Source organism: Pongo abelii, chromosome X (assembly GCF_028885655.2).
Source record: "Pongo abelii isolate AG06213 chromosome X, NHGRI_mPonAbe1-v2.0_pri, whole genome shotgun sequence".
NCBI lineage: Eukaryota > Metazoa > Chordata > Mammalia > Primates > Hominidae > Pongo > Pongo abelii.
The window spans coordinates 55,177,557-55,321,735 of NC_072008.2; the positions used below are offsets into that span (position 1 = coordinate 55,177,557).

Consider the following 144,179-nt stretch of genomic DNA (forward strand, 5'->3'; position numbering starts at 1 on the left):
CTGGTACAAAAATAGACACATAGACCAATGGAACAGAAGAGAGCCCAGAAATAATGCCACATACTCACAACCACCTGATCTTTGACAAAGCTGACAAAAACAAGTAAGGGGGAAAAAAACTCCCTATTCAATAAATGGTGCTGGGATAACGATTCTGGACATAGGAACGGGCAAAGATTTCATAATGAAGATGCCAAAAGCAATTGCAACAAAAGCAAAGGTTGACAATGGCATCTAATTAAACCAAAGAGCTTCTGCACAGCAAAAGAAATTATCAACAGAGTAAACAGACAACATACAAAATGGGAGTAAATTTTTGCAAACTATGCATCTGACAAAGATCTAATATCCAGCATCTATAAGGAACTTAAACAAATTAATAAGAAAAAAATCAACCTCATTAAAAAGTAGACAAAGTACATGAACAGACACTTCTGAAAAGAAGACATGCACGTGGACAACAAGCATATGAAAAAAAGCTCAACATCATTGATCATTAGAGAAATGCAATTCAAAACCACAAGAGATACCATCTTACACCAGTCAGAATGACTATTATTAAAAAGTAAAAAAAAAAAAATAACAGGTGCTGGCAAGTTTGTGGGGAAAAAGGAATGCCTATACATTGTTGGTGGTAAATTAGTTAAACCATTGTGGAAAGCAGTGTGGTGATTCCTCAAAGAGCTAAAAAACAAAACAAAACAAAACAAACAAAAGAACAAAACAAAACAAAAAAACCACCATTTGACCCAGCAATTCCATTACCAGGTATATACCCAAAGGAATATAAACCGTTCTACCACAAAGGCATATGCATGTGTATCTTCATTGCAGCACTATTCACAATAGCAAAGACAGGGAATCAACCTAAATGCCCATCAGTGGTAGGCTGGATAAAGAAAATGTGTTACATATACGCTATGGAATACTGCACAGCCAGAAAAAAGAACAAGATCATGTCCTTTGTAGGAACATGGATGGACCTGGAGGCCATTATCCTTAGCAAACTAACACAGAAACAGAAAACCAAATACCGTATGTTCTCACTTATGAGTGGGAGCTAAATAATGAGAACATATGGATACAAAGAGGGGAATAACAGATACTGGGGTCTAATTGAGGGTGGAGGTTGGGAGGAGGGAGAGGAACATAAAAAAACAACTATTGGGTACTAGGCTTACTACCTGGGTGATGAACTAATCTGTACAACAAACCCCATGACGTGAGTTTACCTATATAATAAACTTGCATATGTACCCATGAACCTAAAATAAAAGTTAAAAATGAAATATGTTGGCTTTTCTACTTATAACTATTTCTAAGCCTACCTACATAAATATTTGTTCAAAATAAAGCCCACCAACTTAAGAATGTAAGAAATGTTACTTTCTTTTCTTTCTTTAACACTGCTCTTCCCTTTTACCATCTCTACTGAACTGGATGGTAAAAACTTATACAATTTTAGCTATTTATAGACTCCTTCTCCTGTGACCCTCTACTTTTCACCAGGATTGTATTTAACTTCTGGAGAGGAGAAGTTTCTGGCTTCAAGATGGCTGACTAGAGGCATCTGGTACTCACCTCCTTCTAAACTAAAGTTCTTTTTTAGTTTAGAATAATTAAAACAATGAGTAGATAATCACATTTGGAACAGATCATCTAAGAGAGAACACTGGAATTCAGCAAAGAAATGACAGGAAACACCTAAAAGAAGGAAGGAGCGGGAAGCAAGGCAGTCTGCTTGGCCAGGATCAGCTGGGAGCACAGAGAGTCTTCCTAATGTGGGGAAAGGGTATGTGAGACATCCCCAGTGGTCCACATTCCCACTGTAGACACCTGCAATCCTAGCCATAGGAGAGCCCCTCGGCCCTCATGGACCCAGAGACTAACATAGGGAGCTGTCTGGAGACTGTGTGATGGCATTGCTTCAGAGAGGGAGCTCACACTGGGTCCTACACAGCCCCCTGGGTCCTAAGCAGCTAAACGAAGGTGCCATTTTGAGAGCCCAGTCCCCACCAGACTGCATCCTGCCCTGGGGCCCAATAGCCCCTGTATCTCCACAATTCCTAGAACCTCACTGACATCCCCCATCCATGGCCACCACTGCTGCTGGCTGCTGCCACTATGGCTGATGCATGAGCCATTGGTAGCAAGCCTGCCTCACAGCAATGGGGCTGCCATGCATTTGCAAGCACCCTAAGGACAGGCTGCCCGACCATAGCCACGACCTGGGGCTGAAACAGACACACTTCCCAGCCACCTGCCTATAACTGCTGCCACTGAAAGCAACCCCACCCTCCCTAAGAGCAGGACCAAAGCATAGCCACTGTTTCCCTCACCAGAATATTCTGCTGGGGGGCTGGGTGTCACCCTGCCCATGCCTAAGACAAGCACTCCTTGCATGCACCACTGAGGGGCCTGAGGATCATACCACCCAGCCTGGCTCTACCTTCCCAGCGCCTAAGCATGCTATCTGGAAGTCTGGGGACTGCCCTGGCCCATCCACTACCATTGGTACCTGAGAAATCCTCCCAGAATCCAGAGGATCAGCCCATCCAACCTGCTATTACCACCACAGTTGGCATGCACCACCTGTGGTCCTGGTGACTGGCTTGTCCAGCCTGTTGCAGCCACTGCCAACACCAGTGCCTACTACTTGGGAGCCAGAGAGTTGTACTGCCAATGCTACTGCCATCGCGCATGCCACACCTGCCCCTCAGGGACCTGAGGACCTGCCCATCTGCCTGGATCAGCACTGCCACTGCCAGCACCTAAACAAGTGACCTGGAGGCCCAAGAATCAGTCTGCCTGGACCTGCTAACACCAGGGCTAATATATGCCATACTGAGCCAAAGGACAGGCATACTCAGCCAGTTGCTGCCAACAGTGGGACCTGTGGACTGGCCCACCTGGCACACCATCTCCAGCAAAACTTCATCACAGCCTCCAGTAACAACTGCACCCTAAGCCACTGAAAAAATCACAGACAACACTGATGCTGTTTATAATTGAAGAAATAATGGAGACTACACTACTGCATACATCCAGAATCACAACCAAAATACCCTATCCAACCAACACCATAGATACATCTTCAGGAAAAATTTCTGATGTATGAAAGTAAATTCAAAAAATTGGAAGAAGTGACTGGTAAACCAAATGCACAGTTATCAATGTAAGGACAAAAGACACATGAAAAAGCAAGGAAATATAACACTTTCAGAGGAACAAAATCATTCTCCAGCAAGAGATTTCAATGAAAAAATTTATGAAATCCCAGGAAAATAATTCAAAATAATGATATTAAAGTATCTCAATTAGATGCAAGAGAACGCAGATAAAAATTACAAAGAAATCAGACAAACAGTTCAGGATACAAATAAGAAATTTATCAGAGAGATACATATAAAACAAATTTTAGAAGTTAAGAATTCATTGAATAAAATACAAAATACATTCAAAATCTTCAACAGTAGACTAAATTAGGCAGAAGAAAGAATTTTAGAATCTAAAGACAAGTCTTTTGAAATGACCCAGTCAGATAAAAATAAAGAACTCAAAAGAATGAACAAAGCCTACAAGACATATGGGGCACTATAAAGTGACCAAATATCCAAAATTTCAGTGTCCCAGAAGACAGAGAGAAAACAAAAGGCATAGAAAACCTATTTAACAAAACAATATCTGAAAACTTCCTAAGTTTAGGGAGAGATTTAGACATCCAGATATAGGAAGCTCAGACATCCCCAGATAGATATAATGCAAAGTCTTCTCCACAGCACATTATAGTCAAACTGTCAAAAGTCAAAGAGAATTCTTAAAACAGCAAGAAAAAAGCATCTAGTTACTTATAAGGGAACCCCCATCAGACGAACAGCAGACCTTTAAAAATATAATTTCAACTTTTATATTAGATTCCAGGGGCACATGTACAGGTTTGTTACATGGGTACATTGTGTGATGCTGAGGTTTGGGATACGAATGATCCTGTCACCCAGGCAGTGAATATAGTACCCAACGGTTAGTTTTTCAACCCTTTCTCTTTCCCTCTCCCCTGCCTCTAGTAGCCCCCAGTGTCTATTGTTGCCATTTTTATGTTAGTGAGTACCCAGTGTTTAGCTCCCATTTATAAATGAGAACTTGTGGTATTTTGTTTTCTGTTTCTGCATTAATTCACTTAGGATAATGTCCTCCAGCTGCATCCATGTTGCTGCAAAGGACATGATTTCATTCTTTTTTTGTGGCTGTGTAGTATTCCATGGTGCATATGTACCACATTTTCTTTATCCTATCCACCATTGATTGGCACCTAGGTTGATTCCATGTCTTTGCTATTGTGAATAGAACAGCAGACCTTTTAAACAGCAGGAACATATCACAGCCTAGGAGACAGTAGGATGATATAGTCAAAGTATTGAAAGATAAAAACCTGCCAGCCGAAGATATTATACCTAGCCAAGTTATTTTTCATAAATGAAGGATAAATAAAGTCTTTCCCAGATAAGCAAAAGCTGAAGGAATTCATCGCCACTAAACTGGTCCTAAAAGAAGTGCTTAAGGGAGTCCTACAGCTGGAAGCAAAAGAACAATGTCTACCGTCATGAAAACTCATGAGAGTATAAAACTCAATGTAGAGCAAACACACAAATAAGTAAGAGTAAGGACTCAAGTGTTACAATTACAGGAAACCACCTAACCACAATGATATGAGAAACAGGAGAAAAAACTGATATCCTATACAATAAAAAATTAGTAAGATGACAGGAATGAACTCTCACATATCAAATAATAACTTTGAATGTAAATGAATTAAACTTCCCACTTAAAATATAAGGACTGGCTGGATGGATTAAAAAACATGACCCAACTATATCCTGACTACAAGAAATTTATCTCACTTGTAAAGACACATATAGACTGAAAGTAAAGGGATGGAAAAAGATATTTCATACAAATAAAAACTAAAAGTGATGAGGAGTAGGTATACTTATATAAGATAAAACAGACTTTATTTAAAAATAGTAAAAAGGGAGAAAGAAGGTCATTATATAATGAAAAAGGGATCAATTTAGTAAGAAGATATAACAGTTCTGAAAATATTTGTGCCCAACACTGGAGTAACCACATATATAAAGCAAATATTATTAGATCTAAAGGGAGAGATAGACTCCAACACAATAATTGTTGTGGACTTAAACACCAGTATCTCAATATTAGACAGATCACCTAGACAGAAAATTAACAAAGAAAATTGGATTTAAACTGGACTTCAGACCAAACGAATCTAAAAGACACAAAACATTTCACCCAATAGCTGCAGAATACACATTGTTCTGATCAACATATGGAACATTATCCAGGATAGCCTGTATTTTAGGACACAAAACAAATCTCAACAAATTTTTTTTTCTTTTATTATTCTTCTTCTTCTTATTATTATTATTATTATTATGCGCACATGTACCATAAAATCTAAAGTATAATAATAATAAATCTCAACAAATTTTAACCCCAAAGATAGCCTCTGAAAAACTACTCAGCTCCTGAGAAACAAACTGACAAAACAGAATCTTGGACACAGGACTAGCATTTACTGTGGACAAACAGGAGAAAGACCAAGAAGACCTAGACCCTCTTACCAAGGTTTGTGCTGGTATAACTGGTGTTGATTCAATGCCTTCAACACACCCTCTCTACCTAGATCGCATCTCCTTTAACAAAACAAGACTAGGACAGAGGCCAAGGTCCCTCCTTCTCTAAGAGGGACCAGAGGCCTTATGTCCTGGTTAAGGTATATTGATGTTGAGGACTTGATGATGACTGAGGTTGCCAAAATTTTTCAGCTCTTTTGAAAATTGAGACACAAGCCATCATGGTGCCAGGCAGCACACATGGGCATGTTTGAAAAATTATTTTAACTGGATTTGGAAATAGCTCTTAGATTGTACAATGGACTGATGTACTTTGTGACTGGGTCCTTTGGGACCAATGCATGTTCAAGTAGTTGTAATGGATACTGCTGAATGTGTTGTGTTAAGTATGTGTAATACTTCTCTTGCTTATAAGGGATGTTTCAAATGGGGAAATCTTACAATTAGAACAATGGTAGAAGGATGAGTACACAACTGGGAGCCCACCTGGCTCCCCCAGCCCAGCCATGTGGTGTCAGTGAAGCAGGGAAGGGGAAGACAGTAGAAAGAAAGATCTTGGTCTTGATTAAAGAGCTAGTAGAGATAGGAGCGCTTAAGGAAACTACCCCACAGGCTGTAAAGACTTCTTTACACTTGGGCCAGTGAGCCTTAAGGAGACCTTTGAGCTACAAGTCTCAGTGATTGACAATTACACAGACTGAAGCAAGTGACAAAAAGATGTAGCCACTAAGCAATAGTGCTCCCTGGAGTTTTGGACGCAGCCCTTGCCTGACATGATCACATGGTATACCCCACTTGAAAGAGTATTACTGGCTTGTTATTGGGTGCTGGTAGATTCTGAGGGACTGACAAAGCAACAGCAGGTGTTGTTACACCTGACATCCCTACCATAGGATGGGTCAGAAATGAGAACACCAACAAAGTGGATGTTGTCCAATAAGCAATCATTATTAAATGGAAGTGGTATATTCAGGGAAAAATAAGGTAGTCATTATAGAATCTCACAGTTAAACGAGAGGTGGTTGGAAATACTCCACATGAGCCTGTCTCAGATGTGGGGTCTGTGCTAGCCCCTTGGGCTTTTTGGGGGCTTCAGTACACTGAGGTTCTTGAGAATGCTGGGACCTGGTTCACATACAGATAGGATACATTCAAGGCCAGCGGGGTGTGCTGGGACACTGCTGTGACGCAGCCCCAAAGAAAATTGTGCACTGCAACTGTTCATGAGTAAGGGATCTCTGTTCGGTGGTGTATTTCCATGATGTTTGCCCTGGAAAATACGCTGTTACATTTTCACTTACTCATGGGCAAGAACCAACAGGCTGTAAGAGTAGTGCCTGACAGTAAGACAACTGGATGACCAAGTCTCAGCCTCTGTGGAGACAAACATTATGGCAGCACATTGCACAAGACTCACAACCTCTGTGACTCACATGGATGCCCATGAAAAAGGACCCTTTGAGGATGAGCATCAATGACAATAGCAAGCTGGTGAAATCTTCACTACCCATAAAAGGACACATGGATACAGATCCACTTGGATACAGCATCACTCAGGATATCGTAATCCATCTACAGTTCAGTACTGGGCCCAAAAAACAAGGGCTCATAATTTCAGAATATGAGACTAGGAAGCCTAGTGAATGTGCCCAGACTGACAGCTACATAGCTGAGTGGCAAAGGGAGCTTTGGGGCATATAGCAAGAGGTAGCATAGCATACCTGGCTAGTCCTGGAAAATAGATGTATTAGTCCATTTTCACACTGCTATAAAGAAATATCCAAGTCTGGGTAATTTATAAAGAGGTTTAACTGACTCACAGTTCCACATGGCTTGGGAGACCTTAGGAAACTTACAATCATGGAGGAAGGGGAAGCAGGCACCTACTTCACAAGGTGGCAGGAGAGAGAGAGAAAAGCCCATGGGGAAACTGCCATTTATAAAACTATCAGATCTCATGAGAACTCCCTCACTATCACAAGAACCCATAGGGGAAACCGCCCCCATGATCCAATCACTTCCCACCAGGTCCCTCCCTCAACACCTGGGGATTGCAATTCAAGATGAGATTTGGGTGGGGACACAAAGCCTAACCATATTGATAGAGTATATACCTCCCTAGTCTCCTCTTGAGGGTACTGCTGGACATTGAATTCCGTAACTTTTCAAGGTATGACATTGCCATCCCCATCTGCTTAACAAATGTGGGCCATACCATTTAATGACTCTTAGATGGTCTATGTTACATATTTGGATACTCTAAACACATAATTAGACACTGATACTGCTTTTATAGCAAAAAGTATCCAATAGTGAGGAGCTACATAGATATTTATTGGACCTTTTATGCCCCGTATCATCCCAGGCAGCAGGTGTCATTGAAAGACAGAATAAACTCTTAAAGGAGAAGCAGAAAAAGATAACTGGACAACCAAGGGTCAGCTTCCAGTGGAGCACACACTTAAGTCAGGCAGTTTGGTCTGTGGCCCAAAAGGGTACCTCTCATTTAAATAGAATGCTTAATTATGAGGTTGGTGGGCATGGTGGGAGGGCAAAGAGGTCCTAACTGGCTTCAAGAGAATTAACCCTCATTCTACTTTTTTCCTTTCACACCTACCCCTGGGAAACCGGGATAATGGAATTTGTAAGCATCAAATAAAAAGTTGGGGGTGTTTGGGTGATTCTACATGATGCTTCTTTTGCTGCCCAGCTATGCTTTCTGAATTTGGGAAATTATGGATATTGATGATGATTATAAATATGAGGTGACAGCTCCTAAGGTGGTCCTCTTGCATGGCCCATGTGTTAGGGAGTAGAGATGTTCCAAGAACGTACAAAGACTATAAAAAGAAACTACTGAGCCACATAAGGATGAGATCAAGAATACAGTATGTGTAAGACATGGGTGAATTCAGAAAACAGTGAAGTGATTGCTACAGGAATTGGTTATACTGGTCATGTGGCTACAGAAAGAGAAAAACAACCCTGAATGGTGGAGAGAGAACATCTTTAACTCTGGAGGGTCAAGAGTGGGAAGAAAGTTAATCAGCTTCTCTCTCTTATCCTTCAGTCCTTGTCCACAAGGCTTCTGGCCAATTTACCCCAGATTGCTTCCATAACCCACAACTTCTGATCAAGAAAAAAAAAAAAAACACCTAAGTGTAAGATTTCTCAGAAATTTCACAACATCCACTGACTCCAGAAAGAAATAGCCTCCACTTTAAACAAAAGAACAAGATTAACTTTCTGAACACCAATATGATTCTCTTTAGCTTTATGTTGGGCACTTTGTTCATTTTTCACAGAATACTGTTTGTGCTAAACTCTCTAGAATGATCAGTGTGGACAATCTTATTGCCCAGGACTTCCTGCTGGTTGATCAAGGTGGAGTGTGTGCAGTTGCCAACACTTCTTGCTGCAGCTGGATGACATATTTAACAGGATTAGCTCTGTAGGGGGAGCCTGGTTGTGGTCTATCCTCCAAGCAGGCTTGAGCATCCTACTGGGGGTCCTAATCTTGTTCACCTCTGTACCTCAAGTATTTACCAATTTGAGAGTAATTAAATCAACAAATATAGTAATTTTATAGAAAAAAGAACCCTCGTTCTCTCTTCCAGTTACTTTCTCCCCACCCCAGGTTGACCAAGATATAGAAATGCTTTGCATTTTTGAGCTTGTAATTGATGCATTCCACAGCTTCAAATGAATCTAAATGTTCACGGCATATTAGCCTTGTGATAAAAAGCACGGTCCCAGAAGTCTGGTATGCTGGGTTTGAATACTGAGCCTTCTGCTTACTGAATATGTAACTTTGAGCTAATTACTTAACCTTATCTTTAAGATGTGGTAATAATAATAGCTCTGTCATAAGGATAAATGTAAAAGGGTGTGGTGGCTCACGCCTGTAATCGCATCACTTTGGGAGGCTGAGGCAGGCAGATCACCTGAGGTCAGAAGTTTGAGACCAGTCTGACCAACATAGTGAAACTCTGTCTATACTAAAAATACAAAAATTAGCTGGGCGTGGTGGTACGCACCTGTAGTCCCAGCTACTTGGGAGGCTGAGGCAGGAGAATTGCTTGAACCTGGAGGCGGAGGTTGCAATGAGCCAAGATTATGCCACTGCACTCCAACCTGGGCAACAAAGTGAAACTCCGTCTCTAAATAAAATAAATAAATAAATAAATAAATAAATAAATAAATAAATGGGACAGTCAATGTGAAAATCACTCTGTCTATTACAAAGTAATCTCACAACTTTTAGCTACTTCTTGTAATTTTTCCTAGGCACAAGTTTGAATTGATCATACTAACAGGAGCTAGTTTTTTGGGCTGTGCTGCATTGGTTAAGAGTGAGCAAAATCTTAGCCAAAATCTTAGCCTTTTTGGGTGACCAATTAACCCCAGTTTCTCAGGGACTTGTCTGATTTTAGTGCTGAAAGCCTTACATCCTGGGAACCCTCCTTACACATGGGCAAATCAGGATGATTAGTAATCCTACCCAGAATCTACATCTCCAGCCTGGATTTGTGGTCCTCTATTCTCTTTTTCATGTCTATAATTTTTTATATGGAGTAACTCCTGAATTATGATAACCAACTTTAAAAACATAAAATATCTCAATATACTCCACTCAAGAATGTAAAGATTTACTGCAATTTTTGAGCTCTGAATTAAGAGAAGCATGCTATCTTGCTAGGATAGGATTATTTAAATGTGTGAGAATGAATATTTTTCTGTCACCTCTCGTGAAAAATTGAATTCTGAATGACTTGCATGGATCCACACAGGCCACACAGGCAAAGGCTTCAACCACAGCTTATCTGAGTCATGGTTGAACACACTGATTCTCCCAGAATGTGAGGTGGTGGGAGGAATTGTCACAAAGCCAATTCCTACTTGCCTCTCTATCCCTCCAGAGAGGCTGTCATGAGAGTTTTTCATTACTTTTAAGGTTCTGAAAAGGTATAAAGCTTTCTGCCTCACCCCTATAAGAATAGAGCTGCAAAATATAAACCGCTTATCTGTAGTCTGGAGTTGGCTCCTCAGCACTGGGTTATCCCACAGCTCATGTTGTAGTCATCTGGCCCCTTTTGTTTTGGTATCATCCTTTCTTGTGTGCTGGACAAGGACTAAGAGGAGCTGGCATCTTTGGCTGCCACACTCTTCCTTTCAGTGTCAATGTATGTAAGAAACTTTGTAGATCTAAAAGTAGCTCATTCTATCTACCAACCAAATCTGGCACGCTTTTGCATTAGCTTGTCTTGTGTGTCCTTGACAAGAGATTTTAAGAGTTCTTTTTAAGAGGTCTTTATTATCTTGGTAATTGTGTTCACACTACCAAAGAATTAGAAGCCCCTCGAGGATTGGCAGCTGTCTTATTATTACATTATATCCTACCAGTATTTTTTGCAGCTACTGCTAGATTTTGTATGTCTTGGTCCTGGACTGCTAGAACTGTTTGTGTTACATCTTGGTGAGATGTAGCACACCTGCAGCCTTTCAGTTACCCAGAACTTTCAGTTTGAAATTTCCAGGAAAGTTTGGGAATAACGAATCTAACCTATTCACTTCAGCTGAGAAGTGAAAAAGTAGGATCTGGGAGTTATGTGTGGCAGTGGAGAACCCCACCTACCTCACAGGGATGTTTTGAAACTATATCAATGATTGCAAAATATTTTGTATAAAATAACAACAAAATAATGGTAAGAAGCATTTGTGTACCTTGTGAATGAGTAATTCCACTCCTATTTCTGTGAAATGAAAATGTGTTCATATGTACCCCAGAGAATACTATAGCAAAAAGATTATCATAGCAGCATTATTAATTTTGTAATAGCAGAAAGTAATACAAATGTCCATTAACAGTAGAATGCATGCATAAACTGTGGTATTTTTACACAATTGAATACAGTAATGAAAATGAATGATCAACATTATATGCAACAACATGGGTAAACCTCACAAACATAAGGTTCAATGAAAGAAGCCAGAGAGAAAAGATTACCTACTGTATTATTTTATTTATATAAAGTTCAAAAAGAGGCAAGATTAATCTATGCCATTAGACATCAGGATAGTGATAAACCGGGAGTGGAGAGAAAATGACTGGAAGAGAGAATGAGGGTTTTCCTTGGAGGTGGTAATGTTCACTTTTTTTTTTTTTTTTAACCTGGGTAGAGGTTTCATGGATGTGTTCAGTTTGTGAAAATTCATTGAACTGTACAAACATGATTTTGTGAACTTTTCTATATGTATACTTCAATAAAAGGTTTATTACAAACATTAGCTCAAATTTATTGACCATTTTCTAAGTACCTAAGTAATAATTTGGAATAAGAGATCATGTGTATTGCACACCTATGATAAACAAGAGACTTTACAGACTCCTTTGCAAAAATGATGTCATTTCATTTGAAAATTTCCCCAAGAACTTCAAATTCTACTGCCAATCCTGGTGTTCAAATTCCTAAGAGTATTAGTTCTGCTCTGGGATAAGTAAGGGTTATAGTACCTGTGAGACTTAAAGTTCTTAAAAATAATATAATGTATACAAACACATTTTTGCAGCAATAATGCACATGTGAGGGCAAATTAAACCCAGACTGTAATTTCTGCAATTTAAAAAAATAAACCTTTTAGGAAAATAAATTGTTCTACAAAAAAGACACATGTTCTTGTTTGTTCATTGCAGCACTATTCACAATAGCAAAGACATGGAATCAACCTAGGTGCCATTAATGGTGGATTGGATAAAGAATATGTAGTACATATACACAATGGAATACTACGCCGCCATAAAAGGAATGAAATCACGTCCTTTGCAGCAACATGGATGCAGCTGGAGGCCATCATCCTAAGCAAACTAATGCAGGAACAGAAAACCTAATACTGCATGTTCTCACTTATAAGTGGGAGCTAAATATTGGGTACCTATGGACATAAAGATGGTAACAAGAGACACTGGGGACTATTAGAAGGGGAAGAAGGGTGGGGAGAAAGGGCCAGTAAAACCACCTATTGGGTATTATGCTCAATACCTGGGTGATGGTATCATTCATGCTCCGTCACACAACATACCCATATAACAAACCTGCACATGAACCGCCTGCATCTAAATAAAAGTTGAAATTATAAAAAAAAACAACAACTAGGAGTTAGGTACAAAGTATAGTTAGATAGAATGAGTAAGAGAGAGTGTTTGATAGCACAACAGGGTGACTATAGTCAACAATAATTTATAGTACATTAAAAAATAACTAAAATAGTATAATTGGAATATTTGTAACACAAAGAAATGCTTGAGGTGATGGATACCCTATTTACTCTGGTGAAATTATTACACATTGTATGCCTGTATCAAAATGTCTCATGGACCATACAAATATATACACATATTATTTACCAATAAAAATAAAAAATAAAAACATCTAAGAATAATGAACTTTTTGAATAAGTTTAGATTTACAGAAAAGTTGCAAAAATAGTACAGATAATTGCTGTATACCTCTAAGTCGCCCTTAATTTTATCATCTTATTTTACCATGTTATATTCACTAAACCTAGGAAACCAACACTGATATATAACAAAACTCTAGACTTTCATATTTGTCCATGAATGTCATTTTTCTATTCCAGGATCCAATCCAGGATACCACATTGCATTTAGGTGGCATGTCTCCCAGTGTCCTTTGATCTCTGATAGTCTATTTTTGGTTTTCATGACCTTGACAGTTTTGAGGAATACTGGTTAGCCTTTCTGTACAATGTCCCTCAGTTTGGGTTTGTCTTATTTTTGTTTACTTGATTAAACTGGGTTTATGGGATTTTACATCATAACAGGGAGTACAGGATATCCACATGACATCATTAGTGATGTTAACTTTGATTACTTGGTTAAGATAGTGTTTGCTAGATTTATTCACAATCCTATTCACAATAAAATTACTATTATCCCCTTTCCATACTTTGTTCTTTAGAATTAAGTCACTAAGTTCAATCTACAATGAAGGGGTAGTTAACCTCCACCTCCTAGTAGTACAGAGTGGCTACATATTCTACTTGAAATTCTTCTTTAAGAAAGATTTGTGTCTTCTCCTACATTGATTTATTCATTATATTATTTATCAGTATGGCCACATGTATGTGCTTTAAATTTTATTTTATTATCCATATTTTTTGAAATCCAATACTACATCATTTATTTTCTTGCTCAAATTGTTTCAGCTTTGGCCACTGGGAGCTCTTTTGAGTGGGCTCTAGTGTCCTTTTGACATATCCCATTCCTTTGTTTTTTGAGTATTTCCTTACTTTCTTGTACTACAAGATGTCACAAGTTCACTTTGTATTTTTTTTTTAAAGCCTAGTCCTAGAATCAGTCATTTCTCCAAAGGGCTCTGGTTTCTTTTATTGGAAAAAAATATTTAGAAATCACTATCTAAGTGATGGGTTTACTAATTGTTATTGGGGGTGTTATTATTTCTAGGCCTTCTCAATGAGAGCTAGGGAATGTATTTCTTCTTTATGCTTAAACCATGTATGCATAGATATATTTAATTGTTTCTGTATTTATCCATCTGTGTGTATATTAAACTAAACATATTTTTTTTTGAGACAGAGTCTTGCTCTGTTGCCCAGGCTGGAGTGCAGTGGCCTGATCTCGGCTCATTGCAACCTCCACCTCTTGGGATCAAGCGATTCTCCTGCCTCAGCCTCCCAAGTAGCTGGGATTACAGGCATGTGCCACCATACCCAGCTAATTTTTGTATTTTCAGTAGAGACGGGATTTTGCCATATTGGCCAGGCTGGTTTCAAACTCCTGACTTCAGGTGATCTGCCCACTTTGGCCTCCCAAAGTGCTGAGATTACTGGTGTGAGCCACTGTGCCTGGCCAACTAAATATAATTTCATACTGGAGTTTCTGACTTCAATTCAGGACTGCATGCTGAGTTCTAGCCTACCCATCTTACTTATCTGTAACTTCTCTCTCTGATGGTAAGAAGTCTGGCTCCCACCATCTACCATCCCTTTACTTATTTATTGAACCCCAGTATACATGTAAAGCAGTTTCTAAATTACTAACCCACACTACAATGATGAAAATAATTTACAACCTAGACTACAACATGTATATAAAGTTCCTTTTGTCTTTAGCCTTTCAGTTTCCAGTCAAAACACAGTTTTCCAAAGTTACTTGGATAAGCTCTTCCTTTTCTTCACATCTTCACAAAGTTACTTAGGTAAGCTCTTCCTTTTTTTTTCCTTCACTTCCTTTTTCAACCTTCACCATGCAAATATATGTCATTGTAGCATATATTTGTAATATAGTTAGATTCACTTGTCACTGTCTATGTTTCATCCAGGGATCCCTGTATATCCTGGTTAATTGTTTCCTTTTTCTTTTTTTTTGCGTATATTGATGTTTAGTCTTTGTGATGTATAGTTCTATGGGTTTTGATAAATGCATAGAGTTATGTATCCACCACCCCAATACCATATAGAACAGTTCCCAGACCAAATGCCTATCAATGATAGACTGGATAAAGAAAACTGGTATATACACACCATGGAATACTGTGCAGCCATAAAAAGGAATGAGATCATGTCCATTGCAGGGACATGGATGAATCTGGAAGCCATCATCCTCAGCAAACCAACACAGGAACAGAAAACCAAACACTGCATGTTCTCACTCGTAAGTGGGAGCTGAACAATGAGAACACATGGACACAGCGAGGGGAACAACATACACTGCAGCCTGTCATTGGGGGGCGAGGGGAGGGAGAGCATCAGGACAAATAGCTAATGCATGCAGGGCTTAAAACCTAGATGACAAGTTGATAGTTGCAGCAAACCACAATAGCACACGTATACATATGTAACAAACCTGCATGTTCTGCACATGTATCCCAGAACTTAAAGTAAAATTTTTTTAAAAAAGGAAGTAATGGGTTTTTCAATTTGGCTTTCATGGAATTTATATTGTCTTGGGGTAACTGAGATTCTCATATATGAAAATTTATCTTTCGCCTCATTTGGAAAGCTTTTGGTTATTACTTCTTCAAATGTATTTTCTGCCCAAGTCCTGTCTCTTTGGAACTCCAATTATACATATGTTAGCTGCATTGATAATGTTCATCAGGTCTCTGAGTTTTGTTTATTTTTTCCCCAACATTTTTCTCCATGTTACTCAGATCTAATAATTTTTATCAATCTATCTTTAAGGTAACTATTTTTTTCCATCTGTAATTGGCATTCTGTTATTGAGCCCATCCAATGTATTTTAATTTTACTTATTGCATTCCTCAGTTCTAAAATTTTCGTTTGTGTTTTTCTTACAGGTTCTATTTCTCTTCCAAAGTTTCTTTTCCCTTCATTCATTTCAAGTATGGTTTTCTGTACCTTATGGAGTATAGTTACAATAGCTGCTTTAAAGTTATGTCTCATAGTTCCAACATTTGAGTCTTTTTTGTTTTGTCATATATTGATTTTCTTCTTCCTTGAGAATGGGGCACATTTTCTGGTTCTTTGACATGGAGTAATTTTCTATCATATCCTGGACATTGCAAATGTTATTTTGTGTAGCCTCTGGGTTGTTATAATCTTCTGAAAAATCTTGATGCTTTTCTTTTAGTAGGCAATCAACTCAGTTAGATTCTGGCCATCAGTTCTGTCTTGCCTTTTCTGGGTTATAGTTAAAATCTCAGTATAGTTCTTAAAACTGGCATATATATATATATATATATATATTTGAGGCTGAGACTTTTGTAGGCGATTTAATTCTCTGCTCAGTTCCCTAAGCCTTTAAATACTTGTTTGGTTAATTCTTGAACATGCATTGTTTAATGGTTGGGGTGAGAATTGTGTTGTTTCATACACATATATGGGAATATTTTCTCTATCTCTTTTCCTTCTGAGATTTCTTGTTCATGCTGCATCCTACCTAGGTTATTTTTTGTGCTTCCTCTGGCCAGAAAGATGGCAGAGAATCCCTCAGAGTTTTAGTCATATTCTCTGCTCCAGTCTGTGAGTGGGACACACTCATGGCAAGGCTGAGAGGAAAAAAAAAACCTTGGACAACTTACCCTTATGCAGGTCACTTCTCTATGTTTTAACTCTCTTCCACAATCTGCCTGGTTTTAGTTACTTTGCAGAGTGCTTAGGCAGGTTTTCTTTTCTTTAAAAAAATTTGACCAGAGTTTTTAGGTATAATTAATGAGTGTGGTGGTGCCTGTAGGGGGTTTATACTGCCATAGCTGAGTGGGAACTTCTAAGAGCACTGTATTTTAAATTTCATTCTATTTCTCACTTCTTTATTTAACATTATGTTGATAACTATCCATGTTGTTATATACAGATTTAATTATCTTTTCCCACTGCATGAGATCATTGTATGAGATCAAATGCAAATGCTCATTCAACAATTTACATATTTATTCTGTGATTATACACTGCTAGGTTGCCCAAACTTTTTACTACCACAAATAATGCCATGATAAATATCCTGTACATGTCACTTAGTAGGCCAGAAAGAGATCTTTTCTGGAGTGGCATTTCTCAGTTATAGTGTGAATGATTCTTAATTTCACTAAATACTGCCAGATTGCTCTTCAAGATGACTTCACTGGTTTGCATTCTCAATTGAAGTACCTAAGGGTTCTTGTTTCCCCTCATCAGTTGACATAATCTGATTTGCTTATTTTTCCTATTTTATGGGTGCTGAATGAGGTCTCAGGCACCACATTGCCTGACTTCAAACTATGCTATAAGGCCATAGTCACCAAAACAGCATGGTACTGGTATAAAAACAAGCATGCAAACTGATGGAAATGAATAGAGAACCCAGAAATAAAGCCAAATACTTGAAAGCCAACTGATCTTCAACAAAGCAAACAAAAACATAAAGTGGGGAAAGGAGACTCTATTCAACAAATGGTGCTGGCATAATTGGGAAGCCACAAGTAGAAAAATAAAACTGGATCCTCATCTCTCACCTTATACAAAAATCAACTCAAATGGAACAAAGACTTAAATCTCAGGCCTGAAACCATAAAAGTTTTAAAAGATAACATTGGGAAAACATTCTATACATGGGGAAATGCAACAAAAGCAAAGATAAATAGATGCAACTTAATTAAACTAAAAAGTTTCTGCACAGCAAAAGAATTAATCAATAGGGTAAACAGACAACCCACAGAGTGGGAGAAAATCTTCTCAATCTATATATCCAACAAATAACTAATATCCAGAATCTACAAGGAACTGAAACCAATCAGCAAGAAAAAACAAACAATCCCATCAAAAAGTGGACATGAATAGACAATTCTCAAAAGAAGATATACAGATGGCCAACAAACATATGAAGAAATGCTCAACATCACTGATTACCAGGGAAATCCAAATCAAAACCACATGCAATAACCAACTTACTACTGCTAGAATGGCCATAATCAAAACAATAAAAAAAAATAGATGTTGGCATGGATGTGGTGAAAAGGGAACACTTTTACACTATTGGTGGGAGTGTAAACTAGTACAACCACTATGGAAAACAGTGTGGAGATTTTTTAAAGAACTAAAGGTAGATCTACCATTTGATCCAGCAATCCCACTACTGGGTATCTACCCAGAGGAAAAGAAGTCATTATATGAAAAAGATACTTGTGCACGCATGTTTATAGCAGTACAATTCACAGTTGCAAAAATATGGAAACAGCCCAAATGCCCATCAATCAAGTAGATAAAGAAATTGTGATTATATATATATATAATACCATTAAAGGAGATTTTAAAGATCATTATATATTATATATACATTTATATATAATATATAATTATGTATAAAATAATAATATAATATCTATATATAATAATGTAAAAATATATTATAATATAATATCTAATGTAATATATATTATAAATTTATATATAAATATTTATACATATAATATATAATATACAAAAATTATATATAATATTATATAATATATATTATATATAATATAATATATAGTATATATACTAATTATATTATATATACATTATATATTATATATTATATATTATATATATTTTATATATATAATATATATTATATATTATAATATTATTATAATAATATATTATATTTATATAATATAATTATAATATATATAATATATAATATATATATAATATATAATATATATAATATAATATGTATAATATAATATAATATATAATATATAATATATAATATATAATATATAATATAATATATAATATATATAATATAATATATAATATAATATATATAATATAATATATATATAATATAATATATAATATATATTATATATTATATAATTATAATATATATTATATATTATATAATTATAATATATATTATATATTATATAATTATAATATATATTATCTATTATATAATTATAATATATATTATCTATTATATAATTATAATATATATTATCTATTATATAATTATAATATATATTATCTATTATATAATTATAATATATATATATTATAATATATTATAATTATATATAATATATATATTATACATATCTATATATAATATATATATTATATATTATATATATATTATATATATTATAGATATGTATATTATATATATACATTATATATTAATATAATATATAATGTACGTTATATTATGTTCTTATAATATACATTATATTATATTCTTATAATATACATTATATTATTATAATATATAATAATATAATATAATATATAAATTATATATATTTATATATTAGTGTATATATGAACTTTATATATTTAGTGTATATAATGAACTTTAAGATCTTCTTTTATGGTTATTATATATATATAATCACAGTTTATCTACTTGTTGATTGATTGATGAGCATTTGGGCTGGTTCCATATTTTTGCAATTGTGAATTGTACAGCTATAAACATGCATGCACAAGTGTCTTTTTCATATAATGACTTCTTTTCCTCTGGGTGGATACCCAGTGGTGGGATTGCTGGATCAAATGGTAGATCTACCTTTAGTTCTTTAAGGAATCTCCACACTGTTTTCCATAGTGGTTGTACTAGTTTACATTCCCACCAATAGTGTAAAAGTGTTCCCTTTTCACCACATCCATGCCAACATCTATTTTTTTAAATTTTTTTTGATTATGGCCATTCTAGCAGTAGTAAGTTGGTATTGCATGTGGTTTTGATTTGGATTTCCCTGGTAATTAGTGATGTTGAGCATTTCTTCATATGTTTGTTGGCCATCTGTATATCTTCTTTTGAGAATTGTCTATTCATGTCTGCTTTTTGATGGGACTGTTTTTTCTTGCTGATTGGTTTCAGTTCCTTGTAGATTCTGGATATTAGTTATTTGTCAGATATATAGAAATATATATTAGTATATATATACTATATACTAATATATATATTAGTATACATATTAGTATATATATCTATATATCTGATATAAGTTATTTGTCGGATATATAGATATATATTATATGTTATATTATATAGTATATAACATATATAACATATAACATATATCATGATATACTATATAATATATAATATTAAGTAATATATACTATATATTATATATAATCACAGTTTATCTACTTGTTGATTGATGGGCATTTATACAATATACACACACACATATTCTACCCAGCTATAAAATGGTATGAATGCTACCCAGCTATAAAAAGGTATGAAATAATCACATTCTCAGCAACCTGGATGGAATTGGTGACCATTATTCTAAGTGAAGTTAACTCAGGAATGGAAAGCCAAACATCACCGTATGTTCTCACTTAAGTGGATGTTAAGCTGTGAGGACGCAAAGGCCTAAGAATAATACAATGGACTTTGGGAACTTGGGGGAAAGGGTGGGAGGAGTTGAGGGATAAAAGACTATACATTGGGTACAGTGTACACTGCTCGGTGATGCATGCACCGTAATCTCAGACATCACCACTAAGGAACTTATTCATGTAACCAAACACGACTTCTTCCCTGAAAACCTATTGAATTTAAAATTAAAAAAAAGAAATACAACTGATTTTTGTATGTTGAATTTGTTTCTTAGTTATTTTTTGTGGATTCTTTATCTACATTTAAAGTTATGTGGTCTGTTAACAGGGACAATTAAACTTCTTTTTTTTCCAATTTGGATTACATTTCTTTCTCTTGCTGAGGATGTCAGTACTATGTTGAATATAAGTGGCGAGAGCAGGCATACTTGCTTTATTCCTGACCTTAGAGAAAAGGCTTTCCACTTTTCACCATTGAGTAGGATGTTAGCTATAGGTTTGTTGTATATGAGCTTTATTGTATTGAGGTATGTTTCCTTTTATACCTAATTTACTGAGAGCTTTTTTTTAAAATCAAGAATTATTGTTGAATTTTATCAATGCCATTTCTGCATCTACTGAGACGATCATGCCGTTTCTGTCCTTTATTCTCTTAAGGTATTGTATCACATTTAGTGATTTGCATGTGTTGAACCATCCTTGCATCCTTGGGATAAATCACACTTGATCATAATGAATGATCTTTTTAATATGGTGTTGAATTTGGTTTGCTAGTATTTTGCTGAGGATTTTTGCATCTATGTTCCTCAGGGATACTGGTCTGTAATTTTCTTTTCTTCTAGTGTCTTTGTCTGGTTTTGGTATCAGGGTAATTCTGGTTCTGTAAAATGACTTTGGAAGTGTTTCCTTCTCTTCAATGTATTGGTAGAATTTGAAAAGGATTGATATTCATTCCTCTTTAAATGTTTGGTAAAATTCAGCAGTGGATCCACCAGGTCTGGGGCTTTTCTTTGATGAGAGACTTTTATCACTGATTTAGTCTCCTTTCTCATTACATATCTGTTTAGATTTTCTGTTTCTTCATGCTTCAGTCTTGGTAGGTTTTATGTGTTTAGGAATGTACCCATTTCTTCTAGGTTATCCAATTTCCTGGCATATAATTGTTCTTAGTATTCTCTTAAAATCTTTTGCTTTTCTGTGGTATTAATTGTAATGTCTCCTCTTTCATTTCTGATTTTGAGTCTTCTCTTGTTTTTTCTTAGTTGATCTAGCTAAGGGCTTGTCAATGTTATTTATCTTTTCATAAAACCAACTCTTGGTTTCACTGATTTTTTTCCTATTGTTTCTCTAATCTCTATTTCATTTACTTCTGCTCTGATCTTTATTATTTCCTTTTTTCTACTAATTTTGAACTTATTTGTTCTTCTTTTTCCAGTTCCTTGAGGTGTGATGTTAGATTGTTTGGGATCTTTTTTCTTTTTGATGTATGTATTTATTGCTATAAACTTCCTTCTCGGAAGTGCTTTTGCTGCATTCCATAAGTTTTAGTATGTTGTGTATACATTTTCACTTGTCTCAAGATATTTAAAATTTTCCCTTTAATTTCTTCCTTGACATATTGGTTATTCTGGAGTATGTTTTTTGATTTCCATATACTTATGAATGTTCCACAATTCTTATCATTAATGATTTCTAGTTCCATACCACTGTGCGTATATTACTTGATGTGATTTCAATATTCTTAAATTTGTTAAGAATTGTTTTTGGCCTAACTTATGATCTATCCTGGAGAATTTTCTATGTGTGCTTGAGAATAATGTATATTCTATTGGATAAAATATTCTGTAGGTCCTTTTTGTCTGAAGTGTAGTTCTAGTTCAACGTTTCCCTATCGATTTTCTGTCTGGATGATCTGTGAATTGTTGAAAATGGGGTCTTGAAGTCTCCTACCATTATTGTATTGCAGTCTACTTCTCCCTTCAGATCTATTAATATTTGTTTTATATATTTAGGTGCTTCTATGTTGGGTGCATATATTAAATATATTTATAATTATTAGATATTCATGATGAATTTATCTCATTATCATTATATAATGACCTTTAAGATCTTTTATGGTTTTTGACTTGAAGTCTATTTTATTTGACATATGTATAGTTATACTTGCTCTCTTTTGAATGATTGAATGAATAAATAAATGCCACGAATTGTTTTCTGCATGGGGGAACAGTGCACCATGTCACAAGAGACAGTCTAAGTACAAGTCGATATTTTTAAAACATCAATATAGTCATTGTGGGATCAATAAAAACTTTTCATAGATTTTTATACATTACTGTTTTTATTCTGAATTGCATAAGATGGACGGGCACCCTATCTTTTAGTGTTTAGAACCTCTAAATGTTTTAATGTGGTAATACTTGAAAGACAGAAATGAATATGACCTAGTCCCCTGCTCCAGAGCAGCTCTAGGGAAGAGAGACATAGACATAAGGTATAACAACACTATGTAAATAGTGTTGGGATAGAGGGTCTGTAGGAAGGGTTGGTGTGGGAGTTCAGAGAAGCACATTCCTCCTAGGGGAAACAGGAGAATCAAATAGGAACAGAGATACACAGTGGGGAATAGAGAAGTCAAATGGAGAATAAGAGGGAGTGATAACTGAATAGGGGTAGTAAGCAGAAAAAGGGAGCTACACTAAGGAGAATGGAAAGTTCAAAGTAGGTATGGAGGGGAGGAGACTGACAGGCAGGAACGGAGACCCCCCTCTGGAGGCGGAAAGAGGCAGGACCACTTCCGGCCAGGGAGGGGGATAGGCTCAGACACAAGGAGAGGCTTGGAGAGAGCAGACGCCTTCTGGATTCAAGAAGACGAGGTGAGCTGAGGTGCCTGGCTTTAGTGAAGACCCTGTGGGGGCTTCCTGGCTGCGGCTCCGACGTGCCTGACTCCACACGCCCCTAAGGTTTGAAGAAAACCTGCTGGAGGTTTGGGACCTAACCGCATCAAAGTCGCCTTTAGCGGTGCCTGGACCCAGTTCGCACGGGAGAAAGTAGGAGGCAGAATCCCCTTTGGGCCACAGAAAGGAACGATCTGGACTCGGTTCGGGCTGTGGAAGGGAGGGATGCAGACCTAGTTGGGACCGCAGAAAGGAAGGATCGAGAAATCCTTCAGACGGTAGCAAGAGGGGAGGAGGATACACACAGTTCGGGAGGGAGATAGGAGACGGCAGGACTCCGTTTAGACTGAAGAAAGGGGGCAGGACCCTGTTTGGGCCACAGAATGGAGGGATCAGGACTCAGAGAAAGGAGTGGGCAGCATCCCTTTTGAGCAACGGAAAGGACCAGACTCAGACAGGAGAAAGGAGGGGATATGACCCGGTTGGTTCCGGTTTGAAAGGGAAGAGACGGGACCTGGTAGGGTTTGAGAACAGGAATACACAGAAGGTTCATACAGTTGGATTTGGGGGTGAGGTATTCATGTTGCAGAAAGGGCGGAGCTGCACACTTGCAGACGTGGAAAGAGGGGGGAGTGGTGTTGGTTGGGGAAGGGGTGGTGCAGAGACGTACCGCAGAGCGGAGGGAGGGGGCTTATTAAAGGAAGGGAAGGTGAAGAGAAATGCTGCAGAGCGGAGGCGGGGGTGTATTGGGAAGGGGCGGTGCGTGGCAGTACTGCAGAGGAGAGATGGGCGGTGTTGGGGTAGGGGCGGTGCGGAGTGGTACTCCAGAGCGGAGGGAGGGGGCTAGTGTTGGGGGAAGGGTTGGATCGAGATGTGATGCAGTTAGAAAGAGTAGGTTGGGGTGGCGCCAAGATGTTCTGTTGCTCTGAGAGCAGGGGGCAGATGTGGGATTGAGCTGATTATAAACTGACCGGTTTACCAAGGCGCATGCGCGCGGAGGGCCTTGAAGAACCGGTTCTTTTGGGATAGAGGTGGGCCTAAGATGGGTGGGGGCGCCTCTAGTCGGTGCGCATGCGCACTATCGAGTTGCGGAGGGGGCGTGCAAAGGGGCGGGGTCGTAGAACTGACCCTCTTGGAGGCAAAAGGAGCTGGGCCTTGGAAACCGGATGGCCTGGGTTTTTTAGGTATGAAAACCCAGAAGTTGAAGGGATTAGGGCCCAAGGTTACATGAGACTCCCCTAAGTCAGGATAGGTGAGATGTCTGATGAATCTCCCCCTCCCTCTCATTCTCTATCTCAGGCCCATTCCCCTCAGGCTCACCTGTTACTCGGCCTCCCAGAAAGATGGATAGGAGAAATGACTACGGATATAGGGTGCCTCTATTTCAGGTGAGGCCTCTCTGCATTCTCTCTAGGCCATCTGCCCCGTCCTGAGTTCACTTACTGCTCTTCAGACCCCTTCCACCGTGTAGTTTCATGATTCCCTGCCTAACTCGTCTCAGTCCTCCCTTACATGGTGAAGGTGAGGAGAGGAAAACCTGCCTGACTCTATTCCTTCCTTGCTCCCTACCCCTTCCCCTACCCCATTTTAATTAACCACTGCTCAGAGGAAGGGAAGGCCTTTGTGGAAAGGGATGGGCTTTAGGGAGGCCAGATGGCCCAGAGGATGGTAATCCTAAGTGTGTAGGGCCCTCTGCCTCCCCCGGGGAGCCTGGGGCTTCCCTTCCCTCCAGATATACAGACTGAGACCACAGAAGAAGACAGTGTCTTGCTGATGCATACCCTGTTGGCGGCAACCAAGGACTCCCTGGCCATGGACCCACCAGTTGTCAACCGGCCTAAGAAAAGCAAGACCAAGAAGGCCCCTATAAAGACTATTACTAAGGCTGCACCTGCTGCCCCTCCAGTCCCAACTGCCAATGAGATTGCCACCAACAAGCCCAAAATAACTTGGCAGGCTTTAAACCTACCAGTCATTACCCAGATCAGCCAGGCTTTACCTACCACTGAGTTAACCAATACTCAGGGTTCTTCAGTCACTGCTCAGCCTAAGAAAGCCAACAAGATGAAGAGAGTTACTGCCAAGGCAGCCCAAGGCTCCCAATCCCCAACTGGCCGTGAGGGTGGCACTACACAGCTCAAGTCACCCTTGCAGGTCCTAAAGCTACCAGTCATCTCACAGAATATTCACGCTCCAATTGCCAATGAGTCAGCCAGTTCCCAGGCCTTGATAACCTCTATCAAGCCTAAGAAAGCTTCCAAGGCTAAGAAGCCTGCGAATAAGGCCATAGCTAGTGCCACCGAGGTCTCACTGGCTCCAACTGCCACCCATACAGCTACCACCCAATGCCAAATTACCAATGAGACAGCCAGTATCCACACCACAGCAGCCTCCATCCGAACCAAGAAAGCCTCCAAAGCCAGGAAGACAATTGCTAAGGTCATAAATACTGACACTGAGCATATAGAGGCTCCACATGTCACTGAGGCAGCTACCAGGCAGATTGAGGCCTCAGTAGTAGCCATTAGGCCCAAAAAATCCAAGGGCAAGAAGGCTGCCAGTAGGGGCCCAAATTCTGTCTCTGAGATCTCTGAGGCTCCACTTGCCACTCAGATGGTCACAAACCAAGCCCTGGCAGCCACCCTGCGGGTCAAGAGAGGGTCTAGGGCTCAGAAGGCTGCCACTAAGTCTCGGGCAACTGAAAGCCAGACTCCAAATGCTGACCAAAGGGCCCAGGCCAAGATGGCCTCTGCTGAGACCAACGTAAGTGCCCTTGAGACTCAGGTTGCTGCTGCTGTCCAGGCCCTGGCAGATGACTATCTGGCTCAGTTGAGCCTGGAGCCCACAACCAGGACCCGGGGCAAGAGAAACCGAAAGGTGAGATCTCTGACATTGCCATCCTTAACTTTGTGCTTTTTTTCCATTTCTACCCTTCTAGTTTGTTCATTTCTTCTATAAAAGTTTTACTTTGAGCTAGTTCCTGTGTTCAGATAGGCTGTGGAAGATGCTGAGAAGAAGGTGATATAGTTTCTGCCCCCTAGCAGTTCACAGATTGGTGAGGAAATAAGACATCCATACACTCAGCTACAACCTGTATGTAATACTACTTGTATTTAAATAGTAGTTACCACGTGCCAGGCTTTGTGTTGGGTACATTTACACAGGGTATGTCTGAATGTCTTGAAAGTAACTCTTACCAACAAGGATCATAGGTCCCAGTTTTACACTTAAGAAAACTGAGTCCCAGAGAAATGAAGTGACTTGTCCAAGAGGTACCAGCCAGCATAACTGGTGGTAGCCAAAGGAAGAGAAAGACCCTTAGGCTCTTATCTTGAGTTGTTCCTGGCCTGGCAGAGGAATGAAACTCCTTCCTGGAAGACAGTGAAAGATAAGCTCAGGACTCAGGGTGGCCAATGGCAAGGTCAGGATCAGGCTCCACTACAGCAAGGCTGAGGGAGGGGGTTAGAGGGACTTTCTGTCTAGAGCAGGCAGGCAAGGTGAGGAGACAGAACCATCTCTTTCACCTGGTGACTCTGGACCTTCTTCTTTCTGATGATGAAGTCCAAGCATCTGAATGGGGATGAGAGAAGTGGCAGTAATTACAGGCGGATCCCATGGGGCCGGAGGCCTGCGCCACCGCGAGATGTGGCCATTTTACAAGAAAGGGTAAGAATCCAATGCTGTCCAGTCTTTTCTCTTCTTCACCTGCCCTCTTCTCTGCCACCTTCCAAGTTTTCTGCAAGCATGTTAAGATCGTTCCATCTATTCCTGTCCTCCCAGGCTAATAAGTTGGTGAAATACCTGTTGGTTAAGGACCAGACAAAGATCCCCATCAAACGCTCAGGTAGTGTCCTACCAACCCTCCTCCTTGAGCTCTCCTCTCCAATCCCCTCTCCTCCCATAGTCTGGGAGTAACACTTTATGGCCTCTTTGTTCTGTCATATCTCCACACCTGCCCTCCTTGCACTCTGCCATGGCTGGCATCTCCCATTAACTCACTTCAGGTCTCTGATTGCACTGACCCAACAGGACTGGCAAAAGGGCTGCAGCTCTGTGGCCCCTGCTAAGCTCAGCTACTCTCACCTCTCCTTTTCTACAGACATGCTGAGGGATGTCATCCAAGAATATGATGAATATTTCCCAGAAATCATTGAACGAGCAAGCTACACTCTGGAGAAGGTGACGGGGCAGTGCTGGTGGATGGGCGCAATGGGGAAGCTTTGAATCGAGCAAAGACATACATGTCCCTTTTGGAGAGAATCAAAGAGACATGCTAATCCAGCCCCATTACGGTGTGAATGGGCAGACAGTGGCCTAGGGAGAGGTGTAGACTTGCCATGGGTCACACAGCATGTCAGTGATGAAAGCATGGCTAGGACAGAAGCCACTCAAATTAGTCTCAGCTTCTATTCATAGTTGGACACATTCTGCATGTATTTCAGATCTCACCTCTCCCTTGTATCCCCATTCTCTGTCTCCCTAGATTCCTGCTCATCACAAAGATGATGTTGATGACAATAGTACATTTGCTGCTTGTTTACTGGTTGCCAGGCACTTGGCTATGTGCTTTATGTGCATTATCTCACTGATTTCTTACACATGCAAACCCCCTAAGTACACTGGGAGTTTTAGGAAGCCCGGAAAGTTCACTGATACCTAAGCTGAATTTTGTGATCTCACAGGCTATTCTTTTACTTGGCAGATGTTTCGAGTCAATCTGAAAGAAATTGATAAGCAAAGTAGCTTGTATATTCTCATCAGCACTCGGGAATCCTCTGCAGGCATACTGGGAACGTAAGCTGGGAAAGGGCTGGAGTGGGAAGGAAGCTTCTGCTTTTATCTGTGCTGCTACCCCTTCTTTGTCCTACTTCCCCCATCCTCTTAGAGAGTCGGGAAAAACAGGGTCTCAAAAGCCCTGTCTCAGCACCTGCACATAGTTGGAGCCCTGCTCACAGTAGTGGCACCTGATTATGATTGACTGAAGGGTATAGGAGCCTAGGGTGGGACATTCCTGCTGTCAGGTTTGCTGTCTCTGTAGAAGCTTTCCAGGAAAGCAGGCCTGTCATTGCTTGCCTCTTCCTACTGGGTGCCTGGCCTGGCTTTGGCAGAGTGGTTCTTAAGGAGGGCTTCCTGGTGTGGATGGATCAGGATGCATGAAGCGCGGGAGTGTCAGTGGGGCTGAAGGTGCTGGGAGAGAAAGAAGGGACTCACGTTGACTGAGTGCTTGTGTTGTACCAGGTTGACAGCCATTCTTCCATCTTCTTGGCAACCTGAAGAAGGGAGAATATGATTTTCCCATTTTACTGAATAATAGACCAAGGCTTGCAAGGTCTAAGTGCCTTGCCCAGGGTGGTATAGAGCTGGAAGCAGAGACTGGGCAGAATTCTGTATCTGAGGAATCTGGGAGAGGTTGGCCTGGTGAGCTGGCTGGTGTGTCTCTTGCGGATGGCTGCTGAAACATAAACCTTCTTTCTGTCCTGTTGAAACATAAACCTTCTTTCTGTCCTGTTATTCCCTTAGGACCAAGGACACACCCAAGCTGGGTCTCCTCATGGTGATTCTGAGTGTCATTTTTATGAATGGCAACAAGGCCAGTGAGGGTGAGTGGCTGGGCATGCAGCTGAATGGGCGGCCATGGTCTGGATTCCATGTGTTCAATTTCTGTCCCTGTCTCCTCTTCCCTCTCCTCGCAGCTGTCATCTGGGAGGTGCTGCGCAAGTTGGGGCTGCGCCCTGGGTATGACTGGGCTCTCTCAGCGCTTGCTGTCCGTGTTGTCCTTTGGCAAGAGAGGATGGTCCTAGGATTGCATCAGTCTGGTGGTCTGGTGGAGTGGGTGGGGTGCTGGACTGGGTAGAGGGCCCAGGGTTCTGACCTGGGTGGATGATGGGCAAATGGTCCTGAACTCTCTGCTGTCTCTCTCCTTTATGTCCTCTGTCTGTTCTAAGCTGAGGCGTTAGATAGACCTTCAGGGATCCCTGACAAAGAGGCATCTGGTCTTAACTGCTTGCTTCTAGTGGCCATGTGCTCACTACTTTCTTTGCTTCATTGAGACTGCCCCATGTGCTACAGAGGTCTCTTCCATGTTGGGAAATGCCTCTGCCCTCATCTGGGCAGTTCTGATCTGTGTTCATGGGTTATTTTTCCCATTGTCAGGGTGAGGCATTCACTCTTTGGGGAAGTGAGGAAGCTCATCACAGACGAGTTTGTGAAGCAGAAGTAAGTGGTGTTTGGGGCTTTGTCTGGCCCTGAAGTGTTCTGGGTATACTGATCTGGTTCAGAAAGTGCTTAGTCAGTGCCTTTCTTATACTAGCTTTAGAGGGATGGGCATCCTGTGTCCTAGAACTGATACTGTCTAAAATTCCCATGGGCAGACCTTTCCAGGACTGGGCCAGACTCAACACAGGGCCCTTGCAGTGGGGTGCGCTCAGAGCAGAGGGCCTTAAGAATGGCTCCTCTGTTTACAACACACCCAATAGGAATCTGGGCTTACTCCTCACAGGTGGCATGATACTTTGGCCTTCCTGTGACATCATGCCCTATACATGTCTCCCCTGGAGAAGCCCAAGGGACTGCTTTGCACAGGGCGAGTGGGAAATGGCTCAGTATTGGAGGCCAAGACCATAAAATGTGTTTGGTAATGAGTCTGGGGCTGGAGGGTCTTAGAAATCCTTCTCCAGGGGCTGTTTATATTTGTTTGGAGGAGGTTGCCACCTGGTGTCTAGTGCTTAGACACCAGTGCTTGGTTAGAAACAAGTTTCATTTCCTTTTTCCAAGGTACCTGGAGTACAAGAGGGTCCCTAACAGCAGACCACCTGAATATGAGTTCTTCTGGGGCTTGCGCTCCTACCATGAGACTAGCAAGATGAAAGTCCTCAAGTTTGCATGCAAGGTAAGAGGAGAGCTGCCCGAGCTTGGCATGTTAAGGCAATGGGATACCCTTGGCTGAGGCAGGCAATGCACAGGGATGGGCAGGTACAGAGCAGCCTGCAGCTCATATATAAATATGTGGAGCCTCCTTTATGTCCTAGGGTGCTGCTAGATATATAGTTTACATCATCTCATTCATTCTTCATACTTTGTATTAATCAGCATGGGCTGCCATAACAAAATACCATAGACTGGGTGGATTAAAAAACAAATTTATTTTCTCATAGTTCTTGAGGGCGAGAATCCTAGGTCAGGGTCCACCAGGGTCAGTTCCTGGTGAAGGCTCTCTTCCTGGCTTGCAGATGGCTGCCTTCTTGCTGTGTCCTCACATGGCTTTGTGTGTGAGAGAGAAGAGAGCAAGCTTTCTGGTGTCTCTTCTTATAAGGACACTAATCCTGTTGATCAGGACCCCACCCTTATGGCCTCATTTAACCTTAATTGTCTCCATAAAGGCCCTATCTCCAAATACAATCACACTGGGTGTTAGGGATTCAACATATGAATTTGGGGGCGGGCACAACCCTTCAGTTCATAACATATTTACTCTCTATCATTTCCCATAATTATAAAGACACTTAGGCTAAGTGAGGTTAAGTAACTTGTCCAAGGTCATATAGCACGTAAGTCATCAGAGCTGAAACTGGAGTTCAGAACTGACCCATGATAGAGCCCCAATAACTAAGAATTTTAAAAAAGTATTGCTACCAGTTTAATACAAAGCCCATAGGTTAATACGTGATTACTAGGGTTGTTTTCTTATTATGATTATCATCCCCATTTCAGGTGCAGAAGAAAGACCCCAAGGACTGGGCTGTGCAGTACCGCGAGGCAGTGGAGATGGAAGTCCAAGCTGCAGCTGTGGCTGTGGCTGAGGCTGAAGCCAGGGCTGAGGCAAGAGCCCAAATGGGGATTGGAGAGGAAGCTGTGGCTGGGCCCTGGAATTGGGATGACATGGATATCGACTGCCTGACAAGGGAAGAGTTAGGCGATGATGCTCAGGCCTGGAGCAGATTTTCATTTGAAATTGAGGCCAGAGCCCAAGAAAATGCAGATGCCAGCACCAACGTCAACTTCAGCAGAGGAGCTAGTACCAGGGCTGGCTTCAGCGATGGTGCTAGTATTAGCTTCAATGGTGCACCCAGCTCCAGTGGTGGCTTCAGTGGTGGACCTGGCATTACCTTTGGTGTTGCACCCAGCACCAGTGCCAGCTTCAGCAATACAGCCAGCATTAGCTTTGGTGGCACACTGAGCACTAGCTCCAGCTTCAGCAGTGCAGCCAGCATCAGCTTTGGTGGTGCACCCAGCACCAGCACTAGTTTCAGCAGTGAAGCCAGCATTAGCTTTGGTGGCATGCCTTGTACCAGTGCCAGCTTTAGTGGTGGAGTCAGCTCTAGTTTTAGTGGTCCACTCAGCACCAGTGCCACTTTCAGTGGTGGCGCCAGCTCTGGCTTTGGAGGCACACTCAACACCACGGCTGGCTTTAGTGGTGTACTCAGCACTAGCACCAGCTTTGGCAGTGCACCCACAACGAGCACAGTCTTCAGTAGTGCGCTTAGCACCAGCACTGGCTTTGGAGGCATACTCAGCACCAGTGTCTGTTTCGGTGGCTCTCCCAGCTCCAGTGGTAGCTTTGGTGGTACACTCAGTACCAGTATCTGCTTTGGTGGCTCTCCCTGCACCAGCACTGGCTTTGGAGGCACACTCAGCACCAGTGTCTCCTTTGGTGGCTCTTCCAGCACCAGTGCCAATTTTGGTGGTACACTAAGTACCAGCATCTGCTTTGATGGCTCTCCCAGCACTGGTGCTGGCTTTGGTGGTGCTCTCAACACCAGTGCCAGCTTTGGCAGTGCGCTCAACACCAATACTGGTTTTGGTGGTGCTATGAGCACCAGTGCTGACTTTGGCGGTACATTAAGCACCAGTGTCTGCTTTGGTGGCTCTCCTGGCACCAGTGTCAGCTTTGGCAGTGCACTCAACACCAATGCCGGTTTTGGTGGTGCTGTCAGCACCAGCACTGACTTTGGTGGTACACTAAGCACCAGCATCTGTTTTGGTGGCTCTCCCAGCACCAGTGCTGGCTTTGGTGGTGCACTCAACACCAATGCCAGCTTTGGCTGTGCCGTCAGCACCAGTGCCAGCTTCAGTGGTGCTGTCAGCACCAGTGCCGGCTTCAGTGGTGCACCAAGCACCAACCCTGGCTTTGGCGGTGCATTTAGCACCAGTGCTGGCTTCGGTGGGGCACTTAGTACCGCTACTGACTTCGGTGGTACTCCCAGCAACAGCATTGGCTTTGGTGCTGCTCCCAGCACCAGTGTCAGCTTTGGTGGTGCTCATGGCACCAGCCTCTGTTTTGGTGGCGCTCCCAGCACCAGCCTCTGCTTTGGCAGTGCATCTAATACTAACCTATGCTTTGGTGGCCCTCCTAGCACCAGTGCCTGCTTTAGTGGTGCTACCAGCCCTAGTTTTTGTGATGGACCCAGCACCAGTACCGGTTTCAGCTTTGGCAATGGGTTAAGCACCAGTGCTGGACTTGGTGGTGGACTGAATACCAGTGCTGGCTTTGGTGGTGGCCTAGGCACCAGTGCTGGCTTCAGTGGTGGCCTAAGCACCAGTTCTGGCTTTGATGGTGGGCTAGGTACCAGCGCTGGCTTCGGTGGAGGACCAGGCACCAGCGCTGGCTTCGGTGGTGGACTGGGCACCAGTGCTGGCTTCAGTGGCGGACTGGGCACCAGTGCTGGCTTTGGTGGTGGACTGGTCACTAGTGATGGCTTTGGTGGTGGACTGGGCACCAATGCTAGTTTCGGCAGCACACTTGGCACCGGTGCTGGCTTTAGTGGTGGCCTCAGCACCAGCGATGGCTTTGGCAGTAGGCCTAATGCCAGCTTCGACAGAGGACTGAGTACCATCATTGGCTTTGGCAGTGGTTCCAACACCAGCACTGGCTTTACTGGCGAACCCAGCACCAGCACGGGCTTCAATAGTGGACCCAGTTCTATTGTTGGCTTCAGCGGTGGACCAAGCACTGGTGTTGGCTTCTGCAGTGGACCAAGCACCAGTGGCTTCAGCGGTGGACCGAGCACAGGAGCTGGCTTCGGCGGTGGACCAAACACTGGTGCTGGCTTTGGTGGTGGACCGAGCACCAGTGCTGGCTTTGGCAGTGGAGCCGCCAGTCTTGGTGCCTGTGGCTTCTCCTATGGCTAGTGAGGTTTCAGGTAACTGCAATATTTCCATAGCCAGGACCCACAGGGATGGGTATAAGAGCTGGGAGATGTTATAAGAAACACTAAGGCAGGAGAGCAGGGTGGAAAGGTGAGGGCAATTAAGGAATTATGAGAAGACAGTGTATTTGGTGCTAAAATATGTTCCTATTTGTTTTGTTTTCAGGTTTATTCCCCATGTTTATAGATACCGCTAATAAATTGCAGTAGTCCTTCCTGTGGAGCCAAAGTACATCCTTGGAATCTTTGTCCACACAACAGTCAAGGCAGCTATGGCCAATCAGCTGAGGGTGTCATGTGATGGAAAAATCTGTTTGCTGTTCCTGCTTTATTGTTTGCTTTCTGTGTGCTGTCATATTTTGGTATCAGAGTTACATTAAATTTGCAAAATGAATTGGAGTTTTTTCTTTTAATGTGCTTAGGTAGTTGTGGAGTGGCATCTTGGGTTTGTAGAAGAGCTGGAGATCAGCATAGCTCTTTGGAGAATGTGGGGCTCCAGCTTTTGGCTCAAAGGCAAATACAACTTCAGCAGGATAGAGGCCTGGGGAAAGCATGGCAGGCAAGAGGATAACAGCTTGAGGAAAGATATGGAGAGGGAAAGCCTGGAGCAGAAGGCAAACGGAGAGGCTTCTGGACAGTAAGTACAGATTCATTTTGAATCACTGGTGTAAGAATGGAGGGAAGGGCAGAGGTCACTAGGGGTGGACATAAGAACAAGGGAGGGTTTAATTGGGATAGGAGAGGAAAACTTGGGCATATTGTATAGACTGTGGGGCAAAAGCTAACAGGAGATTATATGGGAACAGGAGATTGATATGGAAGAGTCAGGAATTGACTGAAGTAGCCCATCCCTGAGAAGGTGGGATGGAACAGGGTACCAGAGAAGACGACCCTGACTTTGAACAGACTTAAGGGTGGCTGTGGATGCAGATAAATATAGATCTGCTTCAAGCAGGGATCAGCAACTTCTGTAGTAGACAACAACAACAAAAAAAAGGAGAGGTGGATTATACAAGGTTTAGGTCTTGCTGGGTGGTTGTGATGGAAGGACAAGGGAACAAAGGCAGCAAGTGTATGAGTCTGTCTCTTTACCACTGGGTCACTGGTACCTGGCTTATGGTAGCTGCATGGAGAGTGGCTAAAGAGATGGCCCATAGTATCCAACATAGTTAGGGACAGAACACTAAGGATAGATTGGGGGACAATAGAGCATTCAAAGAACTCTGCTCTTGATGCTGTACAGCAACAAATATTGTTCATTCAAAAAATACTATAGGGCTGGGCACAGTGGCTCATATCTGTAATCCCAGCACTTTGGGAGAGGCCAAGATGGGAGGATTGCTTGAGCCCAGGAGTTCAAGACCAGCCTGGATAACATAGTGAGACTTCGTCTCTACAGAATAATTGAAAATTAGCCTGGCATGGTGGTGTGCACCTGTGGTCCCAGCTCCTTGTGAGAGAGGCTGAGGTGGGAGGATCGCTTAAGCCCAGGAGTTTGAGGCTGCAGTAAGCTGAGATTGCACCACTGCACTTCAGCCTGGGTGACAGAGTGAGACCCTGTCTCAAAAAAAAAAAAAGAAGGAAATACTACATATATGCCTACTGTATGGAGGCACACTACTAGGGATTCAGTGGATGACACAGAGTTGTAAGGACTGGGGTAGTGGGTGGGCAGTGGTCAGACAGTTGGATGCTTACGTTTAAGAAGTCAGACCAGGGAGATGATACCAAAATCCATGGAGTAGGTGGTTGAAGGGGAGAAGATGATCACTGGAGTTGAGGGGGTCAGGGGACTGTGAGGCCAGAGTATTGGTTGGTTCATTCACATAAACAGTGAAATCACTCAGGATGGCAGCAAGAGTTGGAGAAGAAAGGAGCACTTGGCTCAAGTGCCAGATTCTTCTCTGAGTGTAAGGATGAAAGTGTCATGCCCACAGCCACCTTGCTGGAACAAGGCCCACAGGAACTCACAGGCACCTATCTTCGCCCCCATCTTTGGAGGTGCTACTGTAGAACTTTTCCCTCCAGGAAGTCCTCACCCATTCCATGCCCTCATAGCAGCAGAGCTGGGTCAGGATTAGGATCAGTACCTTGAGAACAATTGGAAAAGCCTCGCCATGACCTCCTCCTCTCTTGTAGGCAGTAAGTCTTTATTCGTCAGAGAATAGGAATTAAGAAAGAAAGTTTCCTCCAGAGCTAGATAGCTCCTTGGTTGCGGCCAGTAAGCGAGGCTTGTTTGGGAGTTGTGGAGGACTTCTTCACTGGAAATGGGGTGCCTCAGTGAGGCCAAGGCAGAGTAGGAGAAGAGCAAGGATAGCATTTCCTAAAGGTGGAAGGTGATGAGGACACAGGCAGTTTGACTTCTTGGAAAGGGCTCAGTAGTGGGCTGGGACAGTATCCAGGGCTTCCTCAGGTTCCCGGGTGATGTCCACATTCTGAGGAGAGAGCGCAGGATTAATAGGAAGGAGACAGCAGTGCAGGGCCCCAACCTCTCCCCTGCCTCTTGTCCTCATTGCCAGGCTCCCCTCTTTCAGCCAGGCCCGGATCCTGACCCTCAGGTAGGCCTGGGGGAATCTCAGCCTGAGGCCTTTTTGGCGGGAATTACCCCAGCCTTGCATCTCCATGGTGCCTCGGGTCTGGACTGTGGTTTCCGCATTTCTGGGTGCTGGTTGCTCCATCTGTTGGTGCAAAACACCCAGGCTTGGTGGGGTTGGGGCAGCCTTTCTGTGGATAAGGTGCTTTCACCATGTGCTTTGTCCACAGCCAGCTTGGGCCATGGAGTCCCCCACCTACCTCAGGCTTCTCCCGGTGTGTGTTCACGGCCTCCACATTCAGGTAGATGGATTCCACTTTGCAGCCTTAGAAAAGAACAATCCATCTGTCCATAAGCCCCCAGGGTAGGCACAGGTCTTCCCTGAGGTATCACCTCCCCTGCCCCATTACCAGCCACACCCCCAGCTTCATACTGTGTACAGATCGTGACTCGCCTGTACGGAGGAGAATTTAGACAGCTATGTGATGTGTGGGGAAGACACCAGGCCTAAGAGGCAGCCAACAGGGCATCCTGTCACCTCTGCCCCTAAGAGTCTTAGTTCGCTGAGCTTCAGGTGCTCATTTGTAAATGGGGATGGAGATGAGAGATGAACTTTGGCTGCCCACAGCTCTTGAGGTCTGCAGGACAGCAGTCTCATCTATGTAATATTGATGTAGCTCTGCAGATCCTCCAAGCCGTGTTAGGTGGTGAAGAGGTGGAAGAGTCCTGGGGCCACTGCCTTGGGCGATCAGTGCAAGGCAAAGTTTATCTGGAGGACAATGTGGTTGTGGCAACACCAGGAGTATGGAAGTTCACCTGGGAGTTTTAGGGAACCTGAAGATGGAGGAGGGTGCATCATTGGGGCTTGGGGCTGACAGGGGGGGCCTAATGCCTGTGGAAGCCCCCTTAGCTTCATCCCTGTGGACTGCACCTTACTCCAGGCTTCAGTAGGTCATCTGCCCTGTTTGCACCACCCCAGAATAGATTTGATTCTGTCCCTCCCTTGTTCATGAACTTTTCATAGCTAATGTCCCAAGAAAGAGCCTAAACTGCCCAGGCTGGTCTTTGTGCTCTTTCTCCAATAAGGCCCTAACCTACAATTTTCCTCTGGTCCCCTTTGGGGAATCCCCCTTCCACAGCTTGGTGCTCTGTGCTGGGTGCTCTGGCAGAGACACAGAAAGTCAGAGCCAGCCCCAGATTTAGAAGCCATCCTACTCTTTTCCTGTTATCCTACTACAATCAGTCCCCCCCCACCACCCACCCAGGAAACCTCCTGCAGGATTCTTCTGGGCAAATGGTAGGCACTAGGGCCATGCTCATAGCCTCTATATGCCTGTCCTTCGATCAGGGTGGGAGTACTTACCATAAGCCACAGGAGTGAGTTTGAGCACTGTGTGCAGAGGGCACTTGAGATATGGAAGCTCATCTAGAAAGGAACAGGAAGCGGCCCTCAGAGGCAGGGTGCTGGCCAGGACACAGCCTCCCCAGGCCCCCAAGCTTGCTGGATGCTCCCCATTCCATGTCCCCTTGCCGTGGTGGGGCCTCACCAGGGGCCCACTCCCCCTACCCTGCAGGAGCAGCACTGAGAGCACCTGGGAAGGGAGGAGGAGAGCAGGGAGGCAGGAATGCCCTGGAAAATGGTGGTGGACTGGACTGCGTGTCCTGCAGGAGGGTCGGGCCGGCCACCCTGGAGACGGCCACCACATCACTCACAGGACAAACGTGACCCAGGCAGAATTCTCTCCCGCCCCAAGCCTGGGGCCTTCGGCAGACCCCACACCGCAAAGGCCCACAGTTCACGTCAGCAAGTGTTTTCTGAGACCCTGCTGTGGCAGTGGACAGCTCCCACAGCCTTCTCCCAGCCTGGCCTGCTCCCTCTGATCATCCCTGCCCCAGGCCTGGCGATAGATGAGCATTTGTGCATTCACTTGTTTCCAGTTATTGACATTATGCATAAAGTTGTTCTGAATATTCATGGCATTCTTGTCTGGGTCTATGTTTCCATTTCTCGGGCAAGCCCAAGAGGTGGGGACAGTAAGCCCATTTCATGGTCTCAGCCAACTGAGGCTCTGAGAGGGAAAATGCCCTCCTCAAGTCACACAGCCAGGAAGCAGCAGAGCAATGCCTTGAACCTGGGACCCTGTGAGGCCAGAATGCATGCACTGGCCCCTACTGTCAACTGCCCCTGCCATCCAGGGGCTTGCAGTGTCCTGGGGGTGATAAACCCACCTGCTAGGCACTCTCTCCTGACACCCACTTTCCTGCCCACCTGCACATAATTTTCCTTCATTTTGCAGGATCACCACCCCTCATGGCTTCCCTCAACAGCAGGTTCCACCCTAGGTTTCTGAGGCCTGCCACTGCCTTCCCAGCCTCCTGAGACATTAGGTTGGCTTTTTTCCTTCCTGGGCATCCATCCTGCTGCTCCTCCTTGTTTTTGTCATCATCAGGCCCTGGGCCAAGGGTGTTTTGCCCACTACCTCATGACACCCTTAAAGATAGATTGAGGTACTACTGTACACCCTCCTTGTACAGTTGAGGAAACAGACTCAGAGAAGGGAAGTGACTTGCCTGAGATCTCTGACCCAGCTCTGCCACTGCCTCCACTAGTGACCTTGGCCCAGGCTCTTCTCTCTCTGGTCCTCAGTGTTCCCATTTCACAGGACAGGATTGGACTAGATGTACTCTGAGGGTGCCCCAGCCCTGAGGTTCTGTGGGTCTGCATTCTCAGTCACATCATCTCTCTGGGCTTTGTTCCAGCATTCACCTAAATAATGGGGTAAGTGGGTGGGGGGGTGAGAACATCTGTCCAGTGCTGCCCTGTCTGGCTCCCAGGACAGGTAGCCTGTGTGTAAAAAGCACTCCACACATATCTGAGACGGGAAGTCCTCTGGCATGTACAAGGGATCAATGTCTATCCCTCATACTCTGAGCCCCATGACCTTGTACCAGTCACTTCACCTTTCTGGGTCTCCCATTTCCTCATCTGGATAATGGGAGTTACAGCACCTGCCTCATGGTCTCAAAACATTGCCCTGAAAAGTAGAGATGGGAACAGAGAGAAATCTACCAGTGCAAGGACCCCCACCGCACATCTTATCACCTACTTCCAGCGAGGAAACTGAGGACTAGGCAGAGAAAATTCCTTATTTAATGTCAAGTTCTCAAGTGCCCTGGGTTCCAATTCTGGATGACTCCATATTACAGTGTTCTTTATTTTCAAACTAGCATCGTAGAAAAGAGCCAAGACTGTAAAATATTGTAGACATTGAATATAATTTTGCATTGTTCTGAGACACCTTAAAAATATCCTGGAAATGCTAACACTTCAGCATCCACACTGGAAATGGAATCTCATGCCTGAAAGTGATATAACAGTTTTTTTTTGCCAGGCAGCTGCCCCAGTTTGCAGTTCAGCCTATGCAGTCAGTGTGTAAATACTCTGTAAATGCAATGCCTAGATATTTTTTTAAAATAAATTATAATTTGAAAAACAATTTAAAATGAAAACATCACTATCTTGGGGAAATTACCCCTATAGCAAGGACAGAAACTTGTAATCAGGATCATGAAGCTATGAAAGGCCCTACTATCACCTGATGATAGCATGCTTCACAGAAATACTAGCTCATCTTTTCCAGATTGAGGCAGACTGTTAACGTTGGCTTTGAAAATGTTAGCTAAGAATAATACTATACTAATAATAGCAGTTAACATATAGCCCATACAATGTGTCATGAACTGTTCTAAACTTTTTACTTATGTTATTTAAAATTCATCATTATTCTCCCCATTTTACAGATGAGGACACTGAGGCCAGAGAAGTTAAAGTAATTTGTGAAAGGCAGTACAGCTAGTATGTGAAAGAGAAAGAATCTGAACCTAGGCATCCTTGTTCTAGATACTCCTAAGTACTAAGATATAGATATCTAATTGTTGGTGTCAGTGTCTCAAATACCATCAAACTTTCCCAAAACAGAGATGAGGGTAGTACCTGAACTTTTATCCAGGAAATAGGCCAGGAGGCACCGCATGACAGCCTGGTGGCAGATCACCAGTATATTCTCCTGTCGTTCTAGCTCCATTATCACTGGCTCCAGACGCTGAACCAGATCCTCATAGGACTAAACATAAGAGAGATACTTGAGTGAGAAAGGAAGATGAGGCACATTTGCCCAGAGGGGAAGAACTCTAAACTAGGAATCAAGAACATTTGGTTCTAGTGCCAGTTCAATTGTTGACCCAGCAGTATGACCTTAGGCAACTCACTTCCTTCTTAGGGTCTTAGTTTCATTATCTGCTAAATGGGGGCTATCAATATAGTGGACCAAATAAATGTATCAATACAGTGGACTAAATAACAATAACAACAATACAACTCCCCACTGCAAATTGTCTTCTTAAGTGCACTGCTGACCTTTCACAAAAATAAAGAAAATTTTATAAATATAGGGCCCCAAAATAGAGAAAAACTGAAAAAAAAAGTGATAAGTGGATGTAGCAGCCACAGGTGCCTTGGGAGCATTTGCCAATCATAGTAACTAAGAGTTTTGAGTTTTAAAAACCATACAGAAGTAGAAGACAAGGCCTTGGGTGTGCACAAGGTGAGGAGTTAAGACTGAGACTCTCACATAAATCTGAGACCCTCAAAGGCCAAATCTTTACACTCTAAGTGCAAACTAGAAAAAGTTCCTTAACAAGCAAAAAGAAACAACAAGAAAATGTGTCTGTCTCTCCTTGGCTCTCAGGGGAAATAAGTGAAAATCCTCCTGTATTAAATTCACACATAACAATATTAACCTTAAATGTAAATGGGCTAAATGCTCCAATTAAAAGACACAGACTGGCAAATTGGATAAAGAGTCAAGACCCATCAGTGTGCTGTATTCAGGAAACCCATCTCACATGCAGTGACACACATAGGCTCAAAATAAAGGGATGGAGGAAGATCTACCAAGCAAATGGAAAACAAAAAAAGGCAGGGGTTGCAATGCCTAGTCTCTGATAAAACAGACTTTAAACCAACAAAGATCAAAAGAGACAAAGAAGGCCATTACATAATGGTAAAGGGATCAATTCAACAAGAAGAGCTAACTATCCTAAATATATATGCACCCAATACAGGAGCACCCAGATTCAGATTCATAAAGCAAGTCCTTAGAGACCTACAAAGAGACTTAGACTCCCACACAATAATAATGGGAGACTTTAACACCCCACTGTCAACATTAGACAGATCAACGAGACAGAAAGTTAACAAGGATATCCAGAAATTGAACTAAGCTCTGCACCAAGTGGACCTAATAGACATTTACAGAACTCTCCACCCCAAATCAACAGAATATACATTCTTCTCAGCTCCATACCGCACTTATTCCAAAACTGACCACATAGTTGGAAGTAAAGCACTCCTCAGCAAATGTAAAAGAACAGAAATTATAACAAACTGTCTCTCAGACCACAGTGCAATCAAACTAGAAGAACTCAGGATTAAGAAACTCACTCAAAACCGCTCAACTACATGGAAACTGAACAACCTGCTCCTGAATGACTACTGGGTACATAACCAAATGAAGGCAGAAATAAAGATGTTCTTTGAAACCAACGAGAACAAAGATATAACATACCAGAATCTCTGGGACACATTTAAAGCAGTGTGCAGAGGGAAATTTATAGCACTAAATGCCCCCAAGAGAAAGCAGGAAAGATCTAAAATTGACACCTAACATCACAATTAAAAAAACTAGAGAAGCAAGAACAAACACATTCAAAAGCTAGCAGAAGGCAAGAAATAACTAAGATCAGAGCAGAACTGAAGGAGATAGAGACACAAAAAACCCTTCAAAAAATCAATGAATCCAGGAGCTGGTTTTTTGAAAAGATCAACAAATTTGATAGACCGCTAGCAAGACTAATAAAGAAGAAAAGAGAGAAGAATCAAATAGATGCAATAAAAAAAGATAAAGGGAATATCGAAAACTGATCCCACAAATATACAAACTACCATCAGAGAATACTATAAACACCTCTACGCAAATAAACTATAAAATCTAGAAGAAATGGATAAATTCCTGGACATATACACCCTCCCAAGACTAAACCAGGAAGAGGTTGAATCTCTGAATAGACCAATAACAGGCTCTGAAATTGAGGCAATAATTAATAGCTTACCAACCAAAAAAGTCCAGGACCAGACAGATTCAGAGCCTAATTCTACCAGAGGTACAAGCAGAAGCTGGTACCATTCCTTCTGAAACTATTCCAATCAATAGAAAAAGAGGGAATCCTCTCTAACTCATTTTATGAGGCCAGCATCATCCTGATACCAAAGCCAGGCAGAGACACAACAAAAAAAGAGAATTTGAGACCAATATCCCTGATGAACATCGATGCAAAAATCCTCAATAAAATACTGGCAAACTGAATCCAGCAACACATCAAAAAGCTTATTCAACATGATCAAGTGGGCTTCATCCCTGGGATGCAAGGCTGGTTCAACATATGCAAATCAATAAACGTAATCCAGCATATAAACAGAACCAATGACAAAAACCACATGATTATCTCAATAGATGCAGAAAAGGCCTTTGACAAAATTCAGCAGCCCTTCATGCTAAAAACTCTCAATAAATTAGGTATTGATGGGACGTATCTCAAAATAATAAGAGCTATTTATGACAAACCCACAGCCAATATCATACTGAATGGGCAAAAACTGGAAGCATTCCCTTTGAAAACTGGCACAAGACAGGGAAGCCGTCTCTCACCACTCCTATTCAACATAGTGTTGGAAGTTCTGGCCAGGGCAATCAGGCAGGAAAAGGAAATAAAGGGCATTCAATTAGGAAAAGAGGGAGTCAAATTGTCCCTGTTTGCAGATGATATGATTGTATATCTAGAAAACCCCATCATCTCAGCTCAAAATCTCCTTAAGCTGATAAGCAACTTCAGCAAAGTCTCAGGATACAAAATCAATGTGCAAAAATCACAAGCATTCTTATACACCAATAACAGACAAACAGAGAGCCAAACCATGAGTGAACTCCCATTCACAATTGCTTCAAAGAGAATAAAATACCTAGGAATCCAGCTTACAAGGGATGTGAAGGACCTCTTCAAGGAGAACTACAAACCACTGCTCAAGGAAATAAAAGAGGATACAAACAAATGGAAGAACATTCCATGCTCATGGGTAGGAAGAATCAATATTGTGAAAATGGCCATACTGCCCAAGGTAATTTATAGATTCAATGCCATCCCCATCAAGCTACCAAGGACTTTCTTCACAGAATTGGAAAAAACTACTTTAAAGTTCATATGGAACAAAAAAAGAGACTGCATTGCCACGTCAATCCTAAGTCAAAAGAACAAAGCTGGAAGCATCACGCTACCTGACTTCAAACTATACTACAAGGCTACAGTAACCAAAACAGCATGGTACTGGTACCAAAACAGAGATATAGACCAATGGAACAGAACAGAGCCCTCAGAAATAATGCCACACATCTACAACTATCTGATCTTTGACAAACCTGACAAAAACAAGCAATGGGGGAAGGATTCCCTATTTAATAAATGGTGCTGGGAAAACTGGCTAGCCATATGTAGAAAGCTCAAGCTGGATCCCTTCCTTACACCTTCTACAAAAATTAATTCAAGATGGATGAAAGACTTAAATGTTAGACCTAAAACCATAAAAACCCTAGAAGAAAACCTAGGCAATACCATTCAGGACATAGGCATGGGCAAGGACTTCATGTCTAAAACACCAAAAGCAATGGCAACAAAAGCCAAAATTGACAAATGGGATCTAATTAAACTCAACAGCTTCTGCACAGCAAAAGAAACTACCATCAGAGTGAACAGGCAACCTACAGAATGGGAGAAAATTTTTGCAATCTACTCATCTGACAAAGGGCTCATATCCAGAATCTACAATGAACTCAAACAAATTTACAAGAGAAAAACAAACAACCCCATCAACAAGTGGGTAAAGGATATGAATAGACACTTGTCAAAAGAAGACATTTATGCAGCCAACAGACACATGAAAAAATGCTCATCATCACTGGCCATCAGAGAAATGCAAATCAAAACCACAATGAGATACCATCTCACACCAGTTAGAATGGTGATCATTATAAAATCAGGAAACAACAGGTGCTGGAGAGGATGTGGAGAAATAGGAACACTTTTACACTGTTGGTGGGACTGTAAACTAGTTCAACCATTGTGGAAGTCAGTGTGGCGATTCCTCAGGGATCTAGAACTAGAAATACCATTTGACCCAGCCATCCCATTAGTGGGTATATACCCAAAGGAGTATAAATCATGCTGCTATAAAGACACATGCACACGTATGTTTACTGCGGCACTATTCACAATAGCAAAGACTTGGAACCAACCCAAATGTCCAACAATGATAGACTGGATTAAGAAAATGTGGCACATATACACCATGGAATACTATGCAGCCATAAAAAAGGATGAGTTCATGTCCTTTGTAGGGACATGGATGAAGCTGGAAACCATCATTCTCAGCAAACTATCGCAACGACAAAAAACCAAACACTGCATATTCTCACTCATAGGTGGGAATTGAACAATGAGAACACTTGGACACAGGAAGGGGAACATCACACCCTGGGGCCTGTTGTGGGGTGGGGGAAGGGGGAAGGGATAGATTTGGAGATATACCTAATGTAAATGACGATTTATTGGGTGCAGCCCACCAACATGGCACATGTATACGTATGTAACAAACCTGCACGTTGTGCACATGTACCCTAAAACTTAAATTATAATAAAAAAAATCCTGTAAGAATTTATAACCACCAGACTTCCTTCAGGTGGGCTGGTGATTCAGAACTACACTATCCATGTGGTTTGAAGAATGTTATGCTGAGAGTTTAATAAAAAGTGATCCCAAGTCGTTAGCTCCCAGGACTGCTTAGAAGAAGCAAATGGAAATCTCTCTGGATTCTCTTAACTCAGGCTGCGTGAAATTCCCATAGATAAATTCTTGCCAAGCTGGAGCTCATATAACACACAAGGAAATAAGCTACCATGAGTGAGAATAAGCAGAAACAAGAAGAGAATCCTAAAAACTTAAGATAAGGGATGCCGCAATATAAAATAAATATGTTTGAAACTTTTAAAGAAAGAAAAGGTGGAATAAAAAATATAAGGAAGAAACAAGATGTCATCAAATATACGATGTAGATTTGAAAAATAACTAAATAGAATTTCAGAAATAAAAAAATAGTCATTAAAATTGAAAACTCAGTGGATGGGGTAAGGAGCATATTGGATACTACTTAAATAGTGACTGGAAGATAAAGCTGAAGAAATTACTCAGGATGCAGCAAAAGATACAAAGAGCTAGAAAATAGGAAGGAAAAGTTAGGAGACATGAAGAATAGAGGCAGGAGTAACATACATCCAATTGTATTTCCAGAGGAAGATAATAGAATGTGAGAGATGAATTTTTAAAGATAAATTGTCTGAGAGTTTTCCAGACTTGAAGAAGAATCCCAATCCTCAGATTCAGGAAGTCTCACTAATCCCAAAGTATACACTAATAAATGAAAAGAAAAGAAATTATCATCTAGACATATTAGAGGAAAACTTTAAAGCAACAATGACACAAAAACCTTAAAAGTAGCCAGAGGAAAGAAAACTAGACTGACAGCAGATTTCCTAGCCACAGTAGAAGCCAGAAGACAGTGAGGGTAATACTTTCAAAGTGCTGAGAGAAAACAATCGTCAACCTAGAGTTTTTACCCAGCCAAGCATCACTAGGATTGAGGACCCCCTCCTACCAAGACATTTTTAGACAAAAAGAAGGGTGTGTTTACTCACTGAAAAAGCTTCTAAAGAAAGATGGAAGGCTGGGCGTGGTGGCTCACGCCTGTAATCCTAGCACTTTGGGAGGCCGAGGTGGGTGGATCATGAGGTCAGGAGATCGAGACCATCCTGGCTAACACGGTGATAGCCCGTCTCTACTAAAAATACAAAAACTTAGCCAGGTGTGGTGGCAGGTGCCTGTAGTCCCAGCTACTCGGGAGGCTGAGGCAGGAGAATGGCGTGAACCCGGGAGGTAGAGCTTGCAGTAAGCCGAGATGGGGCCACTGCACTCCAGCCTGGGTGAAAGTGCAAGACTCTGTCTCAAAAAATAAATAAATAAATAAATAAAATAAAAAATAAATAAATAAAAATAAAAAAGAAAGATGGAAAATGAACTCAGAGGGAAGATTTGAGGTGCAAGGGGCAAGAATGATCAGAGGAATTGGTAAGCATGTGGTTAAATCTAAATAAACATTGACTGCATACAATAATAACAACAGTAATAATTCACTTGGGGGTTAAGACCAAATTTGGCCTAAAATACAAACAATTAACATGTAAATTAGCAGACACAATGGCCAGAGTTTTAAAGTTCTTCTGTTGTTTAGGTAGAGGGTAGAGATATTGATTTTGTTAATAATGAATATTAAAATGTTGAGGATTCAAGTTGGTTGCATAATAGCACTCAGCAAAAAATTATTATGAGTGATTTTGAAATACATTTTGACCTTACATCCTTATTGAGATATCGACTAAAAACTGAAAGAATCATGATGAAAAACTTTTAAAATGTTAAGGGTAATCTCTAAATGAATGGAAACATATAACTTAAATATGGACATAAAAACTTTATCAATCCTAAAGAGGGCAGGAAAAGAGAAAAAACTAAGCAGAGAGCTCAAGACAAGATAATAGTAATAAACTGAAAAAGTTAGTAATTACAATAAAAGTAAATATACCAAACTTACCATTCAAAAGACATATATTTTCAGTTTGGATTAAAACAACGAAACCCAACTATAAGCTGTTTATAAGAGACACAAAACAAAGATACACAGAGAAGTTGAAAGTAAAGAATAGCTAAAAGTGAACTAGGTAAGCAGTCACCAGAAGTCACTGAATCTTGTACAGCTATATTAATATCAGATAAAATACGTTTTTAGGCAAAAAGGATTATCGAGGAGAAAGAGGTTTGGTCACTATGTAATAATAAAATGTGCAATTCACTGAGAAGATATAATTGCTTTAATTTTGTATACCTCTAATAACATAGCCTCTAAATACCTAAAGGAAAATGAGGGCAAATTAAGATGAATTTTATAATGTCATCTCTGTGGGTGAAGATTAAAAATGTGAAAGTGTTGTATAACTGAATAGAATATCTATTGTTTTATCTTCCCAGATGTCCTTCTTTTCTAATAACTTTTCCCAGCAATTTATATCAGAAATAAAGTATGACTAATAAATGCTCTAAAATGTGGAACTGGCTAAGTGGAGGCTTGATCAAAAGCAATGAGCATTCATCTCATATGGGGATAGGGAACTGAGGGTCTGGTTCATGTAGTGGCAAAGAAGTTGATTAAATTATTAGCCATTGTCCCTTGGGACAATGCCAACTGCCCAGACAGGCTAGAGCTTTAGGCAACTTGGCAACAAAGTATCAGGAAATCAGAGTATGTTGAACTATTTAAAGTGTCTTCATGAAGGGATACCAGAAACAAAGCCCAGGATAAAGTGAGCACTTCTGAAGCAGAAAGAGAATAAGCAAGAAAATTATGTAGCTTTTAAAAGAAAGGGATGGATCTATTGCCTATAGCCAAGAATCTAAAACAACCAAGGGCCAGAAAATCACGTGCCTTGTGGGATGGCAGCTGCTGCAAGATATGCTTACTCTGTTTCTAAAGCTGTCTAGACAATTGTGGAATCCTAGCAGTTGCAATGAAGACACTGGGGAGTAGTCCTAGGCATTAGGCCACCCCCCCAAACCTTACCTCTCCCTTGGGATAGCGGTAGCGATATTTATCTTGGTCTCGCAGTGCAAATTCTTCAGGGTAATGTTCCTGGATTTCTTCATAGGTCATCTCCTCACAGACACCCTGAGAAAAAGTATTTGGGGGCAAAAGTATTCACAAGATGAAATTCCACAGAGTCTTTGCCATAATTCTTCGATGATTGTGAAACAGTAGCACATGAGCACCTGGGTCTCTGTGAACACAGCTCTGGGTTTGTGCCTGTTGTCCATAAGTGTGTATGCGTGTGTATGTGTGTGTGTGTGTGTGTGTATGAGGTGTGTGGCTGTGTGGATCTGACAGTGAGTGTATGTGAATAGATGTGTTCAGGCTGAGTGTATGATGTTTTTCTATGATTGTACAGATAGGTTTGTAGGTGTACATTATACATATAAGTATGTATTTTTATAAATATATGGGCATAAGGATTTGTGGCTGTGTTTACAAGTCTGTGTGCAGCATGCTTATGATATGTACTTGTGGTATGTTTAAGGACTTATGCCTTGTGTTTGTGTATTTGTCTCAGCATATGTTGTGTGCTTGCGTGTGTGTGTGTATGTGTGTGTATAGGGTGTCTAAGCATCTGAGAATGTGTCCATGTGGTCTTTCCATGCAGGTCTCAGTGTGTCTGTGGCATGTGTGTCTGTTAATGTATATGTCCCTCATTATGTCTCTGGTGTATATGTGAGAGTATCTGTGTGCCTGTGTCTGAAGACCTCTACTTTGGGAACTCTGGCAGATAAACAGGCATCCACAGATATCTCAGACAGGAAAAATTAATAAATTCCTAATGGTTTCAGAGTGGATTTGAGGGAGATACACTCTCCTCACTCAAAAAAGGAATTGAGTCCTCAGAGAATGAGTTCCTAAGGAGCTTATGAGAGATTCCAAGTCTGCTGAGAAACTCCCAGAGGTGAGGTGACTGCTGCTGGTGGTGGAAAGTGATGTTGGGTTTCTAAGGTTTCCTTCTGGGTATGTGGATTCCAATTAAACCTCCCTGTAGGGGGCCAGTGGCCTCTGATTGTTGTCTATTGGGCCTATCTACCATGCCCCCATCAGGGGTGAGGAAGTGAACCCCTACCCCAACCCACAAACATCTCTGCAGTGTGAAACTTCTCCAACCCACACTGCCCATGGAAGAAAGTGCACCCTACGGGGTACATGAAGTCCTTCCAGATTGGCTTCAACTTTCTATTCTGAGGAGTATTAGGAGCCTGTTGCCTATGGAAATGGTCATTGGCTCCTTATTGACTCAAATTGCTTAACCTCTCCGAATTTTACTTTCCTTATCTGCAAAATGTGGAGAATTAGAACTACTTCATAGAAGTGTTTTGAATATTGGAAAAATGAAAGTAAAAGATACTAGTACGGAATGTGCAAGGAACATTTTAAAGACTCAGTCATTAGAATGAAGTATTAATACTTTATTACTCATGGAAAATAAACCAGAAACGTAAATTCTTGCTTTATCTTCATCCTAAATTCTTGCTTCTCACTCACCCCTCATAGCCAATTCCTGAGATTCCACCTCCTAAAGCTCTCTCAAATCGATTCCTTTTTTCCTCCCTCTCCATTTGTACTACTACAACCTTAGCATTTCCACACACATACAATACCCTCTTTGTTTATGAAGTTCCCTATCCCTGTCTCTCTGCCTGGAATGTCATTCTTGATCCTTTCTACTTGGTTCACTGTTACTCAAACCTGAGGCTTCAGCTAGGTATCACTTCTTCCAGGTAGATCTTGGCTGAGTTGGGTGTCCTGCCCCAAAGTCTATGCACCCATAGTCTTACCTATCAGAGCCTGTATCACACATGCTGTTCTCTATTTCTCTGTTTATTCCTCTGTCTACCCTATTTAGCCTGAAAATTCAGTGAAGACAGGAATGAATTAGATCAATTTCCACCTCCAGCATCACTCCAGAACCTGAAACAAGGAGGGGTTCAATAAATGTTTATACCACATGTGGGCCAGAAATAAGAAGCCACCAAACTTATGATGAAGAAATTTCATATTTGCTTGCATATATTTTATAGCAAATGTATGTGGTATACAGAACAATGCTGTATAGCCCTTTTCTAACTATGTGTATTTCTGTACCTCTATATTTATATACACATATGTATGAATGTACACACACATATATGTCTGTTTCTATAGAGGCATATCTAGCAGGCAAGTAAGTTAACCTACCCACACGCAAGTTATTTACACAAGTGGTGAAGCTTTTATGTTGATGCCTAACAATCATAACCTGTGCACTGCTGCCCAGTGCCATTGTACCTACAGTGCAGGTGAACAATGGAGAGGAAGCAGCTCCTTTCTCAAAGAGCTCATGCAAGAACCTGACCCTGAAGAGAGATTGCTATGCCACCAGGGTTGGGTCCTTCACGTCTCCCTCTTCCTCATCCCTTACAGCCAGTGCACCAGCAAGCCCTGCTGATTCCACCTTAAATTTTTTTTTTTTGAGACAGGGCCTTGATTGTCACTCAGGCTGGAGTGCAGTGGCATGATCACAGCTCACTGCAGCCTCAACCTCCCAGGCTTAAACAATTCTCCTGTCTCAGCCTCCTGAGTAGCTGGGGTCACAGGCATGCACCACTACACCCAGCTAATTTTTAAATTGTTTGTAGAGATGGGGATTTACTATGTTGCTCAGGCTGGTCTCCAACTCCTGGGCTCAAGTGATCCTCCCACCTAGGCCTCCCAAAGTGCTGGGATTACAGGCATGAGCCACTGCACCTGGCCTGATTCCACCTTTGAAACATTCTCAAAGTCCTTCTTCATTCCATCTCCGATGCCACTACTCTGGTCCAACATGCTCCCACCTCTTGCCAGACTAATGAAGTCAACTTCTTACTGGTCTACTTGTTCATTCTGGCCTTCCTCCCACCAAGTTTCCACACATGCCCAGAGTGGGTTTTCTTTAAAAATGTGCAACACATTCAGACTACTCCTACTTGATGTGGACCCCATCAATGGCATCTCGTTGTTGTTAGGGCAGCATTTGAATCCCTCAACATGAACTATAAAGTCTGGTGGCCTGGCTTCCTTTCTAGCCTCATCTCCCTTTTCTTCAGATCTCACTATTGCTGTCCCAGCCCCTGTGTTTTTCTTTCCTTCAACTCCCTGAAATTGCCATGCTCTCTTCTCATCTCTGGGTCTTCACATGAGTTATTGTCTGTCTCTGAATTAAATTTATTTCCCCACTCCCCAGACCATTTCATCTCGTTCTTATATCACCTCTAGCTTCCTCCAGGAAGCTCTCCTTGTAAATTCCCCAACATCAAGTTGAGTCAGGAGCACCCTCACCCTCTGATCCTCCATAATCCCTTCTACTTCTCCTCTCATAGCCCTTTGTCACACTGAGATGTAATGTCCTATTTACTGTCTGTCTTTAGGATGAGGGCAGAGACTTTGTCTATTCTGGCCTTCACTGAATCCCCAAGACATAGAATAAGGTCTGGCACATGGCTAGTTGTCAAAAAAGTTAGTTGAATTAATTAGGCTCCCCATAGGGGCTGGAGCAGAGGCAACCCAGGGGATAATCCCAGACTCAAGTCACCCCCACACACAGGAGATTCACCCCATGCATCTCACCGCATCAATCTCATTCAGGGCCTTCCACTGCTCATAGGGGACACCCAGGGCCTCAGCTGTCTGGATGGTCCTCTTCATGTGACTGGTCCACACCTTCAGGGAGCTGATGCCCTGGGACTGAATGAAGTTGGCCAGGGCATAGGCATACTAGGGTGTGGGGATGCAGAGGAGGAGAGAAGGGGAAAAGGAGAGGTGAGAGAGAGCAGGGTGGCCATCAGAACAAACTCAGATCTGCCACAAATTGAGTGGTGATGAACAAGCAGAGCAAAGAGTTTAAATGTTCCAAATTTATAAAAAGCCATACTCTTTCCCATGTGATGGTGGGCCAAGGGAATAGAAAAGAGCATGACAGAGAGACAGAGTGTGTGTGTGTGTGTGTGTGTGTGCACGCTCATTTGACGATTGCTCACCGAAGCCCCTACTTGGTTATTCACTCATTCAAACAGGCCCACCTCTAATATTTGTGGAGCCTGGGACAAGAGTACCAATGGAGGCACTCCATGCACAGTCTCTCTCTCCATTTCTGGCTCTATCCTGCACTTCTATGTGCCTTTAGTACATGCTTGTGGATAACCAAGTCACATGACCGAGTTCTGTCCACATTTCCACCTCCACTGATCCCTATGCTCCACAAACAGCAACCCCTTGGTCATGTGATATGGCCTGACCTCAAGTGGACAGACTCTAGGATAGGCCCATGTAGGCACTGAAAGCGGACTCTAGATAATAAGGGCGAAGAATTCTAGGGTTGGGGGTACCCAGAGTATGGACTGGAAGTAGGGGTTGTGGGATTTGAGATACATTACTTTTTGACACTGTGAACACTTATTGCTTAAGCAGGGTTCCTGGTACCCAGGTTCTAAGGGCATTCACACAAGTATTGAGTGTTCATGGCCCTGTGCTGGGTGCTGGGGTGTTCTTGTTCTCAAGACATGGCCAGTCCAGTAAGGGAAACACTGGCAGCACCGAGGGGAACCATAAAGGGCTGTGGGAGCCCAGAGGAGCTAGTGGTTTCCTCCTCTGTGTATAGGTGTGTTGTTAACTGTCGATGGCATGTGTTAGGAACATCTGCACAGGTGCATAGGTCCAGGCACACATTTCTATATGCGGCTATAGGCGTTTCATACATACATTTCATTATGGACATGAGTCAGGAGTCAGCGTGCTCTGGTGGAAGAAGCCCTTGACAGGGAGGTATGAGCCGTAGGTTAAACTCCCTCAGCGCCCTTACATGGTCCCCTGTTCCCTTGGACACATCCCTGCCCCTCTCTGGCCTCATATCCAAAGAGCACTGGCTCACCTGGCCTGCTGTCTGGGGGCCGCACTTTAGATAGTGGATGGGGAGCACCCAGACCACAGCCTGGTACAGTGGGTGCTGCACAAGTGAGAGCTACCTCGACGGGGAGGTGCTTTGTAAACTGGGCCTGGTGCTCTGTGAGAAGCGTCAAGGTGGCGCCAGCTGTGTGCATGCACACACACACAGGTTTGTGTGCAGGGAGGCATGCCCTGTGGAGACAGCCACGTGTCCAGCTGGGCTCCGAGCTGTGTGGGCAGGGCCGGTCTGGCTCCACCCAAGACGGCCGTGGCTGCAGGGGCTGCCATGGGCTGGGGTCACACCTCCAGCAGCCTCTGACTCTGCTCTGAGGAGCGGGACATGAGGGAGTCACAGATCAGTGTCTACCTCGAGGGGAGGCTGTCAGTCTGGAGGTAGCAGAAAGGGAGACACCAGGGCGTGGCCATCCACGGTAGTGCCTTTCCTGGGGCACCCCCCCATCTCCAGTGGGGGAGCTGAGGGCATGCCAGTAGGCCCGGCTTTCAGTCCTGGCTCTGTCTCATCCTGGCTGCCTGCCCTGGGGCTTCTCTCTGCTTCTTCATCCATAAACTGGTGGCAGGAATGCCCACCCCACAGAACTGTGGTGAAGATGAAATGAGCCACACATGCGGAAGCAGATGGCACCGTGACTATGCATAGGTGTCCAATAAATGACAATCATGACAACTGTCCTTCCTGCACTTCATTTCCCACCTGTTCCATCCCCAAGCGGCCCTGCCAGCAGGAACAATACCTGTGCTAATAAGCCCAGGCACAGGGCCAAATGCTGTGGAAATGGATCCCTGTATTCAGCCAGCAACCAGCCAGTAGGTCACTGTGCTGGGCTGGGGAGAAGATACTCAGGCCAGGAGAGCCACACATAGGCCAGAACTGGGAGAGCTGGAGCCCAGGGCATGGCAACCTGCCTGGGAGGGAGGAGAGGATGGGGAGGGCTTCCTGGAGCAGGTGCTGGGCCTTGGAAGGGAGTGGGGAGGGCAGGAAGGACACTGTCATGAGTGGGGACAGGGGCTGCCAGTGTGACACCTGCGTTGGGGTAAGGCCGGGAAGGCAGAATTGGGGAGAAGAGTGATTCAAGGGTGGGTCTCTCAGGGCAGCTGTCTGTGCCACTGACAGTCACCCACTGACAGAGGAGACAGAATAGGGTAGACTAGGTGGGGGAGCTGCACCAGCAAAGGCACAAAGTCATGAGAAAGATGAGGCAACCAGTCAGGCAGGGCCAAGGGAGTCACTGTCATGGAGCAGCTGGCTTTGGGCAGGCCTTGGGTGCCAGGGCCAAGCTCTTAGACCTGCAGAACAGGTGGCATTGGGAGCCATTCGGCGGCTGGGTCGAGACTGAGTGGCTGATGGGTGGAAGAGCAGGAGTGATGGAATCTGCTTCTACCCCATCCCTGGGTCATCCCACCTCAGGACCCAGAATGTGGCCACCACTACACCTCCAGCCCACCTAGGACAGCCCAGCCAACCCATCTGGGTGTGTGTGGCCCACCCTACCTGCTTGCCGCGAACTGAGAGGCCAGAGTCACCTCCGATGCGGCCTCTGATGTTGAGTTCACTCTCACCATGTCGGCATAGGTAGATGGAGCGAGGTGTAACATGGATATTCATGAGGTAGTAGACTGTGCGGCTCTGGATGTGATCCTGCACTCGGTTCACCATGTAGCGTGTGCCCACGTCGAAGATCTTGATGTAGGACAGGTGGCTGGGCCAGACCCAAGCAGGAGCAAGGGCAGCTCAGGGGCTAATGGTGGTAGGGTTGACCCCGAGAGAAACTCCGAACCACACACCCTTTCAAACCTCTTCCACAACCCAGCTGTCACCTAATGTGATGCCATGCCTTGCCCTGTACCGAGTACCTGTCCTAGAGACTTGGTTATTGGCCACCCAAAGGAGCTCATTGCATGCTACCATTTCCCCGTCTCCTTCCTTCAGCCTCAACTTGAGCCAAACTGCCTTTTCACCTTCACTCATCCTATTACAGGCAGCTGGGTTCTCTCTTCTGTGGTTCATACCCCTAACATAGTCAGAGAGAAGCAGTATCCTTTGCATCCCTGGCTAGCTCCAATGTCTTACTGGCAGCTCCTGACCTGTTCACTCCCCTACCCTTTCCCTTTCTGATCCTGAGTTGAGCTCTTCACTCCTTTTTTTTTTTTAGCCTCTGCTACATATTGTCCTTTATACTCTACACACAGCTACCAGATTGCGTCTGTGTGCATATGTGTGTCTGTGCATGTGTGTGTTTCTCTCCTCATTCAGAAGTGGGGTTGGCCTGGGTTATTTTCCTATTTGCTATGCAGTCAACAAACATACTCCAAACATACTCCTCTGTTCTAGGCATTGTGCTTGGCATGGAGACCCACTGTCTGTGCTTTGGGAGCTCTCTGGCCAGTCAGGAACAAATACTTGGAAACACATGATCAGTGCTCAACATTCATTCCATAAATAGTCACTCCCTCTAAGGTGTGCCAAGTAGTGGGGCATGGGGATACAGAGGTGGTCCACAACATCATTGGGGAACTTGTGGTCCTTGTCCCAAGTTCCTTACTGTATCCTCAATTCTGTGCTCTGTCATGAACTAATACCTATATAATGAATGATATTTAAACTGTTCAACCACCTGTTTGTGTAGAAGCTGGAGGGTGGAGTATAGGCACTGACTAATCAGAAGACTAGAAACATGGAGCAAGACTTCTGAGGCCTATGCCGTACCAGGCATTAAATCCTTTAGTTGTTGCCCTGTACAGAGTTCAGAGAAATCCCTGGGAAGAGGAGTGGAAGGCTGGGGCAATGGGGTGACACCAGCAGCCCTGGTTGCATGGTAACAAAACCAACTGAATGGAAAGAGCTGCACTGCACTAACTCGAGGCAGGTAAGGTTGCTGATAGGTTTGGTTTCAGAAAGCCTCTCCCTAGATCTTCCTAGAGAAGCCCTTTATGGCTGCACCACACTCATCATGCCCATCTGTGCCTAATGGCTTCCACAGGGCACTTGTATTTGTTGAACACTTTCTGTGCATCTGGCAGGGAGTGGGAACTTTTAAGTGCATGAATCCTCATAATATTGCTACAGAGCAGAAATTATCACCTCTGTTTCAAAGGTGAAGAAACTGAGGCATAGAGAGAGAAAGTGATTTTCCCAAGGCCACCTTCTCGGGAAGAAGAATCCCAGAATGCTCCCCTCTCCAATCACTTCTTCTAGAACCCTCAGAGCCTAGGGGTAGAAAATATCTGATGTAAACTTGTTGCCTGGCTACTGTCTGTTCCTAACACTAGGTCCTTTGAGGCTCTAGGAGCTTCCAAATTCCTCAGCTTAGTCTGATCTTCTGGTTTTGCCTTCTCACATTGGGCCCAGTTGGCCTCACTTTATGGTCCCATGCCCATACCCATATCTTCTCTGTTTCATTCTTGTCTTCATACCTTTGCTATTACATTTGGAATATTTTCTGTATTTCTCTATTCTTGTTCAGATTTAACTAGGCACTTACAAAGTGCTATTCTCTTTGCCCGATTTCCAAAGTTGAGCTGCTATGCATTTATACCTCAAGAGCCGGCATATTCACTCTCTTTTTTGAGATCACGATCATGTGAAGTCATTTAGAGGTGTTCCACACCAAAAATAGTAGAGTAGCTAATGCCTACCCTCATTCAAATTTTTAATTTTATTTAAAAAATTTAAAAATTTTTTAAAATTTTTATTTAAAATAAAAATTATAAACTACAGAATATGGGGAAGTCCTCCCAAGTTCTGGTTTTATATTTTTCCACTTTGACTACCTGGATGCTGTTTTTGAAATATCCAATATTATAAAAGCCTTTAAGCCAGCTGGGTGCGGTGGCTCATGCCTGTAATCCCAGCACTTTGGGAGGCCAAGGAGGGCAGATCATTTGAGGTCAGGAGTTTGAGACCAGCCTGGCCAACATGATGAAACCCTATCTCTAATAAAAATACAAAAATTAGCCAGGCACAGTGGCGGGCACCTGTAGTCCCAGCTACTCAGGAGGCTGAGACAGGAGAATTGTTTGAATCCAGGAGGCAGAGGTTGCAGTGAGCTGAGATCACACAACTGCACCCCAGCCTAGGTGACAGAGTGGGACTCTGTCTCAAAAAAATAAAAAAATAAAAAATAAAAAATACAAGTTTTTAAGATAGTTTTTTTCTTAGTTTGGTAGCCCCTATCTTGCTGGTAACCTCGGTGTAGTCTGCCTATTGGGTAATCCAGCTCCTTTAGACCTTCTTCCTTCAAGCTGGACTGGGTCCCATGTTCCTACAGCCCAGTTGGTTTACTGTCACGAGTTGTGACCAACTGTGTACTCATTGTCTTCTCCAACTAACTGGACATTCTGTCAAATCAGGGACAGCCCTTTCCTCTTTTGATTCCATGTTCAGGGCTGGGACCTGATGCATAGACTGTAAATGTCTGTTGATGGAAAAATGATGACATAAAGCTGACCTTCTAGATCTGTCTTCTTCTGGCCCCAACTAATTCATCAAACAGCAACCTAGCAACTGTAGGGTCTAGGCCCAGGGCTGGGGCTTTGTCAATGCCGTTCTTTCACTTACACCCTTCACCCCGGCCTTCAGGCTCCTTTCACCATATGCTGTTAGCCCATGTTGTGCCTTTGTGATAATTTTAAAAAGCTGTACTTTCCTTAGGGTCACACAGCCCTACTTCAGCACACATCTTGGTGAGAGAAGCGAGTGTACCCTTGACCAGGGTGCCTGTACAATGAACAGTCTGCACAACTGGGATATGGGTTCGAGTATATATTGTGCTACTGATTCATTCATTGTGTAGCCCAAGGTAAGACTTTGACTTGATCTGGGTCTCAGTTTCTCCATCTAAAGAGTGGGGCAGTAACAGTGCTCATTTCTTGGTACTTCAGTTGGGTAAGGCCACTCTTTAGATTTATTAGAGTGGTGATGACCATTTGAAGCCTCTTTATACTTCTCACTTGGGGTCTCTTATCATAATACATTTTCAAAGAGAGTAGGGTTCTGGGAACATTCTACATCTAAAACTCACATCTGCTGTCTCCTATCTTTAGTTGGTATTATGACAGAGCATTTCTTTTTTTTTTTTTAAATGGGTCTTCTCATATGTCGAAGCACTATAGAAGCTATCCGAGGATAGAAGCCACCTCTTTTGCCCCTATTTATACCCCCTACATACACCACTGCCCAAAGGGTCCAAATACTTGTTGATTGATGAGACATGGGAGTGTTGTGAAAAGAGAAATGACTAGGAGACAGAACATGTAATTAGAATCCTAGCTCTACCCCTTGTGGTAGGAGCTTGGGAAAGTAATTTCAGCTCTCTAAGACTCAATTTCTTTTTATTGAAATTTTATGATCATAAGACTTATCTCAGCCTCCTTTACAGGAGTCCTAGAGGATTAAATGTAAGAAAGAAGGTAAACATGTTTGGAAACTGAAGTGTCATTCATGTGTGAAGAACACTTCTGTAATAATAATCTCAACACCCACAGGAGGGGGGCATTTGTTCCCAGGGTCCTGAACTGTTCATATTGCTCAGGAAAGCACTATTTTAGTTATCTTAGGAACACCTTACACATCAAGGAATCAGAGCTGAAAGGATCCTTGAAGAAAGATCATCAAGTTCAGTTTCCTAATATTACAGATAGAGAAGTTGAGGCCCAGAAAGGGAGGATATTTACTCTAGGTTCTACAGGATATCAAAACTGGGTGAAAGATCTAGACCTTGACTTTGGGGTGCTGGCTCTTACCTGTCCAGTTCCTCATCCAAGGGTTGGTAGTTGACCTCATAGCACTCAATTCTCTTTAGAAAGTCTTCCAGAACCTTTTCCCGGTCACAGTCTATATAATCAGGGCTGCCAAGTTTCACTTGCTGGGAGCAGGGAGAACAGAGGTATCAAGGGAGACATTGGGAGACAGTCGGTTTTCTTTGGAAGGTCCCTTAGAGACCATTGAGTACAAGATGCCTCATTATAAAGATGAGGAAATTGAGACCTGGAGAACACATCTTGCCCAAGTTTACAAAAATCAGCCAATTGAAAAGAAGCTGGTTGTGTGACTCCTCATTCCTAATCTCAAACAAGGCCTGTTACATTTTACTCAGTCCCAGAGCATACACTGCTCATAAAAGAAGAACATTTATAAGACGACCAGAAATTGTGATATGAGAAATGGCTGAAGAAGAGGAACTAGAGATCTTGGCCAGGGGTCATTATGGCTTACATGTATCAAGTGTTTACCGGGAGATTATGACGTGCTGTCTTTGGATTTCTGAAGACTGGCCTCTCCTAATCCACCAATACCCACGTCTCCTCCCACAGTCCTCATCTCAGGTACTGGCACTATCACCTACCCAATCATATGATCCTAAATGGAACCTGGGAGTCATCCTAGATGTCTGTCTTTCTATCATCCCTCACCTCTTAGCAGGTACCAAATCCTCTCCACTCTATCATCTCCTCCAAATATCCATTCTTTCTTGCTTGTGCTCACTATAGCTTTGTGCCCAATTACTTTGTCTATATTCTTTTTACTTCTAATTTATTCACCATACTGGCAGCCAGAAGGGTATTTCTAATATGAACATCTGGCCAAAGTATTCTCCTGCTTAAAGCCCTTCTACATTTTGTCATACCTTTTAGAAAAAAGTGTGAATTATTTTAGCAGGTGGCTCATGGCTTGTCATGATTGGGCCCCAAATTATTTCTTCATCCTTATCTCCCATGGCTCCCTTATTCCTCCACACATTTGGCTTTAGCCAATTTAAGCTACTTATAGTTCTCCGGAGATGCCATACTTAGTATATGCTTATATCCTTATTTTCCATTCTTCACCCACCAAATTCCTATGTGTTCTTCAAGGAACCATTCATTTTAATTTTACCTCCATTAGGAAGGCTTCCCTGATTTCTGCCCCCATGCAAAGTTAGGCCCTCATCACTGTCTTCCCAAAGTTCCTCTGTTCCCTCATATCACCTCAGTTCTCAGAGTTCTGTATATACACTTGCCAGTCTTCCTTACGAGACTGTGTGCTCAAGGGAAGGACTCTCCACTATCCATATATATGTCTCTAATGCCCAGAATGGCCAAGCCCAGGTATATAGTCAATTTCTATTGAATCAATAGATAGATAGATAGATGGGAGGATGAGGAAGGAAGGGAGTAAATGGACATGCTGTATGTCCCAAAAAGTTAAAAAAATGACTGATTAATAAAAATTACAGGGAGGCAGATTCCAGCTTGACTGGACCGCCTTTGTTGAAAGCAATGGGCCTCTTATCATTGCAGGTATAAAAAGAAAATCTAGATATACATTTAGGTAAGATTTCAAGTATCTGATGGAGGGTAGAAGAAAATTATCCTTAAGGTCTCTTCTGTTCTTGAGCTCCAGTAATTTGATGAAGTAGGGAACAACAAAATGTGGTAAATGACCTAGTTCTAGACCACATGCCTAGAATCTAAGAGCAGTGATAGTTCTGGTATGAATTTTGGGGCAGAATAAAAAATGTAGGCTTTTGAGGCAGACAGCCAAGCCTGAGGTCCAGTCCCACTTCCATCCCTTTCTATCTGTATGAATCTTTGACAATTCATTTATCATTTTGGAACCTCAGTTTCCTCTCTCTAACATGGAAATAATCTCTAATATGCAGTTTTGTTGTGAAAATTAATGACAGTCAAGTTTGGTATCTGGAGCATACAAAGGGCACTATATATGTTGGCTTCATTAAAATTAATAGAGTCATTGTAGGCCAGGATGGTTAGGGAATGCTTCCTATGAAAACTCAGAGGAGAAGATCAGGGAGGAATACTTTCTTTAATCTCATGGAGTTGCCTTAGGCATAATCTCACCTCTGCCTTAGGCATGATCTAAGCCTAAGGCAGAGCAAAGTGGAAAAGTAACTGGTGGTCCTTACCCTGATGTTTTCTGCAATTATGCCAGGGTCATTACAAATGGACTCAATGAAAAACACCTATAAAAGAAACAGAAAAGAGATTTCCAGCAGGAAATTATGTTTGGTAGGAGCTGAACATAGCTTTACTCCTTTTCAATGGCTCTAAGTCATCTCCAGGGGCATCTCTGACAACATAATGCTTTCATACAGTGGTACTTTCAGGCTTCTGAGTTTCATGAGGCAGATTGGCTCTAAATTGAATGACCCCAGATTGTTGTTTTATATCTTTACTGGGTTTAGGTCTTGTATAAGTTCTTTGTAGTGACTCTCTCCACTCTTTCCCCATAGCCAGCCTGTCTGCAGTCATCTTCCATTGCCTAATGTGGCACCCCTCCTTTCTTGTTCTGCTTTGCTGCTTCTGACTATATCCTGGAAAGTTAGAGAACCAAATTAAAATGTTGAGCTTACGGTTGCAGATTTGGCTGCTCTGAGTCCCCTGGTTTGCCTTTCTTTGGGGTTTGTGCTGGAGAAATAGGCTCTAGATAAGAGTTGGAGTGTTACCATACCTTGTAACCATGTTCTTTTGCAAACTGCAGGATCAGTGACCGTCGTTCTCTGGTAGTGTTGGTGGCATCAAAAACCTAGAGGCAGGTAATAAGATTGGCTTACTCTGAGTCTGGTGCTAACAGAACACCTACTCTTTTCCCATCCCTGTGCTAAGTGGAGGGCTTCCATATGGAGGTAGAACTTGAACAAGGTCTTGAAGGATAGAAAGGATTCATGATTGCCTTATGACAATTTCACAAGCACATATTGGGCCCATATGGTCTGTCCAGAAATGTATGCTACCCTGTGAGTGTAATAAGGCAAGAGGAAATTGTGGGTTTTTATTAGGGTCATTTTATAGGTGAGGTAACTGAGGTCTAGAAGAACTTGGCTTGACCAAAGTCACCGAGAGTTGCTGACAGAGCAGAGCTAGAACTGGTTCTCTCAATTCCTAGCTGAAGCTTCTTCCTTCCTTATCACTTTAGAAGCCCTCAAAAACAGGAAACAATTCCCAGTCCTCAGCACCTGAGATTGGACCATTTGCATATTTGAGAATCTCCTCCCCTTTTATAATTTGCAAATCCTAGCCAAAATATTGACTAGATATTTAGGTAAGTCTCTATAACTCAAAACGGTTTGTACTGCAGTTTTAAATTCTAATATAGTCCTGCTGAATTATTGGGGGTAGACTGGTAGCGTATAGTGGTTAAGAGCAGGGATTCTGAAGCTACACAACCTGGATTCCACTTCTGGCCCTGCCAGGTATACGTTGTACCACCTTGGGAAATTATTTAATGTCTCTGTGAACCATTCTTCTGGGCTCTGAATTGGGGCATAATAACAACACCTATCTCAAGGGGGGAACATAAAACTAAATTATTAATATATGCAAATACTCAGAACATAATGTTCTGTACACATTAGTAAATTTTCAGTACATATTAGCTAATTCCCTTCCCAGTAGTTACCCAAGGAAAAAATAAAAAATTTCTTTACCGCAACATGACCTTCCTCACGGCTGAGATAGTTGTGAACATCCTTCAGGGCTGCCAGGGCACACTGCCTGAAATAGACCAGGAAAGAAAAAGAGGCAACCCTTATCCCCCAGGATGGATTTCTCTCTCATTGTCTGCAGTATCTTCTGTACCATCTCTCATGTCTTAGACTAACTTATCATGTATTGAACATCTACACAGGGTGCCCTACGCTTTAGGCACCATGCTAAGCACAGAGGGGTCAAACAGTTGAAAGTGGCTCTGTGTGCACAGCTTACCCAGTTTAGGGGAAGGTATAAAGTGACACAATCAGGAAAAGCTGAGCAATGACAGAAGCCATAATATTAAGGGCTCCAACCCTTGAGCTAATGGAACTCAAGCTGAACTGTTTTATGAACCCAAGTAGAGCATGTGGTCTGTGAAGTAAAAGGCATTCCTGGCATGGGTAACACACAAGCATGACAGTGGCAATGTATTTATGCTTTCAGCAAAAATCTCTTTAGTGATTACTCACTGCTGGGTTCTATAATGAGGGCATAAGGCCCAGGCTCTATTCTGCAAGTACTCAGAGTCTTGTAGTGCAGAGAGACCTTGAGGTTGAACTGATGAGACTACAGAAACTAGAGTAGGCCAAGCTATTGAGATTCTTGCCTCAAATGCTAAGCTGAGAAGTTTCTACTCTCTCCTGTCAGAAGTAGAAGACCATTAAAGGTGCTTGATAAGTGGATGGTTATGACCAGAAACAGGATTTGGGCAGGAACATGGAAGGGCTGTTCCAACTACTGTTTGAGAGTCTAGAGGGCCTCCTTTCTGGTCCAGATTATTCTGCCCTACTCCTCCAATATCTGAACAAGAGCCTTTCAGCCATGAGACAGCACAGGTTCCTAAAATATTGGGTACTTACTTCCTGATTTGCAGGGCCTCCATGTTGTCTGGAAGAAAGAATTCATAGTTCTTGTAGCTCACTGCCTCTCGTCGATATTGGCCTAAATTAAACACTGAAAGCAGGGAGCGCCAGTGAAGAGGTTGGGAAGATCCCAGTGGCCAAAAAATGTCCTTGCTAGGAGGGACCTCAGAGGTAGAAGAAGGCATAATTTGTAGCTATAAAATGTGCTTTTAAAACTTCAAATTATGGCTACCAGTTTATTTATTCCTCACAACAGCCCTGCAAAGTAGAGATCACTATTACCATTTTATAAATGAGGAAACTGAAAGTTCAGAGATGGGAAATAATTTGCACAGTTATTTCCTATCTGTGGATATCTGAGATTCAAACCCAGGTCTATTTGGCTCCATAGCTGGTGGTCTTTCCATTATTCTACTTTATCATAAATGCCAATTCTTAAAATGCCCTACTCCAGTGGAAAGATGAAGAAATGGAGATCTAGGGAGTAAAATTAATCACCAAGGGTCAAACAGTGAGTGAGCTGGTGACAGATATAGACTGGACCTCCTGACTTCTAGTCCAAAGTTATTTTATTTTTCTATATTATGAGGAAGATTTTAAATCTAGATCTCTAGGCCATACTTTCCCACTTGCAATGATGAAAAACTAGAGAGGAGGGAAGGAAAGGAGGAGAAAGAAGATAAGCAGCCAAAGAGTTAATATTTCATTCACTCATCTAACAAATACTTTTTGACTCCTACTCTGTGAAGCAGGGTATGAGCTCTGGGTCTCAGGGATTAGCCCGATCTTCATGATGGGGCCCTTAAGGCACTCACAGTCCAACAGGTAACACAGTGAGTAAACCAGTAAATGGAGAGCTCCCACAGAGTTTGTTAAATGCTCTGACAAAGAAAATATGAAGCCATGGAAGACAGTGAGAGGGAAGGAAAGACTAATTGTACTTGGAATGATCTGAGAAGGTTTCACCATTTGAACCAGGCTTTTTAGGGTAGGCACCTTTTACAGGCAGATATGGGCAGCGGGAGTCAGGAACAAAGGCATTCCAGGTAGAGGAACAGCTTGAGCAAGAGTATGGCATTGGCAGAAGGAAGAGCATGTTTGGAGGATGGTGAGTCATCCACTATAGCTGAGGCCTGAGATGCTGGAAGGGGCCAATTGTGGCGGGCCTTGAACAACAGGCTAAGGAGCTTGGATTTAAACCTGCAGGCCAAGGGGACCTTTGGAGGCCACAGGCATGTTCAGCTTTGTGCTTTGAAATATGACTCTGGAGGCCTTTGAGAGAATTGAGTGGAGTGAAGAAGATAGAAAGCAGGGGAATCAGAAACCCTGAACCCATGATGGGGCCCTTAATGCAGAAACCCATCTGCCAGTGTCCCATGTGCCTCTACACTCAGCAGATTTTCCTGAGAGCTTGCAGTCCTCCATGAGAGCTGCTCCTTCTCTCCTTCCCTTCTGCCAATGTCTTATTCCTCCTACAAGACTCAGCTCAAACATATCCTATGTAGGAAGCTTTCCTTGCCTTCCAGTTGGCAAATCCCTTTGTGATTTCATACAGCACCCTGCTCCTGCTCTAGAATTCCTAGATGATATGAGGTATTCTTATACATCCCAGCTAAACTCAGAACTCCTCAAGGACAGGGTGTGAGTCTCAACCAGTTTTGTATCCCCATTGCCTAGCAGGAGTTTGGGCACATGGAAAACCATTGGGAAACTCTTCACCAGTGAATTAGATAAAGAGAACATAGATGAACGGAAAGAAGAAATGGGAAAAAGAAACAAAAATTGGGGAGAGGAAGGAAGGGGGGAGAGATAGAGGGAAGCGGGGCAGAGAGACAGGATGTTGAGATTAACAAGAAAAAGAAGGAGACAAAAAGAATGGAGAAAAGGAGACTATAGGGCTAACATGGGATTCTTTTCTCTTCCAATCAGTAGAATCATGCATTAGATTTGGCACAGTGAGTATCAGGCTTAGAATCAAATAGACCTGGGTTCATATCCTGGTTCTGTAACTGGCCATATGCCCTTAGACAAGGCACTTCACTCCTTGGGCCTTAATTTCCTCAACTATGAAATGGTGAAGAAGTGGTAATGCTAATAAAAGTAGTAATATTGGTATGGCAATAATAGTAATGGCAATAAAAATAGTATGTTACTCACAGGGTTGTTTTGAGGTCATGGAACTTCTTGAGAGAAGACATTTAATCTTAATACTAGTTTTCCTATGCTTAGCACCTACAGTAGTGTTGGGCACAAAGTATGTGCTCAAGGAGTTATAAAATGTGTAAGAATGTAGTAATAGTGATAGCAGTAGTCCTAATGCTGGTAATAATAATGATGGGGCGTTTCTGGTATTGAGGACTTTGGCCTTCTACCTAAGTAAGGTTTTCAGCCAGTAGCTTTTGTGGGGTTGTTGAACAAAGGCTTTCAGAGACATACCTTTAGTTGGTGTTCCTATCCAGTTGAGATATCGTGTGAGCTTCGTGGAGATATAGGTCTTGCCTCGAGCTGGTAAACCCACCATGATCACCATTGTAGGGGAATTGGTAAACTGGGGTATGGATGCTGAAAAATAAACAGACCCTCAAAAGCTTATCCTCAGATTCATAGGCTCTTCTGGTATTAGGCCAGAAATGTAGAGTTGTAAAGAACATGTCTCCCACCATTACAATAAGGAAAAAACTGGGAAAGTGAAAATTAAGAACTTCTCTCAGACTCATCAGAAAACTGAGGTTGCAGTACCACAAACCTGTAGAAACAACCATCTTCAAGGGAGCCACAGGACCAGGCATTTTCTTACCTGGTGCAGATACCACTGAACAACATACAAACTCATAAGAAGATTCAGCTAAAAATTATGATGAATTGCTAAAGGCTGGTTATGTGCTAGTGTGAGAATGTGAAGCCTGTAGGGGCTGCAGACATAGGCAATTTTGCACCCCTTTGCAGAGTTTTCCTCCAGGAACTCCCCCAGGTGCTGACAAGAAAGACTGAGAAGAATCCTGAGAAAGATATCCTGTAGTTCTGGCTTGGGGAGAACAGTACAATAGCTGTTGCTGAAATTCTGCACAGACTATTTTCTCTGTATTCTCTATGGAGCAAAAGCCTTACTATTCAGGGAAAAGGCAACAAAAACTAGCTTGAAAGTACTGGGAGAAACTCACTGCAGCTGGCAGAGCAGAATGGCCAACATCACTGAAACTCTGCCCATACCAATCTACCTTATCTTCCCAAAGGGAAAAAAGTCTTAGTCCTCAGAAGAAAGGGCAACAGAAACTGAGGGCACTGGTGAAAACTCACTACAGCTGGGGGAGAAAATTGAAAAAAAAAAAAAGAAGTCCTAACCCAGGAGGGGCAGGAAAATGTGCTAAGCCCACTTGGGTTAGAACATAGGAGGAGGGGCAGGAACACTTGTGAAGGTCATACCTCCCACACTCAGGGTAAGCCTGCCTAAGACTGAGACTTAATCAGCATAGCATAGAATGTCCCAGCTCCCCATTCCCCCACTACCAGGCTAAAAAGCATCAGTAAAAATAATAGTGGAATACATCTATAAGAGATTTAAGAGATATATTATCTCCAGGGTGTAGCACAAAGGGCAGAATCAAGGCAAGGAATAAAAACAATGTCTGAAGAGAAAAGCAATCATTAGGACCAGAGTAAGTTATGACACAGATGTCGGAAATATCAGACAAGGAATTTGTTTATTTATTTGGATTATTTTGCTTTCTTTTTTTACATTATAGATTCAGGGGTTATATGTGCAGGTTTGTTACCTGGGTATATTGCGCAATGGTGGGGTTTGGGCTTCAAGTGAACCCATCACCCAAATAGCGAACATAGTACTCACTAGGTAGTTTTTCAACTCTTGCTCCCTCCCACTGTTCCCCCTTTTGGAGTCCCCTTTGTCTACTGTTTCCATCTTTATCAGATAGGAAACTTAAAGTAGCTATGATTAGTATGTTAAAGGCTCTATTGGAAAAAGTTTATCATGAAAGATCAGATAGGTAATTTCGGCAGGGGGGTGAAAAGTATAAGAAAGAATCAAATATAAATGGGAGAGAAAAAAACACAGTAACAGATCTGAAGACTATCTTTGATGTGCTCATCAGTAGACTCCGCACAGCTGAGGCATCAGTGAACTTGAAGATAGCTCAATAGGGATCACACAAACTGAAAAGCAAAGAGAAAAAAAGAGCAAAAAAAGAAAACAGAACAAAACATCCAAGAACTGTGGGACAATATCAAACAGTATAACATATACGTATTTAGAACACAAGAAGGGGAAGAAAGAATAAGGCAGAAGAAATATTTGAAGACATAATGGCCAAAATTTTCCAAATTAATGATTGACACCAAACCACAGATTCAAGAAGCTCAGAGAACACCAACCAGGGTAAATACCAAAACCAACCAAAAACCACACCCAGACAACATCAAATTCAAATTGCAGAAAATCAAGACAAAAATAAAATCTTGAAGATTGCCAGGAAGAAGGCGGTAGGTGGGGAACATCTTACCCACAGAAGAACAAAGAGAAGAATTATACCAGACTTCTTGTCAGAAACCACATAAGCAAAAAGACAGTGGAATTAAACCTTTAAAGTATTGTAAGAAAAAAATGCCAATCCAGAATTCCAAGTTCTGCAAAAATATCCTTCAAAAATTAAGATAAAATACTTTTTCAGACAAACAAAAACTGAGGAAACTCAACATCAGCAGACTGTCTTACAGTCTAAATATTAAAGGAAATTCTTCAGACAGAGGGTTATGATATAGGTCAGAAAATTGGGTGTACATAATTAAAGGAAGAGTGTTGCAAAAGGAATAAATGAAGAAAAATATAACTATCATATTCTTAATTGTTCTAAAATATAACTGATCGTTTAAAGCAATAATAGTACCAATGTATTATATGTTTATTGCATTTGTAAAAAAATAATGGAATACAACAATGAAACAAAGAATGGAAGGAAGGAATTGGGGATAGTCTTGTACTACACACATGAAGCAGTATAGTATTATTTAAAGGTGAGCCAAATTATATAAAAATGTACATTACAAACTTTATGGAAATGACTAAAAAAGTTTCTTTAAAAGATACCTAAATAATAAATAAATACATGAGACAAAATGGGATCATACAAAATGACCAAATAAAATAATGAAAGGCAGAAAAAAGAGGGAAAAAGGAAACAAAAGCCAAATACAGTAAATAGAAAACATCAAGAACAAATAATATAATGAAAAGAAAACAGAAAGATGGTAGATTTTAATCTAAGTATATTGATAATCACTTTAAATGTGAATCGACTAAACATTCCAATTAAAGACCAAGGTGGTCAGATTAGATTAAAAAGTAGGATCCAACTACATGCCATTTACAAAACATATATAGTTGAGTCCAATTCTCAGACCTTTTATCTCTCACTAACTCAAATATAAAACTCTGATAGAATGCATGGACAACTATATGAAAATTGAAAGGTAAATCTAAGTAGGTAGATCAGAGAAGACACCAGAGTTTGAAGTACCAACTAAACAATTGCAAATTCAACATTACTTTTCCCCCATTCAGTATCCTGAGCCTGAATTCAACATGGTGTGCAATCCAAAATGAGCATTGTTTAGCAGACAGAGATGCAGGAGAAGTCTTGGAGTTTTGGCTCAAGGAATGTAAAAGAGAACTAAAATTCAGAGAGAGTGGGGGAAATCCATTGGGTTTCCTTCTTTGTTTCCACAGTGGAGGTAGTAAAAGCAAAGGTGGCTCAGAAGCAATAGTGGCCCAGAATGGGAGCCTCCAGGAATCAAAACTCTGTGGGATAAGGTCCTTCCTCTAGGTGAAGCCACGATGTCAAGAAGACACCTTTATACCAGTTTTTCCTCTCCCTCTCCCTCTCCCTCTAGTTCTCACTCTCCCTCTCCCTCTCTCGTCCTCACTCTCTCCTCCTGCTACTTGTTTCTGGAAATGCTACAACCATGACAGTGGGTAGTTTTTGAAGAGAAAACAGAAATGAGAGCCCAGGGAACTGGAAAGTACTGAAAAGATAAAGGAGAGGGAAGAGTTTTGAAAAAGCAACAGTGTAAAGTTGATTTGAACCCCAGGGCTTACCTCTGACTTGTGACTGCTTTGATCTTCATTAGCATACCAAAGATTTGGAAACTCAACTAGAAAGTACACCTCCACCCAAGTCTCAGACTAACCACTAGATGGTACACATGCAGGACAGACCTATATAGTACTGAAAAAGGCTTGAAAATTGAATTGATGTTGGAACCAAAATATATAAAAGGCTAAAACAAAAATATAGACCTTTTCCATAGGATATAAACAAGATACAGAATCTCAACACAATACTCACAATGTCCAGGATACAAACTACAATCCATCAGCATGCAAATAACCATAAAAGTTTCAATTAACATGGAAAAAGACAACAGACATGAATGATGAGATAACACATTAAATTATCTTAAATTAGCTATAATAAAAATGCTTGAATGAACAATAACAAGCGATTTTGGAACAAATATTTAAAACAGAAGCACTCAGTGAAGAAACAGAAGATATAAATAAGAATCAAATGGATATTTTGGACTAAAAATATAATAGCTGAAATAAAAACTCAGGAATGAAAGAGTAGATAGAAATTTCATAGGTGTTACAATGACAAGAGTATATAATAGCAATTCTAAACACATAAATTCGACAACATAGATGAAACAAATTCCTCAAAAAGCACAAACTGGCAAAACTTATCCAAAATGTAACAAATAATCTAAATAATCTAAATCCTTCTATAAATATTACTGAAATTGAATTTGTAATTAAACATCTTCCCCCAAAATACCCAGGTCCAGACGGTTTCACTGGCAAATTTTACCATTCATTTAAAGAAGAAATAGCATCAATTCTATACAATCTCTCTATGAAACTAGAAGACAGGAAAATACATATCAACTTACTCTGTGAGGCCAGCATTACCCTGATATAAAAACCGGAAAAATAAGTGATACAAAAAAAGAAAACTACAAATCAATATCCCTCATGAACATAAACATAAGAATCCTAAAAAAATGCAAATGAAATTTGGCTATATATAAAATAGATAATTAATATACCACAAGAAAGCATGGTTTTTCTCAGGAATACAAGGCTGGTTCAATATATGGAAATCAATCAAAGCAATCCATTCCAAAGATGTAAAACCCCATGGTATGGTTTGAATGCATCCTCCAAAGTTCATGTGCTGGAACTTAATCTCCAATGCAACAGCATTGAGAGGTGGGACCTTTAAGAGGTGATTAGGTCATGAGGGCTCTACCTTCATGAATAGAGGCTTCTGCCCTCATGAATGAATTAATGGCGTTAATAATGGAATGGCTTAGTTAACTCAGAAAACAGTTCCTGATCAAAGGATAAGTTTGGCCCCACACTCGCATGCACAGGCACACACATAAGCACGCTGTCTCTTGCCCTTTCACCTTCCACAATGGGATGAAGCAGCAAGAAGGCCCTCACCAGATGTGGCCACGTGATCTTGGACTTCCCAGCCTCCAGAACTGTAAGAAATAAATTTCTGTTCTTTATAAATTAGCCAGTCTGTGGTATTCTGTTTTAGCAGCACAAAATAGATTAAGATGCCCCAAATTATATCAGCAGATGAAAAAAAACTTTTTACAAAATACAATATCCATTCGTAATAAAACTCTTAGCAATTTGGAATAGAAGGGAGCTTCCTTAACCAGATGAAGAATAGTTACAAAAAATCTACAGCTAATATCATACTTTATGTTGACAGACTAAATGCTTTCTCTCTAATATCAGGAACAAGGCAAGGATGTCCACTCTCACCACTCCTATTCAACATAGTACTGAAACTCCTAGTCAATACTATAAGGCAAGAAAGGAAATATAAGGCATGCAAATTGTAAAGGAAGAAATAAATCTGTCCCTGTTCATCCATAATATGATTGTCTGTGTAGAAAATCCCAGGAAATCTATATTTTAATTTATGTTTTATTTTTTGAGACACAGTCTTGCTCTGTCACCCAGGCTGGAGTACAGTGCCATGATCACGGCTCACTGCAACCTCTGCTTCCCAGGTTCAAGGGCTTCTCATGTCTCAGCCTCCATAGTAGCTGGGATTACAGGCATGTGCCACCACACCTGGCTAATTTTTGTATTTTTAGTAGAGATGGGGTTTCACCATGTTGGCCAGGCTGGTCTCGAACTCTTGGCCTCAAGTGATCTGCCCACCTCAGCCTCCCAAAGTGCTGGGATTATAGGCATGAGCCACTGCGCCTGGCCCAAAATCTATTTTTAAAAACCCTTCTAGTACTAATAAGCAAGTTTATCAAGTTCATAGGATACAATGTCAACACATAAAAGTCAATCATAATACTATATACAATCAATAAACAATTCAAAATCAAAATTAAAAAAAATTTACAATAGTTCTAATAAGATAAAATCATTAGGTATAACACCAATAAAACATGTATAAAAGATCTGTATGCTGGAAATTACAAAATGCTGTTAAAAAAAATCAAAGATCTACATAAATAGACATACTGTGTTCATGGACTGGAATACTCAATATGGTAAAGATGTCTATTCTCTCCAAAGTGACCTATATACTTAACACAATACCAATAAAAAACCTATCAGGATATTTTAGATATAGACAAGCTGATCCTGAAACTCATATGGAAGGGCTAAGAAACTAGAATGGCTAAAACAATTTGCAAAATAAAAACAATGTTGCTGAAACTTCAAATTATACTGCAAGGCTATAGTTACCAAAACAGCCTGGTACTGGTATAAAAACAGGCACATAGAGCAATGGAACAAAATATGGAACCCAGAAATAAAGCCAAATACTTACAGCTAACTGATCTTTAACAAAGCATACAATAACATAAAGTAGGGAAATGATACCCTATTCAAATAAATGATGCTGGGATACTTGGCAAGCCACATATAGAAGAATAAAACTGGATCCTCCTCTCTCACTTTATACAAAAATCAACTCAAGATGGATCAAAGACTTATACCTCAGACCTGAAATCATAAAAATTTTACAAGATAACATTGGGAAAACTCTTCTAGACATTGGCTTAGGCAAAGAATTCATGACTAAGAACCCAAAAGCAAATGCAACAAAAACAAAAATAAATAAATGGGACATAATTAAACTAAAATGCTTCTGTGCAGCAGAAGAAATAATCAGCAGAGTAAACAGACAACCAAGAGAGTGGGAGAAAATATTTGCAAACTATGCATTTGATAAAAGACTAACATCCAGAATATACAAGAAACTCAAAACCACTCAGCAAGAAAAAACAAATAGTCCCATCAAAAAGTGGGCAAAGGACATGAATATGGAATTCTCAAAAGAAGATATATAAACAGCGAACAAACACATGAAAAAATGCTCAACATCACTAACTTTCAGGGGAATGCGAATTAAAACCACAATGAGATACCACCTTACTCCTGCAAGAATGGCCATAATTTAAAAATAAAAAAATACATCTTGGCATGGATGTGGTGAAAAGGAAACACTTTTATAGTGCTGGTAGGAATGTAAACTAGTACAACCACTGTGGAAAACAGTATGGAGATTCCTTAAAGAACTAAAAGTAGAACTACCATTTGATCCAGCAATCCCACTACTAGGTATCTACCCAGAGGAAAGGAAGTCATTATATGAAAAAGACATGTGCACACGCATGTTTATAGCAGCACACTTCACAACTGCAAAACTATGGAATCAACTTAAATGCTCATCATCCAACGAGTGGATAAAGAAAATGTATCCATTTTCTTTATATCATATACCATGGTATATATACACCATGCAATACTACTCAGCCATAAAACAGAATGAAATAATGGCCTTTGCAGCAACTTGGATGGAGATGGAGGCCATTATTTTAAGTGAAGTCGCTTAGGAATGAAAAACCAAATATCGTTATGTTCTCACTTATAAGTGGGAGCTAAGTTATGAAGATGCAAAGGGGTAAGAATGATATAACGGACTCTGGGGACTTGGGGGGAAGGATAGAAGGAGGGTGAGTGATAAAAGACTACATATTGGGGCCAGTGTACACTGCTCGGGTGACGGATGCACCAAAATCTCAGAAACCATCACTAAAGAACTTACCCATGTAACCAAAAACCATCTGTACCCTAAAAACTATTGAAAATAAATAAATAAAACAATGTTGGTGGAATGAACTTTACTACATGATTTTGAGACTTATTATAAAGCCACTTTATACTCAGGCAGTGTGGTATTGGAAAAAGGATAGCAATCTAGATCAATGAAATAGAATAAAGAGCCCAGAAATAGACTCACTTAAATTTTAGACAAAGTCAACTAATGTTGGACAAAGGTACAAAGTCAATTCAATAGAGAAAATAGAGTCTTTTCAACAAATGGTGCTAGAATGATTGGAAGTCCACTGCAAAAATGAACTTGAATACTTAAACCTTACCCAAAAAATAATTCAAAGTGGATCATAGGTCTAAATATAAAATGTAAAACTATAAAACTTCTAAAAAAAAAAAGACTTGGGAGAGAATGTGTAAAACAATTAGTTTTTAGTTACATCATAAAAAGCATTATCCATACAAGAAAAAAATAGATAAATTGAACTATAAAAATTTAAACATTTTTATTTATGAAAAATTTTAAAATAAAAATTGTTAAATATTTATATATTAAATTTTTTTTATCTGTGAAAGACACAAAGGAATGAAAAATGCCACAGACTGAAAGAATATACTTGTACATTATATATCTGGTATATCCAAAATATATAAATAACACTTAAAACTGAACAATAAAAGATAAAATTTAATTTTAAAAATTAGCAAAGCATCTGAACAAACATTTCACCAACCCAAATGTACAGATGGCAAAGAAGTGTATTAAAAGATAATATCAATCATTAGGAAAATGAAAATTAAATGTGTAATGAGAAACACTTCAAGATACAGCTATTAAAATGGCTAGAATTAAATACATATATAAATTTACATGACAATATGAAATGCTGGCAAGGATGTATTGCAAAAGGAACTCTCACTCATTGCTAGTGGAAATGCAAAATGGTTCAGGCATTTTGGAAAACAGTTTGGCAGTTACTTTTAAAATTTAACATACACTTGACATATGACCTAGCATTTTCACTCATAGATACCTTTGGAAGGGAATTGAAAAATTAAGTTTACACAAAAATGTATACGAGAATATTTATGGAGCCTTACTAAAAATCACTAAAAACTGGAAACAACCAAGATGCTCTTCAGTTGGTGAATGGATAAACAAATTGTGGTACGATCATAAACTAGAATACCATACGGCAATTAAGATAACTGTTGATATTCATACAGTTAGGATGAATCTTAAATGCATTATACTAAGAGAAAGAAGCCATATCCAAAAGATGACATGTGATATAATTCCATTTATATGACATCCTGGACAAGGCAAAATTATAGGAACAGAGAACAGGTCAGTAGTTGCCAGGGGTTGGGGGAGGTCTGAAGGGTTGACTATAATGGGCTGTACAAGAGAATTTTTAGGGTGATGGAATTGTTCTATACGGTACTATGGAAGAGGATATCTGACTTTATACATTTGTCAAAACTCACAAAACTGAATTTTATTGCATTCAAGTTTTTATAAATCAACCAAAATGTCTGAGCAACTCAATATTGAATGCAGTTTGCAACAAATGGTTCTAACTATATTACAAGTGTATATATCATAATCTCACTAAATGGGGTGGAGAAAGAAAACCTGAAACAAATAACCACGAAAATAGTGTTTTGCTGAATATTTTAAGACTAATGACAGAAAGTAATTGTGTGTTGACACTGTACTCTAATTGGTAAAATTGTTTCTCCCAGGGGTATGAGTTAACAATTCTGAAACTACCAGTGTAGTAGGGTGGAATAAATAAATAAATAAATAAACAAACAAACAAATAAATAAATAAATAACTTGTAGATAATGAGAGTCAGGTATTTCACAGTCTAAGAAAGAAGCTCATAGTAAACAAGGGAGAAGGTCTAGAATGATGCCTTATAGTGCAATTTAGGGTCAGAAATGGTATTAACTCATGTTTATTTTAACGTATATATAAATAGACACCAAAATACAGATGGGTTAGCATGCACACAAATATTTCTTAGCTCTGTCTGCTGAGAGGGCTAGAATTAATGATACTCTAAAAGTAACAAAAGCATCCAGATCTTGGTTTCCAAATACCAATTTTCAATTACAGGAACCATGGTTTCTTGGAGAAGAGGCTGGTGTTATCTTGTAAAAAAGTAACGAAGTGCTAGAAAAATAAGGAGAATAAGAGTATATCAAAGGGACACAGGAAGGGAAAAGACAGGGATGAATAAGTGGAGCATAGAGGATTCTTAGGGCAGGGAAACTACTTTAATACTGCATACATGTCATTATAAATTTGCTCAAGCCTATAGAATGTGCAACTCCAAGAGTGAACCCTAAAGTAAACTATGGACTCTGGGTGATAGCAATGTGTCAATGTAGGTTCATCATTTGTAACAAATACCCCTGTGGCAGTGGATATTGATAATGGGAGAGGCTATGCATGTGGAGGGGAGGAAGGGAGAATATGGAAAATCTTGGTACCTTCTGCTCAATTTTGCTGCAAACCTAAAACTACTGTAAAATATAAAGTCTATTAAAAATAGAACAGAACGCAGAAGCCAATATGAAAGAGTTCCTAATGGGCAAAGCTGGGACAAGGTGACCAACAAAATAAATAAGTTGAGTATTATAACCCAAATAATTAAATATTTATGAGTACATACTTATATACATACATTGTTGAATAAATAAGTAGGGGAGAAAGGAAAAATCTTTATAGAGGGATTCCAAATAATAAATGTAGAATAAATAAGGGAAACAGAAAATCATCATTTGAACACTACTGTAATAATTGCCACAGGCACGATCCACTGATTATAGAGGGATTCCAAATAATAAATGTAGAATAAATAAGGGAAGCAGAAAATCATCATTTGAACACTACTGTAATAATTGCCACAGCCACGATCCACTGATTAATGCCAAAATTAGTGAGTGAAACTTTAAGGAGAATCTGAAGAGTTGCATAGGCTCAAATAATTTTACCCAAATTATTACAGTGTTTTAAATAAATTTCCACAAATTAGTTGATACTTCTCCCTCTAGGGGGTGGCATTTAATTTCCCTCCCCTTGAGTGTGGGCTGGACATAATGATTCACTTCCAAAGAATACAGTATGGAAAAGAAAAACAGTAACCTGGCAGACCACAACTAATCTAAGAGTTCAAGGTTAATATCATCAGCAATAAGTCATGTTGATATCATCTTCCCTCTGATGTGATGTGATGAGAAGGATACCTCACCTCTATGGTATTCTCCTTAAAACCCACAGCCCCAGTCTAAACATGAGAAAATATCTGAAAATCTCAAATTGAGGGTCATTTCACAAAACACTTGACCAAAATTGTCAAAGTTATGAAAAACAAGGAAAGACTGAAAAGCTGTCACAGATTGGATGATTCTAAGGAAATAAGACAATTAATCCCAACATGGTATGCTGGATTGGATCCTGGAACATAAAAAGGACATTAGTGAAAAAACTGAAGAAGTCTGAATAAATTATGTAGTTTAGTTAATAGTAACTTACCCATGTTAATTTATTAGTTTTGACAAATATACCATGCTTATGTAAAGTGATAACATTGGTGGAAGCTGAATGAAAGGTATAGAGCAATTCTACAATTGTTCTGTAAATCTAAAATTATTTCAAAATAAAAAGCTAAAAAATAAAAAAGCTTACTCCCAGGACAGACTTAGGTAGTAGACATTCACTTCCTGAATGCTTTCCCTTCCTATCTAGTCACTTCAGGTGGATGAAACTCTTATTTCTCCTATCATCTAATCATGTTTTTAGAAAAGGATCTTATGACAGCTGGTCACATTTTCCTCAAGCTCTTCTGTAAACTTTCAGGTAATTTTAAGTAGTACGGTATCTTACTCAAGTTGTATATGGTAGAATATAGAAGAGAGATTTCTATTTCTGGTGATATTTTAGGCTATATTTGTAAAGAGTCCTTCCAAATACAAAACACCTAAAAATACTGGATTTTAAACAAATAAAGCATGGCTGAGCTGGTGTGAAAGCAACGGAAATCCTCAGAGGCCAGGAATGAGAAAATAATTACTGATCTAAAGAGATAAATAAGCACTAAAGTCCATGTTTACCCTGGTAGCCTGGAGCAGTGTTTCACAAACATGAAATCAATTCAGTGGGTGCAACAGGCAGCATACAATATCACCCTTAATGATCCATACCTCTTGTTATTCATGACATTGTGTAGTCACTTACTTTTGAGTGTGGGCTGAATCTAGTGACTTGCTTTTAATGCATAAAATAAGGCAAAAGTGATGGGATATCACTCCTGAGATTTTATCACAAAAAGACTGGCTGGCCATTTTGTTGGTCCTCTTTGGCTCTCTCATTGACTTGCTCTGTTGGAAGCCAGCTGTCATGTTGTGAGCTTCCCTAGGAAGAGACCCACATGGCAAGAAGTTGAGGATGGTCTCTGGTCAACAGCTAGTGAGAAACTAAGGACCTCATTCCAATATGTTACGAGGAACTGAATCTTGCCAACAACCTTGTGAGTAAGTTGGAAGTGGATCCCTATCCACTCACTCCTACCCAGTAGAACCTTGAGACGACCAAAGCTTCAGCCAATACCTTGATTGTAGCCTTATTAGAGATCCTGAGCCAGAGGACCCAGCTGAGCTGTGCACTGATCTCTGACCCACAGAAACAGAGAAAATCGATGTTTACTGTTTTAAGCCACTACGTTTTGAGGTTAATTTATTACACAGTAGTTGACAAAATAATACAGTGGATCATAAAAAGCATATTTTTTGATTTAACACACACACAAATGTGTGTGTTTATTGAGTGGCAAAGTAAAAAACAATGTTTCTTCTCTGGGACATTGTCAAAGGATTGACACATTTCTGGCTTAAAACTTGGGCTTTAAGAGATAGCACGTATAGAGGATAGTAAACAAAACTCTTTGGGCTCAAAGTAGGAAGTTGGATCTGAGAACCTGACTAAAGTGTGGACCAGACAAAGGTGACATAATCAGTGGGTGAAGAAGCAGCACCTAACTGAGACTGTCTCAACCTTGGCTCAATCATGGAGGGAAACAAAAGAGTGAATAGTTACTGAGATTTTCTAGCCCAGTCCTGCATTTATGTGGGTTTGGGGCTGGGATGTACATTACCTGTGTAGAAAAAAAAAAAAGCCAACACACACACACACACACACACACACACACACACGAGAAAAACCTGTATGAATAAGAATCCACAGAAACAAACCAAAGAATCAGAATTGCAAAAGCTATAATTGGAATTATCTGATTTATCCTGTGAAATAAGCATTGGTTGTATGTTTAAAGAAATGAAGAAGGTATCAAAAGTATGTCAATGAAATGTGAGACTATCAAAGAAAGACTACATGAATTTTTAAAAGAATCAAATACAGCTTCTAGAAATTAGAAATGAGAGCATTAAAATTAAAAACTCAATGTATGAGGGTTAAACAGCAAATTAAACAGAGGTGATGAGATAATTAATGAACTGGAAAATAAATCTGAAGAAATTATATAGAAAGTACTATAGGAATAACAAGATATGGAAATATAAAATAGAGATTAAAACACATGGCTAGAATGATAAAGTCTACCATGGGTTTAATTACAGTTCCAGAAAGAAAAGAATTGATGAAAGATACCAGTCCTCAAGTTAGGGAAGCCCAGCTTTAAACAAACAAACAAAAAAAACAAGCAACATTTAGAAAAATCATAATAAAATTTCAGAACACTAAAGCCGAATAGATCTTAAAAAGCAATCAAAGATAAAAGAGAGTTTACCTAACGGGTAACAATTAGATTCGCAGTTGACTTCTCAACAGCAATAATGAAAACCAGAGATAGTGAAATAATATTACTTAAGTTCTATGAGAAAATAACTTTTAACCCAGAATTGTACACTCAGAAATAAGTCTCTTCAAGAATGAGGATGCCATAAACACATTTTCATGCAAACAACTCTAAGAGAATTTATTACCAACAGACCCTCAATAAGGGTTCTATGGAATGTACCTCAGAAAGAAGAAAAATAGTACCAAAAGAAAGGGCTAAGAGACAAGAAGAAATGGTGAGCAAGTAAAATGGTAAACATGTGTGTCAAACTAAGCCAACATTGACTTGAGAAACAACAATAAAAATGTCTATTTCATGGGCTTATAAAACAACTAAGCAAGGAACTTCTAGTTTCAGTTCCAAGAGCTTGGGAGTTCTTGCTCTCATCTTTACAATAAGGAAAATTTGGTCACACTGAAAATCAATGACTTTTCTGGGACCCATTAGAGAACTGAGGCCATAGAGAAAACTACTACCTTGAAATCTGAAGAGTCAGGCACTTTCAGAGAGAGAAAGCATCTGAAATTTGCTTATCTCGTGCGGAAAGCACTGGATGCCAGAAGCTAGTTAATACTTAACTACTACAAACAACTTTACACTTGTAAATTTATCTATTTAGAATATATGGATCAATTCCTTGAAAACCACAGCCTCTCACAAGTCAGCCAAAAATAAAACAGAAACTCGAGTAATCCTATAAACATTAAAATAATTTAGTTCAACATAAAATCTCCAGAAATAGAAATCTCCAGACCCAAATGTGTTTACTTCAAAAGTCTATAACACTTTTAAAGAAGAATTAATGCAAATTTTAAACAATATTTTCAAGGAAATAAGAAGAGGAGGGAATATTTTCAACTAATTTTATGAGGCCAGAATTACCCTGACACCAAAACCAGACAAATGGATTACCAAAAACCCAAAAACTCTATAGTCCACTCTCTCATAAACTTAGATGAAAAAATCCTCAACAAAATATTGGCAGACAGAATCCAACATCACATGAAAATAATTACAGTCAGTCCTCCATATCTGTTGGTTCCACATCTGCAGATTCAACCAACAGCAGATAGAAAATACTTTTAAAAACAATAAAAATAACAAGAACAAAACACTACAAATAAAAAGCAATACAGTATAACAACCATTTACATAGCATTTACATTGTGTTAGGTATCATAATTAATCTACAGATTATTTAAAGTATATGAGAGGATATGTGTAAGTTATTTGCAAACACTAGGCCATTTTATAAAAGGGACTTAAGCATTCATGGATTTTGGTATCTGCAGGGGTTCCTAGAACCAATCCTCTGCAGATATTGAGGGATGACTGTATATGCAATGATTAAGTGGGATTTAGTACAGGTATGCAAGACAAGAATAAAATTCAAAAAATCAATTAATGTAGTCCACCCTATCAACAAACTAAAGAAGAAAAATCAATACATACTGACAAAGCACTTCATAAAACCCATTAATGATAAAAACTTTCAGCAAGTTAGGAATAAAGATGAATTACCTAAACTTGATAGGCACTCCTTTCTTTAAATAATTTTAATGAGTTTGAGCATTCAGCAATTCGCGAATTGGGAAGCACAATACACAAGCAGCTCAGGGCTCCACTGAGGGGGATCAAGGGAAAACTTTTATAAGGTGTTCTCAGAAAAAAGATGAAATAAATATTTGATTGCTTAAAGTAGAAAGTCCATAGTTAGAGGTTAGTTGGTGGTTTCTGAATGGTTAAGCTTAAGATTTTATATTTTTATTTTTTATTTTAAGTTCAGGGGTACATGTGCAAGTTTCTTAGTGAGATAAATTAATGTCACAAGAGTTTGTTGTACAGATTATTTTGTCACCCAGGTGTACCTATTACGTATTAACTAGCACCCATTAGTTATTCTTCCTGATCTTCTCCCTTCTCCTACCCTCCACCCTCAGGTAGGTCTCAAATGTGTGTTGTTCCCCTCTGTGTCCATGTGTTCTCATCATTTAGCTCCCACTTACAAGGGAGAACATGCAGTATTTGGTTTTCTGTTCCTATTTTAGGTTGCTAAGGATAATGGCCTCCAGCTCCATCCATGTCCCTGCAAAGGACATGATCTCATTCTTTTTTATGGCTGCATAGTATTCCATGGCATACACATACTACATTTTCTTTATCCAGTCTATCACTGATGGACATTTAGGTTGATTCCATGTCTTTGGTATTGTGAATAGTGCTGCAATGAACATATGTCTGCATGTGTCTTTATAATAGAACGATTTATATCCCCTTGGGTATATACCCAGTAATGGGATTGCTGGGTTGAATGGTAGTTCTGTTTTTAGCTCTTTGATGAATCACTACACTGCTTTCCACATGGTTGAGCTAATTTACATTCCCACCAGCAGTGTATAAACATGCACTTTCTTCTGCAATCTCGCCAGTATCTGTTATTTTTTGACTTTTTTATGATAGCGATTCTGACGGGTGTGAGATGTTATCTCACTGTGGCCTTGATTTGCATTTCCCTAATGATCAGTGATGTTGAGCGTTTTTTCATATGCTTGTTGGCTGTATGTGTGTCTTCTTTTGAAAAGTGTCTGTTCGTGTCCTTTGCCCACTTTTTACTCAGGTTGTCTTTTTCTTGTAAATTTGTTTAAGTTCAACTTGATAAGAAACTTCTACAAAGCAAACAAAAACTATCACCAACATTATACTTAAAAGTGAAAGACTAAATGCTTTCCCCCTAACATCAGGACTAATGTAAGGATTTCCACCTTCTCCACTCTTTTGACATAGTACTAGAAGTTCTAACCACTGCAATAAGGCAATAAAAGGAAATAAAAGGCATACAGTTTGGAAAATAATTTTAAAAAATTCCCTATTTGCAAATGTCATGATTGTCTACATAGAAATATCCCCCTAAATTACAGAAATTCCTCGAACTAACAAGTGAGTTCATCAAGGCTGCAAGATACAAGATCAACACACAAAGACAATCTTGAGACTTTCATTTCTGGCATGACAGCATGAGGAGCTCTGAAGACCCATTCTCTAATAAAACAAGCTCAGCTGGCAAAAATTACAACATAACAACCTTTTAAAATCTCTGGAAATTGTCCTAATGGAATACAGCACATGAAGATATTTTTATTCAAGAAAATCTACTGAAATTTGGTAAGAACACAGTCTTTGACACATGTGCCATGCTACTGTTCCCAACCTTACTACTGTCCCCTCACTACTGGCTCCAAGCTTAGCTTGATAGAAGCTCCACTTAAGGCGTGTATAGCCAAGATGAAGCTCCCTTTTGTCTTGAGAGAATGTCCCATCAATACTTTGGCATCTTACTGGAAGGAGCAGAGAGCTAGCATTTAGCATTCCCTTCAGCTCAGAATTGCAGAGGCTAAATTCCTGGCAAGTGTGGTTAAGAGGCTGGAGGATCCCTTCCTACTCCCAGTTTTTACTCATAGAATGGAGGCTATATACCAGGTGCAATAGGCTAAGAATACTGAGGTCCTGATTACCCTCATTCCATCTTGCTCATAGGGTAGATTCCACACCAGGACAGGCAAACTAAGACCAGAAGCTGCTGCCTTGCCCAGAACCCAGAACAGTGCTCAGACAGTATACCCATGGAGAGAGGAAATTCATAAGATGAGAGAGCTCTGAAATTCTCCCCCCAAAACTAACTTTATTTTTAACATAGTACAAAGAAGCTCAAGCCCAAGGATGTTCTCAAAAACTACAAGTTCACTTAACTAACAGCAACATAGGCCAGCTCGTTCATCAGAGAGAACAAGAGAAAGAGGGACAGGTAAGAAGAGCCCTTCTGGGGTATGAAGAAACCTCCAAGACTTACTTCACAAACTACTCGTGCTAGAGTTTAATTAGATAAGGCTGCTGGGCAATGCATGCTTCAGGACACTGCCAAACAAACAAACAAACAAAAAACAAAAACAGAATACAGCGTTCAGCTAGTAATTAGTGGAGCCTAGAGTGTAATACCCCCATGTGGGCTGACAGCTTAATAGAGAGACTGGGAAAAAGTCAAAGAAAGCCCAAATTACCTGCAAGCCAAAAACTATGCACTCCAAGAAGCAACACTGAAGGGTTCACACTGCAGGGAAACATACTTTAAAAATAGCCTAGCCAAGTCACAAAGCAAAGAGTTATATAGAAATAAGGAAATGATACCAGAAGGTAATTCAAACCCACAGGAACAAATGAAAATAATAGAAAATAATACATACATGTTCTCCTTAATTTTCTCAGCTTCCTTAAAACATAAAATTATATAAAATAATAATTATAATGCTGTATTGTTTACTTTTTAGCATATACAGATATAATATATATATTATAATAGCTCAAAAAGGAAGGTGAAAGAGAGCTATATAGGAGTAAAATTTTCATATCTCATTGGAATTAAATTAGTACAAATCTGAAGCACACTGATGTATGATGTATGTGAAAAGCCCTAGAACAACCACGAAGAAAATACCTCAAAAATATATAATAAAAAATGATCAAATGAATTAAAAAGTTAAACTAGAATAATTCATTTAATGCAAAAGAAAGCAGTAAAGGAGGAATAGAGGGAAAAAGACATGAGCTCTATGGAAAAATAAAACTGCATATTTAAACCAACTATATCAATAATGATTTTAAATCAGAACAGATAAATCAAACCAATCAAAAGGTAGAGAATATCTAACTGAATACAAACAAACAAGATCCAACTGCATGCTGCCTACAGAAGATACATTTTAGACTGAAAGATACAAGGCAGGCCTGGTGGCTCACGCCTATAATCCGAGCACTTTGGGAAACCAAGGTGGGAGGATCCCTTGAGCCCAGAAGTTTGAGACCAGCCTGGGCAACATAGTGAGACTCCATCTCTATTCTAAAAAAGAAAGAAGAAAAAAGAGAAAGAAGCAAATGGATTAAAAGTAAAAGAATGTTAAGTAATACATCATGCAAACAGCAACCACAAGAAATTTGGAGTGACCATACTAATATGAGACAAAATGGATGTTCAAAAACATTACTAGAGATATACAGGGACATTTAATAATGACAAAAGGGTCAATCCATAATGAATATATCACAATTATAAACGTATATGCCTAAACAACAGAGCCGCCAAATACATGAAGCAAAACTGGCAGAATTGAAGGGAGAAATAGACAATCCACTGACAATAGTTGGAAACTTCAAGACCACTCTTTCAATAATGGATTGAACAACTACATAGAAGATCAACAACAGGGAAATAGAGGACTTCAACACAAAGTAGTAATAACAAACATCTGTAAAACACTCCATCTCCAAACAGCAGACTATACATTTTTCCAAAGTGTACATCAAACATTCTCCAAGACAGACAATATTCTAGGCCATAAAACAAGCTTTAATAAATTTGGAAGAATGGAAATCATATAAAGTATGTTCTCCAATCATAATGGAGTAAAATAAAAAATTAATAACAGAGAGAACTTTGGAAAATTCACAAATATGGGAACCTAAAGGAAACAGAAGAAGGATATAATAAGGATTAGAGGTGAAAATAATAAAACAGAGACTAGGAAAACATTAGAAAAAAATCAACAAAATCAAAAGTTGGTTATTTGAAAAAATTAATAAACTTGACAAACCTTTAGTGAGACTGACCAAGAAAAAAAAGAGAAAACTCAGATTAATAAATTCAGGAAAAAAAGAGGAGACATTACTACTGACTTCATGAAAATAAAAAGAATTATAAGGGAATATTATGAACAATCATAAACTGTATGCCAACACAATAAACGCCTTAGGTGAAATAGACAAATTATTAGAATGATACAAACTCTCAAAACTGACTAAAAAAGAAATGAAATCTAAATAGATCTATAACAAGGGGTTGAATAAGTAATGAAAAACCTTGCCAGAAAGAAAAGTCCAGGATTAGATGGTTTCACTGGTGAATTCTAGCAAACATTTAAAGAATAATACGATTCTTCAAAAGCTCTTTCAAAAAGTAGAAGAGGAGGAAGCACTTCCCAACTCATTCTATGAGGCCAGTATTTCTGTGCTACCAAAGTTAGGCACATATATTAGAAGAAAAGAAAATTATAGACCAATAGCTGTTATGAATATGGATGTAAAAATCCCCACAAAACACTAGCAAACTGAACCCAGGAATGTATAAAAGGATTTATATGTATACATTATATATATGTATATATTATACTTATACTTTATACATCACAATCAAGTTAGATTTATTATAGGAATGCAAGCTTGATTTAACTTTTGAAAATCAATTAATGCAACAGACCATATCAATAGAATTAAGGACAAAAACCATATGATCATCATAATAGGCACAGATAAAGCATTTGGGAAATTAAATATCCCTTCATAATAAAACCAACAACAAATTAAGAATAGAAGGAAAGGTCCTAACCTAATAAAAGACACCAATGAAAAACCCACAGTGAATATCACACTTAATGGTGAAAGACTGAATAGTTTCTCCCATGCCCACTGCCAAGATCAGTAACAAGAGAAGGATGTCTGTTTTCATCCCAATTTCAAAATTACAATTAAACTACAGTAATCAAGAATGTGTGGTACTGGTATAAGGGTAGAGATACATATAAATCAATGGAATAGAACTGAGAGCCCAGAAGTAAATCCTTCAACTTATAGTCACCTGATTTTCATCAAGGTTGCCAAGACAATTAAGTAGGGGAAAGAAGAGTCTTTTCAAAAAATGCTGCTAGGACAACTGGATATCCACATGCAAAAGAACGAAGCTGGATTCCCATCTCACACCACATGCAAATATTAACTCGGAATAAATTGAAAAACCTAAATGTAAGAGCTAAGACTATAAGACTCTTAGAAAAAAGCCTAGGCATAAATCTTTGTGACTTTGCATGCTACAACATGGATTAACCTTGAAAACATGCCCAAAGAAACGAGCCAGATACAAAAGGCCACATATTGTATGATTCCCCTTATATAAAATGTCCAGAATAGGCAAATCCATTGAGACTGAAAGTAGATTAGTGGTTGCCAGGGGCTAAGGGGAGAGGGTCATCTGGAGTGAGTCTAGAGTATGGAATTCCTTTTTGGTATAAAGAAAATGTCCTGGAATTAGTGATGATGATTAAACGACTATGTGAATATACTCAAAACCACTGACTGTATACTTCAAAATGGTGAATTTTATGGTATGTGAATTATATCTCTATCAAAAACAATTTTTTAAATGTAGGAAAACACATACCAGGCAAATATTAAGCTAAATAAAGCTAATGTAGGTATATTAATATGAGAAAAAAGATCGATTATAGGGCAAAAACGTCAATGATACCAAATTACCAGGTATTACCAGAGTTAATAATTTCCTTACATGGTGATAAAATATTCAATTCACAAGGAAGATATAGCAATTCTAAATTTGTTTGTAACTACGAACTTTCAAGATTGACAGAATTACAAGTAGACATTAACAAATTTTCCATATCAACAGGCAGCCAAAACCCCAGAAGAATATAGAACATTTGAGCCAGATTAACAAACACAACTTAACCGAGGTATATAGTACACTTAACACAACTGTAAAATGCACATTCTTTTCAAGTGCTCTTGGAACATTTACCAGATTGTCCATATGTTGGTTCATAAACCAAGTCTCAACAGATTTCAAAGAACTGAAATAATACAAAGTTTGTTCTCTGACCAGAATGGAATTAAAATAGAAATGACAAGAGCACTGATCTATCAAAACAGAAGCTGGTCCAAGGGCTGGCACCAAGTACTGGAGGCCTCCTGCTGTGGTAGGCATTAATCCTTTAGTTGCTAGATGATAATCAGTAGGTCCTGGCTGTCCTGGGAAACGAATTGAGGTGGCCAGGGTAACTGGGTAAGTGTTGGAGAGACTGAAAAAGCCTGGGACAGTGCCTATTTATAAAATGGACTAGAAATATTTTGAAAATTCATATGGCCATACGATTGTGAATCTGTGGAATATCAGCCCTGTTTAGTAGGCCAATTATAGCATTGGATACTTAAATTAGAAAAGAAGAAAGTCTAAAAATGAATGAACTGAGCAGCATGCAACTCTATTAGTTAAAAAAGAACAACAGAATAAATCCAAAGAAAGTAGGAGAAACAGAATAATGATGAAAAAATAGTTAAATAGAAAATAAAGATAACAAAGGATGAAAAAGTCAAAAGTTGATTATTTTAGAAGAATTATAAAAGTGTCAAACTTATAGCAAGATTGATCAAGAGAAAAAAGAAGGTGCAAATAAATAATATTATAATGAAAGAGAAGCTATAACTACAAATGCAACAGAGATAAAAAAGATACAAAGATAAGAACTTTACACAAAATAAATTTGAAAACTGATGTGAAGTAGAAAAATTCATAGAAAACCATAACTTAGGAAAGCTTAAGAAAGCTAACTTTAGTGGAAATAGCAAACTGAAAGGATTCTATAACTGATAAAAGAGATTGTATCAGTTAAAATGTTAAAGGAGACACCAGGTCCAGATATTTTACCTGGAAATGCTGCCAGGTAAAATATTTGAGGAATGGCTAGTTCTGCAGACAACCTCTGTCAGAGGACAGAATGAAAGGAAATAGTTCCCACCTGATTTTATGAGGTTAGTATAATCTTGACACTCTTGGAAAAATTACAGGCCAATCTCTTTCCTGAGCAAAATGCTAAAATCCTAAACAAAATATTAGTGAAAGAAATTCAGAAGTTTTTATTTATCCCAGGACTGCAAGATTATTTAAACACAAGAAAACCTCTGATGTAATGTACCACATTAATGGGTTAAAATAGAAAATTAATGTCATTTCAGTGAATACAGAAAACATGTTTAATAAAATTCAATATTCATTCATCTTTTAAAAATTGTATTGGCAAACTCAGAATAAACAGGAACCTCTTTAACCTATTAAATGATACCTACCAAAAAACTACAGCAAATTTGCTCAATGGTGAAACTTAAAATCAGGATCAGCATAAGAATACACACTATTAACATTTCTTTTCAACGTGTACTGCACATCTCTTGTGTGTATATTAAAGGTGGGAGGTCTTAGCAGTGTAATAATATAAGAAAGATAAAAATGAGCATTGTGGGGAAAATGAAAGCTGTCATTTACATACATATTATCAAAATTCATAAGAAAGTTTAGCAGGTTTGCTAGTTACAAATTCGTTACATGAAAAACAAATACAGTTGTATACATTAGCAACATACTGCTATAAAATTTAATTTTCTAAAAAGGTACTGCTTAAGATAGCAACAAAAAATAAGCCAAAAAAATCTTACAATGGCATGGAAACCTTTTATAGATTAAATTATAAAACTTCACTGAATATGAAAAAGTCTGAATATATGGAGTGACATACCATGTTTAGGGAAGACTCAATGTCACAAAAATGGCAACTCTCCTCAAATTGACTGATTTACAGATTGAATGTAATTTCCATCAAAATCCCAAAAGTTCTCTCTCTCTCTCTCCCTCTCTCTCTGTCTGTGTGTGTGTGTGTGTGTATATGTGTGTAACTTGGAAAGCTGATTCCAAAATTTATGGAGAAGAGCATTGGGCCAAGAATAGCCAAGACACTCCATAAGAAGGACAAGATGAAGGGACTTGCTCTACCAGGATAAAGGTACAAGAATGCCCATTGGATTATTCTTCATAATCAAAAATTAGAAACTACCCAAATGCTCAACGATAGTAAGATAGATAAACTGTGGGATATTCATAAGGGGAATAAACAAACTACAACTGCTTGCAATGATAACATGGGTGGTTCACATAAACATAATGTTGGATGAGAAAAGAATATGCACAGCTGTTCAAGTACTTTACATGTTAATGTATTTAATCTTCAGAATAACATTAAGTAACTGTGTGTCTTCTAGAGAGGATGCTCCAAGAAAAAGGTGATTCAGACCTTACAGGGACCAACAGATTGGCCTCCCCAACAAGAAGTGAACCAGACATTGTCCAGACTTGGCAACCACTATCTAAGTTTTTTGCATCTATGGTCTGATAAAATTTAGTCAAATATTAATGAGTGACTGTCTTGTGCACACAGGGCCCCATTCTTGGCTATGGTGAGTGGTAGAGTGGAAGTAGCACAGAGTGACAATTTACTGAGCATCTACTATGTGCCAGGATCAGGGCCCGATGTTGAGGATATGATGGTAAATGAGACCACACACACACTTTCTTGTTTAAATAACAAGAACAATAATAATTAGGATAATTAACAATTACTGAGTATGTACTATGTGCTGGACACTCTTCTAAGCACGTCACATGCTTCAGCTCATCTAATCTTCACAACTACACTGTTATTAACTTCCTTTTACAGGTGAGGAAACAGAAGCCCAGAGAGGTTAAGAGAGTTGTCCAAGGTCACAGACACAGGGGGAGATAGAGCTGGAACTCAAACCTAGGCAGTCTGGATCCAGAACCTCTGAATCAGTGAATTACTCCCAATAACACTGGGTTGCAGGCATTAATCCTGTTTTATAGCTGAGGAAAATGACACTCCAAACTAAAGTGAGCACATATTTATTTTTCACCTTCTATTTGATAGAGACTATATTAGGTGATTTATGTATATTATCTCTCCAACTTGAAAGACACCGTTCCCAGGACTATAAGCATTCTAGCTCTGGAGGACCCGTGTATGCAGAGAATGGCTTGCTTGTTTGTCAACTAAACAGCCCCTTGGAAAAGGCCAAGAGTGGCTGGCTGGGTGAGGGTACCTCTCAGTCTCCAGGCTCCTAGATCTCCAGATGAGTGAGTGAGAGAGCTGGTGGAGATAAGAAAGAGAGAGAATAGGAGCCTAGTCTTTTTTCTCTCTCTTCCTCCACCCACACCCTACATCCTGTATATTATAACTATATTTAACATCCTATATGCTCCTGGATCCTCTAAGCAACTACTGCTACCCCCAATATCCCTGAGCCTGGGCCTCCTCTAGCATTAGCAGACTGGAAACTTGGTTAGCTGGCCTTTGGGGTGTCTGAGTCCCACAGTCCACAGCTGCCTTATCTTAACCCACCTTATGGCCACTCAGGCCACAATCCCTGGGCTGGATGCACCTTGGTCCACCACTGTCGCCTGTTATCTATGGGAAATGGTATACTCCAGTTTTTATTTTAAATATGTACAGGTTTTGTTTTGCCCTTGATCTTTCTCAAATTTTCAAAGTGAGCACCACACCAGTGGGCTGGCCCTGAGAGACTGTCTCTCTCAAATTCCCAGAGCAGCAAGGAAGTCCATATGTGCCAGGAAGGCAACACTGGAGACAGGACATTAAGTGTTTCCCAACCTAGGAAGGTATAGAGACTCAGAAAAGGCCTGAGAAAGGAGAGGAGCAATACTGACCAGTGACATGGCACTGTTGTGTACCCAGCACCTGTCCCCTGAAAGATGATGCCAGGAGCCATCACCTTATTTCACCCAGGCACTATCAGTCAGGCAAGACCAACTCCCAGACACTTCACAGAAGTCACCAAAATGAAACATACTAGGCTATCACTGAACAGTCCTAAACTAGAAATCTTAAATTCCAAACAAGAAGCATTCCAAACAAGCTCTGCATAAGAAAGGAAAAGTTCCTAAAGATTCCTCTGATTAAGATGGTCTTAACCTAATCCTCCTTCTTTGTCTTCATCTCTTTCTTTCCGCCTGTCTTCTCTCTCATTCTTTCCTCACCTTTTTGACACTAGCCTCTATGTCATCCAGTTGTTCACCTATTCCAACTTTTAGGGTGAGATAGGAGTGGATGGCAAGGGGAGGTGCATCCTTTGCTCTTCTACACCCACTCTACCACCACCACCTTGAAACCCACGGAAGCAAACCCCACTTACAGCCCCTTCTCCGTTGCAGCCTGCTGCTGCCGCTGCTGTGTGGAATCCAGATCTTCTGCAACCTGGTTTGGGTGAGCTCTCCCATCTCTGGAGACATCTTAGGAGTCGCAGCTAATGACATCACTGCCCACAAGGTACCTGGCCTCACTTCCTATCTTACTAGCTGTTTTTTCTCTTGCTGTGGCCACAGCAGAAGGTGGACAGGGCTGGGACAGCGGTTGTACTGGGTTTCTGAGCCCTTTCAAAGTCTGTCTTCAGTCCCCTCTCTTCTTTCCTCTGGTCCTAGCCTGCCTCTGCTCCTGTATGTACTAGTGGGGTATTGGGTGCAGAGGGCAAGAGGTTGGGCACAGGTCAGAAGAGGCCTCTGAACTCCAAGGGCTGTGTACATAGGAGGTAAGTTGGAGCCCAACAAGGAAGGCGGCCAGCAACACAGCCCAGGTCTGACCAGTCACTTCCCTCCAATGAAGACAAGACTAATAGAGTATGCAAATAAAAGACCAAAGATCATGTGCTTACAGCCTGTGTGGGGTAGAGAGGCAAAGGTGATGGAGGTAGGTCTCACCGGCTTTCCCAGCTTTGAAATAAAAAAATGGGCCCAAGTAGAATGTCAAGCTCCAACCCAGAAACCAAGATTCACATCAGAAATGCAAGGTTCCCAAGGACAAAAACACAAACACAAAGTCCCTACTGGGGAATGCAGTGTTTTGAGCTGGCAATTAGAGGCCCAAACTGGACATGGAAGGTCCACTACTTCTCTGCTTCCCCGACCCAAAATGGCATTGCATCCCTTGTCTTCTCCAGATTCTGCTGCCTTCCTTGCCACAGGGCCTCTCCCACCTGAAATGTGCTGCCTGGGGCACTCTTGAAGAGATGGGCACTATCTGATCATCTTTCTACTCTCTCCAGCCAAGGGCTAAATAAATAGGAGTAAACTGAAACCTTTGGAAGAGTGCAGCCATTGCCTGGGGCTGGAGGTGGGGGAATGGTAAGCTCTGCCCACATGGCTGTTAGCCACCATCAGTTGCCCTAAGGAGAATGACATTGGCATCATGAACTGATAGAAAATTTCGCTAAAGTTCCTCATGCCAAGCCATTAGGATGGAGATTTAAGAGGTGGAGGCTGCAGCAGGGAACAGAGAGCAATCGCCTCAAAGTAGGACAAGTCCATAGGCCAGAGTCATCCAGCCCAGATGACTCACTCTCACCTGCCCTCTCTCCCGCTCCCCTGACCCGTTGTTTTGAGGCTTTTATGTGTATAACTCATAGAACTGCACAGCTTGCCTGGAAGATGTGCAAGTGTGCTCTTACTTCACTCTTTTGCAACCTTCCCACCCCCAATGAACCTCCAACGATTGGCTATGAAGAAGCTCAACTTTCTTCCACTGAGCTGGGCTACACAAGAGCAATCTTGTGGGGACAGAAATTTCCAATCCCTGCCCTCAAATGCTCTCAGTTCCACTTTGCCTTTTAAGAAGTTCCCTAAAATACATTTGCAAGCCTTAGTCTACAAAAGGGTCAGATTCCCTCCAGTTGTTGTGTATAAATCATACCAAATTTTTAATACATTCCAGAGCCCACCTATCTAAATGAATCAACTGAGATAGCAGATCATGATGGTTAAGAGCAATAGGCTCTGGAGCAATATTTCTTGAGTGGAATCCTACCTCTGCCCCTTGTTGGCTATGAGGCAATGAGCAGAAGACTAAACTTTTCAGTGCTTCAGTTTTCTTATCTGGAACATGGGAATGATAGGAGTACCTACCCTCCTTAGGACTGTTGAAGATTCAGCGTGTTAAAAAATGTAAAGCAATCTGGGAAATGTTAAAAATATATTATCTAACACTGTTACTCCCTTTGGGAGGTAAATGATCAAACACCTCTTTGACTATCTGAAACTTCTAATATAATGCTGACCATACAGAAAACTCTCAGTTAAGGAAACTTACAATATTATGGCAAAGGCTTAACATTTATAATACACAAAGAGCTCCTGCAAATCAATTAGAAGGATGAATTTGGTTTTACTCTTTTGATTTTGCGTAAAGACTTGCGAGATCATTTCATCTCACCCTCTCAGGTAAGAAAACTGAGGTCTAGAAATATTTTCCTAAGGTCATGTAGTAAATCAGTGGCCAAGTCAGGAATAGAACACTAGGGACTTAATTTCTCCCAGGCCAGGGCTTTTATTTAATTAATCAAACAAGCCTGATCTAAGAATGTGGTCTTACAGGTTAGCTCAGAACCTCTAGAGTCTCAGAACTAGATTTTGTAAGAGTTACAACTCTTTTAACTCTAATAAATTTCCTGACTGGTATAAATCTGTTAATATTAATAATCTTAATTATAACCCTTGCCCTGTATGTTTTCCATTGCCCACAAGGCAACAACATATTCCTTATCTTATTTGATCCTTACAAACATCCTTGTTACCCTTACAGGGAAACTGAGGTCTGGGGAGGGGAAGCGGCATGTTCAAGGTAATCTAGCTGGTCACATGAACGTCTCTTCTATGTTTACAATTTTGTTCTCATGGCCCTGCCAACAGGCAGAAGGATAATTTTAGCAGCAGGAAATCTGAGATAGGAAGCTGGCAGGCTTTTAATAAAGTCTTAAAGGGTAAACCTGGGGTCCAGGCTTGAAAGCCTAACTTAAAATTGCCTGGAATTAGCTATGAGATTCCTCACTACTGTTACCAATTCTGATCCCAGAAGCAGGAGACCAAAACAAGCTTTATGGAAAGACGTCAGCTTGGCACTCAAGACTTTTCAATCAAGCTTCAGCCTACCTGTCCAGCCATGTCTTTCCTTAGATCTCCATCCTTAAACTGCACTGGCTGACTCACTGGCCCCCAAAATACATGGTGTATTTTCCTGTTTCTTGGCCTTTGCTCAGCCTGAAATGCCATTTTTCTCCTTCTATTCCCAACAAAATCTGACCCACTTTTCAAGGTCTGGTTTGACGTTCACTTCCTCTGGGAAGTGACCCCTGTATCCTTGGGACAGGCCTTGTATTTGGTTCTTATATTGCCCACATGCTCCTATCTGAGCAAGTATCCACCAGTATTTTCCTGGTCTGCTTCCCCACTAGACTGTGAACTCCTTGAGGATGGAGACTAGATCTCAGTGATCTGTAATTTGTGTTTCCAGTGTCCAACTCAGGCCCTGGCACAGAGGACAGAGAAGACACTTGCTTATTGTGTTTGTGCAGTCTACATCTCTCTGCCCTAGATGAGATGAACTTGTGGACAACTAATCCTAGTTCAACAAGGTAAATATTATAACAGAGAGCTGTGCAGGGAATTAGATGGGAGAACTAACATATCTGAGGTAGGAGGTGGCATCCAGAAAGGTTTCTCTACCTTGAATGGGACAGAAGCAGATAAAAAAAAGAATGAAGTCCTCTCTGAAAAGGGCCAATGAACTCGTGGCAGAGAAAGGGTTCAGTCAGTACCAGATTCTCATTCAAGATCAAGCTCTGACCTGCAGCTCTTGGTCTAAAATTCTAAAATGGGGCTATCTCTAGGGAAGAAAAGATTACAATGTGATTTCCCAAGGCCCCCAGATCCTGACCCCATACCCCTCTCAAAGTATAGGGCATGTGTATGGGGGGAGAATACCATGTAAAGCAGCATATGACAGTGCTGATGGATAATAAAGTCACGAATGGGGTCTCCATATTGGTAGCTCTCAGACTGTTTGGGTATGAATGCATTTGTGGAGAGTGAAGGTGTGAGGGGAGATCGACCACACACTTACAAGCTAGGTCCATGTATATGAGTGCCAGGCCTTCTGTGACAGCAGGCTAGGATCCCCTTCCTTCTCACTCACTGTCCTGGCCCACCATCTCTCCACTATTTTCGGCCTCATGCCTGGGCCCCAAACCTCACTGAATCCTAGTCATGGAAGTGGCTCTCCACAGACTATAGTCACACAGCAGCTGGAGGGTTTTGGGTGGGATTGCTTGTGGAGCCTATAGAAAAAGCAAGATCACTATTCTTAGAGCGAGGAAGTCCTGAAATGTCTCCAAAGAGCTTTGGTTTCTGCCTTTCCACTCTTCTTGATCGTGACAGCCCTCTGAGGAACGTTGGCTAGAGACTTTGATTTCCATTTTACTGAGGAAGCTACTGATGCCCAGAGAAGCTAGAGAGCTTGTTCAAAGCGCCACAGCAAATCAACCCCACTTTACACATCAGTGGGGAGGTAAGAACTATAATATCAATCACTCAGTTCATTCAAAACCAGACTAGACCAAATTAGAGAGACTTTCACAGGTGCTAGTGAACTGCCCTGGGGGCCAGTGTCCCACAAAGGCCAGAATGGACTTTTAAAAATATACAGACAGATAAATAGGTTACATATAGATATAATCTTTTCCCCCACTTTCCCATGCCCTTTAATGCACACGACAACCAACCATCTATGCAAAGAAAACTTTCCAGAGGGCCTGAAGAATGGATGTGGATTTGTGCAACTCCTGCCTACTTTCGGTTCTTTCTCACCTACCTTTTATTCTAGAGGTTTTTTCTTCCATCGCTAATTATCCAACACTCGGTTCTCTTGCATTTACAGAACCCCAAGGCAGGTCCAGTGGGTGGCATCAAAGAGGAAGCCTGGAGGTGTTCGTTGGTTCCCTGAGAAGGCTGAGGATGTACCCTTGTTAAGTGGGGGGTGTATGTGCTCTGTTGAAATATCAGCTGTTGTAGTTGCCAAAGAAGTTCCTGAGCCACCCGAAGCCTTTTCTCTTCGGTCCAACCATGTGTTCACCTTGCCCCAAAGGTCAGAACTAATATTAACAAGCCACTGCAGAATGGGGAAATTAAAACCAGCTATGGAGACAGGCAAGTTCTGGATTTCGCTGGGGCTGAGTTTCAGATCGGTCTTCAGTGTAAATGGGCATAATCCCTTACTGGAAAGCAATCTGGCAATATGAAGCAAGAGCAATAAAAATGCTCATTTCCTTTGTCCTAGTTATTGCACTCATGGGAGTCAATCCTGAGTCAATAACCCCCAAAGCATGAAAAAGCTCAGGACATACAAATTTTTATTTTAATCACAGAGCTATTTTCTGATAGCAACAACTGGTAACCTTTTATGTCCTCCAGGAGGAAAAGCAGTTTACTGCGTCTTTGCAGTAACCATTGAGGATGATGGCTCTAAGACTTAAATTCTGGGGAAAAAATAATTATGCTGCAATTCTGGGTGAGGAACCTAAAGATGCAACGTTATGCTTTTCCCTGGACATTGGGCATATCCATTACTTCTAATTTTTGTGCTCTCAAAAACAAGCCATGAACCTGTCGATGCTCTTGCTATTATCCTTTGTTCATTCATTCACCTGACAAATAACTATTGCTTCCCAATATATGCTGTGTCCAGTATTAGGGGACGGGGCTAACAAGATGAACCAGACATGGTCATTGCTCTCAAGTTGCTGGCAGTCTAGTGGCAGCAGAAATAGAAGTCAATGATAGCTGTGTATTATAAGTACTGTGACAGAATGGACCATAGGGTGCCTTGGGGCCCCAGAGGAAAAGACTTAACTGGGGAGTTGTGTGCTCAGTAAAAACACTCAGAAAAGTAATTATTGAGCTAATTAAGATAGGGTTTGAATCCTGGCTCTACTACTTCAGTGTAAGAGAGAGTGAACTGTGAGAATGAAGTGAATTCATTCGACGTCTCTAACTTAGCCTCCATGTCCCGAACTGGGTTGTCCTGAGAATGAAATGAGATAACATATATAGAAGAGCCATGGATGCATCCGGAGACAATGCTGCTCACGAGCTTACATTTCCTGGGCCTCGATTTCGCTTATCTGAGAAACAGAACCAAGAGCAAGGATGTGTCTGGCTACATCCTTCAGAATGTTAAGAGCCAAGACAAAAGCTACAGGGCGGCTTGAGACAGCCTCCTCCTCCTCCCCTCTGACCCAATAAAGCCAAAGGCCCTCCTCCTAAGTCTTATCTCAGTGGAGCGACTCTTACTGCTCCCTCCTCCAACCATGAACGTCCCTTTGCCCAGTCCAACGCGAGCACTCAGCGCCAGCTATTCCTGGGGCTCAAGCGCTGCTGCCATCTGTGAACTTAGGTGGGCGGTCCGCCGCACTGAGGGCGGGGCTTTGGCGGCTGAGCAGTTCCGCTCAGGGTTCCGTCGCTTAAAAAGTGGCAAAATCCCGTTTGTAAGTAACCGGACGCACCACGTGGACTTCTGAGTACACGAAAAACGCACTGAGACTCAGGTGTCCGAGCGGAAGGAGCGGGAGCCCAACTGGAAACTCCTCTCCGCCATTCATTGCCCCTACGCTTCCGCTCTGCTTCCTTCAGCGTCCACCCAGTTCCTCCTCCCGCCAATGAGAGCTGAGGAAGTTGAAGTCCCCGCCCGACGTGCGTCAGACGCTTTCGTGGTACGCACGAGAACGCCTGCGCAAACGCGCGCGGGAGGCGGGCCTGGCTAACTTCTGAACAGCAAGCAGTTCGCTCGCGCCTAGGTTGGCGCGGGCTGGGAGGTGTTCCAGCCCGTTAAGATGTTGCGCGTGGTGAGCTGGAACATCAATGGGATTCGGAGACCCCTGCAAGGGGTGGCAAATCAGGAACCCAGCAACTGTGCCGCCGTGGCCGTGGGGCGCATTTTGGACGAGCTGGATGCGGATATCGTCTGTCTCCAGGAAACCAAAGTGACCAGTGAGCGCTCTGGATTCCAGGATCCTTACATACTTTTTCTTTCCCGCTAACTTTTGTCCCCTGTCCCATGTAATTTTACTTTCCCAGTTTCCTATTCTTAGAGTCCTGCCCTTAGACCCAGGTCCCTTGCCTCTTAAACTCCCATTTCCCACCCTAGCTAGATCCCCTAATTGCACTCCATCTCCTGTCTTCAGCAAAGTTTAGCTCCTTCTGGAAACCCCATATCTAGTCAGATTCTCACTCATTCTCCGGCCCCAAACTCAGTCCCCTGAATTTCCTCCTTCCGTACGCTGTCCATCTCCTCGCCGCCAAGTCAAACCCCCGAATTCTTCATCCCTGCCCCAAGCTCAGATCCTCGAATTCCCACCCCATCTTTGACCCCAGCTCATTCTTTCTAATTTCCTCTTTTTCACATCTCCACCTCAGAACCCCAGTACCCCTTATCTATTCCCATCTCTCCTCCCAGCGGAAAGTCCCTAATTCCCACCTCATTTCCCACCCCAAGCTTAGATGTCCTCTTATTTCTTCACCCTCCTATCTCCCCTTAGAATCCCCTAATTCCTTTTCCCTCCACCCCCAGTTCAGATCCCCTAATTCCCTCTCTCTTACCTCTCACCCTTAGCTCAGATTCCCACTGTCCTCTCATATGTCCATCCCCATCCCCAGCTTCCTCCTATCGTTCGGACCCCCAGGCTTAGCTCTGATTCTTTCCCCTTCCCACCTAATTCTCCACCTCCACTTCATAGTCTCTAACCCCCCCTCCAAGCCTTCTAATTCTGATATCATATTCCTCTCTGACATTTCCCATCTTTCTAGGTCCTCCTCTAGTCATAGATACTTCATTCCCGTCACCCCCAACTCTGGCTCTGATGTGTGCAAGGAATTAGCCTACAACTGTAATTCCAGGCCTTTGTGTTTCTCGGATGCTAGTTTTACCTCTGACTTAATCTTACATTTTTTTTCCAGGGGATGCACTGACAGAGCCCCTGGCTATCGTTGAGGGTTATAACTCCTATTTCAGCTTCAGCCGCAACCGTAGTGGCTATTCTGGTAAATGGGGCTTTCTGTGGACTTTAAATTAGTGAGGGAGGCAGATAGGGGAAAAGGGTTTCCAATATTTGATGAGAGGGTAATAAGAAATGTAGACATTTAGTTTACAGAGCTAAAGCTGCATAATAGTAAATTATGTGAAATATAATTTTTATGGATAGAATTATCCTACTGGACCTCAGAAGTACAGTAGTAGTGTGGTGCTTAATTGTGTGAACTGTGGAGCCAGACAGCCTGGGTTTGAATCATGGCTCATTTCCTAGCTGTGCACCCTCTGGCAAGTTACATTACCTCTTGGTGCCTCAGGTTCCTCAGCTAGAAAATGAGGATAATGTTTACCTTCAAGGGCTGTTACAAGGATTAAATGAATTAATCCATGTGATAATAATAATTGCTAATACTTCTTGAGCACTCACCATGTATCAATGTAAAACACTTAGAACATTCTGTGGCTTTTTTAGATGCAGGAACTGAGATTCCAGGGTTTGAATAAGGTTGCCCAAGAACCATACTTTATGAAGATGACTTAGGTGACTTGTGTGGGGACAATTGGAGTGGGACAGGCTGTGCAACAGGCTATTGACTGCCATGTCTGCTCAGAGTGCCCTGTCTGTTCCCAGGTGTAGCCACCTTCTGTAAGGACAACGCTACCCCAGTGGCTGCTGAAGAAGGCCTGAGTGGCCTGTTTGCCACCCAGAATGGGGATGTTGGTTGCTATGGAAACATGGATGAGTTTACCCAAGAGGAACTCCGGGCTCTGGATAGTGAGGGCCGGGCCCTCCTCACACAGCATAAGATCCGGTAATAGCTCATATCTCTCTGCTACTGAGCACTGCTGGTGCTACTCTTTGAGTGTGAAGATTCTAAGGCTTGCCATGTAAACATACATGCACTGTGGAGAAGTTCCAAAATTTGCCTTTCCTGGTTTAGTCCTGGCTGGGCTACTCACTGTGTCACCCTGGCAAATTTTTCCCCCTCTGAGGCTTGAGTTTCCATCTCTACAGTGTGGGGCTCGCCTAATGATCCAGCTCTTATTACCATAGACATCTCAAAAGCAACTTAGTGCTGAACTCACTGCCCCAGGTTGCTCTCTTTCTGGGTGTTCTGTCTTTGTGAATAGCAACACCATTACCTGATGGTAATCCTTAGATATCCCTCTCCCTGCCTTATCAGTAGTCAGTCCCCAAGTCCTGTGCATGCCAGATCATTTGTGTCTCTTTAACCCCTTTCTTTTCCATCCCAGACAGTCACAAAATGGAAGTCATGTGGTATGGGGAAGGGACAGAAGGGGAGGTTTGAAACTGACCCCTTTTGGGGGTTTCTGTTTTCTCCAGCACATGGGAAGGGAAGGAGAAGACCTTGACCCTAATCAACGTGTACTGCCCCCATGCGGACCCTGGGAGGCCTGAGCGGCTAGTCTTTAAGATGCGCTTCTATCGTTTGCTGCAAATCCGAGCAGAAGCCCTCCTGGCGGCAGGCAGGTACTGCAAGTCGGGGCAGCAAGGCTTCCTTGAGTTGGTCCTGGGTGCCCAGCCCTGTGTCAAGCTCCATTGAAAGGGATATGGACCCTTTGTCTCTGAGTTCTTTCACAGCATAGTTGCAAACACCAGTATGCCCACCTGAATAGGCTCTGCTCAAAACAAACATGGGTTTTGTACTCTGAGCACCTATTCAGGCTCCTGCTCTTACTCATTGTGAGCCCTAGGGCTAATCTTGCCTCTGTTTTCTCTTTTGTCAAATGAATATATGAATCTCTACCCCACACAATAGTTTTAAGGGTGAAATGAGATGAGAATGGTAAAGTGCCTGGGAGCAAAGGAAAGTTTTGTTCCAGGGAAGGACAGGAAAGTGAGGGTGGGTTAGAGCAATCAAGGGGAGGTGGTATCTGAGCTCAGCTTTGAAGGACAAGAAAAATGCCCATTGGATACTGATTAGTGAGGCAGTCATGTCAAACATGGAACACTGTCACCTTTGGAGATCAGAATTGAGTTGGTCAGATATGAAAGGCAGCAAGTTTGTGGTAAGATTGGAGAGGTAGGCTGCTATGAGTTGCTGTTGGCTAGGAAGCCTCAATATGGGAGAGGGCCTGTCTGAGCTCTTGGGCCCAGGAAAAAGTATATGGGCCAGGACTGCTGCACCCCTTTCTAACAATCCCACATTGTGTTTTTCAGCCATGTGATCATTCTGGGTGACCTGAATACAGCCCACCGCCCCATTGACCACTGGGATGCAGTCAACCTGGTAAGGCTCCCTCTAGGTGCCTGGCCCCACTCCTGACTGATTCTGTTTGTCCAGCCAACCAGCGCTGAGTTTTTGGCCCAGGGACAGCTTCCTTTATGGGAAAGTGGAGCTTGGCTTGCAATACTATTCTTATAGTACCGAGGATTGGTCATTTATTCAATAGACAATACTGACTCTGCCCATGGCCTGGCCCTGAGCCACATACTGAGGACTCAGGAGTCAGATCTAGCTCTTGGCTCCTAGGAGCTCTCCAGCATGGTGGTGGGCTACAGATACATGGCTAGCCAATTATAGGATGGTATTCTCAAGGCAGAGGCACAGATGGCATCCCAGAAAGCTACGGGAACTCAGAGATGGGATTCCTAGGTGAGCTCGGACATCAGGACAGGCAGCTGAAAATGGCTGAATCTTAACAGATGAGTAGAACAGAGCTTTGAAGTAGAAAGCATTCTAGCATGGGCAAAGGTTTCAAGGTAGAGTTTGCATTGTGTGCATGGGGAACCACAAGTCCCTTTCTTCTTAGTGACACGGGAAGGGAGGTGAGTGGCAGAAGGTGGGGCTGGAGAGTTGTTGGGGGTCAGATTTCAAGGACTGTGAATTCCACATTGCCTTGGTCATTTCCTTAATACACTGTATTTCTTGTTTATGAACTTTCAATACCTCCCTGTTACCTCTGTGATGCAGAGAAAACATGGAGACCTAGCATTCAAGGCTCTCCTTGGTCTGTGACCTGTCTCTTATTTCCACCTTCAGTGTCCCTGCACATTTTGTCCTCTCTAGACAGGTTGTCTCCTGTCGGCCCGTTGTAAAAGTTATTCTCATTCTGGCTTTTCTCACTGTGCCCTGAATTGGTGGACATGACCCCCTCTCTGTCTTTTTGTTATATGAACCTCTTATCTCTAAGTTCCCCTAGGCCCATGGTTTTTAGCCCCTAACTGCATATTAGAACAAAAATATCAATATCTTAGCACTACTCCAGACCAGTGAACTCAGAACTCTCGGGTGTGGGGCCAGGGTAGTGGCACATTCTAAAAGCCCCCAGTGTGACTTTATTGTGCAGCCAGGCTTGAGAACCACTGCCCTAGAATCTACAAGCCAGCTCTCATCTTGGCTTGCCTTATGTCTCATGATGGGGGATCAGTGATTTATGCTGGTACAGTCCCACTCAGCACTGGGCTTGGCTTAGAGAAGGGACCGTGGGAATATTCCTTGATTAATTCGCAGAAGAGCTACATAAATGTAGATATGGCTCCCAGGTGGGAAAATGATCAGAAGTGAGAGAATGAGAGAATGGTGGTGGTGGTGTGGTGGGGAGCGGAGAGAATGCTACAAAGTGCGAGCCTTCAGTCCCTCCCTGCCTCATTCCTCTTATGCATTCATTCAGTGTGTTCTTTCAGATTCCTGTGATAGCATCATACATCTTTATGCCTTTTCTACTTAGTTCAGAGGTATCCTAGATCTCTCATGTATACCTCCTTCATTTTCTCCTCCAGGAAAAGAGAACTAATAGTGCCAGCTCAGATGACTTACACAGTCTTTCCAAAATAGCAGAACATACCCACTTTCTACCAGGCTTGCTCTTTCAGTCTTGTCATTTCTCTAAATGGCACCATCATCCCCTTGGTTGCTTCAACTTAAAGCCTGGGAATTGTGCTAGTATTGTCTTTCTTTCTTACTCCACTTCCCACATTCAGTTAAGTCAGCAAGTACTGTTGATTCTAGCTACAAATCATCTCATAATTTCATGTTTCTGTCTCCTCTGGCACCCACCCTAGTCCAAGTGACCATCATCTTGCTTGTGTGACTATGGTAGCCATTTCCTGCTGGTATTCTGGTCTCCAGTCTGGTCTTTCCTCAAGTCTTTTGGGTACGCAGCACACTCCCTCCACAGGCCCAGCACAGAGACTGTTCTTAAAGTTAGGAGCACCCTCCACCTAGGTTACTCTTACTCAGCCGCCACACCTCAGCTCCGGATCACTTCTCGAAAGGAAGCCTCCTTGGTCCCCAGGAGTAGATCAGGTTCCTACTTTGTCCCTGGCATCATGCATGGCACATAATAGGTATTCCATGAACATTTCTTGCATTGAATGAGTGGGTGGGTAGGTGGATTGAATGGATGGACTGATGGATGATGGATTGGGGATCAGAGCCTAAGGAAGTATTCAGACCTGGATCCTTGCAGGTCCTCAGCTCAGGAGGTAGGGATGGTCATTGAGGGCTTTGACACACTGGATAAACCAAATAGTGCCAGAGGGTTTAAAGGAAGAAGCTGACAGTCTTCCTAACTCTTAACCCCAGCCCTGCTTCCTAGAGACAAACACTTTTAACTTCCTGTTTTCCGTCCTTTTGAAAAGCAGTTCCGGGAATTGCTCTGAGTAAACAAACTTTCAGATTTGCCATTGACGGACCAATGCAAGACAAATGCAAGCTCATGCAGAGGGAAAAACAAGCATGGTCTTTTAAATCAGTAAGGATGAAAATCAGAATCCCAGCTCTGCCAATTCCGGACTGTGTGACCTTGAGCAGTAGTCCTCTTGGGACAACCAAATTTTCTTATTTGCAAAATGCAGCAGTTAGTCTAAGTCCCTTCCAGTTCTAGGTATCTAGTTCTGTCTCCCTCTCTTCCAACCCCCTTTCCTCCTCACCTAGGAATGCTTTGAAGACGACCCAGGACGCAAGTGGATGGACAGCTTGCTCAGTAACTTGGGGTGCCAGTCTGCCTCTCATGTAGGGCCCTTCATCGATAGCTACCGCTGCTTCCAACCAAAGCAGGAGGGGGCCTTCACCTGCTGGTCAGCAATCACTGGTGCCCGCCATCTCAACTATGGCTCCCGGCTTGACTATGTGCTGGGGGACAGGACCCTGGTCATAGACACCTTTCAGGCCTCTTTCCTGCTGCCTGAGGTGATGGGCTCTGACCACTGCCCTGTGGGTGCAGTCTTGAGCGTGTCCTCTGTGCCTGCAAAACAGTGTCCACCTCTGTGCACCCGCTTCCTCCCTGAGTTTGCAGGCACCCAGCTCAAGATCCTTCGCTTCCTAGTTCCTCTCGAACAAAGTCCTGTGTTGGAGCAGTCGACGCTGCAGCACAACAATCAAACCCAGGTACAGACATGCCAAAACAAAGCCCAAGTGCGCTCAACCAGGCCTCGGCCCAGTCAGGTTGGCTCTAGCAGAGGCCAGAAAAACCTGAAGAGCTACTTTCAGCCCTCCCCTAGCTGTCCCCAAGCCTCTCCTGACATAGAGCTGCCTAGCCTACCACTGACGAGTGCCCTCATGACCCCGAAGACTCCAGAAGAGAAGATAGTGGCCAAAGTGGTGAAGGGGCAGGCCAAGACTTCAGAAGCCAAAGATGAGAAGGAGTTACGGACCTCATTCTGGAAGTCTGTGCTGGCGGGGCCCTTGCGCACACCCCTCTGTGGGGGCCACAGGGAGCCATGTGTGATGCGTACTGTGAAGAAGCCAGGACCCAACCTGGGCCGCCGCTTCTACATGTGTGCCAGGCCCCGGGGTCCTCCCACTGACCCCTCCTCCCGGTGCAACTTCTTCCTCTGGAGCAGGCCCAGCTGAACCAATGGAGGCCTGGGGACATCTGGCATGGTCACCCCTGCACAGGATCTGAGGCCAGCTCCCCTTCCCTGAGCTGCCTCCTGCTTCTCCCTGAAAGTCTCCTACCCTTCTCTTCCTCTTTTAAGCCCTCTCTTCCTCGCTGTCCTTCCTACCTAGCTCCTTGTTGGTGAGCTTCTTGTGCCTTAATCCTGTGACCCAGCCCCCTACACCACTTTCCACCTTCCTGTCCGAAGTACACGGACACTAGCTGCCCCGGGAAGTTGTGTAATTTTAAATCACTTCTGTCTTTGCTGGAAAATGTATTTGTGCGTAAATAAAGTCTGTGTATTTGTTTCAGGGTTGCACTTTGGACATTGTGGATGTACTCCATAAAGTTGAGTCAGAGAAGCTATCTCAATACTTGGTTTGCTGGCTGGCTGTAGCCCAATGATATAATTCCCAGGGAAAGGGGAGGAGGGAGGAGGGAAGAGTGAGGAGTGAGGAGCAGTGCTCACCATAAAGGGTTCTCTGCTCAGTTGTAGGAGTTTCCTGTACTGCTAAGGTTAAATCAGCAAGGAAGGTGGGCTGTGTAGCCTTAAACCAGAGCTTTCCAACTAGTGCATCCCACGGCTGCCACAGTGGGTTACAGGGTTGAAAGAAACAGGGTCCTCAGCCCTCAGAGATGCCAGGCAGGGCCTGGGACCACACAAGTCTCAGGGAAGATTGCCTCCTTAGCAAGTAGTATCATTAGTACCCCTAAGTGTGCCATGGAAATGTTTCCTGTATACTATGACCTGGAAAGTGGGAGCATTGCTTTGAACACAGTGCTTGCTCTAGCCAAGCCTCTTCTCATCTTTGAAAATGGGACTGGTAGACCAGGCGCAATGGCGCACGCCTGTAATCCCAGCACTTTGGGAGGCTGAGGTGGGTGGATCACCTGAGGTCAGGAGTTCACAACCAGCCTAACATGGTGAGACCCCGTCTCTACTAAATACAAAAAAATTAACTGGGCATGGTGGCACGTGCCTGTAATCCAAGCTACTTAGGAGGCTGAGACAGGAGAATAGCTTGTACACGGGAGGCAGAGGTTGCAGTGGGCTGAGATCGCGCCATTGCACTCCAGCCTGGGCAACAAGAGCGAAATTCCGTCTCCAAAAAAAAAAGAAAAAGAGAATGGGACTGGTAAATCTTGTTCTGTGGGATGCCGTGGGAGGGAGAGAGGATAATGGATTGAGGAAGACATCCATATCCCCTTATGGAAAATACCTCTTTGGTTTTGGGGAACCACTCCTTTCTAGGGAATTTGGTTAGGGCTGACTCATTTCCTGGCTTCAGGGGCTACCCTGGGCCCAGATTTCCAGGGCCCAGATTACCAGTGAAGAGTCAATCCCTGGATTTTTATTGAAACCATTGGAAAAGAGCCATTTCAAATAAATCTGCCAAGTATCCTAGCTCTTTTCAACTCACTGTAGTTTTTGGGCATTTCCTTCCTCTTTCTCATTCTGTTTCCCTGTTGGTAAAATGGAATGGTGACCAACAAGTGACCTATGGTTTCCTCATAGATCTGCCACTTGTCTGAGGGAGTCAGAGTGCATTTGTCTGTTCCCTGCCCAATAAAAGGCTACACATGCTGCAGTTTGTGCTTTATTTTTAGGCTCAATTCAGCTAGAGGCACACAACAAAGCAGAAGACAGGAGGAGGCCTGGACCTAAGTGAAGTGCAGGTGGGGTGTGAATCCTAGGCAGCTGGCTTCTCAGGCATAGGTGGTGACATACTGGGGCCCCATGTTCCCAAAGTAGGAACGTTCCCACTCACTCATGAGCTCAAAGTGTACAGGACGGCGACAGAAATTGCAGGCAGCCACAGACACATCCTGGAGGGGCAGGCCCACCTCAGTCCAAGCCAGCAGCAGCTTCTCTGAAGGTGGTAGGGGGAGGGGAGGGAAAAAATGGGTTAGACTAGATCTTCCAAATCTGTCACAGTACAGATGTGCCAAGATATTGATCCCCCTCAACCCTTCAAGATACCTGAGGGCCAGAAGTAGCCTACTGTTTGCTTCTCTGTGTGCCGTGAATATTACCATTTGTATCTGGATGCTGGGATATATATTATAAAAGATTGGGAAGCTCTCCTTTGACACAATTTGAAGCCATACTGTCCTGGCCTGGACCACTCCCTAAGTATAGGATGTGCTGTGGCCCAAGAATGACTCTGCTTGGGAACTCCAAGCCCTATGAGGACAATGATAATGACAGTAACCATACTGTGTAATTGGTGCTATGACCAGGAAACCTGGGGTAGGGGGTCCACCTGGGGGTGTAAAAACCCAGAGAAGGGAACCTGACCTAGCTGGAGGAAGTACCCCAGGTACGTTCCAGGGCTCTGTTCTTGGCCTTTTCTGTGTTCATGCCCTTGTTGATCTTGTCTAGTCACATGACTTTAAAGACCATCTATATGCTGATGGTTCAGAAATTTTAATCTCCAGCTCACGCCACTCTACTGGTTTCCAGTCTTGTCTATCCAATGGCTTTTCTCCATCTCCACCTAGATGTCTAGTATGCATTTCTAACTGATGAGTACAACTGAGCTACTCATGTCCCTACCCTCCACCAAGCTATTCTACTTTTAGCTTTTCCCATCTCAGTGGATGGCAATTCCAGTTGCTCAGTCCAAAAATTTCAGAGCTATCCTTTATTTTTCTCTTTCTCTCTTACCCTATATCCCATCTATCAGCAAAGACCCTTGGCTCTACCTTCAAAATCTGATCACTTCTTATTGCCTTCATTATGATCAAGTCTGAGCCACCATCATCTCTCACCTGGGATATTACTGTAGCCCACTCTTGGGTCTCCCTGCTTCCACCGTTGCTCCCTTTTAGTGTATTCTCTACATAGAAGTTGGAGCAATTTTGTTAAAACCCGAGTCAGATATATCAGTCCTGTGCTCAAATCCTTTCAAGGGCTCTCAGAGTAAAAGCCAAAATCCTTCTGATGGCCTACCATACCCTATACAGTCTGGTCCCACATTGCCTCTATGTACTCAATTTTTCTGTCTCCCACTTGCTTATACCATTCCACCCACACCCATCTTCTTACTGTTCCTCAAATATAAAGGGAATACTCCTGTGTCTTCCCTGCCTTAGGATGTTCCCTCTGCCTGGGATGCCATTCCCTTAGATATCTGCCTCACTAACTCCACCTCCTTCAAATTTTTGCTCAAGTTTCACCTCAGCGTCTTCTACCCTTGCCACTCTAATACTACAGCCCTTCTCTGAACTCCCCCCAGGCCCCTTATCCCATTCTCCTTATCCTGCTTCATTTTTTTCCCATAGCACTTAGAACTAATGTGCTATTTAATTTGCTTATTTTTGGTAATTTTTTTTTACTATCCCCTTCCACTAGAATGTAAGCTCCAGAGGGTAGGAATTTTGTGTCTGATTTGTTTGCTACTGCATCCCCAGTGCCTAGAACAGTATCTAGTACACAGTTGGTAGTCAATAAATATTTGTTGAAAGAATGCCTAAGTTAAGTCTACAAGATGAAGGAAAGTAAGCCAGAGGAAAGTGTGAGGGAGGGCATTCCAATCAAAAGAGAGCAGCATGAGCAAAGTCCCAGAGGTAAGAGAGCAGAAAAAAATGAGGGAACGACAAGTCCTTCAGTGTAGCTGAAAAACCAAAATGCATGTGGGGAGGAGGTGAGGGCATAGAGATCACCATGTGGAAGGCATTGAATGCTATGCTGAAGAGCTTCAACTCTGTCCTATATGTCAATGGTTTCCAAATTTTGGACTATACATCCCTATCAGTACAAATGTTTTAGCATATACCTCCAATCTGTATATTTGTTTATATATTATATACATGTATAACTGTCAATCTGTATATTAAAGATCAGTATCAGTGATGCTTGATTTCCTATTTTTAAGATAAAAAACATAAAATTCTAATACATATTCTGCTCCTTCACCCTGTAATCATTTTGCATACCTCACCTTGGAGGCCACTGCTTTAGAGTCTAGAGGGAAACATGAAGGGGTTTAAGCAAGGGAGCAATATAGTCAGAATTTTAGAAAAATACCTCTAGTGGTCATCATCGAGAAAGGATTTGAGAGGAGCAAGAGAGAAGCAGAGAAATTAGGAAAAAATCATGTTGACATGGATTGAAGAAGTGGCAGAGGAGAAAAGCAAATAGGTTTGAGAGAGATTATAGATAACTTTTGCAGGATTTCAGGATGGATTGGCTGTGGAACTTAGGGACTGGTGGAGCCATTGTGGATGCCTCTCATATATTCTTACAAAAGCCTAGCCTAAGTGGACATTCAGAGAACCAAGAATACTGAGAGCTCTATAATTGAAGCCCAGAGCAATAGAGAATACTGAACAAAAAGCCCAGGTGTCTGGGTCATCAGCTCAGAGAGGTGGTAGACCTAGCAGTTATGACCATGGAGGTAGAGAGAGACCTCCCAGTTGCAACTTAGAAGCTGTGTGACCTTGGATCAGCCACTACATATTTTTGTGCCTCAATTTCCACATGTACAAAATGGAAATAATAAGAGGATCTCTAACTCTTGAGGTTGTTGTGGGGATTAGATGAGTTAATACGTGTAAAGTGTTTAGAACAGTGCTTGGCACATGGTAAGTACTTAATGTTAGCCAGCATTATTTAATGTTTTTGAATGAATGAATGGCGCCTACCTAGCTTGTCTTCCTTGAATTCTCACACTGTCCATGCTTCAGACAAACAGAATGATGTTGTCAATACATACCCCCTGCTGTCCTATCTCTAGGTCATTGCTCATGGAATTCCCTTATTCTGGAATATTCTTACAACATATTCACATGTACTTCAACATGCATCATAAAAACTTCCTTACTCGCAAAGCCTCTCCAATTTCATCCTTCCCACCCTCTCTCGCCATAATGTGTCCACTCCCTCTAGCTCCCAGAATACTGGAGCTCATCATACTGGACCAGTACCATCTATATCTGGCTCCTCTGCTAGACCATCAACTGCCTACATGTCTTTCATCCAACAGGCCTGGAATGAGCACCTATTCAATGTCAGGCCCTGCATTAAAAACTACCCAGGCCAGGCATGGTGGCTCACGCCTGTAATCCCAGCACTTTGGGAGGCGTAGGCAGGTGGATTACGAGGTCAGGAGTCCAAGACCAGCCTGGCCAACATGGTGAAACCCCATCTGTACCAAAAATACAAAAATTAGCTGGGCATGGTGGCACGTGCCTGTAATCCCAGCTACTTGGGAGGCTGAGGCAGGAGAATTGCTTGAGCCAGGACCCGGGAGGCAGAGGTAGCAGTGAGCCAAGATCGTGCCACTGCATTCCAGCCTGGGCTACAGAGCCAGACTCTGTCTCAAAAAAACAAAAACAAAAAAAAACAAACAAAAAAAACCAAAACTACCCAACAGAAATCCAGCAAACATTAGATGAATTGACTAAACTGGCATTTTCAGGGTAAATCTCAAACTACTCAGCTCTACAAGCCTCTCAATCCAGTCTCTATCTCATGTTGTCTTTGTAGACTCATAGATTGATACTCCCCTACCCCACTCCATTCCTATGACCCTACATTCCAATACCACCTGCTTATTGTTCTTGATATATCCCTGGCTGCTTCTCATTCTCCTCACCTTTCTTCATGCTCTTCCCTCTGGTAGGAATACTTCTTCCATGCCCTCTTTCTTTTAATACCACTCACTTTGCAAGACTCAGCTCAGGTGTCATCTCTACTAGGAAGCGGGTCTTGGATCCCTCAGGCTGAGTCAGGCCCCTCCTCTCTGCTCCAACAACTCTATCATACACTGCGTTGTGGAGCTTTGATCATCCCTTAATGTCATTGTTTGTGTTCGCTATGGTATCCCCAAGCAAACTGGAGCCCTACAAGTGTAGGGGCTGCTTCTCATTTATTTGTGACCCTAGTATAAGTGCTGGCACACATTAGATGTTCCAGAAATATTTTGTAAACTGAATGGTCTCTGTCCTCTCAGCTTCTCTTTCAGATCCTGGGGCTGAGGGGAGGGAGGTCCTGTAGGCACCCATGTTGAGAACTTACCCACAAAATCTTCCATCATCTGAGGGCTGTGGTGGGGGGAGGGTGCCAAGCGCAGGAGCTCTTCACCCCGGGGGACAGTTGGATAGTTGATGGCCTGCACATAGATGCCATGCTTGGAGAGCAGGAGATCACAGAGCTTGCTGTTGAGTGCTGCATTGCCCACCTGGACTCAGGAGAAAGGCTTATCAGTACCTGCCTCTCTGGCTCCACCATCACTGGCTCCACTAAGCAGGCAGAGGGAACTAGATGAGGGAACATCACTAAATTTTGGGATAGATTTTTTTTTTTTCATTAGGGGCTTAGTGGCAGCTCCAGAATTTCTATCAAGGAGGAGCTCAGAGCTGGCAATTTGGTTTGAAAAGGATGGAGCAGAGGTGGTACCAGGAGCCCTGTTTGGAAGCTGTTTGCAGAGCAAGCACACTGATTTTACTTAGCTAATATCTTAGTTTGGGATGGTGCTGGGTGAGAAGATACCCCCCACCAAGCCAATTCTGGAAACCCCCCAAGCCAATTCTGGGGTGCTGTCACTAAATTAATTCATAAAACGAGTGTTTAAAGGAAATACTAGGTTAGTCTAAAGAGCAGTGACTATTTCTCATCCACAAAATTGTCACAAATACACGTGTCCTTTCCCTGCCCTGGCTTACTGACTCACACAGATACTTGTTATTTAAGAAAGAAGTAGCAGTTCATTTTTAAAGGCAGTAAATGCTCATATTGAGGATCCAAAGTAGCAGCTAGTCCTATGGCTTTTGATTTTATTTTTCTGCCCTCAATTCTCAATAAGAAGTACGTTTTACACCATGACCATAAACACACACATACACATACATGTATATATGCAAATACACAACACGCATACAAATTTTTCACAAATTGGTACCCTTAGTATGTGTGATGTACTCCAACATTTTCTATTTCTTTTCTTTTTTAATGCTAATGATAACCCACTAAGCTGATTTTGTGACCCATTAATTGTCTTGATCCAGTTTGAAAAACTCTGAATTATAGGCTGTGAGCACTTGCTATTGTTAGGGTTAGGATAATCTAATAAGCATGAGGTAATGGCTAATGCAAGGAAAAGACTGGTTAATCCAGAATGGCTGATAATTTTTCAAAAAGGGAAACAAAGCTGGCAATAAGGGGAATGGTTAGCAGGAAAGCAAATAATTGAAGACAGCAACACATGTAGGTTTGTTGGGAGTGTGAGGCTCCCAGAAGAAATAGGTGGAGAGGGCAATGGGCATGGTGGGGCTCTCACCCGGATGGGGATGATGTGGCTGGGGCAGGGGATGACAGGAAGGCCCCTGTCCATGAGTAGCTGGCGCATGTGCTTGACATTGCGCTGGTGGGCTCGCCTCAGGGCTTGGCCCTCCTCTCCCTTGAGCAGCCGCACAGATTCTAGAGCTCCAGAGAGCACCATGGGGGGCAGAGAAGTGGTAAAGATGAAGCCTGCAGCATAGGAGCGCACCATGTCCACCAAGTCACGGGTGCTGGCGATGTAGCCGCCCACACAGCCAAAGGCCTTGCCTGGAGACAGAAGGGAAGAAGATATACACAGATCCCATAATCAGTCCCAGAGGAACAGGATCATGTGCCAGATAACACAAGGGGGTGCACCAGAAGTTGGGGCTCCAGGCTGTCTTCCCAGGCCTCTGCTCATCTGTCCATGACAAGGCAGTCAGAGCTGATAATTCTGCTGCTTTGAGATAGGACTTTCAAGTCTTGCCATATGCAATGACTAGATAGGCAGGAGCTGGGTGGGGACCTTTAGCTAGATAGGGTCAGGAGTGGAGCTAAGATGAAGCTTGGGGCTAGGGTTGGGGAAGGGTTTAGAAACACAGCTCTTCACATACTCAAGTTGAATCTAACTATTTGGCCTAGTTCAAGGTCTTTTCAAAAAACTCCACCAGACTTTCTCATCAACTCTGCAGTGGGATGCGAGTGGAGAGAGGGAGTCCAGGATGGCAGCAGCCTGGGGCTGTGAATTGTGTCCAAACAACCCCTATAGCTTTGGGGAGGAGGGAGAAAAGAATTTTGTAAGGGCCTCCTCTCTGGAGGGTATATAAGAAGGCCCAAAGCATTCACTTACCAAGAGTTCCAGAGATGATGTCAATCTTATGCATAATTCCATCACGCTCCCCAATCCCAGCGCCCCGGGACCCATACAGTCCTACAGCATGGACCTCATCCACGAAGGTCAGGGCCCCATACTGGTGGGACACATCACACAACTCCTCGAGGGGACAGATGGCACCTGAGCAAAGCCAAGGGATAGAGGTAGGACATCATAACCCTTCCCCAGCTCCATCTCCAGTGTGGAATTTCCCATCCATGCGTACTTTGGGTTGGAAAAGGGTGTTGTAGAGAGGAAGGAGGATGTGCGCCTTCATTTAGAACTATTACAAACCTCTGTGTATGGATCGATCGCCTGTATCTCATCCCTGCCTTCTCTCTCTCTCTCTCTGTGTGTGTGTGTGTATGTGTGTGTGTACGTGTGTGTGCGCATGTGTGTGTGTTCCCCAGCCTGGGATCAAGGCTTGACTCTTTGTCTTTCTATTTTTACTTCATTCTGACAATGTCTATTTTCCTGTTTCTGCTGTGTTCAGCCTAGCATCATTTCAATGGGAGAGATTCAGCCTAAGGATCAACAGTTTGGGCAGAGTTTGCACCCCAAAAATAGGTGAATAAAGAACTATTTATTTGCAAATGTAACAAGGTAGAATGGTACCAACATAGTTTCCACTAGAGAAATAATGAATTTGAATAGTCTCAGTGGTAGAAATATACAAAAGGGATAGGATAGTTTTACTTTATTGCTAGTGTTAGAAATGTGGGAGTGGGCATAATAGTAAGTTCCTTACATATATTAACTCATTTAATTTGCATACCTATTTAATTATTATCACTTACATTTTGCAAATAAGCAACTGAGAACTGAGACACAGAGCAATTAAGAAGCTTGCCCAAGCTAGTAAATGGTCATGCTAGGATTTGAACATGGATAGTCTGGTTTTAGAGCCTGTGTGTATAGTCATTACATGCCACTTAAGATACCTAAATCAGGGAATACTATGGACCCTTTTGTTTCAGTTGGAAAAGGGACAAACTGAAATGAGTTGAGGACCTTTTCCCTTAAATAAATCCATAAGAGGATGCCTAAAATACATGATTTCTACACAACAGGGCCAGCAATAGAAAGCTTTGGACATTGTTTCAGTTGAGCAAAGAAAGGAGGTAGGAGTGTGAAGATCATTTATTTCTACTAAAGCATAATAACTAGAATGGTTTCTATCATCTCTAATTCTTACAACCAGATATTTTACCTTTGGGAAAATTGAGGCTTAGACAGTTAAAGAGTTACCTATGGTCATAGCCAGTAATTGTCAAAGGTGGGATTTGAACCCAGGTCTCTCTGACTTGAAAACTGTTTTGACCCCAATGCTTCATACTGGACCTTGAAAAAAATCCTAGGCAATGGTTTTTGAAATTTCCTTCATAAAAACCAAACACTGGGATTATTGATTTACATATCATTTCTAACAAGAGAAGTGTTACTCGAGGAATTGGAGTTATATGTGTTAGGGTGCAGATACTCACTTTAGCACCAACTTGCTGAGCCACTTGAGATGTATTGGATGCCAACTCTGAACTTTAGTTTCTTTACCTATAAGATGAATGTAATAGCTGCCTCCATTCTTTGGCATTTACTAGCTGTGTGACCTTGGACAAATTACTCTTATGTCTCAGTTTCCTCATGTAAAAAATCAAAATAATAATAACACCTATCTCATAGAATTGTTCAGAAAATTAAATGAATTAATACATGTAAAATACTAATAATTTTGCTTGGCACATAATAAACACTATAAATATTAGCTGTTATAATGTTATCATCATCATCATCATCATCATCATTATGGTTTTTGTGAGACCAACACTAGTAAACATACACTTACTCATATACATACCATCCATGGAGTGGACAGTCTCAAAGGCCACAATTTTGGGTATCTTAGGGTTGGACTTCTCTAGAAGTTTCTTTAGGTGGTCAGGGTCATTGTGCCTAAAGACAAACTTGGCTGCTCCACTGTTACGGATACCTTGGATCATGGAAGCATGGTTGCCTGCGTCTGAGTAAATCTCGCACCCTGAGGAAGCAGATGCATAATCCTTAAGCTTCTGTCCCAGTACTCCCACTTCAACCTTCAGGTTTGACCTGGCAAAAAAAAAGGGCCAACCTTTCTCCCCTTTGAAGACCTTGCTCTGCTTCTTCCTTCTCTGGGAACCTTTGTGACACTTCTTTCTCTCTTGGAAGGACTTCACTGTTCCCAAATTCTGACCCCTACATCCTTCCCTCCAGTCATTTGTGACCCTGGTCTAGCCTCTGACTGCCTTGGGGTGGGAGAACATTTAATTTCCCAAGAAGCTTCAGAGTTTTTTGAGGACAGGACCTATTTTCCTTTTCCCCAATATATAAGATCAAGACTTGGAAAAGGGATTACCCCAGGGAATGCTTGTTGACTTGGACTGATGCTAGATTGTTCCTAGTCTAGATGAAATTCCATCCATTCCAGGTAGCATCCATCTGCTTGTGGTTACAGGGATGGATATTTATCAGGCTTTTACTGTTGGAATCATAAGCTCGTGGCATGTCAGAGCTGGCAGGGCTGTTAGTGATCATGGGATTCATCCCCTTTACAAGTGAGAAAGCTAGGGTCCAGAAAGATTTGAAGAATGCGGGGCTTTTTACTGGGCAATCCTGGTGGGGCAGGTGGGCATGTGAAATTGGTAGAGGGAGTTGATTCCTGGACCTCCCCAACCCCTGCCACCAACTGCACTGCCATCAAGGAACTGTGGCCTTTTTATAAGATTAAGGGATAACTTCCACCTGAGAAAATGAGTTATGGCTTTCTGGAGAACATGGCTTGAAAGACAAGCAGACTGGGAGTTGCATGAGAGCAAAAACATCTTATTATCTCTCTGTCTCTGGTGTCCAGTATAAGACTAAGCACATAGTAGATGCTAAGTAAACATTCATTAAATGAATGGATAAATAAACTGATGACTGATTTATAAGTAAGTGAATGAGTATATGAATGAAGGTATTACTGAATGAAATAGTGAGAGGAGGGGTGCAAAAAGGTGAGACCGAAGAGATACATAGAAGCCAGATTATTGAGAACTTCAGAAGCTGTGATAAGAAATTTGGATTTGGTCCTGGGGGAATGAGGGTCCACCAAAGGGTTTTGACCAGGGCTGGGGGTGGGGTGACAAAGATAGTTTTGCATTAAAAAAAATTCTGACTGCTGTAAAGAATAGATTATCGGAGGGCAAAGGTAAAATTTTCTTTAAAAAATGATGTTGGATCAGGCTAGGATGCTGGCAGTAGAGATGGAAAGAAGTTTAATTCTAATGGTTGAGGAGGGGATGGACTAAAATCAGCTTAAAGATGTTGAGTTTAGTTGGGGCTTATGGGTGAACTCAAAAAAAGTTTCTGAGAAGTGGTGGTAATATTTTTGCTGTGCTGAAGAATCAGCAGGAGGCGAGGAAGTAGATAGTAAGAGCGGAGACTTCTCTCCAGAAGTTTGCCTGTTATAGGGAGGAAAGAGGGCAGTAGCTAGAGAGTGATCAGGGGTTGAGGCAATGTTTTTTATAAGATACAAGAGACTTGAAAACACGTTTAAAGAGAGGGAGAGGCTGAAGATACAGGAGAGGAGGAGAGAGCCAATAGGTCAAGATTCCTAAGGTGGTAGAGGGGAATGAGGCACAGAGCAACAGTGGAAGGATTAGTCACAAGAAAAAGGATACTTTTTCCACTATGACACAAGAGAAGTAGTGAGGAGAGGACATTTGAAGATGCTTATGAGTTTGTAGGTGATTTGTGGCTGGGAGTCAAGGACATTGCGGTCTGGTATCTTCTATTTTGAATGTAGTAGAACATGAAGTCATCTGCTGAGACAGATGGGGAGGAGGGGGTGCGGGAAGGCTGAGGGTAATGGTGGTTTGGCAAAACTGCCCCATAAACTTCGAGAACTGACCAGGGAAATGGGATTGCCAGAGACCATGGAGAACCCAGTAGAGGTTAAGACTATGAATTTTTAGTGACTCCTGTCTGAGCAACTGTATGAGCCCAGAATTGATATAGTAAAGATGGAGAGTTGTATTCATTCTGGATTGGGCCTTGGCAGAAGGACAACAAGGCATATGAGGTGAGGACATTATAGACTAGAGAGTAGGAGACTGGGAATATGGGAACCAGTGTACAAGTGAAGGGATTGGCTTTAGGCAGAAGGAGAGATATGCCTTCCATTGTAAAAGGAAAGAATGAGGCAAGGCTAGATGAACAATGAGATAAGTTTGTAGGTTTGGTGGCAATAAATAAGGATTCTCTGTCTGGGGCTTCTGTTTTTATTGTGAAGTAAGATGTGAGGTTATTTGTTAAGTGTGAATGAGAAGGTAGTCAGAGGTTTTAGAAGTGGAGAAAAAGTTTGAAAAAGCTCCTGTGGAGACATAAAATAACTATGTAACTATGTATGTGTGTTAAGAGCTCAGTTGAGTTGGGAGGTGATGAATTTAAAGTGTTTCCTTTCTGTGAGGTGGGGTAATGTTCCCTGGTAATGGTCCTCTCTACGTGCAGAAGGAGAGAAAGCAGAGGGATATAATTATCCAGTGTTGAGGATATGCAAGGTGGATAAGAAGGAAGAATAATGGGAGTGAGGGAACTCCAAATACAGGGAAGGAGTGATGGAACCAGTGAAACTGGATGCTGCATTGCGGGATACCAGCCCTGAACAAAGCTCAGGCCTCAGGCTTACCTGGCAGGATCTTGGCCAAGGTGAAGAGAGTAGAGTCATTGGCCACAAAGCAGGAGGAGAAGAGCAGGGCTGAGTCCTTCTGGTGCAGCTCAGCCAGCTCCTGCTCAAGCTCCATGTGAAACTTACTGGTGCCTGAGATGTTGCGGGTGCCACCAGCTCCAGCACCATGACGCTGCAGGGTCTCCCTGGCCAGGAGAAAACAGGAGAAAAGGAGAAAAAAAACCTCTCATCAGGCATCGAGGAACTGGGTAGGTTTCCCTTCCTTGATGGGAGTCAATGTTGAGTTAGTGATCCTACATAAACTGTGTCCTATGAGACAAAGTAGAGGGAAGGATGGGGAGGATAGGGAGACATGTGCCTTCCTTCTAGGACTGGAGGTACTCAGGGAGAGAGGGAGAAGCTAGGTTGAGCTTGAGTAGTTTGGAAGACCTAGAAGAAGTCACACTCCATCTCTGGCAATACTAACTCTGCAGCTAGATTAAAAACTCAGGCAGAGTGGGCCTTGCTTGGTCTCCCATCCTTCCCCTCCATAGCATTGGACACCGAAGAGTTTGGGAAACATGGTGTGTTGACTTATTTCATATCCAAGGAATAGATATGGTGGAGGACCTTGGACAAAAGAAGTGGTGGTAGAACCCAGGTTTCCACTGCCAGCTCTGCCTTTTTTTTTCCATGTGTGGTTTTTCATCTCCTCTGGCCACTGCTGATGGCTGAGAGCCTACTACTCACTGTGTGGCTTGCAAGACCTGAGGGTGTCGGCTCATGCCCAGGTAATCATTACTACACCAGACGGACACATCCTTTGAGGCTACAGATGCCTCAGAGAAATGTTGGGCAAAGGGATATGCATCAGCCCAGCGGTTCACAGTCTTGAACACACGGTAGGTGTGATCCTGTTTCTTCTCCATGATCTTGTCCCTGAAAAACTGGTCATAACTGAAGACATAGTTTCCTGCAGGAGCAGATATGAGGATGAAAAGAATTCATTTTAAGTCTCTCCCTGGCTAGTCTGTATTTTACCCATGTTGCTGATTTTGAGTTCTCCAACTCTTTTTGCATATATTCATTTATTTGCTCAGTCATTGACTTATGGACCACATTAACTCTCTACTACTTCATTCAGCCATCCTTTTGCTTACTCATTCACTCATTCACTCAGTAGTTCATTCACACATTCATTTAGACTTTCTTATGGCCTCATCTCTCTTCCCGGGTTGGTGTGGCAGCCTCCTTACTAGAATCACTACTTTCAGTCTCACTGGAAGGAGTATCAACAGATCTTGTTTCTAGCAATCTCTTTGCCACTTCCTAGCTGTGTGGCCTTGAACAAGTCATGAATCTTCTTTCTTACTTTAAATTTCTTTATTTGTAGAATGAGGCTAATAATACTTTCCTTGGAGAGTTGTGAGCATCTGACAACCAACGACATGTAATATATTCAAACTAATAAATGGCACATGGTAATAGTAGTATTATTACTGCTATAGTATTAGTAGTCATAATAATACTAATAAAGATAGCTAATATTCAATTATATTATTATAGCTAACATTTAATGAATGCCTAATACATGTAAGTTCTTTCCTAGGAACTTTATAAATATTTAATTTATTCCTCACAACAATGCTCCATGGACAGTTCTATTAGTATCTCCATTTTACAGATGAGGGAACTGGGGCATTAAGTGTTAGGCAACTTGACCAGGGTCATGCAGCAAGTAAGTGTTCATCAAGTAAGTAACTCAGAGCGCACTTCTTTAACCATTACCACTACAAAATGGGGTAACTTTATTTCTAGGATAAATTGAAATAACGTTTGCTAAAGAGCTTGTTAAACTCTAGAACTCTTTACATGAGACAGAAATCATGTTGCAGACAGCAATTTATATGGCTGCTGGAGGTGCAAATTGGTAACATCCTTGCTGCAGAGATGTTTGCAAATACATATCGAAAGTTTTTAAAATGCACATACTGACATATCTAGAGAAATATTTGCAGCATACTTAACAGACAAATGATTGATACTCAGAATTTATTATATAATCTCTGAAAAATTAACATGAAAAATTTCAACTCAGTAGAAAAATGGGCATAGGATATGAACAGACAATTCAATAAATGTAGAAAAAGATTCTTAATCAGGAAAAATAAAACTGGGAAAACAAAATTTCACCTGTCAATTGATAAAGATTTAAAGTTTGATAATATCAAGGGCTGGTAAGGGTATGAGACTATGGATACCCTCCTTGATAACTGGTACAGCCATGTTGGAGGGCTAATTGACAAAATTTATTAATATCAAAAATGTACACATCCTTACATCCCAAGAATTTCCACCACTAAGTGTCTATCCTGGAGAAACACTTGCCTGTGTACACAAGGAGATACATTCAAGGATGTTTGTTGCACCACTGTTTGTAATAGAAAAAATTGGAAGCAACCAAATAGAGGAGTAGCCAAATAATCTCTATTATATCTAAACTACAAAATATTTTGAAGCATTGAAAAATAAGGTAGATACATATGTGTTAAAGTGGAAGCATCTCCACAGTATATTGTTGAGTGAAAAAAAGGCACAGAGTAAAATATATAGCAAAATATTATTAGGTAAAAATAAAAATTGAAAAAAGTAATACTATACATTTTCTTTGAGTACATTTGTATGTATGTAAAACCAGCCACCTACAATCTAAACTGAGAGAATACAAAAAATTGGAAACAACAACTTAAATTATAGATGCTTGATTAACTGAATGATATTGAATCCGTACTATACCCATGACATATTTTTAAGTGAACAAAACAGCATAACGAACTCCAGGTAAAATAAGATCACACTTCTAACAAAAACGTGGGTGTGGTGAAGAGAGCAGAGGGTGTGTGTGTGTGTGTGTGTAGCCATAGAAAAATATCTGGGAGAAAATATAACAAAAAACTTAATGGTGGAACTCTGCATGACTTAAATTTCCCTCCTTATACTTTCCTGTATATGTTGAAAAATATTTTACCATGAATCATATTCCTTTTACATTAGAAAATAATGTAAATGTCATTATGAAAAGGAATATAAACACATATAAGAATGGGGAAAAGGTGCTCTATGAAGGGTAAAAGTTTTTGAGGGAAGCATGGAGAAGAAATAATGGGAGTAAGCCTAATATTTAATGAAGCCTCATTAGAAACACTTCCATAAATGTAATTTTATTTTCTTCTCATGGTAACCTATTGAGGTAGGTATTAAATGCCACTGAAGGAAAGTGTCTTACTTGCCAAAACACCTAGATCTAGCAAGTGCCAGCATTAAATTTTAAACTCAAATTTCCTTTGGTTCCAAGGCCCTTCTGTACTGTTTCCCCTACTATGACAGAGGCCCTTTCAGAATGCCTTCCCTATTCTGATCCCCTTTTTTTCCACCTCAGCAAACTCACCAGGCATATTGTCCTGAATCAAGTGTGTGACCTTCCCAGAAATCTGCTCCTGCTCCTGGGGACTGGAAAATGGCTTCTTTAGGCTGGCTGAGACCAGGGAGCTAGGCAGATCTGAGATGGAATGTGAGATTCATTGGCCGTGAAGAGAATGGGGGGAAAAGAAAGCATGTGTTGTCCTCTTTAAGCTCAATGCAACATATGAAAATTCAAGTTTATAAGGTAAGGGCAGCTTCTACAGCAAGAAGAAATCTTCTCCAAGATGAGCTTCTATTTATCCCCCCGAATGGAGACTATTACATTGTTAGGAAGCCTTCTATAAGGTGAATCATACTTCTCTCCACTAGGATTTTCCCTTGGGTCAGGTAACTGGGGCAGCCACCCTGCGTCCTGCATTTAGAAAGTAGATGCAGGATAATGTACCTTACTCTTCTTTTCTAAACATCATTAAATTTCAATTTTGAAGTTTTTGTCCTTAATGATATCCCAAAGGGGCCTATGAAAGATGTCAACAGTATGGCCATATCTCAAGGGTGATTATCTTGGGTGGTCTGCACTAATTAAGTTGACCTGGGGATCTGCACCCTGGTTAAAGGAGGTACCTACTCCCAGCTCTTTCTCTTTCATGCAAATCCATATTCTCATAGAGTGGTCTTGCTGAAATGTGGGACCCCAGCCTGTTGGGATCAATTTAGCCACCTGAAAAAGAGGAGTCAAAATTCTAGAGGGCTCATCTTAGAATAATGACTAAAAGTTTCAGGAGCCCGTACATGTGTGTTTGTCAGGAATGGTGTGCTTCAGCATACAGCCTAAACTGTTGCCTACCATGGCTCCCCTGGAAAGACTGGACTTCTCATCATGGGATGTGTACTGTCTGCTTTTGTATTAGCGTAGCTCAGGACTGTGACGTAGTGCGTTCAAGCATTAGGAGTAAAGGTTGCATAAGGTGGAACTTGACTCCAACCTGTCTTGAAAGCCTTCACATCCTCCTGGACTTCTGGGGCTGCCTTCTGCACAATCTTGCTCTTCCCATCCTGGAGTTCCGACAGCATGAAGGGACAGTGGCCCTTGGCCCAAGATGGAGAATCTATGCAAAGGTAAGAGAGTAATTTGGGGTGCATTTGTAGTCATAAGTTCAGCTCAACAATAATTACTGAGATCTAATGTACCCCTAAAACCCTATCTCAGGCTATTGTAGAGACACAGAGATAGATGAGTCTGGTCCTTGTGCTAGGGGAGCTCCTAAGTTAGTGGGAATGGCATACACTGAAGACACATTGTGAACAGTGCTGGGATAGAGGAAGTACATGGGCTACAGAAGTCCAGAAGAGGGAGGGGAAATGAGCCAGAATTGGAATTAAGACAGTTTGGAGGTCTAAGCAGGCTTTGCAGAGGAGATGATGGCCAAGCTTAGTGTCAAATGAGAAGTATGAGATTCTCCAGTACAGGGTCTGGGAGAGGGTAATCTGACAGGAGCAAAGGCACAAACTCTTGACAGAATAGTTGATTTAGGCAATTTTAAGTAGTTTCAGCATGTCTGGAGTATAGTGTGTGAGGGACATGACAGTGAGAGTTTTTCTTTTCTTTTCTTTGACAGATTCTCACTCTGTCACCCAGGCTGGAGTGCAGTGGTGAGATCTTGGCTCACTGCAACCTCCGCCTCCTGAGTTCAAGCAATTCTCTGCCTCAGCCTCCCAAGCAGCTGGGATTACAGGCGCCTACCACCACGCCCGGCTAATTTTTTTATTTTTAGTAGATACGGGATTTCACCATCTTGGCCAGGGTGTTCTTGAACTCCTGACCTCGTGATCCACTCGCCTCGGCCTCCCAAAGTGCTGGGATTACAGGCATGAGCCACTGCACCTGGCCGAGAATGAGACTCTTTCTAGAGAACCCGGCAGAAGACAGATCCTGGGTATATTTTGGGGCCAGTTCATGCTATCTTGACACTTTTCACATGAACTGTCCTAATTATTAGGCAAAGATGGCCAGTATGACTTGGAACTTTTACCCCAGGACCCTAACATTCTCCCCTTTTGTTAGCAGCCTCTTCTTACCTCCTCCAGCCTTTGTTGCCTTAAGGTGGATTTGAGAACAGTTTGGTCCTTGGGTAGCCAGGATGGGACAGCGTCCAATACCAAACAGGAACTGGTGAGTCTTAACCACCTTGCCTAGGAGGCTTGTGGGGCCCCGGGCAAGCACTGGGCAGCACTGCAGCAGCATGGCTGCAGTCACCATCTTGAGCCCGAAGTCCTGCAGAAGACATGGAAGAGATGAGATTCCATCATGAGGGTCTGGCAAAAAGCCAAGCCTTTGATCCTCATCTTCAGCTTCCCACCCAAAACTTGCTGCCTCCGAGATGCTCTTATTGCCCTTCCAGGGAAAGAACTTCTTTCCCAATGTTATGTACCAATAAATGTACCAATAAAACATGTACCAATAAAACATCAGAGAGAAAGAAATAGGAAACTGACTACTGGGCAAAGGGGTGAAGGAAAGAATTCTAACTGGAGGTCAGAAGGCCTGGATTCTGACTCACATTCTGGCACTGACTACGTCTGTGATGATGAGGACCACTGAAATGTGTTTTTGTGTGGCAAGATGAGAACTGCCAACCCACTAACCCTTTGATCAATACTTAAGGCCAAGAATCTTTCTAAGAATGTTGGTCTTAGCCAAGTGAAGATTCAGCCTGCTAATGCAAACATATGTCATTGAGTAGAGTTCCTGAGGCTTGGCCCAGGGTGTTTCCTAAGCAGGATCAGCCAGAGAGGGAGAAGGAGCTTGAGGTCACATGTATCAGTTTAAGGAAATCGAGGGAACAGGAAGGAAGGGTAGGCTCTAGGTCCTATAGAATGTTTGCCACCAGCCTGATATTATGCTGTCTTTGAATTTGCTCCTGTCTCTTGGATAAGCACAGATATAGGAAGAGGTGAAAGCAAGTCCCAGTGGGGCTGGAAAACGAGCGACAAAGACATAGTCTATGGGTTAGCGAAACAGGCAGAGGCCAAGACAGAGAAGAGAAAGGGGGCAAAGAGATCAGAAAAAGAGAAAGCAAATGACACATAGGCACTCAATAAATATTTCTTGAATTTTGGGGTAAATTGATGAATGAACAGAGTCTGAAATTGAGGAAGGAGAAGGGACTAGGAGAAAAGCCAGAAGAAAAGAAAATTTAGGAAAGATAAAAGGAGGAAAGTAGAGAGAGAACAAAGATGTGGTGGTGGTGGTAGAGTTAAAAGAACAGAAATTGAGGGAGAAAAAGAGATCAAAGGTAGAGGGAAAGGGAGCAGGGTAGAGATGAAAACAGAGATTGAGTTGAGAGAAAGAGAAAATGAAAAAAGAAAAAGGGGGTGGAAATAGTGCACACAGGGATAAAGGCAGAGACAGATAGACCAAGGGACACGAAAGGGACATGAGGAGAGATCAATGAGTCTAGAGGATTATACAAAGATACATAAAAGTGAGAGCAGGAGTGGAAAGGATCCAGCAGGTTTAGAGAGTCAGTCAGACACAAAGATAAAAAAATGCTGCCAGAAATTGCAAACGGCTAAGTGAGTTTAGGGAACAGAATCATGGCCCTAATTGAGGGAGATGAGAGAGAGACCAAGGGACAGAGAGAAGAGAGTAGAGAAAATGACAAGATCAAAGGATAGAGACAGAGAGGTGACTAAAGCAGGGGGATGAGGGTTAAGAGGGGTGAGAGCTGAGAGACACCAAGAGAAAGACAGCTAGAGAGAGCAAGAAGGAGAGACAGATGTAAAGAAAAAGGGCAAATTGGAAAGACAGAGTCAAAAAGTGAGACAAGATAAGGGACAGTACAATGGGAGAGACATGGGAGAATGTGAGAAGACTAAAGCCCTGACACTGTGAAGAAAGTTACTGAGTAGAATCTACTAGCACCCTCAGCCTTATGTTCTGAGGGACAGGTCAGCTCATGGCCCTGCCCTCATATGGCAACCTCCTTCATCTCCCTCCCTTCCTGATCTCATAGAACAAGCACCCTCCCCCTACCTCACAAAACAACCTCTTTTTCTTGTTCCATCCCAGAGCAACCTCTCCCTCTCTCATGGGCTGTCACAGCAGCCTGGGTTGGTATGTGGGGCCAAGGTATGTGGGCCCTGAAATTGGAAAAGACAGAAGGGTTGTTGGAGGGACTAAATGAAACCATCCAAGTTAAGCCTTTAGGGTAGTGTTTGGCACATAGTAAATCTTCAATAAATGTTAGCTTTTCTTATTAAAATTCCAGCTCTCCAATTTCATTGTTGGATGTTCTTGTACAAATCACTTCCCCTCTCTGGATCTTGGCCTTCATCAGCTGTCAAACGTGAGGTAATTATGGCCACTTCACATGGTAGGTAAGGAATTGGATCCAGTGCCTGCCTCATATTTGGAGATATGTGTTTCCCTTCCCCTGCCTGCTGGTGAAAGCTAAAGCACTTGGGGCTGAGCCTGCAGACCACAGATAAAGTTGCCAGAGTTTATCGCCGCTGGGGTCTGACCACTCCCCAAGCTGAGACCAGGGCGTGGGAGAGAAGAGGAGCCCCTTCCTGGAATCATGTCTGAGCATCTGGCTAGAGCTGGCCCTGGCTATTGGTGGTAAGAAGTGGATGGCCCAGAAGTGCAGGCAAGGCAGATGATGAGGCTCCAGGCTCCTGTAAACTCCCCCAACATCAATACTGGCAACAATAATGCCAACACCATTGGGATTTGTAGTGGGAAGGAAAGCCCCCAATATTGGAGGCAAAGTCCAGTCCTGCCTTGGGATGGTGGAGACGACCTACCTCCTGTATATAAAAACAGAAGAAGTTAACACACATCATTACTAGGGGGCTTTTGGCCATGATATGCTCAGGGTTTTGGGAAAATATAGACCACTTCTTGGAATTTGTTGAATTCTCAAGTTCTTTCAAGCTCCTGTTCTCATTTCTCTTGTTCTGTTACTCCTTTCCTGAAATTTGCTCTGCCTCTCTCTGCCTGGCCATCATTATACCCATGACCTTGTAGTCTAGTTACCATGGGCTCTGGTTCTATTCCATCTCATTACCTACCAAGAGACTAGAGTGAGTAAAATTGAATCAAGGAAACATTTTAGTCAATTTAGGGTATAAAGAGCATAGGCTCTAGAGCCAAACTACTTGGGTTTGAATCCTGGCTCCACCACTCACTAGCTTTGGGACCTTAGAAAAGTCACTTCCCTGCTGTATATCTTATATCTGGAAAATGTTGGTAATAACAAGGACAATCTGCATCACAGAAATGTTGTGAAGATTCAGTAAGATAATCCATATAAAGCATTTAGCAGAGTACCTATCCCAGAGTAAACAGTAAAAAAAGTTAGCTATTATATTTAATTGATAGACTTTATTATTTTTATTTTCTCCATTTCCCATGTAGAAAAAATGAAGGTACAGCCAAAGGAAGTCACATGAATATACCAGGCTGGGTTTGGGAAGCTAGAGAATTGATTCTTGTCCCAATCCTGTTACAATTTATTGTGTGAACTTGGGCTCTGTAATTCCCCTCTCTCGGCTTCAGTTTCTCCACTGACATTGGACTAGATAATTTCATAGATTTCGCCTAGTTCTGATAGTCAAACACTTACAGAGCCCTCTGTGCCAGGCCATGTTCTCATGTCAACCCTGTGATGATAGGGAAACTCAATCCCCAAAAGATTGAGTAACCTGTCTAGATCAGAAAGCTAGTACATAGGAGAAGCAGGATTTGAACCTAGGCAATCTGTTTCCAGAGATTCCTAACTTAACCACTATGGATCTGTGATTCAAATATCTACCATTTTTTCTTGACTGAGGGCCTGACTCTAGACATTTATCTCCTCTGCTGCACTAACATAGGCCTCTTTCCAGGTCATATGCCATTTGTCACCAATGCCTTACCAAAGGAACAGATCTGTAGCTACAGTGGAATTTCAGGTACTGTTGAATAATCATTTAATCTACCATTTAATAACTTATGCACCTAATGTGTGGTAATGCTTGCCAGGCATCTTCTTAAAACAATACTTTTAGCCAAAGAGATGATGGCGAAATTTGAGACCAAGTAACTGATCATTACTGAAAGGTTTTCCCTATGACTTTAAAATCCTCTCTCCTGTCAGCACCCAATCAGTACTCCCAGAGGTCAAAAGGGCCAACTGCAACTCTACCCCAGCAGAGAGCCAGAAAACACTCATTGCAGCATTCCTTGTCCCCCACCCTCCACCCCTTTTGTGGCCTGCTTTGCAAGAGTCAATTAGGTCTGGAAGGGAAGTGATAATTTCTCTTCAGGAGTTGGAAACATCAGGCCTTACTTCTCTTCCTAGTACCCCTTTCCCACCATGGAAGTATCATACAGAACTTTAGATAACTGTAATCAGAGAATCAGAAATTCTTAGAAACAGGAAAATTTAGAAGATCACAAAATCAAAACTAGAAAGGGTGGTGGAAATTACAGGCCAAGCCTTTTTTTCAGAGGATGAATGACTTGCCTAGGGTCTCACAGTGAATTAGGATGAGAATAGAAATCTGTTTACTTTCTGTATAGTGACACTACATTCCTCTTCCACTTTCTTCACTTATTTCTGCTAATTATTCATCTCTCAATTCCCCAAATCTCTCCTTACCCAATTCATCATTCCCATCACCCCCACATCCTCTTAGTTTCCCTCCCTAGCTCTTCCGCCCACCCCTAGGCTCCCCATGGGCTCTGACCCACTGAGCTCTGCTGTCAGCCCAGCAGGTAGAGAGAGGAATGGGGAATTGCAGGAAGAAATATTAAGCCATCGTTCTTGATAGAGGAAGAGAGAGACAAACACAGAGACGGAGAGATACAAAGCTGAGGAAAGAGACAAAAAGGGAGAGAGAAAGAAATTTAGAGAAAAAGGTAGAATTCAGAGGAGGGAAAAATAAGAGAAAGCAAGAGTGTCAGAGAATGATGAAATGAAATGAATGATCTTGAAAACTAACAAAAGAAAGTAACGAAGGGAAAAAGGGAGAAGAAAGCTGAAAATGAGGAAAGACAGAAAAAGACATGGGAGATGAAAATGAAAAAGAGACACTTTCTAAGAAACAAACAAAGGAAAAAGTCAGATCTACTCAGACCAGAGAGTCAGTGTGTACAGCCCTGAGAGACCAGCTGGCAGACCAGAGAGAGGGTGCCAGGCTGAAAGCAGCTCTTACCTGTTGCCCTGCACTGAGGACGAACGAACGACGGGTGGGTACTGTGGGTTAGGACCTGGTATTTATCCCTTCTCCTCTGACTCAGCACCACCCACCCTGCCTTCTGCTGGCCTGGCCCTGCATTGGCCCCAAAGGTATCTCAGTCCCTTCTTTGCTAGAGATAAAACCCAAAGTAGCCCCTCCCTCTAGTGTACCCCCTCCCCCAGCTCTGGCTCTTCCCTATTTTCTTCTCTCTATAGGACAGTAAAATTAGCTCGTTTGGGCTTTGGAATCAGACCATCCACATAGAGCTGGGGTACCTTGAGCAAAACCACCTCTCTGACTATAGATCTCCTCAACTATAAAAGGAGGGCAATAAAACCCAGAAGTGACTGTAGCACAAGTTGGGAGGGCTCTGGAGTCAGACCTAGAATATAGTGTTGTGCTTATGAGCTCTAACAGTCAGCTTCCACAGACTAGATCCCTGGTTGTTGTAACAATTTGATAATATCATGCACGGAAAACGCATAGCACAGTGCCTGGCCCAAATAAATAACAGCTACTGTTGACTGAGTGCTTACAATGCACCAGACCCTTCACTAAGTGCTTTACATGAATTAATATAGCCAAGTAAGGACCTTAAAAGATAGGTACTATTATCCTTGTGTTACAGATGAAGAAACTGAGGCTCAGAGAGGTGAGGTAACTTGTTGATAATTACCCAACTAGAAAGTACAGAGCCCGCCTATGAACCTAGGCAATCTAGTTACAGGACCCACACTCTTCTCTTCCTCTCATACAATTAAAAATGTGAAGTTCTCTGTCTTATCTTTTCTATTACCTTCTCCTCCCTTTTTCATTTTCTTTCCCTTTTGTCACTCTCTTTTTCCCCTTCCCTTATCAATCCTAAGGCAGCAGGACCGTGTTATAACCAGACAATTTCATCTTTAGAGCAGATTGTCATCATTAATATTATATTTACATAAATAAGACCATAGTCTACATATTGATCTGCAATTTCTTTTTTTTTGCTTTTCATTCAACCATATGTCAATATACCATGGAGGTTACAAAATCTGAATGCACTATAATTTATTTAAACACTCCCTTATTGCTATAAATTTAGGTTATTCCCAAGGATTTTCCCCCCTCCATTATGATTAATGTTGCAATAAACATCTTTTGGCATTTGTGAGAGCATTTTTTTAGAGGGTGGCATCCTAAAATATAAGCATTCCTGGATCTAAAGGTAATAGACATTTAAAAATTTTGATACTGCCAATTTGTCCTATACATGTGTTATACACCCCTCCCTACCCAGTGGTGTATAAGAGTAAATGTGTATCTATTTTCTCACAAACTCACCAATACCATTTGTTATTTTCAATTTTTAAAATATTTGTTAATCTTATAGGCACTAAAACTAGTATATCAGTCTTGCTTTGATTTGCTTTTCTTTCATTATTAATGAGATTGGGTGTCTTTTCATAGGTTTCTTTATCATTTGTCTATTTCTCTTCTGAGTGGTCTACTTTTTGCCCATTTTGGGGATGAGTTGGCAGTAAAATATAGTGGACTAAAAGCATGCAGTCTGGAGTCAGACTCACCCAAGTCACCAAGTCACCAAAACACCTTAGCTATTTGGTTCACTTATCTCCAGATCTCTCATATATAAAATGGGACAGTCATAGAACCTACCCTACTGGATTATTGTGAGGATGAGATGAGAAGAACTTTGAATAATATGAATATTAACTCCTTTTCTGTGATATTTGCTGCTTCATCTGGATTAATTTATTAATTCAACAAATGTTTATTGAGTGCCTATAGCATGTCAGGTGTGGTGCTAGGTACTGGAGATGCAGTGGCATGTAAATTGGAGAGTATGGGGATAGCATGGTGTATTTAACCATTTTTAAAACTAAAGATTAATTCCAGTTCTTCTAGAAGGTATTTCAAATGCAGCTGCAATAACCTTGACCTCCAACTCTTTAGCTGGCTAACCATTTGTCACTTTGAAAATTGAGCTCAAAGGTCATCACTTCTGGGAGGCCCTTTTAAACCCCCACACTGGATCTTGTTCCCTCTTCTGGGTCCCCACATCTTCTCTCTCACAATTTATCACACTGTACTACTGGCACCTTGTCTTATGTCTTCCTCCCACATCAGACCTTGAGCAACTTGCTGACAGGAATCTGGAACCATTGACTACAGGGGCTGTCAGAAATGCCTGTTGCATTCAGATGCATTTCCTCTGTTCTTTGTACTCTGTTCTGCCTGTACCCAGAAAAGGAACTGGAAGAATAAAATCTACTGAGGTTAACAAACCTCTGAGGTGACGTAGAGAAGAACTCGAAGTGCCCTAATGGAGGAAATTGCCTGGGACTTCCCAGGTCATTGGGAAGGATACTTAGGTTGTGCCTCTCTGTACTATTCCTGGTCCAGCTGAGCCCGTGAGTGTAGGTGGCTGTGGTTGTGCCTGATATCTCCTCTCCTTTAGAGGAAAATGTCTCATTTTCTCTTTGGGTGGTGGTTGTGTGATTCTCACCTTTTTATGAGGCAATGTAGTCTGGAGGGGGAAGTAAGTTTCAGTCCCATATGCTCATGTAGCATGTCCAAAGGAAACACTTTCCTGGCCCTTCTCTACATAGTCCCCTCTCTCTCTGCATTGATTTGTTCTGTGTCTTGGCTGACTTCCTACCTGTGTGGGAATTCCTCTGGAATCAGAGTCTAGGTCTGATTCATTTCTGTAACCCCAGTGTCAACCTGACAATAAGTAGATATTCAGACAATGTTTGATTGAATAGACTTCAGTGACTTAGGAGTTTCAACTTTTTACTTTGCAGTTGCACTGCAGTAAACATCATGGTACTTAAAGTTTTCTCTGCATCTTAGGTTATTTTCTTAGCATAGATTTTCTAAAAGTTTATTTATAAACCATAAAATTCACCCATTTTAAATGTGTAATTCAATGATTATTAGTATATTTACAGAATTGTGCAACCATCACCACAAATATTAGTATTGATTTTTAGAAATGGGATTATTTGACCAAAGGATATGGATCTTTTAAACATTTTTTCTTACATTTTATCCAATATCTCTGTAAAAGGTTGTCCCAGTTAATGATAGTCTCAACCACTTGTGATGAGTGGGGATTAAGGAAGACACACAGGCTTTGTTGGGTTACTTCCTGAAGGGTTGGTCTCACTATCAGCATCTCTCTCCTTCATTAGCTATATCCCTTACCCACATTCTGGAATGAAACTCAGAGAGTAGCATGATAGCTATGTCCCAGACGTGCTGTGGTTTCTTCTTCATGTAAGATTGGTCTGTAGTTTCTATTTTAATTTAAATAACACATCTGTTCCTGTAAGTTTTGGTAATACCAGCCAATATAGTTATTTGCCCTAATACCATTTGGTGATGGTAGCTGGGCTGTTCTTAGACAGCTTTTCCAATGGTTTCCATGACAATTTGTTTATATGTTTTTTAAAAAACTTCTTCCCATATCAATTTTAGTAATCAATATTTTTCAAAATATCATAGAGTAATACAGAGAATTCTCTTATAATTTTTGGTTACGTATAAAATTCCAAAGTCTGGTTTTTCACCCCTCAGAGTGTTATAAATATTATTTCATTGTTTAATAACACTTATAATTAGAGCTAAAATGTTCAATGTCAGACTCATATTCTTCCTTTTATAAGTAATCTATATGCTTAGTAGGAATATCTTCCTATTAGGAGAATTAAAAAAGGTCCTGGTATATTAGTCAGGGTTCTCTAGAGGGACAGAACTAATAGGAGACACACACACACACACACGTGAGTTTATATATAACTCTCATATACATATATATGTATGTATATATATATACATGTATATATATATATATACACGTGTGTGTGTGTATATATATATATATATGGGAGTTATTAAGTAGTATTAATTCACATGATCACAAGGTCCCACAATAGGCCATCTGCAAGCCGAGGAGCAACGAAGCCAGTCTGAGTCCCAAAGCTGAAGAACTTGGAGTCCAATGTTCAAGGGCAGGAAGCATGCAGCATGGGAGAAGGATGTAGGCTGGGAGGCTAAGCCAGTCTAGTCTTTTCATGTTTTTCTGCCTGCTTTATATTTGCTGGCAGCCAATTAGATGATACCCAACCAGATTAAGGGTGGGTTTGCCTTCCCCAGCCCACTGACTCAAATGTTAATCTCCTTTGGGCAACACCCTCACAGACATACCCAGGATCAATACTTTGCATCCTTCAATCCAATCAAGTTGACACTCAATATTAACCATCACACCTGGCATATATCTTAATACAGCTAGTAACTATTTATAGTTTTTGTCTTTTGGTAAAGAAGAACGTGTTTTCTTTCTCAGTCCCCTATTCAGCAGGCAGAGACAGCAATATGAGCAAAAGGAAAAAAGTTTAAAAGTCCCTAATGTATTTCAGGAAACACTACAGAGAACAGATGATATTTTAAATGGGTTACGAAGCATGAGTTTACTGGATAAAGCACAGGGAGAGGTGCAATCCAGGCAGAGGGTACAATATCAACAAAATCAGGGAGGTCTTAAGATGTTTACTGCATTTCAGGAACAGTCAGTTTTGTAGATGCTGAGGGAGGAGGAAGAGTCTGGAATTACTTGCTCAGTCACTTTATGGAAGATGAGATCTCATCCTGGTACTTGGTTCTTCTAAATGTTACTGCAAGAATGAACAGTGATTAAGAACATCAGCCCTCGAGCCAGATTAACTGGGTTCTGCCATTTATTAACTGTGTGAACTTTGGGAGGTTACTTCACCTGTCTGAATTTCAGTTTCCTTGTCTGTAATATGAAGATACTGATAATATCTACTTAATAGTGTTTTTATGAAGTGTAAAAGAGTGAATCTCTTTAAAGTAGTTTTTTCCAATTCTGTGAAGAAAGTCATTGGTAGCTTGATGGGGATGGGATTGAATCTATAAATTACCTTGGGCAGTATGGCCATTTTCACAATATTGATTCTTCCTACCCATGAGCATGGAATGTTCTTCCATTTGTTTGTATCCTCTTTTATTTCATTGAGCAGTGGTTTGTAGTTCTCCTTGAAGAGGTCCTTCACATCCCTTGTAAGCTGGATTCCTAGGTATTTTATTCTCTTTGAAGCAATTGTGAATGGGAGTTCATTCATGATTTGGCTCTCTGTTTGCCTGTTATTGGTGTATAAGAATGCTTGTGATTTTTGCACATTGATTTTGTATCCTGAGACTGCTGAAGTTGCCTATCAGCTTAAGGAGATTTTGGGCTGAGACAATGGGGTTTTCTAGATATACAATCATGTCATCTGCAAACAGGGACAATTTGACTTCCTCTTTTCCTAATTGAATGCCCTTTATTTCCTTCTCCTGCCTGATTGTCCTGGCCAGAACTTACAACACTATGTTGAATAGGAGTGGTGAGAGAGGGAATCCCTGTCTTGTGCCAGTTTTCAAAAGGAATGCTTCCAGTTTTTGCCCATTGAGTATGATATTGGCTGTTGGTTTGTCATAGATAGCTCTTATTATTTTGAGATACATCCCATCAATACCTAATTTATTGAGAGTTTTTAGCATGAAGTGCTGTTGAATTTTGTCAAAGGCCTTTTCTGCATCTATTGAGAAAGTTCATATGGAACCAAAAAAGAGCCCGCATTGCCAAGTCAATCCTAAGCCAAAAGAACAAAGCTGGAAGCATCACACTACCTGACTTCAAACTATACTACAAGGCTACAGTAACCAAAACAGCATGGTACTGGTACCAAAGAAGAGATATAGATCAATGGAACAGAACAGAGCCCTCAGAAATAATGCTGTATATCTACAACCATCTGATCTTTGACAAACCTGAGAAAAACAAGAAATGGGGAAAGGATTCCCTATTTAATAAATGGTGCTGGGAAAACTGGCTAGCCATATGTAGAAAGCTGAAACTGGATCCCTTCCTTACACCTTACACAAAAATTAATTCAAGATGGATGAAAGACTTACATGTTAGACCTAAAACCATAAAAACCCTAGAAGAAAACCTAGACATTACCATTCAGGACACAGGCATGGGCAAGGACTTCATGTCTAAAACACCAAAAGCAATGGCAACAAAAGCCAAAATTGACAATGGGATCTAATTAAACTCAAGAGCTTCTGCACAGCAAAAGAAACACCATCAGAGTGAACAGGCAACCTATGGAATGGGAGAACATTTTTGCAATCTACTCATCTGACAAAGGGCTAATATCCAGAATCTACAATGAACTCAAACAAATTTACAAGAAAAACACAAACAACCCCATCAAAAAGTGGGCGAAGGATATGAGCAGACACTTCTCAAAAGAAGACATTTATGCAGCCAAAAGACACATGAAAAAATGCTCATCGTCACTGGCCATCAGAGAAATGCAAATTAAAACCACAATGAGATACCATCTCACACCAGTTAGAATGGCAATCATTAAAAAGTCAGGAAACAACAGGTGCTGGAGAGGATGTGGAGAAATAGGAACACTTTTACACTGTTGGTGGGACTGTAAACTAGTTCAACCATTGTGGAAGTCAGTGTGGCGACTCCTCAGGGATCTAGAACTAGAAATACCATTTGACCCAGCCATCCCATTACTGGGTATATACCCAAAGGATTATAAATCATGCTGCTATAAAGACACATGAACATGTACGTTTATTGCGGCACTATTCACAATAGCAAAGACTTGGAACCAAGCCAAATGTCCAACAATGATAGACTGGATTAAGAAAATGTGGCACATATGCACTATGGAATACTATGCAGCCGTAAAAAATGGTGAGTTCATGTCCTTTGTAGGGACATGGATGAAGCTGGAAACCATCATTCTCAGCAAACTATTGCAAGGACAAAAAACCAAACACCACATGTTCTCACTCATAGGTGGGAATTGAACAATGAGAACACATGGACACAGGAAGGGGAACATCACACACCGGGGCCTGTTGTGGGGTGGGAGGAGTGGGGGGGGGTAGCATTAGTAGATATATCTAATGTTAAATGTCGAGTTACTGGGTGCAGCACACCAACATGGCACATGTATACATATGTAACTAACCTGCACGTTGTGCACATGTACCCTAAAACTGAAAGTATAAAAAAAAAAGTGAATCTCTGCAAAACTTATACTGTCTGACACATAGGAAGCAACTAGCAAATATTCTGTTCATTTAATTTCAATTCTCTTTATGAATTCCTTTTTTGTGTCTCCAAGGACATTGTTGCGGTTCAGGCTTCATCATCTGCATCCTCCCCACTGGATGTTGGCATGATCTTTCTATCCCAGAAATATGGCCATGTCACTCTGCTGTTTAGACTCCTTCAATGGCTCCTCAACGTTGCCAGGAAAAACAACAAAGTGTTTTACAGGATCTATAAAGTTGGTCATAAACTGTCTTCTGCTTATGTCCTGTGTCTTACCTGTTGACACTTTTCTGTAAGCTTCCTTTAGTCCACCTATGCTTGCTTTCTTCCTGGTCTTTACATTCTTTTCTTTGGCTAGAATTGTCTTCTCCAATCCCTCTCTTTTTTCCCTGATATAATCCATAGGTTCACACAATCCATCTTTGTTGTTGTTGTTGTTTTGGTCTAGCTTATTAACTCCTGCTTGTCCTTTAAGACTCAATTCAGGGCCAGGCGTAGTAGCTCATGCCTGTAATCCCAGCACTTTGAGAGGCCGAGGCGGGCAGATCACCTGAGGTAAGGAGTTCGAGACCAGCCTGGCTAACATGGTGAAACTCCGTCTCTACTAAAAATATAAAATTTAGCTGGGCGTGGTGGCAGGTGCCTGCAATCCCAGCTACTCAGGAGGCTGAGGCAGGAGAATTGCTTGAACCTGGGAAGCGGAGGTTGCAGTGAGCCAAGATCGTGCTACTGCACTCCAGCCCAGGCGACAGTGCGAGACTCCGTCTAAAAAATAAAATAAATAAAATAAAAATAAAAGATTCAATTCAGATATCACCTATTCCAGAAATCTTCTTTAAGTTGCTCTCTTGTGATAGTGGCAGATGTTTCTCCTCCGTGCCTCTATGATTCCCTGTTTATGTGCCTGTTTCTCCTACAAGACCTTGAGCCCTTCAAGGACAGACTTCTTATGTTATTTGACTCTCTTTGTATCCCCAGTAACCTAAAATAGACCGTGCAACATAGCAGGCATTCCACAAATACTTGTTGAAGGAATGTATATTGAAAGGAACATGTAGTGTTTTTCTGTTTCTTGTTTTCAAACAGTGGGGGTACTGGTTAGCTAGCTATGGCTTAGCACAATTTACAGGGTTTTCTGGAGGTGACACTGCTTAGATGTCTCAGACTTGGGCCTCTATCTTCAGCCTCCATACATGTGTTCCTGTATCTGAGGATTTCCATCCTCTTAGGTTCCTGGGAACCTATTTCTGAGTTCTCAGAAGGTCCTGTCTAAATTTTTCCTGCAAATTCTCCTGTATGGCTAGGGATGGGTTTTAAGAGGGCTCAGCATGCCAAAGCCAATTACCATATATACCTATTTTTTTTCAGATGATAAGACTGACAGCAAGAATTCTATTCCAAAGCAAGACATGTTAGTCATAGAAAAATTTCTAGAGATGTTACAAGCAGGGACATTCCCTAGGCCCCCAACTCTGGAACAACTTCTGAGTATTAAGGCAAGACAGAGTGCTAGGTTGAACATAGCGTGATATGTGTTTCCTTCCAAGAAAACTGTTTTGGTTCTGTCACTGAACAGCCAGTTCTTCCTGGGGGAGAGTTCCTGAAATAATATCCACGAGAAGGACTGAAGCCTTATGACCCAAAGGAGAGCAGCTATAGGCCAGAGAGTCTGGAGTAGAAATTCACAAAATTTTATCATCATACCAAACTCTGAATTTTTTAGGTAGTCAGATAATTAGTCTTAAGGAAATATATTAAAAGTATAACTAGTGTTTAAAAGCTTTTAGATAGAATTCAATTCTTATTCTCCACCAGAGAATTCATAGTAGGAAAAAGTCCTATAAATGCAGTGAATATGCAAGGATAATCATCAGGAGCTCTAAACGTAAAAGAATCAATAGTAGAGACAAATCCTAGGGATATAGTGTCTATGGGAAAAACTTTTACTTGGAGCTCAAACTGTGTAAACTTCAAGATTATTCACAGTAGAGAGAAGCCCTTTGAGTGTGATCTATGCATCAAGGCCTTAACTTAGGCCTCAGGCCTGATTATGCATCAGCAATCTATAGCAGAGAAAAACTTTATGAACGTCATGCATATGACAAGCCTTAACCAGAAGGACCACCTTATTAATCACCAGAAAATTCATGACAGAAGTCATTGTAGTAGATACTATGACTATTGATTCCTCCAAATTCAAGCCTCGTGTCTTGCCTGGACTAATCTCTTCACTGGTCTGTTTACCTCCAATTCTTACTCCTTGTTACACCAGAACTTTCTTTTTTTTTTATTTTAATAGGTTTTTGGGGAATAGGTGATGTTTCATTTCATGGATAAGTTCCTTAGTGGTGATTTCTGAGATTATGGTGCATGCATCACCCAAGCAGTGTACGCTGTACCCAATGTGCAGTCTTTTATCCCTCACCCCATCCACCCTTCCCCCCAAGTCCTCAAAGTCCATTGTATCATTCTTATGCCTTTGCATCCTCATAGCTTAGCTCCCACTTATAAGTGAGAACATACAATATTTGGTTTTCCATTCCTGAGTTACTTCACTTAGAATAATGGTTGCTGTGAATGCCATTATCGCATTCCTTTTCATGGCTGAGTAGTATTCCATGGTGTGTATATACCACATTTTCTTTATCCACTCATTGGACGGTGAGCATTTAGGCTGGTTCTACAGTTTTGCTTTTGCGATTGTGCTGCTATAAACATTCATGTGCAAGTGTCCTTTTCATATAATGACTTTTTTTTTCATTTGATCAAATGGTAGATCTACTTTTAGTTATTTAAGGGATCTCCACACTGTTTTCCATAGTGGTTGTAATAGTTTACATTTCTACCAACAGAGTAAAAGTGTTCCTTTTTTACCACATCCATGCCAACATCTATTATTATTATTATTATTATTATTATTATTATTATTATTATTAGTTAGAGACAGAGTTTCGCTCTTGTTGCCCAGGCTGGAGTGCAATGGTGCGATCTTGGCTCACCGCAACCTCTGCCTCCCGGGTTCAAGTGATTCTCCTGCCTCAGCCTCCTAAGAAGCTGGGATTACAGGCATGCACCACCACACCCGCCCAATTTTGTATTTTTAGTAGAGAGGGCGTTTCTCCAGGTTGGTCAGTCTGTCTCAAACTGCCGACCTCAGGTGATCCGCCCACCTCAGCCTCCCAAAGAGCTGGGATTGCAGGCAAGAGCCACTGTGCCCGGCCCTATTATTTTTTGATTTTTAAAATTATGGCCATTCTGCAGGAGTAAGGTGGTATCACATTGTGGTTTTGATTTGCATTTATCTGATAATTAGTGATGTTGAGCATTTCTTCATATGTTTGTTGGCCATTTATATATCGTCTTTTGAGAATTGTCTATTTATGGACAATACTTTTGGATGGGATTGGTTTTTTTTTTTCTTGCTGATTTGTTTGAGGACCCTGTAAATTCTGGATATTAGTCCTTTGTCGAATGTGTAGGTTGTGAAGATTTTCTCCCACTCTGTGGATTGTCTATTTACTCTGCTGATTATTTCCTTTGCTGAGCAGAAACTTTTTAGTTTAATTAAGTCACATCTATTTATCTTTGTTTTTTTTGCATTTGCTTTTGGGTACTTGGTCATGAAGCCTTTGCCTAAGCCAATGTCTAGAAGAGTTTTCCTCATGTTATCTTGTACAATTTTTATGGTTTCAGGTCTTAGATTTAAGTCCTATCTTGAGTTGATTTTTGTATAAGGTGAGTGATGAGGACCCAGTTTTATTCTCCTACATGTGGCTTGCTGATTATTCCAGCACCATTTATTGAATAGGATGTCCTTTCCCTACTTTATGTTTTTGTTTGCTTTGTTAAAGGTCAGTTGACTCTAAGTATTTGGCTTTATTTCTGTGTTCTCTGTTCTGTTCCATTGATATATATGCCTATTTTTATACCAGTACCATGTTTTGATGACCATGGCCTTATAGGATAGTTTGAAGTCAGGTAATATAATGCCTCCAGATTTGTTCTTTTTGCTTAATCTTGCCTTGGCTGTGTGGACTCCTTTTTGTTCCATATGAATTTTAGGATTGTTTTTTCTAGTTCTGTGAAGAATGATGATTGTGTTTTTATGGGAATTGCATTAAATTTGTAGATTGCATTTGGCAGTATGGAAATTTTCACAATATTGATTCTACCCATTCATAAGCATGTGATGTGTTTCCATTTGTTTGTGTTGTCTATGATTTCTTTCAGCAGTGTTTTATAGTTTTCCTTGTAGAGGTATTTTACCTTCTTGATTAGGTATATTCCTAATTATTTTATTTTATTTTTTGCAACTGTTGTAAAAGGGGTTGCATTCTTGATTTGATTCTCAGCTTGGTCGCTGTTGGTGTATAGCAGAGCTACTGATTTGTGCACATTAATTTTGTATCCTGAAACTTTGCTGAATTCATGTATCAATCCTAGGAGATTTTTGGAGGAGTCAGTAGGGTTTTCTAGGTATAGGATCATATCATCAGCAAACAGCGACTGTTTGATGTCCTCTTTACTGATTTTGATGCCCTTTATTTCTTTTTCTTATTTGATTACTCTGGCTAGGACTTCCAGTACTATGTTGAATAGAAGTGGCGAAAGTGGGCATCCTTGTCTTGTTCCAGTTCTCAGGGTAATGTTTTCAACTTTTCCCCATTCAGTATAATGTTGGCTGTGGATCTGTCATAGATGGCTTTTATTACCTTAAGTTATGTCCCTTCTATGCCAATTTTGCTGCCGGGTCTGAGCTCCTTCAGCTGCACCTGCTCCTCTAGGGCCATGGTTGTGAAGAAGATCGAAACCCGTGATGGGAAGCTGGTGTCTGAGTCCTCTGATGTCCTGCTGATGTGAACCGCCACGGCAGCCGCTCCCAGCCTACCCCTACTGTGGCTGCCCCAGAGCCTGTGGGGAAGACCACTGTGCTGGGGAGCACAGGGGACAGGAGACCCACCAGAGGCTCAGCCCTAGCCCTCAGCCCATCTGTAGGGGCAGTTTACTGCTTGGGGTACTTGCCTTGCCCATGCCTTCAGCTACAAAACAATTCAGTTGGGTTTTTCCCAAAATAAAGCCTCAGCTAGCTCTGCCAACTGTCAAACAAAAACAACAAGAACAACAAGGAAACAAATAAATAAAATGCCAACTTAAAAACCTTTTAACTTGTATATTATTAGGAAAAAATTGGAAATTATAAAAATAAACCAGTATTTTTAGTCTTTGTAATTCAATAAGAATCATTGAGGCCGGGTGCGGTGGCTCATGCCTGTAATCCCAACACTTTGGGAGGCTGAGGGGGGCGGATCACGAGGTCAGGAGATTGAGACCATCCTGGCTGACACGGTGAAATCCCATCTCTGCTAAAAACACAAAAAATTAGCCAGGCATGGTGGCAGGCGCCTGTAGTCCCAGCTACTCGGGAGGCTGAGGCAGGAGAATGGCATGAACCCGGGAGGTGGAGATTGCAGTGAGCAGAGATCACACCACTGCACTCCAGCCTGGGCGACAGAGCAAGACTCCGTCTCAAAAAAAAAAAAAGAGTTATTGAACACTACTAATGCTAATGTAACACTGTATGGGAGATTAAGTTCTACCAGAGATGCTGGCAGTCTGAATAGGTAAATAGCATTAAATACCATTTCACAATGTAGAAACTAAAGGTAGTTAAATAGATACAGCTAAAATACTATAGAAGGTCAGACCTATCAGAAATCAGGTTCAGATTTGGGGGAAGAACGCAAGCAAACCTTACAGCATTTTATATAGTTTTGTTGATTATTCTTTTTAGTCATGGTAAAATATACTTAACATAAAATTTACCATATTTACATATAGTTTGTTGAGTGGTTAAGAACAATCACATTGTTGTACAACTATCATAATCATCTATCTCTAGTACTTTTTCATCTTCCCAAATGGAAACTCCGTATCCTTAAACAGTAACTTCCATTCTCCCCGCCGCCCCGCCCCTGACAACCACCATTCCTTCTATCTCTATGAATCTGATTGCTCTAAGTACCTAATTTATGTAAGTGGAATCATACAATGTTCATCCTTTGTGACTGGCTTATTTCACATAGCATAATGCTTTTAAGATTCATCCATGTTGTAGCATGTGTCAGAATTTTCTTCCTTTTCAGAGGAGTTCATGCCCTTTGTAGGGACAAGGATGAAACTGGAAGCCATCATTCTCAGCAAACTATCACAAGGACAGAAAACCAAACACTGCATGTTCTCACTCATAGGTGGGAATTGAACAGTGAGAACACTTGGACACAGGGTGGGGAACATCACACCCTGGGGCCTGTCGTGGGGTGGAGGAGGGGGGAGGGATAGCATTAGGAGATATACCTAATGTAAATGACGAGTTAATGGTGCAGCACACCAACATGGCACATGTATACATATGTAACAAACCTGCACATTGTGCACATGTACCCTAGAACTTAAAGTATAATAATAATTAAAAAAAAAAAAGAGAGAAGTAGCTAAAGTAGGCATATCCTGATCCAAAATTTAAAAAATAGATTAAAATCCGCCTCTGGTTTATGATCTCTTCAAAAAAAAAAGAAAATATTGAGTTCCTTTAAGTGAATTGACAGTAGTGGTGTTCTGTTTAATACGTAATATACTTAAGCTATATTTTCAACTTTTTAATTATTTTCCTGATGCTTTTAAACAAAAACACAAATTCCTATGTCATAAAGCATGGTCCATTGGCAAATGGAAAGCAATAAGCAAGTGACAGTGAAGAAGCTATTGAAAAGAACAAGGACATGGGCCAGCCCCGGGCTGAATCCCAGCCTGGCCCACACTGTCTATGTGACCTTAGGCAGTGACTCAGTTCTCTAAGACCAGGTTTCCTCTTCTGGAAAAGCAGTATTTGCAAAATCCCATGAGAAATCGACAAGATAGTAATATTTGCAAAGAATCCACACTGCTCCGGGCACCATAAATAGTAACGGTAACATGTAACAATAACATTCATTTCAGAAAAATGTGGCATCAGCAAAGAACTGGAAATGCTTGTTTTCAGGGTTAAAAAAATACCATTAGGGTTTCTTCACTAAATAAACTAGTAATTTTAGTGGCCCAATCTGGAGGCCTGTGGTTTAAAAAAAAAAAAAAAAAAGAATTTTCTTTCTTTTCAAGGCTGAACAGTGTTCTTTTGTATGTATATACCACATTTGGTTTATCCATTTATCCTTCAATGGACCCTTGGGTTGTTTCCACCTTTTGGCTATTTTGACTAATGCTGCAGACATTACTTTTAAATATATCTCAGTTCCATTCACTTCTGTCCATCTTCATCGCTACTGTGAAAGCTGATTATATGAATTGGGTCATTCTTGTCATACCCAACTAAAACAGAGTCAAGAAGCCGGGCGGGGGTGGAGGGGGGAAATCACTCAGGGCACATAACATTGCTCCGAAAATATAATTCTCTACAAGCCTGACTGCCGAAACTGCCTGCTGTAACCTGAAAGCAGTTTTATCTCATGGCTACTGAAACAGCCTGCTGCAACTTTTACCCACCACGATCACTCAACAATAAGAGCTTGCCACCTCCCCAAAAATCTTACTAGTGCCAATGTACTGTCTCAAAGAGCAATATGTAATATTTCTATTTTTAAATAAAAACTCTAAATTTCTCTTTGTTCTTTGGACATACTGAAGAACACCTGGTCTGCATGTATACTCCAAATTGCAATTTTTTCTTCCCAAATTAAAAGTTTTAATCTCAGAGATTTGTCTCTATATTTTATTTGACTTCAGTGCTACCTCCTTATTCCAGGTTACCATCAACTCACACATGAACTAGTACAACAAATTTCTAACCATAAAATATCTCATTGTAAAATACTAAATATAAGAATATTAAATATCTAATATTGGATCTAAATGCATTTGAAGCATCATACCTAGTAAATTATGAAATTACAAAAGCTACAGAAAATTCGACTCCATCATCTTATTTATTTATGCCTGCCTCTTCACGGATAGGTCAATTTCACTGATTGAAAGTAAGAGACAGTTAAACCCTCATGTGGCATTCATGCAAGTCCCTATTTAAACTTCCCGATTTAAAAGTTATCATCAAGTGTAAGTTGACAATTTGATTATTTCCAAAAACATAGTATCTCAGTAAATATATGCTAGGTCTAACAGTGTTGAGCCTATCATTTTATTGAGAGTAAATATAACGAACATATTCATATTTTATAACTTGTTGAGTCCAGTGATGTTTTTAACCAGCCAGTTTAACCTAATCAGCTGCCAACTCATACAGGATGGGTGCTTAAAAAATTTCTTTATTGACAAATGATGCTTTTTTTAGGCATAAAGTAAATATCATGCATCATTTATTAAATGGGGAAAGGCAAATTTTTTTACACATTATGAATATGTGAATTACATGGGTAGAGGGCAGAAATGGATAAGCTTTTTTCTTTCCAGGTTTTCTTAGGTGGTGGGGCAGGGAGGGATTTGCTGGGGATAGGGGAGGATGTGGATGGAATTTGGTGACAGTTTTCATCTTGCAGTTTTTATTTGTTTTATTTTTTATTTTTTTAATTATTATACTTTAAGTTTTAGGGTACATGTGCACAACGTGCAGGTTTGTTACATATATATACATGTGCCATGTTGGTGTGCTGCACCCATTAACTCCTTATTTAACACTAGGTATATCTCCTAATGCTATCCCTCCCCCCTCTCCCCACCCCACAGCAGTCCCCGGTGTGTGATGTTCCCCTTCCTGTGTCCATGTGTTCTCATTGTTCAATTCCCACCTATGAGTGAGAACATGCGATGTTTGGTTTTTTGTCCTTGCAATAGTTTGCTGAGAATGACGGTTTCCAGCTTCATCCATGTCCCTACAAAGGACATGAACTCATCATTCT

The 144,179-nt window shown here is 41.5% G+C and overlaps 4 protein-coding genes and 1 non-coding gene across 11 annotated transcripts; 3 read left to right on the plus strand and 2 right to left on the minus strand.

The window, feature by feature from the left end:
• The first annotated feature begins 23,238 nt into the window (after positions 1-23,238).
• Positions 23,239-33,907, plus strand: TRO (trophinin). Of its 6 annotated transcripts, none has more exons than XM_002831699.6 (13): positions 23,239-23,347; positions 24,668-24,756; positions 25,055-26,245; positions 26,930-27,034; positions 27,149-27,212; positions 27,468-27,547; positions 28,071-28,162; positions 28,889-28,968; positions 29,062-29,104; positions 29,522-29,584; positions 30,143-30,257; positions 31,079-33,507; positions 33,680-33,907. In XM_002831699.6, the coding sequence occupies exons 2-12, from the start codon at positions 24,712-24,714 to the stop codon at positions 33,494-33,496; spliced, it is 4,296 nt and encodes a 1,431-aa protein (XP_002831745.2). In that variant the 5' UTR covers positions 23,239-23,347; positions 24,668-24,711; the 3' UTR covers positions 33,497-33,507; positions 33,680-33,907. The 6 variants fall into 6 exon arrangements, with proteins under 6 accessions (XP_002831745.2, XP_054400609.1, XP_024096928.1 ...); XM_054544634.2 differs by having other exon boundaries at positions 31,079-31,186; XM_054544632.2 differs by lacking the exon at positions 23,239-23,347 and adding an exon at positions 23,371-23,434.
• Positions 29,784-29,912, plus strand: LOC112131181 (small nucleolar RNA SNORA11). Its single transcript, XR_002913316.1, has one exon. It is a non-coding gene; the product is annotated as a small nucleolar RNA SNORA11 (small nucleolar RNA).
• A 1,599-nt stretch (positions 33,908-35,506) lies between the features above and the next one.
• On the minus strand, positions 35,507-91,591 carry PFKFB1 (6-phosphofructo-2-kinase/fructose-2,6-biphosphatase 1). Its single transcript, XM_024240689.2, has 14 exons — positions 91,096-91,591; positions 65,601-65,726; positions 63,162-63,255; positions 62,259-62,325; positions 61,283-61,357; positions 60,738-60,794; positions 58,576-58,697; positions 54,326-54,533; positions 51,502-51,648; positions 47,884-47,988; positions 40,041-40,170; positions 37,410-37,472; positions 36,307-36,371; positions 35,507-35,948 (listed from the first exon to the last, which is right to left on the minus strand). Exons 1-14 carry the CDS (start codon positions 91,214-91,216, stop codon positions 35,889-35,891), a joined length of 1,440 nt encoding a protein of 479 aa, XP_024096457.1. The 5' UTR covers positions 91,217-91,591; the 3' UTR covers positions 35,507-35,888.
• Positions 91,592-97,108: 5,517 nt separating this feature from the next.
• Positions 97,109-104,965, plus strand: APEX2 (apurinic/apyrimidinic endodeoxyribonuclease 2). Its single transcript, XM_002831702.4, has 6 exons — positions 97,109-97,771; positions 98,738-98,821; positions 99,442-99,622; positions 100,156-100,302; positions 100,993-101,062; positions 103,712-104,965. Exons 1-6 carry the CDS (start codon positions 97,615-97,617, stop codon positions 104,627-104,629), a joined length of 1,557 nt encoding a protein of 518 aa, XP_002831748.2. The 5' UTR covers positions 97,109-97,614; the 3' UTR covers positions 104,630-104,965.
• A 1,271-nt stretch (positions 104,966-106,236) lies between these two features.
• ALAS2 (5'-aminolevulinate synthase 2) lies at positions 106,237-128,226 on the minus strand. 2 transcript variants are annotated; one of them, NM_001134158.1, is given in 11 exon segments: positions 106,237-106,525; positions 110,677-110,839; positions 111,938-112,206; positions 112,769-112,933; positions 114,648-114,827; positions 117,495-117,679; positions 118,224-118,446; positions 120,922-121,032; positions 121,883-122,005; positions 122,976-123,171; positions 128,097-128,132. In NM_001134158.1, coding segments are annotated over 10 exon segments (1,764 nt in total). In that variant the 5' UTR covers positions 123,157-123,171; positions 128,097-128,132; the 3' UTR covers positions 106,237-106,361.
• Between the last annotated feature and the right edge of the window lie 15,953 nt (positions 128,227-144,179).

What these genes read in the sequence shown, in the direction of transcription:
- PFKFB1 (XM_024240689.2), bottom strand. Translation starts at nt 91,216, where the DNA reads ATGTCATTAGCTGCGACTCCTAAGATGTCTCCAGAGATGGGAGAGCTC. An exon ending in CAAAAGAACATGGTTACAAG is followed by an intron (nt 60,795 to 61,282) that starts GTATGGTAACAC and finishes TTTCTTTTATAG; the next exon opens with GTGTTTTTCATTGAGTCCAT. An exon ending in TTGGATGAGGAACTGGACAG is followed by an intron (nt 54,534 to 58,575) that starts GTAAGAGCCAGC and finishes GGTCTGGCCCAG; the next exon opens with CCACCTGTCCTACATCAAGA.
- TRO (XM_002831699.6), top strand. Translation starts at nt 24,712, where the DNA reads ATGGATAGGAGAAATGACTACGGATATAGGGTGCCTCTATTTCAG. An exon ending in TCTGCAGGCATACTGGGAAC is followed by an intron (nt 28,163 to 28,888) that starts GTAAGCTGGGAA and finishes TTATTCCCTTAG; the next exon opens with GACCAAGGACACACCCAAGC. An exon ending in AAGTTGGGGCTGCGCCCTGG is followed by an intron (nt 29,105 to 29,521) that starts GTATGACTGGGC and finishes TCCCATTGTCAG; the next exon opens with GGTGAGGCATTCACTCTTTG.
- ALAS2 (XM_054544112.1), bottom strand. Translation starts at nt 123,156, where the DNA reads ATGGTGACTGCAGCCATGCTGCTGCAGTGCTGCCCAGTGCTTGCCCGG. An exon ending in CAGGTCTTGCAAGCCACACA is followed by an intron (nt 117,680 to 118,223) that starts GTGAGTAGTAGG and finishes TCTCCTGGCCAG; the next exon opens with GGAGACCCTGCAGCGTCATG. An exon ending in GATGATGGAAGATTTTGTGG is followed by an intron (nt 106,526 to 110,676) that starts GTAAGTTCTCAA and finishes TACCACCTTCAG; the next exon opens with AGAAGCTGCTGCTGGCTTGG.
- APEX2 (XM_002831702.4), top strand. Translation starts at nt 97,615, where the DNA reads ATGTTGCGCGTGGTGAGCTGGAACATCAATGGGATTCGGAGACCCCTG. An exon ending in CCAGGAAACCAAAGTGACCA is followed by an intron (nt 97,772 to 98,737) that starts GTGAGCGCTCTG and finishes TTTTTTTTCCAG; the next exon opens with GGGATGCACTGACAGAGCCC. An exon ending in GCCCTCCTGGCGGCAGGCAG is followed by an intron (nt 100,303 to 100,992) that starts GTACTGCAAGTC and finishes TGTGTTTTTCAG; the next exon opens with CCATGTGATCATTCTGGGTG.